Below are 144,179 nucleotides of genomic sequence, written 5' to 3'. Positions count from 1 at the left end.
TGCATTTAACTACATGAAATAAACTATACAGATTACAAAGGAAACCAAATTGAGATGCGGTTATTAAAATGGTTTAAGAACAAGTTAATAGGGGCAATTAAGTGGTCCAGTGGATAGAGCACCAGACCTGAAGTCAGGAGGACCTCAGTTTAAATCTGACCTCAGACACTTAACACTTCCTAGCTTTGTGACCCTGGGCAAATCACTTAACCCCAATTGCCTCAGGGGAAAAAAAGGAACAAGTTTATGGAGTCAGATTGAGCCTTTTGACTAGATGGCCTCTGAGCTAAATCAATTAACTTATTATCAATTATTATCAATGAATTAACTTGCATCAAGCATCTAACATCTATCTTCCTCTGCTCCTCTGTCCCTTTCTCTGTTTCTCTCTATTCCTGTCTCTCTGTCTGCCTCTCTCCTTTTCCTTCTTCTCCTCCTCTCCCATCCCGCCCATTTTCTCTCCCTCCTTTTCTCTCTTCCTCTCATTTGTCTCCCTCTCTTTTCTCACCTTTAGATGAAGGAAATGATTAACGAGACCCAGTAGCAGTCAGTATCCTCTTGCCCACCGTCTTCTAGTGCATCCCTTTGGCTTGAACACCATCACTGACTTATCTGGATTCAGAAATTCTTTAGAAGCCGCACCATGTTTCAAGCTGCCTCGATTTATTGCAGTACAGGTTACTTCCACCTTTTCCAAACTAGCCTTTCTAATTAACCGTGCCTAGCTGAACTTATCCAAATCCTAAAAGCCAGAAGACGGAAGGATAGAGAAAAAATGACAAAAGAGAACCAAGCATCTATTATCTCCAGCTGGGAGAAGAGTAGTCCACACCCTCTTCTCATCCCTAGAATTTCCCTTATGTCCTTCTCCCTAAGAGACAAAGTGGGTACAAAGACCACTGGACTCTGAGTCAAAAGAGTTCTGGTTTCAAAAATTGCTTCCAAATTTTAATAGCTTTGTGAATATCCTTTAATGTTTCAAGATCTTTCTTCATCTGTAAAAGAAGGATAATAATAACATGTGCAGAATTTATCTCATAGATTCACTGAGCGAAATAAATGAAATATATGTAAGGCATTTCACAAAATTTAAATACTCTAGCAAAGCTTATTACCAGAGTTCCTCATTGTTATTAATGTATAATTATGGTTATACATCTGGATGCCTATTCAGCTAGGAGACCTCTTCAGTTATTGTCAATGATTAATCTAGAAGAACTGATAAGAGTTCAAGAGATCTTGAAAGTATTTCTCACATTATTTTATATATATATGAGTATATATAGTAAGATGTCATCTTCCACATGCAATTCAGGTCTTGAAACAGGTGCTACATAAACCTTGCTATTTATTATTACACTTTACATTCACAATATTTATTATTCACAATAATTATTATCTTATGACTTTACATAAAACAGTCCTTTCTGAATCTGTTTTCTTCTGTGAAATGAAGGGGTTAGAAAAGATCATCTCTACAATCCATTCCAGCGTCAAATCCCTAATCACCAAGATCCCATTGGAACTGTACCATTGGACACCGATCCATAAATTAATATCTAATAATCTAATCTTTAAAGAAGATTTAAGCAAGGGAAAGCAATTTAAAAATTTTTACATCTAGTCTTCTTCTAAAATTATGTTTCCAAATCATATTTGTGCTTTTGAAATTTGAATCCGTGCAAAGCAAATGTGCCCCCAAATGTCCCACAAATCAGGGGTGGGGATTCCCAGGGAAACCTATCGTGCCCATATTGTGTGTTCCTTTGGGAAACTGCCTCTGTTGTTGTCAATCCTCTAAACATTTACATAAATGTTGAGCATTCATTCTTTGGAGTTCCGGGAAAGTCACATAATAGAATCTGAATCTGGAATCATCAAATCTGTGTTGTTAAAATAAGACAGAACGTTCTCTTTGTCATCTCTTAACTTAAATGAGTGGCAGCTTGGAACAGTGGGAAAAGGCGTGGATCTAGAGTTAGGGGACCTGGATTAAAAATTTTCCCCTTGTAGCTAATTGGCTGTGTGATAGTGAACAAATCACTTGAACTCTCTGTGATTCTAGCATTGATCTAACATTGATAAAGTGAAGAAGGCGTTGGAGTTAATGATGTCTAAGACCATTTCAAGTTCTACATTTATGCTGTTACAATGGGAGACTCTAGAACAGGTGGCAAAGAAGCTGGACAGCTCAGTTTCTTTTCCTTGAACACGTTTGCTACAGGTGTAAAAGCAGCCGGGTGTGGCTGTAAACAATGTGAAAAAACACCTGCCTTTCCTTGGTAATGACAAATTCCCATATGCTCTTCATTATGGGGGTAAAGGGTTTGAAAATTTTCCCAGGATAAGACACAGATCCTTTGTAAGATATCTTATATGGAAATGTAGGATGAACTAAAATCCTCCCTCCCATTTTACAATTACATTAACAATTAGCATCTGCTGACTTCCTATGCCTTCAGATATTACTTGTCAATGTGATGGTTCTGGACTTGAGAGGGATAGGAAGCATGAGTCAGATGAGTGAAATGAAACATGGCTGGAGTCTTTCTCAAAATAGTGAACCCAGGGAGGGAGGCAACCATCAGGAGAAAAGATTTCCAGCCCTGCCTTTGGAGGACACTGACTTCTGCATAGCTACTTTTACGGCTCTGATGAATTTTGTTATGAAAATTTCCAGCACTGACAGGAGAAAGCTGTGCCAGATTAGAAGTCAGAGCCCCATGTTCAAAGTTCGTCTTTTTGACCTTGAAATCACTGCATTTTTCTAAACCTGTTTCATAAACTATAAAATGAAGGGGGTTATACCAGGAGGTTAGCCAAGGTCCCTTTCAGTCCTAAATGACAGATCTGCCCATTTATATCCTTCTCATAAGGTTATCTTTCTAAATCCCTGGAATCTGCCAGCAGATGCTGATCATACCTACAGACCTCTCACAGAGCTACCAGGCTTGGAAGCCATTCTACAAAACCACTCACTGTGCCTGAAGCTTGTATACAAAGAAACATGGGCTCACCTGGCTTTGCACCATTAGGTCAATAGAAAATTCTAAAGCTCATTTTATTCTATTCTTTGAACTGTTTTGCATATGTACATGTCTATCCTTTAGGTCCTTCTCCAGGGACTGGAACCAGAATTCAATTTTGCTCAAGGGCTAGAGACTATTTGTGGAAGACCTGATAAAGGAGAATAGATTCTATCTTGGTATGGACTGTAATGATTATTGTTGTTGAGTCTTTCAAGTCATGTCTTCGTGCAGCTTTTGGGATTTTCTTGGCAAGGATACTGAAGTGAGTTGCCATTTCCTTCTCTAGGTCATTTTACAAAAAAAGAAACTGAGACAAATGGGGTTAAATGAATTGCCCAGAGTCACACAGCTAGTAACAGCCCAGATTTCAACTCAGATCTTCCTGATTCCAGACCCAGCACACTATTTACGTCCCTCGGTTATAATAATATGAACCTGGTTTGAAGAATTATATGTAACAAAATGGTAGGAATGACACCTGCATAGGTGAAACCGTATATTCCTACTGGACTTCCAGGCTGTTTATCCAAAGGTGGGCTTTGAGAAGCCTTCATTGAGTCACATTTCAGGTTTCCTTATGGCATCAGTTCTTAACTTACAGTCCACAGATCACCCAAGGGATCTGTGGATAGGCTTCAGCACTCAAATGAGCTTATATGGAGAAAAAAAAAGTCACATGTGTATTATCCATAACCTCTGTTTTTTTTTATTATAATTGTAGGTATTAAATTAAATTAAATGCAATTAAAATTATTCTGTCAAGGAGTCACTCAGTTTTACTAAACTGCATTTGGGTTTAATGATGCAAAAAGAGGAAGAATGTTTCCTTTAGTCTATCATCTTGGAAGGTATGGAGCAAGCCTTTTCCCTATTCCCAAGTATCAACCTGGGAGATCGGTGCTTTCTCCATTTTATAATGGAGAAGACTGAGATAGAGTTTAAATAATTTGTCCAGTGTCACCCAGCCTGGATCTTGACTTTGGACACAACACTCTATGCATTGCACCACTCAGCTGCCCTATAAATCTTGAAAGGGCCATTAAACTTGTCTCTGAATCTTTGAAGAACAGTAAAAAACTATGGAAAAGCAATTAGATGGAGTATGTGGGAAGTATAGAGACAGATAATAACAATAACAATAATAATGATGATAAATAGCTAATATTCATCTGGCATTTCCAGGTTTATGAAAGACTTTACAATGTTACCTCATTTAATCCTAAACAACAATCTCTGAGGCAGGTGATATTAACATCCTCATTTTATAAATTAGGAAACTGAGGCTGCAAAAGGTTAAGTGTTTTGCCTAGGAGCACAAGCTAGTATCTGTAGCAGGGTTTGAACAATCTATGGATATCAACACCTGGCTGGCTCAATCTGGATTAATGTGTAAATGATCAATGGGATAGAATGTTTCTGGATGGAGTCAGCACCCCATAGCCAAAAACCATTAAGCAAAGGCCAGATGACCACTTCTTGGGTGTATTGTAGAGGGAATTCTTGGTCCAGGATGGTTTGGACCATATAGTGTTGAGATTGCTTCAAAATCAGATATTCTGTTTCAGGAATTAATATGACATTTATTAAGGCAATGTTCTCTCCTCTCTTTTCTCTAGATCTATATTTATCTATGTAATTCAAAGTCATTAAGCTTTTTCTTTATAAAAGAACTGTGGACTTGGAGTTATATACTAAGTGTGCAAGCCTAGATATCACTTCATCTCTTTAGAAATCATTTTTCTCCTCTGTAGAATTAATGGGTTGGATTTTTGCAGTATAATGCAGTATAAACTTCTTCAATGACTACAAGGTCCTTGAAGAAAGGAACTGTTTATTTTTTCATAGTCTCAGTAGTCTCAGGAACCAACAGTGTCCTTTGCACATGGGAAATACATAAAGATTACTTGAGTTAAGTGGATTGGAAATTCTCTAAAGTTCCATCAAGCTCGGGCATTGTATGATTTTATAGATGGAGCAGTAAGTTTTATCTCCAGAAAATCCACTTATATGGAAAAATAAAAATTCGGTGGGTGATGGAGTAGGTCAGACTAAGTGACTTCTAGAGTAATTTTCAAATGCAGCTTAGCATAGCTCTTTACACATAATATAACTCAGACACGCCTATTTACTGGTTATATAAATGTATAAAAACAGTGATGTGAATAATTAGGCACTGAATAACAAATACTCATTAGAAACAGCTGATGAAACAATGGATAGAGAGGTTAGCCTTAGGTCAGGAAGGCCTGAGTTTCAAATCTGAATTTAATACTTACTATTCCCTTATTAACTGGTTGACTAATTGAAATCAAGAACCCCACATGACATATTTACTAGCAGTGTGATCATAGATAAGTCACTTAGCCTGAACTTCCTCATTTATAAATTAAGGGGCTTGAATTCTCTAGCCTCTAAGGTCCCTTTTGGTTCTCAATCTATTAATCCAAGATTGACTAGTGAGACCATACTATATTAAAATTAATAGGAAGACAAATATTCTAGACATCATTGAAGCAAATATCATTTTGCAGTAGGATAGGACTTAGGAGACACCTGCCCCTGAAGATTATCCAAGTACTCATTAGTTGTGTGATTCTAAGCAAGTCACTTTATTTCAACCTAATTTTTCCCCATCTGTAAAATGGGTATTATAAAACTTTCAATGCTTACCTCCAAAGTTTGCTGTAAAGATTGAATGAGGTCATGCATTTAAAGAGCTTACAAACCCTAAAGGACTCAATAAATGTCCATTTATTATCATTTCTGATGGACACAAAATATGTTTCTGGAAATTTCCTTGAAAACCACATTTAGGAAAGTCATGTCCCATGTTCTTTCTAATCCTGATTGCCATTATAGGTTGGGTTTGCCTCCATTTGTCATCTGTTATCAATTGACAACTGAACACTTGATTTCTCTACCAGCCCTTCCTCTCCACCCATACCAATGTCTCTGAAGCAGTTAATGAATTATTTTTCAATAAGATATTCCAGTGTCCAAAAGAGGGAAAGGGCATACTATAAAAAGAGAGCTTTTTTAAATATTAAAGTAACGAATCAGTAAATAAGCATTTATTAGATAAATACCCCACAATTTTATTTATTTATAAGTCTGGATTTTCCTTTTTTGGATTTTCTTAAAGAGAGAAGATCACTAAGAAAGAAGGGTAAAGGCTTTAACTATAAAAGTATAACCATTTCCATATTCTACATGTGTTCTGTTTTTTTTAAGGGGGGGTCCTAAATACTGAGACCAGATATTGGATATCTATCCAATCCGAATGATAAAGAGCCTGCTACTCCATCCCTACCAGAGCTACTCCCAAAACAGAATGTGGTATGACTTTCCTGGCTGAGCTGCCACTGACATTTTATTAGGGAATGTGAATCAGGATGTTCTCTTATCTCTGAATTTGAAGTTTTAAAAAATTTCATTATTAATCCAACTACTGAGTGAAAGAAGAAATAAACATGAGCAAAGGAAGGAGCTGAGTCAGATTCAGACATCGCTTATTTAACAAAGGGGACAGAACGGGAAAAGCAGCTGCGAGTTACACAGGCTTGGCTGTTCCCTGGGTATTTTCACATCATTTAAGCATGCTGGAGGAAAAAAAAATGCATTCAGAAATTGAGAAATCTCATGTAAGAGATTTGTGTAGTTAAAAAAAAAAAAAAAACTAGGCAATTGTTTGGGGAAGGATGATCAAGCTAACTCATTAGAAAGCCACAAAGAAAAGATCATAGCAAGTGATAGCATCCAAAACCCATCTCACCAAAATCCTGTTTCACCTAGAAATGTATTGTATGGCAAAGACCTTAGTCACTCTGTGTCTGATTTGCTCCTTTCAGACTGTGGGGATTATAATCTTGTCTGGTCTGCTTTTAACCATGCTTCTGGGGGACAATACGTAATTTTTATATAGTACCACAACTCGCTGAAGGACTTACATCTCTGTGCTCCTTAGTCTTTTTATTCATAAAATATGAGTGACCATATTGGCTGTTTTAAATCATTTTTCAACCAAAGCATCAACAGAAAGATTTTCTTCAAAGTACTTCTAGACAAAATAATGAATTTCATTATTAGAAAATGAAATAACAGATTTCTCCTTTCCAAATATAAATTTACTTCTCCAATCACCCAACTCCATTCAATCCAACTAGTATTTATTAATTGTCTCCCATCATCAAAGCATAATTGTAAACGCTGGAGTGCAAAGAGGAAATATCCTACCCTCTAGGAACATCTGATCTAATAGAAAGATTAAGCTATAAAGGAGACTGACATGAAGTAGGGTGCCATGGAAATAAAGGAAATAGATATTCAGACCAAGTGCCAGAAGAGAATGGAAAGATGGAAAGATCATTTTCACCTAGGTACATTAGGTAAGAAAGCCTTCTGGAGATTACTTGCTAAGAGGGTACTAATATATTTTGATCGACATCTCATTATCCTCTTGCTATTTGGAAGATGGCAAGCTCCACTCCCCCTAGCCCCCACCCCTCATCTCCCTTACCTTCAGGCAGAACAATAGGTATTGAAAAATAGGGAAGCAATGAGCCATGTAACTCCACTAGGGAGGTGAGTTTTTTTTTTTTTTCCCTTGCTAAAAGGGAAGAAGCTTGGGAAGTTGTTATCTGTTGTATTAACTGAAGTTTGGTATATTCCAGGGTCCTATCAATCATACACTAAAAGTCCCTCAAATCCTGCTGGATCCAGAAGGCAGGTCATTTGCACCCACTCAAATCCCTTGCTAGGTCAGTGTTGGTGACATGCTGGAGATAGAGCTAAAAGGGAGAAAAGTTTCAGTGTGCAGAGTGTGTTTTGGAAGGGAATTCTGAGAAGACAGGATGGGATGGAGAAGCTGCTAAAAGCAGGATTTAACTGGAATGCAAAACATGTGAGGGAGAAAATGAAATCTCCCAGGAAAGGTAGATGGCAGTCAGATTAAAGTGTACTCTAAATATGAGGCTGAAGATTTTGCATTTTGTTCCATAGACAATAATGTCCACCAGAAAAATCAATAGGGGAAAAGAATGGTCATATCTATGAATTAGTTTTTGCTCATTGTAGTAGAATGGCTAATAAGGGTAGCATAAAAATTGTCCAAGACTTTTCCTTATGGTTCCTTTAGAAAACCAACATTAAATATAGATACCTTGTAAAAAAACCGAACACCTAAGGCTTCTTGGAAAACAGCTAACTTCCTCTTAGACCAGCAGTTTCCACTACTCTTAGTTACACTCAACTATATGCAATAATAAGGGGAAAAAAAGTTCTCCAGCACAGACCATTTTCCTTAAATCTCAATTCCTTCCCCAAGGAGAACTTTAAATTTCAGAAATCTAAAAGGACAACAGTCCTACCGAGTTGCCTACAATAATGAAATATAAATATGAAAACACTGACCAAAACTCACTTCCCTCCACTGTGGCATTCTTTCTGCACAAGCTTGTTTGTAGAATTCTTCCTTAGCCCTTTCCTCCTCTTAGCTTGGGTATAAAATTTCAGGTAGCTCATTTTCCTGCTTGAGATAAAATTCATATTTGAATTCTGCAACTTTTGAGTTTTAGTTCAACTGAAATATTTCTTCAATAACATCGTATATAAAATAACTAGAAATTCTTTGCACAAAAAGATAAATGTCTCGATGTAAAACTTCTTGTCTCCAAATGCAAATTAAATACAGACTCTGAAATATGAAGCAGTTTTCCTAATTTGAGACTCAGAACTTGTATGAAACAAACAATATAGAAAGATGCTGTTTTTTAATGGACAATACTCATTCACAATTCTTTTGATAGAGAAACAGACTCTTTTTTCTTTTTTCAAAGTTAAGTTACTATAGATACCAAATCCCCCTCCCTTTATTTTTTCTTAAATTAGGTTGCTATGGAGAAATTTGACTTTGCTAAAGTTTTGATATTTTCAATTGAGAACTGAAAATATTTTAATATAGTCTTTTGGAAATTAGCAGTGGCCCTTTCCCTCTTACCCAAAATATCTGTAGCTAAAAATAATGATGCTAGCTAGCATCAACCTGTACCCGTGTGAACATCATCCTTTTACTTCCACACTTTTTCCCCCCCATCTTTCATTGTTTGTCAAAGCATCTGTGATTTCATCTCCTCTGGCTTCTAATAGTCAATACTTTGTTCCATGGGTACTAACTAATGCAAGATGGAAGCTCCTGAAACAGGAGCACAGCACAAGGAAATCCATACCAGCGGTAATTGCCATCCAAATATAGCCAAACTGTCACAAACAATGAGACCTTTGGGTTTGTTCCGCCAAGCATCACAAGTCCCTCTAAAGTCACCGGTTTCCAAATTTCAATCTGACATGGAGTATAGGAGACTGGTGACAGATGGGCAAAATTGAGCATGCAGTTTGGACAGTCTTCTGGATGAATGTCTTGTTATCTCTAACTTGCTGCCAAGTCCCACATGTCGCTTTATTTCAGACACTACTGGGTAACTCTGGAGCCTCAGCCAACAATACGGACTTGAAAGAACCAGATTTCCTCACTGTTGGTATTCCTAACATCTCACTCACGCTGGGCTTCTTTGCAATCATAAAATAGTCACCAGGATGGGAACAGATATAAGACAGCAGTTTGACATGTCTGACCCCTTTCTCAATTTCATTTTAGATTTGGAATTATGATACACTCGACCTCAGTATTCAATGCTAGTAGATATGTTCACCCATATTCAATTGAGGTATTTGGAAAAGAAGGGACCAAATCCTATCCTGTCTTCTTCAGCAAAACCCCTAAGATCACCATCTCCAACATGTAAATTTAAGCTCTCATCAGCTCTCTCCTAGCCTATTGCAAGAGCCTCCTAATTGGTCTCCTCACATCAAACACTGGTTTCTCTGACCCTTCTGTCACACATTTGTGACCCATCAATATTCCTAAAGTAGCTCTAACCATATTAACCCTCAGTTCAAGAAGCTTCAATGGCTACCTATTGCTCTCGTGAAGATACAAATGCCTTGTCACGAGATTTAAAAGCTTTTTCACACTGATTCAAACCTATCTTTTCTGCCTAATTACAGATTATTAGCCTTCAGGTGTTTTATTTTCCAGCCAAGCTGGAATACCATAAAGAACATTCCATTTCCAATTTCCTCCTCATAAACTATTCCTGTCTGGAATTCCTTCCACAACTCTGGCTCCTGTCAATTCAAATGGCATCTCCTATAAAAGGCCTTTTCTTTTTCTTCAGATGTTGCTATTTTCCTTTTTTCTTATAATTGCTTTATGGCTTATATTCGTATACATATTCTTTCTCACCAGTGGAATCTAAGCTTTTGACAGGCAGTCAGAAAAGGGAGTCTTTATATATCCAACATCCAGTCCAATATTCTAATACAATAAACATTTATTAAGGGGCTAGGATATAGCAGGCATTGTTCTAAACAATGAGAATAGTTCATGAAAAGAAAGATAGTCCCTACCTTCAACCAGCTTACAATCTAAAAGGGGGAGATTATATATAAAAAGGAGGGGAGAAGGACAGGATACCATGGGGGTATTTAGCATGGGGGCCTTTTGTTTAGTGGAGTGAGAATCAGCCAGGGCAGGAGACACAAGGTGGATTGATCTCAGAGTGATTTAGAGTCTCTCTATAAAGGAAGGCATTGGAGGGAGTTTGAAACTCTACCTTCCAGCCTTCCAATCAGAGGCAAAATAAGGCTGAGGGAGTTGGAATCAATCAAAGTTTGAGTTAGCAGCATGGTGATGAGATTAGAAGTGATGAGTTTATCCTGGGAGGGGAAATCACATCTCGAAGTTGAAACCAGATAGGACAGCAGATGTAAGATGGAGTGATCGGTTTGGTGCCTTAATGTTTAATACATGCTTTTTGACTTAAATGGAACTGGATGGTACTGGTTAAGCAGAGGCAAAAATTGGTGCCCACTTATTCAACTTTTCTTTAAAGTTATCTTCATTTAGCCATGTACAGAATTTAACACACTGATTTTCACATGCAGCACAAATACCAAGTGCTTAGTAAAATGTATGAGAAATGAATGAAAAATTATACTGCTAAACTTAATTGAACAATTGATCAATTTAAAATGTGACATAGATGATAAAGATTATTTAGGGCTTCAAAATACATTGTAAAACAAACTTGCATGCCTTTTAAATAACACTTATCTATAAACAAACTACCTATCACCATCTCCTTTGTTTCACAGCTAGGAAACAAAGATACAAAAGTAAGAACAGACTTACAACTGTAGAATAAACTTTTAGAGATACAACATAGACATGATTGAGTTCTATGCCTTAATTGTACAAAGAGCAACTTTGTACAATCATGGTGAAGGTACCTACTTAAGGTCATACAAATAGTAGATTTCAGATACATATTCAGCTCATGTTATGGAGTGAGCCTGTACTCTTCAGGAATATAAACTCTTTTTTTTTCTTTCTTTTTTTCTTACTGTCCTCTCTTCTTTCCCTTCCTCACTCCCTTTTTTCTTCCTTCCTTTCTTCCTTCTTTCCTTATTTTCATGTTTCCTTTCCTCCATTTTTAATTCTTTCCTTTTTCCATCCATTCTTTTTCTTCCTTCCTTTCCTCTTCCTTATTTTTTCCTCCTCCCTTCCTTCCTACCTTCCTTCCTTCCTTCCTTCCTTCCTTCCTTCCTTCCTTCCTTCCTTCCTTCCTTCCTCTCTCCCTCTCACCTTCCTTTATGTGACTGATTTTCAGCTTCCTGATTAGGCTATAGACTCCTTCAGGGGAAAAAAAAAAACCTTTCTTAGAATTCTTTAGTCTTTCCCACAGTGCCTACCACATTTTACAGCCAAATAAATACACATTTACTGACTGACTGATCAAATCATATCCTTCTGGAACAACTTTACTCTTTTAAACACCGATGTAAGCTGTTAATGTCAGTTCCATACTGGCAGTAGCAATTTACAGAAGTTCACAATATTAATAGTAATACTTGGAAACTCTGTAGGTACCAGGGACTGTATCAACTGTCCAACAATTTCATTATATCTCCAGGCCCTGCCTAAGCCCAAAATGAATTTAGCATGATGTCTTGAGCTTGCTTTAATCTCAACTCACACCTTCAAAATTACCTAAGAGGGCCCTGAAACCAGCCTGTGGTTCTGTGGCAACCAGCCAGCCCGTGACTATGGGGTGTGACATTGATGTACTCTCTGCCAAGAGGCTGTGGCATCCCCAGGATAATGCCCGATTGACATGGCCATGGTGTTTGTGGGACAGTCTAATTATGCCCAGGGCTTTCTCTCCGAATGCTGGGCCTTGTCAGTTTCCCTGTGGGCAAAGTCGGCTGTCCTGAGTTTTTCAAACCCACTCTGCATGTGGCTCTGTAACACATGAAGAAGTTCCTGAAATGTCAATCCTAAGGGAAAAGTGCTCACGGCACCGAAGCACACATCATATCCCGTGCATTTGTTGGCTTTTTCAGACAAAAGCCAAAGGCTAAAGAGTCCAGAATTAAATTATTCTTTCTCCCTGAGAGGTGAGACTGCCAAAGTGAAACCGATACACGTTAGCTGAGTTAGGGGATGAATTTGCACTATAGTCACCCCCTGAAAAACCGTTTCATGGATAAAAAGCCTTTATTTCTAAAGGCTGGAAATCTGGTCCCTTTCATAGCATATGGAAATTCATTTAAATTGGGGAGGGGGAGGCAGAATGTGACATTTCTTTTAACTCACCATTTTACAGCTGGAAGAAATCTCTTCCACTCTGAGATGACATAGTGAGATAATCCAAGGAACCAAACTTATGGTCTGTAAATTCACCACTTACTCTTCTTCTGCTACCAAATTCCAAGATTTATTAAACATCTCCTCTCACACAGCTCAGGGTTTTATGAGGAAGTCAAACTTGACCTCTGAATGGCTAGAAGCATCTGGGTTATTTCAACCCTGTTTTCTTACTGGCAATTTCTTCCTTTCCCTGTCATGCTTTTAGGAGCACTCAGACGATTCCACACACAATTAATTCCTGCATGTTTCTTTTGTTCAAACAAGAGCAGGCAAACAAAGAGTTCTATTTTGGAGTGAGATGTCTAAAATGCATGTGCCATTCTGATCAGTCTGCTTCAGCATGTACCTCATTAAAAAAGATCTGATTAAAAAAAATGCTGGTCCATGCAGCACTGCTGAACTCAAGGACGAGTAATTTTAATTCCCATCTTTCTACCTCGACCCCTCTCTAAAATTCTCTTTCATTGCCCACTGAAGCTTCTCTAAGTGCACAACTCCATTCTAGTTCACATTCAGATCAAACAGACAAGGAGGAAAACATGAATTTGGCCTCCTGTCATTAGCATGTAATGATGTGCCCATTGAGCCTTTCATCTTGAGATCTCAAAGTGGAACTTCTTAATGGAGTTTCAACATTCACATTTGATCTACTGGTATTCAGAAGAGCTACATGGAAGCCCGTTGGAAGATGCTAAACATGCCCAAGAAAAGAATATTCAGAGTTGTAGGTTCTGGCCGCTGATGAGATGCCAGGAAGGAGATAGGAAATAGAGGCCAAAGAATCCCTCAGGTTGGGATTCTGGCCAATTGAGAGAATGGTAATAAGACAATGGAAAGGAAATGTTTTCTTGTGGGAGGGTTTTCTGGGCTTTGGGGAGAAGAGAGGAAGATGAAGAGTTTGATTTGGGACCATATAAAGTTGGAGATGCCTATAGGACAAGAGTTGGAATTTTAAACCTGGAATTTGGGAGAGAGGTCAAAATTGGAGAGAAGTCTTTGGCAGTTGTTCCTCTGGAGGAATTATTGACATCAAATTATTGACATCAGTGAATATGGTTGATGAAGAGAGAATATAAATAAAGAGAAATGCTGAAGATAGAAGCCAAGGGTGGATCCTATGCTGGGGAAGGATAGGCTGCTGAGGAGAAATACCCAGAGAAGAAATCAGAAAGGTACAATTGTAATATAAAGGAAACAGATGTCTTGGAAGCGAGGCTAAGCTTTTTTTTTTAAATCTTGAATGATTTACCATGTTTCAAATTAGTAAAATTAAAGACAGCACAATATAATGGAAAGAGCACTAGCACTGGAGTGAGAGTCCCTAAGTTCAAATCCAATCTCTTATGCTTATTACCTGTGTCACATTGGACAAGTTGCCTATCGCCTGTGAACCTCAATGTCATCTGTAAGATAAAGGGTTCACATTAGGTGACCTGGTGGTCTTCTCGCTCTACTTCTATGAACCTATTATTTTTTAAAGCATAGAGTTTTAATCTTTTCTATGTCATGGATGCTTTGCACTCTGGTGAAGCCTATAGACCCAACTAAGAATGAGATTTTTAATTACATAACATTATATATAATATATATATATATATGTGTGTGTGTGTGTGTGTGTGTGTGTGTGTGTGTGTGTGTGTATAATTACAAAGGAAAACAGACATTTTAAAGGTAATCTCTATAAGAGACAAAGGATTATTTCCAAGGTGCCTTCCAAATCTTTAGACTCTCCTATTCTAAATCATTTTCTGTGACCTTCAAATATGAGAATGTTCTAAGTTCTCGGTCAGTCATTTAATCCCAATTTTGTAGAAAAGAATTTTATTCATAATGACTTACAAATACGGTTGGCATAAAACGGATCGGTCCAAAATTGCTTTGTGATCCTAGGTCATTTATTTCCTCCTTGCCTCAGTTTCTCTGAGTTCAAAATTGTTAAGCTAATATTAATTTATATATAATATATATTATATAATATATAAAATAAAAATAAAGAATGTTAAAACAACAGACTGCGGTCCTTAGATCTGTTCTCTATTCCATCACTCACTGGATGAAGACTTGGGGCAAGTCTAAACTCTCTGGGTATCCCTTGCATTTGTTACAGATGACAATGGTAATAAACTTAATTCTCTCTAAGGGCATAGGACTAGGGCAAATGATCTGGAAAGAAACCAGCATTTTGAGTCAATTCCCACATTCAAAGGTAGTCATGGGTAAGTGAATTTGTCCCTCCCTCAGTTTCTTCATCTATAAAATCTGGAGGTTAGACTAATCCTCTCCCAAAACCTTTTCAGCTCAAACTATGTGATGCTCTGATCTTTTCATATGGCAGCATTTTACTCTTGGGTTTTAACATTTGGCTTTTACCTGATAAATGACTAGGGATGGGTCAAACTACTTTATCTTTCTGAGCTTGATATGATGATCATGATACTCTACCTTTCTCACAAAGATCTTATGAAGAGACTGCTTTGTAAAACATTAAGTACTCTAACAATTTGAGTTATTATTATTATCTGAGCTAAGTTCTACAGTTCTATATCCTAAGAGAATCATTATCCTGAGCACAAAATATAGACATATCGATATATATGTATATATAGACATGTACACATATATACACATACATACACACATATTTATATAAAACAAACATATATATTTGATATATGCATGCACATACAGATGTAGACAGCTTGATGAGGAAATGGATAGAGTAACAGACTTGGAGTCAGGAAAGCCCTGAGTTGAAATCAGATCCCAGACTCTTATTAACTATGTTTGCCTTAATTTCCTCATCTATAAAATGAGCTGGAAAAGTGGCAAACCACTCTAGTATCTTTTCCAAGAAAACCTAAAATAAGGTCAAGATAAGATACAAATGACTGAAATAACCAAAGAAAAACAATTGTTACTACTATGACTATGTATCTACATAAATATATATGAGTATTTATATATCTATATGTATATCTAAACATATAGATATAATACATGCAATGTGTGACAACTGATTTCCTTTTCAAACATATGCATTTTATAAACTTAAAATATCACTATTAAAAGGGATCCCAACATTTAATCAGATTGCTCGAGTAGTTTATGCCATACATATTTATTGAATAATATATACATATATGTGTGTACACATATAAAAGAAAGTTAAGAAACCTTGTCCTAAATTCATACTGTAAGAATCCTTAATATCATTATGCCCCTTTTATCTAAGAATTTTAAAACATTTCATAATAAAGGAAATTTAGAAACAGTATATATAGACACATATATTTTGTAGATAAAAGATAAAACACTGTCTTTTCAGCATATAAGTCTATTACTCAGGTTACCAATCTGTAAAATGGGATACCACTACATTTTATTCCCTTTCATGGATTTCTGTGAGAATTGGAATCACTATTTTGGAAAAGGCTCACTTTGAGGTACTCTAGAGTTTATCTGGAAGGGGAAAATAATTGCAACTAAAAAAGGAAGAAAAAATTAAGAGGTGTTAACAGACTAACCCAGTCTCAAAACTGATAAGTATTAGAAGTGAGAATTAAACTCACTTCTTTCTGACTTAGAAAGAGTTAATTGGCTGTACCATCCTTTTGTTGTAATTGTCCTTCAGTCCTTTCAGTCATAAATAATTCTTCATGACCCCATTTGGGTAAAGATACTGGAGTGCTTTCCATTTCCTTCTCTAGCTTATTTTATAGATGAGGAAACTGAGGCAGATAGGATTAGGGTCATACAACTAATAAGTGTCTGATTACAGACTTGAACTAATGAAGTTAAGTCTTTCGGACTTCAGGCTTAGCACTTTATACCAGTGGCACCACCTAGCTGCTCCATGTACCATGTTGTTTTCAAACATAATTCATTATATGGATTATTCCTGTCTTTGAACCTACTGAAAGGATTACTAGCAAAAAAGGAACTTCAGAAATTAGATTAAATAGATGGCCCCCACAACTACTTTTTTTTTTTTAATGAGGAAATGGAAACCCATAAAGTTGACATTTTCCAAAGGACCACACAACTATAAGTCCTGTTAATTTAATAAACAGTTCACTTTCTTAATGAATCAATAAAAACAATTTCTAAATGAGCTAATGGCTTCACCTTTCTGGAGCAGGTATATTTTTATATATATCTTATATACATATAATGTGTATAACATACATGTATATGAGTGTATATGCAACCATGTATATGTATGCATGCATTATACATATATATGTATATATATATATTCATATATATTAATTTATTTGGAGGAGGTTATATTTTTTTTGGGGGGGGGGGGCTTTTTTTCAGATGATAAACTATAGCATGAAAATAAAGACTGATTACAAAGCAAGCCATTACAGGAACAGGGAATACCAGATTTTGTTAAAAGTAAACTACTGGTTTCAAGGTATTTTAAACTTCTAGATAATTCATTACTCCTTTTTCCACTATACAATGAGATGTCAGTCTTTTTAAAAAAAAATAAACTTTTCTTTTACTTGAAATGCAGAAATCTGAAAATAGATCAGATTGTGAAAGGGTGCCTGGTGCATGTTTACCAAAGCTTCTGTGACAAAAAGAGAAGCCAGATTTTCTCGCTTTCCTTGCTAACTGGAGAAGCATAAAGGCAAAGTCCCTCGCCCTCAGAGCCCATCCAAACAGGTATCCATTCTATGACTGGTGAGATTCTATGAGATCTCTTATACATGCTAAATGTGAGGAGGTTAATGGAAAATCTAGATGGAATAAGAAAACCAGTTACATGAGGCAAGGAAAATGAATTGTAAGTTCTAAGCTTTGAAAACAATATTTTGAAAAACTCATCATGAAGATGAGCACTAGACTGTATCCATCATTATGGGAGTGGGAGGAATGTTTTAAAAAAAAGATAAGAGAGGACAAAGATCAAAAATATAAGAACAAATTTAAGGATTTTTGCATGTGAAAGAAAGAGATCTAAGAGCTACATGTTTTGGCAAAAAGTAGGGGAGGCATGTAGTCTCTTATTAGTTTTTTAATAGATTGTAAATTGAAATAAGAAAAGAATCTTGGAGGGCACTGAGCCCAACCCTCAGTTTTATTGATGATGAAACTAAGATACGGATCATCTAAATACTTGCCCAATTTCACACAACTAAGAAACATCTGAATCAGGAATTGAACCCGGTTTTCTTAACCTTAATTGCCATTCCCTATCTACTATGCAAAGCAATATCAAAATGAAACAGGGAAAATACATTTCTATCAAATCACCAAGTGTTGAACATAGAGCCCCTAAATTGTAGTTAAGCAAATTATTTATATCCTGGACACCTGGAGGTTTATAAACCCAGAAGAGTATTTGTATAAGAGTGAAGAAGAAAAACAAATACCAGAAGACACTTATTTCAAATGGAATTAAATCTTTTTTTTTTTTTTTGGCTGGTTTAGCCAAGCAGAGGAATTTAAAAATAAAATTAAAAAGAAAAGTTTCTCCCCAAGAGAGCCATCCTGAGTTCCCCAGCTCCAGAAAACATGCTTAGAGACACTAAGAGAGGCAGTGTATTTAAATATACATTTAAAGACACAGCACCAAACTATCCACGAGGAAGTTTATGGATTCCTCAAGTGCCCCTAGATTACCCAGATGCATGTTAGATTTGGCAGGAATTAGATTTGATATTATCTTCTTATTATGCAAAACCACAGAAAACATTTAATTAAAACTTAATTAAAAACTCCATGAAGCTTCAACCCCATGGAGTCCATTTTTCAACAACAACCAGCACTGAAAGCCTCCAGGATACTCTATTTGGAAGAATGGTGAGGAGCTCACTATTCTCTCTACCACAGAGTCCTACTTTACAGATGCAGGATCAGTAGAATCATTTGGGACCCTGACAATGGCCAACTTCCCCATAAGTACCAAGATAAATGGTCTTTGGTAGTAAAGATTTTAATAACAAACACCACCACTGACTCCTGCCTACATTTGTAGTCAATATCATGAAGTACAAGTCAACTGTACATAAGGCTAAAGAGGAAGTATATGGCAAACTCCCAGGGCCAATTCCAATTCCTTTTTTTTGACTGAAATCATAATGAGTTGAATATTGAGGCAAAGGAAGAAATCCTTTCTTAGAGTAGGTAATTTGATGAAATGGCTTGCTCATAGAACTAAATTCAGAAAATTCAAAGGTCTTCTAATCCATCTCTAAATTTATGTGAGGGTGAACTTAGGCCCAGAGAAGTTAAGAAAATTTCTCAAGCTCAAAAAGCATTAACTTCTTTTTATCCACAGCCTTTCAAAGTCACTACCTTTAAAAAGTGGGTATTTGAGTCATGTGTAAGAGAATAAAAACAATAGCTTATATTGACATTGTTACTTTAGGTTTTCAAAGCACTTTACATACATTATCTTATCTGTTCCTTAAAACAATCCTATGAGTTAGGGGCTTACAATTACTCCCAGATGACATATGAGGAAATTAAAGCTCATAGAGTTGACTAAGTGATTTGCTCAGGGTCAGGCAATGAGAAGGATCCCCTGAGCTATCCAATGACATACTGTTTTCAAGAGGATATTCCAGGGTGATTTCTTGGTTATTAGGCATTCTTCTCTTCACAGATTTACCCTTAGATCCATGAGATCACACAAGAAAAAATTAGTAAAGCATTAGCTAAAGTGTCAGGAGAACAGTAATCAAGATCACTTCCAAATAAACAAAAATACCAAATTGGTCAAATGCCATTACTAAATAAACATGAATTCTCACTTGAATTAGATCTAATTGAAGTAAGTGCCCAGCAAGTCAATGGGCAAATGATGATATTTAATGGAATGTGGCATTTTTTTCCATTGGTAGGACATCTCACAAGTCAGTAATGAGACCATTGTTTTATCACTAAAACACGTCTATAGTCAAAATCCCCAAGGTTATCTATTTCAATATATGCCTCAATGTAACCTTCTGTATCATTCCCAGGCAAATAGACATCCAATCTGTTTTTAAAGTTTTCCCATAATTGAAAAATTGGTTGTCATTTGAGGTATTCTATATCACTGCTGGACAGTTCTACTTGTTAGGAATTTTTTTTTTTTATGACTCTGCCTCCTTTCAATTTCATCTTCCTCCTCTGTCATGCTCTGTAGAACTAAGAGCATAAATTGAACCATATTTTCATAGAACCACACTACAGTTACTTAAAGACAGGGTATCATGTCCCTCCAAGTCTCTCTGTCTCCAATCTAGATATGCAAAGTTCTTTTAATATATTCTGTTCTGACCATATTGCTTAAACTCTAGTTGGTCTATGTCCTTCTTGAAAACATGGTACCCCAATGTGAAAAATGATCCTTCAGCTATGGTCTGCATAGAGCAGCATATAGCACAATTGTCATCTCTCGAATCTCCATAATTTTATTAATTCTGTTCATGCATGCAATTAAGAGTAAAAGAAGTTTTCTGGTTTCCAAGGCAAATTGATGAAACATTGGTTTGAACCTACTAATTGGAATGTATACATCCAACTCACCACTTATTTTGCCTCATCATGTCATCCATCCCAATTAAGAACCACTCCCCTTCCTAACTTGGGAACCCTTTCAGAACATCCCTTAGAACATCTTCATTGTGGCCAATCATCAGCCCTTATAACAGGAATCTGACTTTTACAAAAACCATTCAGAGCCAATATGGCAGCTGACAAAGCCAAACAATTTGATCTTGACTTTAAAAAAATCAATTAATCAGACCACTGGTCTTGTTAAGACTCTTAATCTGGCTCTTAGGAGAATTTGGGAACTGAAGGAAAATGCCAAAGTGCAAATTCTGAAAATCTTTTGAGCTAAGTCACCAGCACTGGAAAAAGGTCACTATCTCCTTAGGGGAATCCTTTGGGGATAAGAACGAACACCCCTTTTTAAATGACAAATGTATAGGCTGGTGGGATGTAAGGATGAAAGACAGCTAAAAGATCAGTGAATCCCACCATTGCATTTTGTAGATGAGGAAACTTAAATCCAAAGAGGGGAGATGACTTCTCAAATCTACCCTTAACAAAACTGGGATTCCAGTCTGTCCTTTGATAACCAATGCCAGTTTCCTTTGCATTCTATTACCTTTCTATATGGTTATGTCCTGATATATCTACAAATTGCTTGTTTAAGTTGGAAAAGTCTCTTTACTCTTTCCTGATATATTTTACGTGGCATGAACATTATGAACACACCCACACAGACATAATGCCAACACACTTTATTTCTGTTTCTGTTTTCTTATTTCTGTTAAATCAGTTTTCATTATAATTTGAAATAAAAGCCTTCCTGGAAAAGAAATGCTTCATATTAGTTTACCATTATGTTGTAGCTAGGGCACACAGACAATTTTGAGATCTAGTTTAGATTTGCAATTATATTCAGGTTTAATCCCCACAGACAGGCTGGCAACGGGGAGCTCTGGTCTTTACTACTCCTCAGCTATAATTTCTGATCTGATAGGTATATCTCTATTCTTGCATTTGCCCCTGATGAGAAATAGAATGACAGCACTGGAACAAAGCATCTCCTCAGCTCCTGGGGTTGGAAGTGTCCTCCACACTCACATTGATTAGCATTTTATCCTTTTGTTGGGATGCAAAATACATACTCTCCTAATGTGCAATGTATGTTTCAGAAAGCAGGGGAAAAAAAAAAACTACCAAGCCATAGAGTGACCCAATCCTGGCAGGGAGAAAGCATTAGAAGCTTACATTTAATCAGATCAAACACAATGACAAAATTCACTATAAAAGCAGCTTGTCAAATGCATACTAATTGGCACCAACAATATAAAGCACCTTGAGGTTTATCACACAGCCTAGAATGAGGCTTTGCCTCATACTCCCAAATTTGCACCTTAATGCTGCCTCCTAAAAAATTTCTAGCTTCCTTCAGGTCTTACTCATACATCATTTTCTTCCACAGTTGTGCAAGTACCCACCATGGCCTCCTTATAGAAGACAAACCCCTCAAGAACAAGGACTGTTTTATTCTTATGTTCCTAGCACATCACTTGAAACAGAAAAGAAATGAAATAAAAATGCTAATAAAATGCTTCCTCAGTGGTTTTTTGATAAAGGATGAAAGCACCTTGAGGGCAGGGACTGTTTGATTTTTGTCATCTCTGTGCCCAATATGCTACCTGACATATAGTAGGTGCTGAATAAATGGTTATTGTTACTACAAGCAAGACTGAATGAATGTGTCCAGAATGATTATTGTCTTTTGGTCTTTCTCTGTATCCTCAGGATTAGCACAATGACTGGCACATGGTAAGCAAATAATGAATGATTCTTGATGAGTTGAGAAGACTTGTGTCATTAAGAACTTATGTACTATTTGATAAAAAAAAAAAGATACTCTGATGACATTTTGATTAAATGATGTAAAAAATTAGCTGTTCTTTTGTATAGGTCTGAACTTTGTAAACCGGCTAAGACTTGGGTTAAGGGTAGAAAGAGCACGGCTTGTTCCAGGTTACATGTGAACAAAATTACTCCAAAAGTTTGTGATTTGAATTCTGCACCTACTCCTTCCTCCATCGAAGTTTGCACTAATGGCTCACCTTGGGGTTGAGGTGATAATAGATCTATCCAGAGGTCTCAATGACAGCAGAATCCTTGTTGAAAGTCTCCTACCACACTGAAAAGATTTTAGGCATGGATCAATCCAGAAGGCAATTTGTCATTTAAGAACCAACACAAAAGGAAATTCTCAGCAGAAGGGGTTTCTTTTTCAGTCACAGCATCTCAGAAAGACTCATTGTAATAAGAAATATGCGAAATGTACATCAGGGAAGGGCAGATCTTGTTCCCAAGAAATCAAAGATTTTTAAAAGATCAATTCTGCACTCAGTGGGTAGCTCACACTTTTGCCAGATTGCTTTTCTTGGTCAAGTGGTATACTACATCTGGAGTGGTTCAACATCATTATCTGAAGAATTTCTGGTTCATGGACCAATGCAAAGCAACCTGAAACAGATGGACATTTATGCATGAGGATGCTGCATAATACGTCTGCTCTAACTGAGGTCAGTGACTAAATGAATGTAAGTAGAAAACAAAATTGGGCTTGTACTCAAGAAGTAGCAGGGTCCCGATTTTAGCTGCGATTCATTGGCTGTGTGAATCTCATCGGGTAAGTCATGTGTCCTCACTAAAATGTAGTTCCTTCATCTTTAAAATGGGGCTAATAATCCTAACATTACCATCATATAGGGTTGTAGTAGAGAAAGTGCTTTGCAACAATAAAGTAGCTATATGTCATAAATCATTGTTATTATTATTGTTACCATCATTTAACTTATAAAGGCAAAAACTATATTCATCTACCATATCTCTTAAATGGCAGCAAATTTACAGGGTTTTGGGGAGGAAAAGATGAGATGATATTTGTACCGTGCTTCCCAAACCTAAAATGACTCTATAAATTAAAGTTGTCGGTATCATTACTATTTATCAGTGGAATCATCTAAATAAAATAATAGAAATTTAGAACTAAAAGGGATTATCTAGGAGTCTTTAGATTTTCCCCTGGAATGTAGTGGAAAATGTACAATGATATGATGAACTATAGAGGGAGGACTGAGCTGAAGCTGAGTGTGTTTACAAATGATGTTGTCCATTTTCTATTCAATTTGATGGACTTGAGATCACAGTTTTTGCTCCTATCTGAAGTCCCTCTTTAACCGTTTTAGAGTCTCTGGGCTACTTTAAAGTAGCAAGTAGTACTTTCAAGTAGCAATTATGTGCCAAGAGTCTGGCATTCATAGTCCTGTCAAAGGGCAGAGAGATAGACTGGATTTCTCAAAACTCTTTAATTCCAACTGAGTATTTATTGAGCCCCGACTATATATTTATTACTGTCCTAAGAACCTGGTAAAGTTTAGGGGGACTGCAGGAGAATAGGAATGATAAAGAGAATTCTGCTTGGAATGCTTAGCTATGTGGGAAGTGCTTTGCAGTCCTTAATGTACTACCAGAGTGTCAGTGTTATTAAATATTATTGACATTGCTGTTGTTGTTAATAATATAGTATCTAAGCCCCATCTTCATGAATGATAACAACTTAACAAAAACAATAATATTAAATATTATTATTGGTATTGCAAATAATATCAATATATGATATGGGTTTCATCTTTAATAATATAATAGCAATAATAAAAACGAAAGTATTGTTATTTCTTTGCCAATGATAATGATAAATATGCCTGACAATTATATAATCTATAAATTATAAATATGCTTATATATGTATATATGTACACATGTGTGCATTCCCTTCATTAACCAAAATAGCTGGTGTTTATGTAATGCTCTAAGGTTACCCAAGTGCTTTACATGCAGTATAGTATTTAAGTCTCAAGAGAGTTCTGTGAGTGTGAGTTGGAAAGAAAAGTATTATTGGACCCACTTTTTGAAGAAGGGAACTAAGAATCAGGAAGACTAAATGATTTAAGTCCAAATCAGGACCTGAGTATATATTGGAGGTGGGTGGGATGATTGGATTAATGGTTTAAAAAGAATTAAAGAGGAACTTAAAGGCCAAAAATCATAGGTTTTAAGCTTGGAAAGAACTTTCAGAATTACCAGCAAGGTGATTTTATATACTAGAAAGAGAGCTAGGCTTAAGAGTCAAAGGACTTGAATTCTAATCCTGATTCTGTTAATTCCTTCCCATATGACCTTGCAAAAGTCACTTAAATTTTCAGGATGGAATTTCAAGATGGGTCTCCTTACTCTAAAGGCAGCCTTCTTTGTTTTTATTATTGTTCAGTCAAGTCCAATGCTTACTTCACAACCCCATTTGAGATTTTCTTGGACTTAATACTGGAATGATTTGCATTTGCTTCTCTCGCTCATTTTTTCAGATGAGGAAACTGAGTCAAACAGAGTTAAGTGACTTGTCCAGGTAATAAGTGTCTCAGGGAATTCACATTTGAACCCAAGTTTTCCTGTCTCCAGTGTTGTTACTGTATACACTGTACCACTAAGCTGCATTCCTTTTATTTTAATATATTACACAAGGTAAAGGTTTCCTTAGTATCTAGTAAACAGTAATGATAGCTAGTGCAAAAAAAAAAAAAAACAAAAACCAAAAACAAAAATCGAAATGCAGGTTCCCCAAGGATGGAACCTCCACAAGATAATATAGTTAATGCAAGAAGCAGAGAACAAAGCCGGGATGGAGGTAGATTCTCTTTTAATATAAACTGACATTTCTTATAACCTCTGGTTGCATTTACCTGCATTTGCGATATAGATAATTTCTCCAGAAATGGAGAACACCAAATTTGGGTGGGATATCAGTAAATTGGGGTCGGAAATGAGGGACAGTTTGGAGCTCCTGTGGGCCTTCAAATCAACACTGCAGTGGGCTGATTATATTTTCCTGTCTGTACTGGGTTCCTAAGTTGGGTATTAATAGGATTCCTGGCAATTATGTGCAGAGGCTGCAAACCTAGGACCCGCCGCCTAACTGATGAATATTGTCTTTTCAAACTCTGTCAGTTTTCCTAAGCTCTGAAACAGTACAAGATTACTGTGAAGGAAAAACAGATTCAGGTCAGCAACCCCGAATATAAAAGCCCCTCTTGCAATATATTTGTAATAGTGAGAAAAGCAATCGCCCATGAATTCTTGGTGAACCAAAAGCAATTAGATTTACAGAAAAAGGAAACTGTTAGAAATAAGTCCTCCATAAAAAAAATGCACAGACACTATCCCCATTACCCAGGCACATCAGAACCAATAGTGTTTTCATCGAAACATTTCCAACTTGTTAAAAATCAAAGGAGTTGTTTCTATTCAAGGTGACTATGAAATAAAGTTGGTAGTTTCAACCTGGCGGATGCTGGAAGCTTGGGCCTGGAGGAACACATTTAAGAGGTGAATTCCAAGTTGGCCTGACATGGTAGGGTTTAAATCTTTCCACAAAATGAAATGTAATACTGTGCCTTTAATGCAAGCTGGGAAAGAGAGTGTGAGTAACAGTTTAATCAGCCCCCAACAGCTAAATGGACAGATTCAAGTAGACAAGCCAAGTAAGGTTGGCTGGCACAGGAGAGGCGAGAAGAAGGAAAGAAGGGGGAAAAAAACAAGTATAATACCAAGTATTATATATAGGCACCCTTCCTCCTCCCATTTATTTAAGGAGTTTATAATCCTTTAGATGACTTCTCTAATGAATCTGTATAACAATTATGTGAGAGACAGGTACTTGTGAGTGGTGGTGGGGGGTGTGGGGGTGTGGGAAGATGGCTGATATTCTTCCCAGAGTATTAATGAGAATACAGACAATGCGGTTATGCTAGCTGGCTCAAGGTCACCCAAGCCACTGACAGAACCAAGAACAGAATACCTATTTCCTGATATCTACTGGTCTTTCTTCAAATATCAAGGGGGACTGAAATGTCTCAAAGACCCCTTGTCTTCAACTTACTTGGATTTGGGTTTGGAAATAAATAAGAAAAACTATATGTGGTAACAAAAGGCATTAGAAATCAATGAAGTTCTTCCTTGTACTTAAACTTTTTGTTAAAGACCCTATAAAATGGCAACCGCCCCTTCCCACCATCAACGATTTTTGAATTCTAGTTAGTTGACATATTGCAGAACAAGTTCTGTCATTATTTTATAGCGACTTTGACCTAATAAAGCAAGAACTATCAATGACATGGAATCAGAATGGTGGCTCTGTTTAGTTAATGATATACACTTTCTTTTTCTTTCTTTCTTTTATTTTTTTTTTTAAGGAAACACTTATTTACTGAACCGTATACAGAAATTAAGAAAATGTCTACCACTTACCTGTGAAAGGATCCCTTGATGAATGACCCCCCACTGACAACCGTGCCATCTACCCCATTATAAAACAACACTATGGCCATTAAAAACTATTCATTAAACATTCATTTGTTTCTTACTGTATCCTGCTGTTTCATTTCTTATGTGGCTAAAAGGACTACATTCTGGTTTAAGAAGGACTGCTGTGAGGAGAAACAGCAACCTCAGAATTTATGTGAGGGGACTTTATCTCATTTGTGGTTTTTTTGTTTGTTTGTTTGTTTTGTTTTTTTGTATATACTATTAATGAGGCATCATGGACACATTACAGGAGAGGGAGTGGCTATAGTCATTTCATTACTAACAATAGAACGCCAGTAACTACTTGGTACTGGTTGATTTGGCATATGCATTTCCAATCCATTCATGCCTAAATTACATTACCCTCACAGAAAACTAAGCTGATATTGGGGGAATGTTGGGGCTGGGGGGAAAAAACAAAAGATAGCATATTGATGCATTAGTATATTGTTTAGCAAGAAATATTACTATGAGAAAAGAAAATCAGCATGGCTTAAGTTTAGTATCTCTTTCTCTTATTCCCTCCACCCTCCCTATCACCCTCTTACTCTCCCATCTTCTCTCTCTCCTTTCTCTCTTCTCTTTTTCCCTCTCTTCTCTTTATCTGTGTCTCTACCTCTCTGCCCCCCCCTCCATTTTCTCCTCCTTTATTCCTTCTCTCTATTCTTTCATCCTTCCCCCTCCCTTTCTCTCTCTCTCCTTCCCTTTTTCCTTCCTCCGTCTGGACTTGAGCATGAAAGGAAGCTATGTTCAGACTCCCCATCTTTTGCTTCCTAGCTTTGTGACCTGAGGAAATAATTTAACCACTCTAAGCCTAAATGTCTCCAAAGTAAAAGAAGAGGATTGTTCTTAATGACCTCTACAATTAAATCTTGCTCTAATTCTATGGGGAAATAGAAATTATCCAATAGAGAGTGCAGTGGGTAGAACCAAAAGAATAGTATATGCAATGAGTTCAATATAAATGAAGACATCAATAAGTGGAAAACAAACAATAAGTAAATGAAAAGACAGTGATGTAAAAGAGAGGGTGAACTATGGCCCTCCTGTCAGGGAAGAGAGGTGGGGGACTGCCTGGGCAGAATATAGTATATATCATGAAGTTTTGTAGCTCTGGTGTTTTTACCTTAAAAGTTTTTTTTTTTTTTTTCCTCATACAAAGCAAAAGGTGGATCTAGAGAAGGATTTCTTTTTATTTTATTTTATTTTATTTTTGGCCAAAAAAGTATGATATAAAACCAAAAAGAAAAAAATCAATAATATATATATTTTTTTAAATTTAGTTGGATACAAACATTACCATCTTTGCTGAGCACTGAGCCAATATATTAAGATATTGTCTATTAGGAGCAGGTAATCATAACCATTAAAATGGCATTTATACAGCATTTTAAGGTTTATTAAGAACTTTCTATAACATTATCTTGATTGAGCTTCACAAAACACTGTCAATTAGAGGGACACTCTTATGACTGCGTTGTACTTTATGAGGAAACTTAAGTTGGGAGAGGTTGAATGTTTAATGTCAAGTCCCAGGGCTAGCAAATGACCAAGGGAAGATTAGATTCCAGGCTTTCCTGAACCCAAACTCCAGCACACTACCATCATCAGGATACAAAATTGTTACCTCTACATCCTTTTCTCTATAAATCTTAAGACCATTCACCATGCATGCTACTTAGCTCTGTCAACCACTGCAGTCACGGGAATTTAACTCAGTATTTGGTTAATACTATTTAGTTTGTTGGAACAAACAAGATTATTTTTGATTTCCCTCTCCCTCCCTATAACACCCCCTCCCCCAACTCCCAAATGAGCTGAATAAGGATTTGGGTAATTAGCTAAATAAGAATGATAATTGCCACTTCCTCCTCCCACCAAGAAAAAACTAACATTTTATTAAGTTAGAAAAAAAGAATAAGATCCCATGTGTCCGACATATTTGAATGGAAGCCAAAGAGACAAAACTAAATCTCTGTCTGCAACCTCCCTTGGGAAATCTTTGTTCCTTTTAATACCTGTTCAGTCAGCTGTCTGACTGAATGACAAGGTTTTTATCTCTCGTGTGAGTGGCTTTGAAGGCTACTTGAATTATCCATTCCTCAGCAACTGCTGCCGAAACCACAACGTTGCAAACTTATAATTAAATCCAGCTGCCACTACTATAGGTTCAATCATATCAAAGTGAACAGCAATGCTTAGTGGTCGTGGGTGGGTGTTTTCACCCCCCCATTTCTAGACAACACAATTAACTTTCCTGGCCTTCCTAGATTAAATAAAAACCCAGAGCTAAAGAATACTGCCAATTCAACTACTGTAAATACCATTCATGCAAAGGAATCTGGTTGCATCATTAAGGGAATGAACCCATCCCAGGATAATGTTGAGTTATTCCAAGCTGTTCTATCTATCTCCCTAAATTCACATTAAACTACATGTGATAAGCACAGGTAAGGTTGCATGTGCATTGTGATAGATGAGCCCACATAAACCCATAATTTGTAGATGTCTGATGTAAAATTATCTGAGGGACAGGGGCTAGACCTTTGATTTCATTATTCTTCCAGGTAAGAAAAAGTTCTCTGTCAACTCACCTTTTCTACAAGTTGTGGTCTTAGTTGTAGACGGCAGAGGGTCAGGTAAGTCAGAAGCAGGGTTTGACCCCCTTTCTTCCTGGCTTTGAAACTGGCCACTACACTATGGTGGCTCTCTGGAAATCATTTAAAAATATGAGTAAGACATTTCACACTATACCATGGATTGTCAAATATAAACTTCTCCAGGGAAAAGATTATCTCTTATTTTCTGTATATCCTGGAGCCTAGTATGTAACTGCTTAATATACATTTCTTGAATAGGATTACAGATCTACAAACTGGAAAACTCATTGTTAAACCTGATTTATAATGTCATTATTGTAGGAAACTCCAGGAGAGAAAGTTTATTTTCCCAAAGTAGACTCTCACTTTCTCTGCAAATTGGAATCTTAGATGGTTATCTGGATAAAGCAACTTACCCAGCCACGATCACACAATCAGTATATATAAAAAGGCAAGTTTTGAAACCAGCTTTTCCTGACTCTGAGGCCACCCCTGTGTCCACTATGGCACACTTCCCACCAGAAGTTTAACAATCATGCAATCCAAAATCCTAATTTTATATATGACAGAACTAAAGTTCACTTGGCCAAGGTAACACAGAAAGAGGTAAAATAGATATTCAAACTTAGGTCTTCTCATTTCAATCCCAATATTCTTTCCAAGAAAAAGAAGGAAGAAGAGGAGGAAGAAAAAGATGGAGGAGCAGCAGCAGCATTTACATAATGCTTTAAGTTGTAAACTGTAAGTTGTAAGATAAGCACTTGTACTTATCTGATATTTCTGAAGATCTGAAGACCAAGTAGGTGAAACAGGTACTATTATTATCCTCATTTGACAAAAAAGGAACTCAAGGCAAGCAGAGGTTAAGTGACTGCCTAGAATTACATAGCTAAATAAGTGTCTGAGGCTGGATTTGAATTCAAGCCTTCCTGATTCCAAATTCAGTGAACTGTCACACCATCCCCTATCCCTAAACCAAACAATAAAAACCAACAACTAAAACTTGACCAAAATGCAATTATACAAAAGACATACTAATAGGGTGTGGGGGGGGGGGGAGATTCTGGATTTGAGATTCACAAAGACTTGGGTTCGAACATCATCCTTCAATATCTATGTGATCCAGAGCACTTCATAAAGCTTTATTATTCTTTTGTTCCCACATGTGTAAGAGGGACTACAAAAAGAGACTGATAACATCAGGAGCTCCCTCCCCAGAGTAGATTTCAGTTTACCCCCACCTATCCCCTTTGATTATTAAGTAAATCCCAGTATGTTGCCTGCTTAATCAACTTGCCCAGGGTAACATGAGAAGTAAATGCCTAAAGGAGACAAATTCAGTTACTTTCTCACTCAGAGGCCAATAGCCTATCCTTAATACCAGGCTACCTCTTCTACTTGTAAAAGTAGGATACATGATGCTGTGAGTCAGAAGTGAGAAAATGTGCAGAGTATTCCAAAAATCTTAGTGCAACTATAAGCTTAATAGCTTACTTATTGATATTATCAACAATTTAAATTTATTTAGATTTAATAGCTTTAAATTACTCTAAGACTTTTGGGAATATATGTGTTTTTACATATGTGTGGATATATATTATATCCACACATATAGTATTAAAAACCTTAAAGAATTGTGTGTATGTATGATAATAGATATACATTTATAATTATATTTCTAGGAGTGGCAGTACATCATATTGATTGATGAGTGATCTTTGGAGTCAGAAACTTTTAGGTTTCAGATTTCCCTCTAAAACATCCCATTGCTGGCCTTTTGTTCCTGAGCAAATCTTTAGTCTCTCGTTGTTCTAGGAAACTCTAAAGATTATAAATTATAAGGCAGATGATGATCACCATTGATAGTGGGAGTTCTAACCCAAGAACCTAAGCTACCTTTCATTTCTCTTGCTATTTTCAACTCTTTAAAACAGTACTTGGCATATAAATGTTTACTTACCAAGTTTCAGCTATGTTATTAAGTATGATAACCATGAAATAGGAAAATGTCCCCATTAAAGGCAATGGAAAAATTGGCTGTCAAAATATTTCTAGCCAATAGACATTTCTTATTTTACAGAACATTCATGGAATATTTTGTGAGTCAACTGTGTCTTTTAATGCAAGTTGTTTTAATTAATATTGGCCCTTATAAGTAAAAAAAAAAAAAATGGAAATAATGGAAAATAACTTATGGGGGGGAAAAGAATATGGTCAAATTTTACAGTAATAAGAATGCCAATTTGATTGTTTCAGGTGCAAAATTTAACCTCTTGAAAACCAAATACATATGTTCTACAGTCTTATTAGAGGTATTTTTCATTTTGTCAAACAAATATGTTCCCAAGAACTTCCTTATAAAGTGAATGCCTGTTAAAGTAAATTTTCCATTGATATCTATCATAAATTCCAACATGAATATTCTCATGAATAACTTTAACCCCTGAGTAGATAAAATGAAATCACATTTTAGGAAGTAGCATGTCTTTTACATCCCTCATTCAGAATGAAAACAGTAACTTTCAGATAAAATATAAATAATAACAGGTGATTTATATGAAGCATTTGCTGGTTTGTAGAGCATTTTAAGTACCTGATTTTACCTGACCTTCCCCTTGATCCCAGGAAGAAGGCATTACAAGTTTAATTATCCCTGTTTTACAGATAAGGAAATTGTGGCTTGGGAGATTAAGTGACTTGCCCATGGTCATACAGCTATAAGTATCAGAGATAAAATTCCAATCCTAATAGGGCTGAAACCAAGTTCAAAATCTTCTCTGTTATAGCTTCATGTGTAATATATGAATTGCCAATTACTCTGTAATTGCCAATTACAGAGTACTTTAGGATTATTATTTAAGGTCTGTGAGAGTAGGGGAATTTCAATTTATCTTTATCAGTATACTGATTTACGCAAAGTATTGGATATATTTTTTTTCATTTCCCTCAAAACCCATCCATTTTTCAGATTTCCCTGTAACTATTTGTGAATATCATCATCTTTCCATTCATCCAGGTTTATGTCATCAGTATCATCCTCATTCACCCAATAGATACCATCACCAGGTATGTCCTGCTAAATCCCAATTAAACTTCAAACTTGCTATTTTTGAAAAGCTTTTCATTTTCAAAATATACACATAGTTTTCAATATTCACTGTTGTAAAACCTTGTGTTCCAAATGTTTTCTCCCTCCTTCCCCCCACTCCTTTCCCCAGATGGCAAGTAGTTCAATATATACTGAATATGTGCAATTCTTCTATACATATTTTCACAATTATCTTGTTGAACAAGAAAAGTCCAACCAAAAAGGGGAAAAAAATCAGAAAGAAAATAAAATGCAAGCAAACAACAACAAAAGAAAATGAAAATACTATGTTGTGATCCACACTCAGTCCCCATAGTCCTCTCTCTGGATATAGAAGGCTTTCTCCATCACAAATTCATTGGAACTAGCTTCGATCATTTTGCTGTTGAAAAGAGTCACGTCCAGTAGAATTGTTCATTGTATAATCTGGTTGTTGCCATTCACAATGATCTCCTGGTTCTACTCACATCTCTTAGCACCAATTCATGTAAGTCTCTTCAGGCCTCTCTAAAATCATCCTGTTGATTGTTTCTTACAGAACAATAAGTTTCCACAACCTTCATATACTATAACTTATTCATATATTTACTGACTTTGTCTTGGCAGGTAGACTTCCAAACATTTTATATAATCTATATTTAATCTATTTTATATTTTATGTATATTATCTATTTATATATTTTAAATAGAATTTCCCTTTGCATTTCTTGCTGCTGGACTTTGTTAGTAATATATAGAAATGCTGAAGATTTATGTGCATTTATTTTGTATCCTGAAGCTTTGCTAAAGTTGTGAATTGTTTCTAGAACTTTTTTTAGTTGATTCTCTAGGATTTTCTAAGCATACCATGATATCATCTGCAAAGAGTTTTAATTTGGTTTCCTCATTACCTACTCTAATTCCTTTAATTTTTTCTTCTCATCACTAAATTTAACATTTCTAATCAACTATTATCACTGAGACTTCAATTCCTCACCTATAAAATAGCAATAACAATGCCCATGGCATTTTCCTCTAAGAGTTTTGGTTCATCTTTTATGATTTATGCATTGCATCCAGTATTGCAGATTGGAGCTCATCCATGCTTGCTCATCCTGCAGGATTCCTGCATAAACTTGCCATAAGACATTCCCCCTTACATTGAGAGTCTTCCTTACTTTCCTTTGGCAGGGCAAATGTCAATGGGGCAAACACAATTTTTGTTTGCTCTCCTCATTTTGACGAGCCCCTGTTTTTCTATATGTATATTTGAGTTTAACTGGTAGCCACTCAAAATAAGCCTCAAAATTCTATAAAAGAAGGCAGTAGGGTAGAATGAAAAGAGCACTAATTTAGAATTAGAAATCCCAGATTTGAATCCCAGTTATTGCAATTACTATCTGTCAGACCAAAGGCAAAGCATTTCAACTTCTCTGTGCCTCAACTTCCTCATCTGTAAAATGGTGATATCCGCTCTGAATATCAGTATCACATAGGTAGTGTGACTGTCCTTTTCTCACATCCTATTGACATAGTAGCAATTGTCATCCGTACTATTTTAAGTATAGAGGTAAGATTTTCATCAGACTCCCATAATCATCATACTTGAAATATTGTGTCCAGTATAATTCTTTCATCCCTTACCCATCTTCTTCTCCTCTTTATTGACATTTCCCTTCAGTCACTCATTCATCATATTATCCTTAGACAAGGGGAGATGACATAATACTAGAGTAAATGTTATAAAATCTTAATTGTTGATAATATTTGATGACTAGATCATTCTGGAGGAAAGTTTCTTACTTTGTTTCTGTTTGCCCCCCCACCAAAAAAGCCAAGACTATAACTTATGGACATCAAACCATTTTATTTGAACTTCATCCTTCCTTCACCAAGATAGAAGCATTTTTTAAAAATGCTTCCCTGGCTCACTAATCTGAGGATATGGAATACAATCTATCCTTATTCTTAAATACTCCTTCTGATCATAATAAGTACCACATATTTCCCAGTTGTGGACACAGGGATGACCTGACAGATTGGCACCTCAGACCAAAGAACCCAGAATTGCTTAAAACTCTTTCCAATCTGATTCCTTCCCACTTTTCCAGTCCTTTTTACACTTTATTACCCTCCATACACTCCTCAATTCAGCCAGGCTGGCAGACGGACCCAGTTGCAGAGACCTCGGGAACTCAAATGAATCCCCAGTGTCAGGTATTTTTCAGTCCTCTCTCACTCTTTCCTAAAGGTGGAGTGATGGGTGTACAGCAGAATGGCCTCCAGGGCAGTGTAACCCAGCTGCCTTACTGCAAAATTAATTGGTGAATCAAAGGCTGAAGCCATTGTCTCCTCAGGGGTTTTCTCACCCTCCTGAAAACCTTCCCTGTTCTTCTCAGGGTCCTCTGACTTGTCAGCAGTACTCTGAATATCATCAAGGATTTCTGCATCCCCAGCACAATGAAACATGTCCTTCTGAGTTTCTCTCCACTCTCCTACCTCACTTGTTACATAGACATTCTTGTTCCATGTATGACGAAAGTTAGGAAGCCCATTGTGTTGGGCCATCGGTACCCATAATTCACAAAGACACTAGAGAGTTCAAATTTACTAAAAATCTTAATAGGAGGAAAGGCAGGGGAGGGGTCCTGGATTGCACATGGAAATTATACAGTACTTTCAATTATCTGAAACTGCTATCTGATGCAAAACTCATCATTTTAACAACAAAATTCTTCTGATGGTAAGCTAAGGCTACAAATCACATCTTGGGAGAATCATAATTGTAGGTGATCTAAAGAATAATGGAGATTCTCAATTGTACCCACTCCACTCTCTGTCCTTCCATGAATTCAGTCCCCTCTTCACATATCTGATTCCGTAATCGGTCAGTTCAACCAAATGTTAACATATATCTCTGAATTCTTCAGCATCTTATCCCATCAGAACATGCCTTTGCTAAATCCTACTCCTAGTTTATTCATGTCATCTCCCTTCTCTACTGTTACTTATATGACACTGAATTACTCCTGGACAAAGTTATTCAATCATGCCATCTTAAAGTTAATATTATCCAGGATGGTCTAGTAAACATTTATGAAGGGCATTCTGTGTGCAACGCATTATAGTAGGTACTCAGAATACAAAGTAGAGGTAAGTATTCTCAAGAGCTCCTGTTTTATGGGTCCTGTACCACACCATGCCCAGAACTTGTGTGAGAAGGGCAAAACACAGCAGTACCATCACTTCCATATTCCTGAAAGTTTTTTTTTTTAATTTGTGTGTGTGAGAGATAGATATAGATAAATGTAAATGTAGATATATTGCCTAGAGCTATAATTAAATTGAGGTAAGGCACTTTTAGTGAGGAAATTGTCTAGTGAAGCAGATTGCCAACTCTTTTTCAAATCATAGTTAAAACTAAGTACAAATTTATTAGCAACTCTTCTGTAACTTTGAGTATTACAGATTAGAGCATTTAGAGCTTAAGTGATAAAACCAGCATGTGTAAGAGATCACAAATGAACCCAAATCATTCTAAGTTCATTCTCTATTAAGTGAGGCTATCCCTCTCTTAATGCAAGGTTAGATCATATTAGCTTTTGGGGACTACTGTAACATAATATTGATTTTTTGAACCGAAGCCTAAGACTTTACATCTATGTCTATAAAATTTCATTTTCGACTTAGTGCAATACTCTAGACAATTCATGGTTTTTTGGGATCCTGACTTTGTTATCCAGAGTCCTAGTTGCCATTCTGTACTTTTTTTCCTATGCACAATTTGTAAACATACCAATATTATCTCTAAGTAATTCATTGATAAAATGTTTGAATAATACTGCCCCCAAAGCCCACATCCCATATCCCAAAGCCCACACTCTACTGATGATATCTTTTCAAACAAACTTTTAACAAGTCCCCTTCAAGTCCAGTTATTCAACCAGTTATGAATTAAGCTAATTGTCCAAATGGCTCACAATCTTCATATTTTCCACAAGAATAGCATGAAGTATTTTATCAACACTTGGATAAAACTGATTAATTGACAGCTACAATTTTACATTTGTAATTTAATCCATGTAAAGAATTCTCAATGTGGAAACTCTGGTAGAGTAGTCTATTAAATAATGTATGACTTTTAATACAATTTATATATGAACATGTTATAATAGATTATAATGCAAAATTATACTAGAATATACATTATCTGTTATAAGGAAATAATACATGTTAGAATTTTGCCAGGAATCAAATCAAGCTCACTGGTCTATAGTCTGAATAATTACTGGCCTAATCCCCTCCCTTTCTGAGAAACAGAATATTTCTCCTGGTTTGGTTCTGGAGCATTTCCCCCATTCTCTATAAGCTTTCAAGTATCACTGACAGTCGCTTGGCAACCACATCATTATTTCTTTCAGTACCTAAGGATGAAAAGTTCATCTGGGCCAAGTCATTTAAATCACCAAAGGTAAGGGAGTTGTCTTCTTCCTCTCTCCTTTACCTCAGGAATGAACTCCCTACTAGGTATTTTTTTCTGTCCTTTACAGTCTGAAGGTCATTCTTTTTTGGCAGAAAAAGAACAGAAGCAAAATTAGAATGGAGCAGTTCTGCCTTTTCTCTGTTCTCAGTTTTCATCATTCCATCCACCTCCAAATAATGTTCCTCTTGCTTCTTTGAACCTTCTCTTTTCCCGAATGTGGATTTTAAAAATATAGTAGTCCTTGCTATTCTTCACTAGCTGAAGCTTATTCCAAGCTTTGCCACTCTTGACACTATTCTGAAAGGACAACGGCATTCTTTTGTATTCATCCTCTATTACTTGTCCTTGTTCTGAATTGTGGAGATTTTTTTATTGGACACATGATTTCACTGGTATCAGAAAGTCCCTTCAGCAAAAAAGCTAGGGAGGCACTTATTCGGCAACACATATGCCTATATGTTTGCTTTTTAAATCCAGGTTGGTTGGCAGGCTCTCATTGAATACACACTAGTCATTTTTGAGAACTCCTTTTTTTTTTCTCTTCACCAGAACTGCTTCCCTTTGTGTCTTCTGAATTTCATTCTTGTGCCCTTCCTTTTTATATTGAACTGCCTTAATCCCACAGAATAATAGGTATATCTGAAATAAATCTTAGAAAAAGGCTGGGAATACCATTCCCTCCAAATCATCTTGTGTTTATTTGATATAAACTTATAAAATTACATGATTTCTGCCCTAACTTAACTAATATCTTTGAGGACAAAAATTGTTCACAATTTTCTTTGTGTCCTCCAGCACCTTGTACACCTAAGCATGTAAAAGCTGATAAATAAAAGCTTCATGATTGACTGAATGATCTGTTGGAATGTCATATTATTCTTATTTTATTACATTTATTATCCTAGGCAAATAATTTAGCCTTTTCTAAATCTTAACATTTAATTTTATCATCTTACAGATAAGGAAACTGAGGCCCAGAGACATGAAGTGACTTGTCCATGATGACAAGATGTAGTTCACAAGATTCTACCTATGGTCCCTTTGAAAGTCAATAATTTTTAAAGGTGGTATAATAGATAGTGAGTAGAACCTGGACTGAAGAAGATGGGAATTAAAATCCCAGCTTAGTTCCATCTTAAACGTATGACTCTGGAACAATTACATATCCTTCCTATTCTTCAGTTTCCTCATTTATAAAATAGAGGTGATAACAACACAAAGTCATTGTGAAAATTAAAGGAAATCATTTTGTATAAAGCATTTTACCAGCCTTAAGTGACATATTAATGCTAGCTCTCATTATTATCAAAATACCTCAATAAAAGGACAAGAAAAGATATATCAATTAGAGAAAAAGAAGGTGAATCTATACTTTAACTTTTATTAAAGAGGGAATAAATAAATGTTTTTCTTTTTGAAAGATTTATAAATGAATTTGTTTATATTTCAAGTTGTTTTTTAGGACAGATTTATAATAGTAGCAGCAGCAATAACAACTGGCATTTATATAGCACTTGAAAGTTTTAAAGTATTTTTATAAACTTTTTTTTTATTTGATCTCACACCAATCATGTAAAAAGTAGATTTTCTGATAGGTGAGGAAAGCAAGGCTGGAAGAAGATAATGATTTAGTGCCCAAAGTGGTAATGGTGGTGACGGTAGTGATAGTGATGTAGTGGCAGTAGAAGTAGTTGGAGTGGTAGTATAGTAGCAGTAGTATTCTAGTAGTATAGTAATTATAGTAGCAATAGTATTCATAGTAGCAGGAGGAGGAGGAAAATGAGGAGGAAGAGGAGGAGGAGGAGAAGGAGGAATAGGAGTAGTAGTGGTGGTGGTGATGGTGATGGTAAAGGGTGGTGGTGGTGATAACTGGTGGTGATAGTGGTGGTAGTGGTAGCTGCATAAGCAATAACTGGTTATATAGCACTCTCAAATTTTACAACATTTTAAATAAATTATTTATCTGATTATCACAACTCCAAGAGATAGATTCTCTTCTTATTTCAATTTCAGAGATGAAGAAACTAAGGTCAAGATAAGATAAGGGATTCATTCAAGGATACATAGTAAGTATGTAAACAGGACTTGGACACAATTCTTCCTGACTTCTAATCTTACACTAATCGTGGCAATATACTATGTATGCTTTCTGAGGAGTAGCCTGGTCTAGTACAGAGAAGCTTATTGCCAATACCTTGGTCATATGAAGATGGATTCTTCAGCTTGCCAATCTATGGAATAAATAAAAATACAATTTTGTTCAGCTATCCTCTACTTCATTGATAATGGTAATAAAGAAGTCAGAAGAGGCTAAGGATCACACAGTTTTTAAATTGCCTATAAATTGACTTAACTACAAGTACTTCAGATGTGAGTCTTGTCCAATGTCCAAGTAGCCATTTGAGTAGAGGGACTGAATCATGTTTATGTTGATATTCCTACTAAATGGGAAGCTGATAAAAAGAGGGAATTATAACCAAATGCTATAGTACTTCCCATTTTCTTTCTATAGAGCCACATGATCAGGGTTGGTTCCATTATGTATCCAAAGGCAACAAGAAACATCACTTCATGAAGCAATTTTTCATCACAAATTATAGTGCTCCAACATAGCATGTTCAATCTTTTTGTTATGGTTTGCTTGAATTTTATTTTCTCTTTCTTTTTTTAACTTTTTGATCTGGTTTTCCTTGTTCAGCAAGATAATTGTATAAATATGTAAGCCTATATTATTTTTACCATGTTTGATATATTGGATTACTGTCCATCTGGGGAAGGGTGGGGGGAAAGAGGGGAGAAAAGAAACACAAAGTTTTTCAAGAGTCAGTGATGAAAAAATTATCTTTATATGTGTTCTCAAAATAAAAAAAACTTTAAAAAATAAAAAAGATATTCCTGACAAAAAAATTATAGTGCTCATGATTGGCCTTTTGCCACATGAACACCTTGAAAAAATGTCACTTTTTGTACTGAGAGGTATTGCATGTGATGAAAAGGTATGGCACATTTATTTGAAAAAAATATAATGAGATTATACAATCAGTCAATCAACATGCATATAGTAAGTACCTATTGTGTGCCAGCACCTATACTATGCACTGGGGATAGAAATAGAAAGACTGAAAAAAATGCCTGCTGTCAAAGAGCTTACTTTAAAACGATCCAAATTAAATTCAGATTTATTTTGATATTCAGTTGCATCAAGGGAAAGTTGGGTATAGGTGAAGACAACAAAATATGTGTTGGAAAATGTAGTTAATGAAAAAGGAATTAGACCCAATGACATATAGACTGCATAAGGATACCACAAGACAATGCACTATGCATATTTTCTTCAAGAGAAGGTGCAAACATATAACATCCTAAAATGAAATTGATTATATTTTAACAAATAAATAGTAAATGGACTTTGTAATGAATGTGGAAGTCATTTCAGGAATCAGCTATCCATGTATGGTTAGACTACCAATTTGATAGAGCAAAGGTTAAAATTAATAAAAAAGCTAGAAGAAAGAATAAAAATGAGAAAAATGGCATAGAATTACAACAACTCCAACCTCACATATTTAAATAAATTTTTTTTTTAAGTACAGGAAATTGATGGAGGAAGGAACATCAACTCTAATTATGATCAGTTTACTCAGAAATTTAGCCATTGCAAATTAATAGCTATACTGAGACTAAAATATTCTAAAAAACTGTCGTGGGCAGCAAACGCTTGACTTTCTTACTAAGTGATATGGAAAAGCTAAGGCTACCCTGGGTTCTGATAAAAAAAAAAAAACCTGGAAAATTTTTAGAGAAGGATGTAGCTTCATAAAATAGCAAGAAGAAATAAAAAGATTAAAGAAACCTCAGAGAGAACCTCACTTAAGCGAAGTCATCCCAAATAAATTCAAGGAGGAAATTCTGAAAAAGATGACAGAAGGAAATTGAAAAAAAGATAGGGAGAGACTTAACAAACAATTCTTTTCACCATAAAAAAGGCTGGAAATCCTACATATGTACTCTGGTGTACTTGTAGATAATAATGGCGATGACAATGAAGATGATGATGATGAAAATGCTGGCATTTTCATACATAACATTTTAAGATTTGCAAAGCAATGTTACCAAATTTGATCTCCAAAAAACTCTGTGATATGAGTGCCACTATTGTTTCAATTTATTTTATATATGATATTATAGAGTAGTCTGAGACAGGTTAAGTGACTTTCCCAGGGTCATACAACTAGTATCTGACCTATATTATCTGAGACATAATTTTCACTCAAGGCCTTCTGACTCCAATTTGAGTACTCTATACACGACACCACTTAGCTGCTTCTATAGAAATCAATGTTTGAAAATTCAGGTAGACCAGATGAAGTTTAAATAGTAGAGTTATACATTAGAAACAATATAATTTATAGAACGTTGAGGGATAGGATTCTTAAGGTCTGTGAAGAAGTAAAAGATGCAAAAAAGAGTGAAAAATATCTTGGACATTAGGATCACCTAAAATGATGATTGCAAGAACATCAGTAATAACTAGTCCATTTTGTGACTTTTCCATCTATGTGAAATTGTTTTGAGGATAATCTACACATGAATCAAGGGCAATATTCTGCAGTAAACCACATTTTTGCTATCACATTATTGATTGAAAAATGTAAACCTTATGAAATCCTCCTGGATTTACTATTTGTTGCTTATACAAAGCATCTGATCAGTAGAGCAAAACAATTCTGTAAAATCTTTCTTCCACAAATAGTCAAGATTATACAAGCTTCCTTGAAAGATACAACAGAGATAATTTTGTTCAATGCCTCCTGTTATCATAAATATCAAGCAAGGTATAAAACAGAGAGATATATTCTTGCCGATGGTATTGAGTGCTGTCACGAGGAAATCTAGGGACAGCTAAATTGTTAAGTGGAAGACCCTAATCCAAATGCAGCCTCAGACAGGATAAGTCACTGAACCTGTATGTCTGCATCAGTTTTCTCATCTGAAAGATGGGGATAATAACATGCACTTGTCAGGATTGTTGTGAAAATCAAATGAAATAATCATTATAAAATACTTTGCACAGTACTCGATCTATAGTAAATACTTTATGATTATTATTATTATTATTATTCAAAGGCTACAGTTGAAGAGAGATTGCTTAGAGGTGTTGAGGGCTTTTAGATATTTTTCTCTGTAAATCACCCATGAAGATAATGTCAAAAACCAAACATTACAGAGGTCCCTTAAATGGCATCCATAATAACTCAAAGGAGTTCAGTTGAACTATCTACTAAGTAAAAACAATTTCTAAAGATTGTCCATCAGTGTATATATACCTTAAACAGATGCTACTGTTGGACAATGAATTGAGCCCAACAGTGGCAGAGCAGGAGACATAGGAGAATTGCTTTTGGGAAATCTGAATTTTATTTTAATGACCCCTCCAAGCTTCTCTGTATAACACAGGACTCTCTTTTTAATACACATATTCTATTATTGCTCTGTAAGAAATGAGAAACAGGATGATTTCAGAAAGGCCTGGAGAGACTTACACAAACTGATGCTGAGTGAAACGAGCAGGGCCAAGAGATCATTATATACTTCAACAACAATACTATATGATGACCACTTCTGATGGACCTGGCCATCCTCAGCAATGAGATCAACCAAATCAGTTCCAATGGAGCAGTAATGAACTGAACCAGCTATGCCCAGTGAAAGAACTCTGGGAGATGACTAAAAACCATTACATTGAATTCCCAATCCCTATATTTATGCCCACCTGCATTTTTGATTTCCTTCACAGGCTAATTGTACAATATTTCAGAGTCTGATTCTTTTTGTACAACAAAATAACGGTTTGGTCATGTATACTTATTGCGTATCTAATTTATATTTTAATATATTTCAGATCTACTGGTCATCCTGCCATCTGGGGGAAGGGGTTGGGTGAAGGAGGGGGAAAATTGGAACAAGAGGTTTGGCAATTGTCAATGCTATAAAGTTACCCATACATTTAACCTGTAAATAAAAGGCTATTAAATAAAAAAAATATATTCTTTCAATGATGTTGAATAAATTATAGAAAACCATAATTATAGATCACCCAAAAATAAATGGAAGGCCATATTAAGTGTGAACAGGTAGTAAAACATAGCATAAATGTATATACAAAAGCAAACCAGAATAAAGGACGTCAAAGAAAATATTGAAATTGACATAACAAGAGAAAGTATTACTCAATAGCCAAATTAAAAATAATAGTTCTCAATAGTTAGCATTTATACATTGGTTTAAGATTTGCAAAGCATTTTTTAATATCTCATTTTATCTTTTCAACAACCCTGGGAACTAAGTGTTAGTATTATCCAGCAGAGGCCAATGTGATTTTCACATGATCACACAGCTAATAAGTGTCTGAGGTCACATTTGAATTTCAGTCTTTTAGATACTAGGTCCAATAGTCTATCGCTGAGCCACCTAGTTGTCGGCATTGACAATTTATGCATTATTCAGAGTTGTAATATGTTTTTTTTTTTACAGTAAAGTTATCATTATATAAACTGTACTTCTCTGCTCCCTTCCTTCTGCATCATTTCATACAAATATTCCCAGATTGTTCTGAAATCATATCTATGTCTATGTACATACATACATATATCTGTATTTATATACATATACTACATATATATATATATATATATATATATATATATATATGTTATCCATCATATTCTTATCTCAGACCTTAGTCAGCTATCATCCTTCATATGCCTCTTATAGGTGAAATATGAGAATATCAGGAAAACCCATGAAAGATTCACTCCCCCCAGGACACTGGAGGAGACTCGCTGCAGGATATGATACATAACTTAAGAGGATTCGTAGTAGATAAAGACCAACCTTGATGTCAGGAAGAAATCTTCCCATATCATGGCTTTGGATGATACAAGTGGTTTCCCCATTCATGGCACCAAGCAGGGTGGTCAAAGATCCATATTTGGGAGCTGGCTGAGCAGTCAGAGTTGCTGTCTGAGACCATGGTAGATTGTGTATATTACTTCCTGGATACAGGCAAAATAAATGGACTACTCTTTCAATCACCCATAAGAAGCAATATGAGGGATGATGGCTGAACAAGTTATAGCACATGAATGCAATGGGATACTATTGTATATAAGAAATAATGAAGAAGATGGTTTCAGAGAAAACTGGGAAGATTTGTATAAATAGATGAAGAAGGTAGGGAACACAGGAGTAAATATATACAATAATAACATTAAAGGTAAACACCTTTGAAAGACTTTAGAACTCTAAACAATGCAATGAAAACACATAATTCCATAAGATTTATGATGAAAAAAAATGCTACCTAAACTCCTGACAGAGAGGTGATGGACAGTGTGCAGGTTGAAAAATATTTATTTTGGACATAACCAGGGGGGGAATTTGTTTTGTATACATGGAGTTGTTTTTATTTCTCTTAGTGAATGAGGAGATGAGGTGAGGAGAGGAAGAATTTCACTGTTCAAAAAAAAAAAATAAAGAGACAGTAGGATATAATAGATAGTGGGATAGCTTTGGGTTCAGATGGTCTTGAGTTCTAATTCTCAATATGACTCATATTGGTTGGGTGACCCCGGGTAGGGCATTAAGTAAGCCTATAAACCTCAGAGCAGTTCTTGATCTGCATCACTGATAAACATTTCTATACTTCCTTATGAGAAGTTTGCCACTCCAATGAAATCATAGGTCCAGAATGGGAAAAAAAAGAGAAAATCACCCCATACTGAGCCTGAACTCATGACCCTTCACTTCATTAGTACTATGCCTGAATGCCTCTAACTGTCCTAGACAAATTTACATAATGACATGACTGCTGAATATATACTTGAAAAGCCTTCAAAGAAAACAGTTTACTATCTATAAACATCAGTTTTCACACCTCAAAGCCATTTCCTAGACCCTTTATTCCAAATAAAAATTGCCTGAAAAATGTATACAGGCCATTTAAGTGGCTCTTGTTGAGGCTTGCAATGGGATATTTATGCCTATTTATAAACTTTTGCCACGAGAAAGCTCAGCATTGCTGTAGTCTTGCATTCAGTCTCTCTCTTCCATTTTGATTAGGGGAAAAATGCAAACTACTCATTTCTCTGCTCCACTTTTGCAAGGTTAGCTAGCACTCCGAGCTGCCAAGCAATTGAATGCTAGTAGCTAGAAAGTAATTTACTTCTATGAGGCTCACTCTTCATAGTCAGGACAAACTGAGTAGATTTTTTTTTGGGGGGGAACCAAAGACATTAAGGAAGAATTTCTTTTCAAGTGGTTATTCGTGAATTCATTTGCTTTTGACACACACAATGAAATCCCAATTCCCCTGCAGGGTGCAGTAGGTGGCTAGTTGGCTGTTTGGTTCACGTCAGTCTACCCACCGAGGCTCGGACCTAATAGTGGTCCAAGTTACAGGGACTCAGGAAATGTTTCTTCAAGATAGGCTGACTATTATGAGCCTAACAGAGCTGGCTGATGATTTTTCAATCACCATTTTGCTTTTTTTCCCCCTCTTTATAGAGAGTGAAAAATGACAGCAAGTTCTCCCTTTCTAACAGATACCATAAAGGATTTGAATCTGGGGAGAGTGCACATTTTCCAGCAATAAAACTCCTTGTGATAAATGGCCCTAAATGTGATTTATATTATATATGAACCTGAAACATCTCTTAAAAATCCGTATAAGATTTTCCTGTCATCTGGGGGTCGTTCAAGAATCCAGAGGCAAGAGAAAAGTTGCATTTTCACTACCCCGTTAAAGTGAGGTCTCTCCAGTAAGATTGATGACAGAAGCCCTGTATTATTCGAAACATCTGTTTACTATCGCACCAAGCCCGACCACAAATTCATATCATGTGAGTCGATGAAATATTCTTGGGTTACAAAGAAGCAGAGGTCACTTTCAATTAGGTCACGGAAAATCGAAGAGTGTACAGACCCCCGATGTCCTTTCTTGCCCCTTATTCTATTGAACTGTTCCATATAAAAATAAAAGATATTAATAAAAATACTCTTCCCCATGCAAGTAAATCATGTCCAAACAAGGTAACTGGCCTTGAGGGAATCCTGTATTATTCTACAAGAAGTATTCTTTGTTAATTCCTCCTCTCTCACTACCAAGTATAATATTTTGTACATAATGAACATTTCCTTGACGGTTGTTGAATTGATGAATGAACAAATTAATTCCATAAGAATAATAATTGATATTTAAGTGGCTCTTTATAGATAAGGATTAAATCTTTGATTATATCCTTCTAGGGAAAATTCAAGTAAGGGAATTCCCTCTACCAATGTAGATCATAATCTTCTCTGGAATTCTATGAGAGAGAGTGACCTCGACTCGTAAAGAATTGATTCAACTGTCCATGACTTGTCCAACTGCAAATTTGTGTGGGTCCAGATCTTCCAGATTGACTTCCTATCTTCTCAGTTATGCTGCTTCTCTAAAAGGTTATAGTTATCCAAAACATCCTATCTTAATTGAAGAGATTCAGATGACTGACAGGGAATAATAATTATAATTTAGTGAAGGAAATCAATCTGTTCATAGGTATGAGGTTCTTTAACTACTTCTCTGCATTGCAGCCATCTTTCCAAATGAATGTCACTGTTAGTAGTAATTACCTAGTATGAAGGTTTTTAGAGTGTATTTTTAATGAAAAAGCAAAACCAACTGGATCATGGGATATAATAGTTATTCACCTAGGAAAATCCTAGCTAATTGCCCTTGACTTGGCTGTGGTAGTTTCCCAAATTGTAAACACAATGACTAGAGGGAGACCACCATAACTAATAGGGTGTCCTTGCAAGTCCTAATCTTTAAAGTGATACCAAACACCATATGTATAATGGTGATTGGTAAGATTAAATGAAATACAGATATTTTTACCTCTTAAGTCTTTAGCTCCTATTAAGAGACTCTTGTTAGTGAGTCTGCAGGCATGAGTGAAATATTTGGGGAAGCTTAATGGTACAGTGGATAGACTACTGGGCCTGATGCAAGGAAAATCTGTGTTCAAATTTGGTCTCATATACTTACTAGATTTGTGGCCCTGGCCAAGTCACTAAAACTCTATTTACCTCAGTTTCCACATCTATATTCCTCATCTATATCATGTTATTGAATGATAATAACAATTAGATTCACATAAATTATATGTATGTACATACATATGAATGTAAAAGACTCACAAAGGAATTTATTCCTCTTTCTTTTATCAATCAAATTGACCAATGATTTATCTTCTCCCCACCCCCCCCAAAAAAAAAACACAACTCTTAAATTTATTAGTTCAATAATTTTCTTACTTTCAATTTTATTAAACTCCTTTGATTTTCAGGATTTTCAATTAAATGTTAAGAATTTTCAATTTTTCCCTCTGGATCTTTTTTCCAGTTGTATGCTCAACTATTTGTGTATTTTACTTTCATAAACACACACACACACACACACACACACACACACACACACACCCCTTTCCCCTAAGTACTTCTTTAGATGGATCCCATAAATTTTGATGTCATCTCATTGTTGCCAGTCTGTAATGAAATTATTGATTATTTCTATGATTTGTTTTTTCACTTATTCATTCTTCAGTATAATATTTTTTTAGCTTCCAAGTAATTTTTAATGTTTCCATACTCGTGCAAAGGGATATCTTTGAGACAAGTAGTTATGATGATCATTTCAATTTTACAAATAAAGAAACAAAGGCTCTGAGAGTGTAAATGACATAGTCATCATTACACAGAAAATAAATATCTGAGCCAAGATCCCAAATCCAGATCTTCTTACCTACAATGCAGTACTCTATTACACCACACAAATTACACATACTGGAATGGTGATATTTACATTTGAGATTTCCTTTTCTGTGTAGTTTTAGAGCTTAATTGTCTTTGATTTAGAGAAGAAGAACTAGGCAGCTGCTCCAATCACTACGTATCTCAAAGGTATTGGTTGATTAGCAATTCTATCTACAACAGGGGGCAAAGAAAGTAGGCTGGATGAAGATTGGAAGAGAGAAAGAAGCATTTTAATGGGGGTAAGGAAGTGAATGTTCCTTGGTTCTTCCTCAATCTTCCAAATACAATGGTTTAAAAAAAAAATGTTCCCTTGAATAGAGCCTTTTGCCCACTTTAGTAAGGCAAACGTTTCACATTGACAAAATTCTACTGGCTGTTGCTATTTCAGAATAGGAAAAAATAGAGGTGAGGGTGGAGAAATTATGAAGGGAAGAGATTTTTTTCTTGATTTTCTTAAAATGTGTGTAGGAGGGGAAATAGACTGGCAAGGAAAAGAAGGCAAATAAATGTGGCACTTAATGTCACACTTCGAAAAATGAAAAAATAAAAATGTACCCACTCTAATAAAACTGTCTTATGAACTTAATTTCATTTTGTACAATTTTTTGCTTTGCAGAAATGTCCACAGAACTGAGTAAATTGTACAGATCCACTCTCTTGAATAAAAGCAAAAATTCACAGCATTGCCTTAAATAATGAGAAACCAATCAGAATTCTCTGGTTCTTTTTCCATCCTACTCCACTCAGACAATATTCTTTAACAGGGCAATGCTTCAGCTAGTCAGCATGTCAACAAAGGAGGTCACATATTCACATTCTTTCATCGGGATCAGAATTTTGGTAAGAAATCTTACACTTGGATGTCACCCCAGAGATCATTTAAAGTAAATCAACCCCATATCTGAAGACCCACTCACAGAATCCCTGCCAGATAGTCATTTGCCCTGCATTTGATATTGGGAAATCACTGATTCCCAAGAGCAAGATATTCCAATTTCCAAATGCTTGAATTGTGTGAAAGTGTTGACTTGAAATCTACCTTGATGTCACATCCACTCCCCAAGCCCTATTAATACAAACAGAATGAGTTTAATGCTTCTTCAACACTAGCCAACTGGATTTAAAACAAACTGCAATTTATCCACTACTTTTTCTTTTCTCTGATGGGAAATATTCCTTATTTTCAATAAATTTTTCATGGCATAACTTCAAGTGTTCCTGTTATTATGAACAATTTCCCCTGGACATGCCCAAGATCCCAAGCCCTTTGTAAAAATTGGCTGTTCAAACTACAGACAAGGTATGATGACTGAAGAATACCACATCCTTGTTTCAGACCACATTTTAATTAATGAAATGAAATTAAAGTCCAGGATTTTAGTAGCTTTGAGCACTACCAAGTGAACACTAATATTCTTCAAATGATTTTTTGGCTATGAAATTATCATGATCACTAAAGAATCTAAAGTGGACCCGAAGGGTTTTAAATATATAAACTATACCTGCATATGTTGAAAACATTGATTATGATGTATCATTTACAAAGGTAACAAGACATAGAGTAACTGATTTAGAACTGAGAGGGACCTTAGAGAACAATGAGTCTCATGTTCCCATTTGATAGATGAGGAAACTAAGGCACAAAAAGGTAAAATGAATCATAGAGTCACAAAATTTTAAGTGCATGAAATCAGATTTGAATACAGATCTTCCAAATTCTATTTTTAGTGCCCTAACTATTCTACCATACAAATAAAAGGGGGAAGGGTAACTAATGGTCATAGATTGAGAATAAAGGATGCTAGATGAAGAGCCAGCATATTTTTCTGCTATTAATGAACTATTTTGAAAAAGATATCTGAAGGACTTCTTCTGGAAGACAAAATAGGGCATCTATGGAAAGTGTTTGGAAGGGCATATGCACAAATAGCATGGGATGATAAAGCAAAAAGATTGTGATCTATATAACAAGAGCAATAATTCAAGTAAATCCTAATATCATCTTTCTAGTAAGCACCTCCTACATACCGAGTTCTGCTAGGCAGTGAAAGTATAGAAAGACAAAGGTGAAATATTCCCTTTCGTTTAAGATTTAAAGAAGTAAATTATGTGTGTACATAAATCTATGTACCAAAGCAACTACACACACACACACACACACACACAAATATATATGTATACCTAGATATACGTATACATACATATAGATATATGGATGTGTGTGTTTGTGTGTGATTTGGGGGGAAGAAGGAAAGCACCAATAGGTAGGAATATAATGAAGGACCCCCTGTGTTTGTAGCCTTTCAGTTGAATTCTGAAAGATACTCATAATACCAGGAAAAAGAGATGAAAAGTCAGTCACAGAAGATGACTTCTGCTAAAACAAACTAGTGTATATAAAGAAGAAGCAAGTACAGAGTAATTCAATTACCATTTAATAAGCACCTATCACTTCCTGAGCACTATCAAAAAAAGTCAAAAAATAAAACAAAATAAAAAGAACCACAGACAGCTTTTGCTTTCAAGGTATTCATGGTCTGATAGACAACTAGCTGAATGTTGCTCCTTTAAGCTACATGTCACAGGACTGTCTCCTATGTTTCTAATTATCCACCAAAGATTCCTGGTCTTTTTCTTCCGTTAACTTCTACTGGTTCCGTATCTCCCAGCAACTTGTACAGTTGATTTTGTTAATCCAAATATAAGATTTTATAACTTGCCTTCTCTCCAGATAACCTTCTCTACTGCATGGCTTCTAAAATTATTGGAGAAAGTTCATCAAAATATGTAATTTCATCTGGGTCCTCCATTGCTACTTAAGGAAATATTTGTTTTACCTTTACTGACAACTTGTCATTCCCTACAGTGACTACACCAAAACATATCCTCTCTCTTCTTGCCCCGCAAACTACATACACTAATGCCCTGCACTTATAAGGTCAATGAGGTAACCTCTTGCTTCTCTCCCCCACCAAGGATATTGAAATAATCATCATAGAGATAGAATGAATAAGACTTGATAACTTACTGGACATGAATGGTGAGAATAATGGCTAAGGATTAGTGGTAGTGGTGGCACTGACAATGGTGACAATGAAGATGGTGTGATGGAAGGGACAATGCTGCTGCTGTGATTATTGTAGTGGTGTTATGGTAGATGATGTTAATGATGATAGCTAGTATTTATGGGATGATTTAAGTTTTACAAAGCATTATACAAATATTTCATTTAATCCTCACTACAATACTGAGAAGTCAGTCCTCTTATTATTCTTAATTTATAGAGAAGAAACTGAGTCAGAGAGAGCTTAAGTGACTTGCTCAAGATCATACAAGTAAGAATCTAAGGATAGACTTAGAACTACAGTATAACTGATTTCAGGTCCAAGGCTCTAGCAACTGCACCACTTAGCTGGATCTAAATACAAATCTGAACTCTGTCAGTATCCCTTTTCCAGTCATAGAAGATGCAATCACTTTACTCAAATGCTAACCTTCTCTTTCAATCCTTGATCTACTTCCCATGTGGTATAATGGAAAGAATATTAGCTCTAAAGTTAGAAGTCTTGTGATTAAATCCTTACTCCCCATGTGACACTGACCAAGTCACTCAATGTTCCGAGTTCAACATTGCCTCATCTGTAAAAAGGAGAGGACTGGTATAGATGGCTTCTGGCTCTCTTAAGCTCTACAGCTATGATCCCATAGCACCAGAAGTATGCTGTAAGTGTTTAACAAGAGGCTCAAAGGGTAAAAAAAAATATGCACATGCCACACTTTTATCTGCATTATTCACATTTCCTCATCATTTTCTTAAATCTAGATAATCAATAAAGCAATAAATCAAACCCTAATTTATAGCATATGTTGATTTCCAGGGTGTAAATGCTCACACTGAAAATCTAAAAATCTACTCTCTCAACCTGGTATAAGATGGCTTCAACACATTACTGATAGACCTACCTGTCATCTCTCTCTGATGAATTTTCCATCTTTCTCTCTAGTTACTCTTTCCCATAGATCAATATTTTCTCAAAGAAGTCTCTCAATACAAAAATTGTTTACTTTCAAGTAATTGGACTTATTTTATTGTTATTAATGAATGCACAATAATCTATTTCCCCCATATTTAAAATCCATATGAATGGTCTTAATTTGTTATACAATTGGTATTCATAGCTTAATGAATTGCTATACTCACAAAAATTATTTGAACCCAGCCCTTCATAACTGTGAAACTGAACTACTTCTGCTTGGTATTTAAAAATCTTAAGTAAGGAAGGACCTATGCTATGTTGATCAAAAACCCAGTCAGACCTGAAGATTTATGCAAGGACTTTTCTAACAATTATACTTCTCAAGCAAACCATTTGAGTTATCTGAAAGCTGACCTCATTTTGATGAATCAATTATTGTTTCCATGTTTACTTGTTTATAGAAATTTGGGGGATGTTTGATACCACTTTTTCTGTTTTGGGGGAACTGTGCCTTTTCTCTCCCTTCCCCAACTTAGAAAATTCCTAGTTTTCCTTCAATTAGAAATCAGATTATCTAATTTTGTATCCTGGGTAATTGTTTTTAATTAATTGGTCTTAGTTGACTAATTATTTTTAGTGCATAAAAATCTCTCTTCCCCTGTATTCAGGGTATAGTATCAAAGCTGAGCAAGGAAACTGGTCCTGATTTTTTTATGCAATTGGCATGCACTGCTTAATAAATCAATATACTAAAAAACCTCAAACCCTTATTTTCTCAATCATTTCATCTTTTACTTATCACACCTCTCCACTGAAACTGTTCTCTCAGAGGTTCCTCCTTGATCTCCTAATAGCCAACTCAAATGTCTTTTTTCCAGTGCTCATTCTCTCATTTCTCAGCAACTTTTGAGAACAGCCTATTACTTCTCCTGCATAATAACTTTCCCCTTGATTTCAGATATACTATTTGAGAATTTTTATTCTTCGTTTGCTTTTCTAACTATTTTTTGCATTTGTTTTTGGTCAGGCCCTCATCTTTTCTTCATGGATTTTCCTAAATGAGTCTCCCCCCAATAGCTTGTTCTCATCAATCTTTTCTTCTCTCTCCATATTCTTTTCTTTTTGTCTTAGGAAATCTGTGAGCAGTCATCCTGTAATTAGACATTGGAATGATCCAAATAAACAAGGGATAAAAAAGGGTAGATTGCAAGGATATGGTTGCCAGAACCAGGACACAAATATATGTACATAGTCCTGTTCACAGTATTTTCTGAGCTCTAATATCTCTTGGCTTCTCTTTGCTTTGTGGGGAAACATTCAAAATAGTGACTAATGCAGCTCCAACAAGGTAACGGGTTCATTGGAACTGGGTAGCAATACCTCTCACTAGGTACTTTTTTATGCTTATGATTAATCCGAAGACTGTGACACTTGTGCAATACAGAGAAATATTTATACTCTATACTCTAGTTGGCTACAGCCTATTGGTCAGCATCACTGTGAGCATCCCTTGGCCTTGAGATTTGATTCACTCCAAATGCCTTCAATTTCCTCCTAGAAATTACTTTTGCATCACAGCTCTTACTTTCTCTGTTGCAGCATGTATAGGTATGGATATACTCTACTATAAATTGGTGATGAAATTCCACAATTTTAGGCATCCCCCCAAACTTGCAACTCCAGGCCAGGCCTCTTTTCTGATGTCCAATTGCCTTCAGGTTATCTCGACAGTGAACCATAGATATCCCAAATCAAATTTTGCCCTTTTTCAATTTTGCTATTTCTGTCTGTGACACTTCCATTCACCTTGCCTCCCATGGGTGTAACCTTGTGTTATCTTTCACTGTTCTCTCCTACTCACCCATCACATATAACAATATTGTTTTGCCTATTGATTATGCCTCTGCAGTTTATCTTATGTCTATTCTCCATCCTCTTTACTTCTACTGCCACCATCTTATCGTTAAGTTCTCATTAAGAAACATGTGGGTAACTGCAATGACTTCCAGTCAAATTAGACTCTGTTGATCCCCAAAATGCACAGTTCCCTCCTCATCCCTGTGTCTTTGCTCACATGGATTCCTGAGAGCAGAATACTTTCTCTAAATTTTAACTGTTGAATCCTGACCCTTTCATTACAATATAATTAATAGTCTCCATTTTCCAGGAAGTTTCTGTTTGTTTCTCTGATTGATAATTACCTGACAACTTAAAAGACATTATATATGTTTTTTAAAAAGCACAATGGCACACCTCACAATATACTATAAATTACAGTTCTCATTCCTAATATCATATTTCCTTACTAGATTTTAAGGTATGTTAGAATATAAACTGTCTTATTTAGAATTTATATCTCCATAGCACATAACATAATGTTCTGCACACAGAAAGTGCTTAATAAATGTCTGATGAATTAATCATATTTAATTTACTGGAGTCTGTCCATCATTTCAGCCTGTCAAGATATTTTTGGATTTCAATTCTCCCATCCAATATATTACCTATCCTTCTAATCCTAGTTTCAATTGGAAATTTAATAAATGTCATCTACACCTTCATCTAAGTTATTGATTAAAATATTGAAAAGACCAGCGCCAAGGACAGAAGCCTGCATGAATTCACCAAGGGGCTTCTTTCCATTTATATCTATCTATTACTAATCACATATTCTTTGAATCTGATTTTTCAAATAGATTTAAACCAGTCTAACTGTACCATTCTTTAGTTCACATTTTAAAATTTGTCCAACTATATCCATGGTGCCTAGGCAGCATTATGTTTATGCATTAACATTTGAGTTTAATTGTAGTAACTTTTCTATATTCATTAACATGTTGACATCAGAGTTTATATGTATCCAAGTATAGAATAATGCAAGAGTTCTTAACTTGAGGATCTGTGGATTTGTTTATTTTGAATATTTTTATTGTTATATTTCAATAAAGCAGGTTTTCTTTATAAAGTTAATACATTTTATTTTATGCTTAAAAACATTATTTGGAAAAAAAAAAGGATCTTTTGGCTTTACTAGACAGACACAGGGATCCATGATGGAAAACAAAAAGAATGAGAATGACTGGTCACTGGACTAAAGAGTCAGAAGTAGCTGGCTCAGGTGCCACCTCAAACTTTCCTAGTTAAGTGATCTTAAGTCAGTCTGTTTTATCATGCTTCAGTTCCTATGCTGAAAATCGAGAGGGCTAAAGTCAATGATTATGTTACTATTTATTTGTCCCTTTTCCCAATCTCAATGGAAAACATCTGTTTCATTGATTATCAATCTCATCATCCATCTCCTGTACACTTAATGTGGTTTTTCCATGAGAATACACCCTACTACCTCCTCTCCTCTTAGAAAGTTACTTCAGAGCAGGGATCACATATTCTGTCTTCCTGGATATTCCAGGCTCATCACAGCACAAATGCTTGAAATAATTAACAAGTAATCACAATTCTACATCTAAGTCAGACTTCTCAGAAAATGTACCATTTCTTCCTCTGCCAGCCCAGAGAGAGAACTCTGAACTGAATCTCCATCCCAAAATTTCCTTTTCAGGGATTCCGGACACGCTCTCCAGCCAGCGGTAATGTATTCTCGCCTAATTTACAGTTTTATTTTGACCCTTCTCCAAGGTCAGATGTAATATAAGCATCTCAACATTGCAGCAATTGCAGGATACAAAAGAAGATTATTTGTGATAAATGAAAGCTAAGCAGGGGTCACGAGAAGCCAAAACAGAACAAAAACATATCATCTCTTCTGTTAAAATAGCAACAAAAACAAAAAATTGCCTTTGCTTGAGTTATGTAAGTAAATCTCCAGTTGTTAAAGATCCTTCAACAAAAACTGAGTTTTAAAATCAGGTTTAAAATCCATCACACTAACTCCAATAAAGACTTATCCCACATGCTCACAGGGGTCTTATGCCTTGAGTTTCAAGGACTGTGTTGTCTGATGATTCCATCACTGTCCAGACCCCTCCAAATTAATCCTCATTTTAGATATTTGTTTGTGATTTGGTACCTAATTCGAGCTCATAACGTTCAGCTGATTGGGGTGATGTCTGTATGGTTGGAGATTTGTTCAGCACTAAAGAATAGAGACCCACCTGCACCACAGAGAATAATTATCTAGAGTTGGAATACAATTGACATTTTCACTATGCTACTCCATCTTATCTCATAGACCCAATGCCAGGGGAGAGAAAAAGAAAAAAAAAATGATGGGTAGATAGATAAACAGACCGACAGAGACAGAGAGACAGGCAGATGGACAGACAGAATGGTGGATAGACAGATCGATATATGATGGATAGATGAATAGATAGACAGATATGAAATCTCTCCTAGTAGGATTAGATGTCCTTTAAGCAGACACTAAACCTATCTTCTCTGTCGTTACCTAACATGCACTGAATGCATAGCTGACCGGTGCTTCCAGTCTACCTTTCTAGGCTCGTGGCACTTCAGCCTGCAGTCAAGCTCCATTCCAATCCAACTGGCCTCCCTACGATTTCCTGCATGCAACCTTCCATTTCTGTTCTCAGGCCTTTGTCCTAGGTGTTCTTTCTGTCTGAAATGTGCTTTTCTTCACTTCTGCCTCTTAGAAGCCGATCTCTACAAAGTTCAGCTCAAATGTTACTTTCTATGTTCCTGATTTTCCAGGCTGCTAATATACTAAAGATGATGTGTACCATTTGTATACTGATACAATCTCCTACCACTTAACAGGATTGAAATATTTAGCTTGAATTGTACAATAATTCAGAGTCTGATTCTTTTTGTACAGCAAAATAATGTTTTGGTCATGTATACTTATTATGTATCTAAGTTATATTTTAATATATTTAACATCTACTGGTCATCCTGCCATTTAGGGGAGGGGGTGGGGGGGTAAGAGGTGAAAAATTGGAACAAGAGGTTTGGCAATTGTTAATGCTGTAAAGTTACCCATGTATATATCCTGTAAATAAAAGGCTATTAAATTAAAAAAAAAAATTAAAAAAAAAAAAAAAAAGAAATATTTAGCTTGGATGTATTTGTATTTACCTTGAATATACTTTGTACTTCCTTATGCCAACCTATGTCACTTCCTTGCGTAGTACATGGATGTCTTCGTTACAGAATTCTACTTTTGTTGTCTCGTTTCTCTTGTACTTGGAACATCACAGGTGCCTCACAAATGCATGCTGCTTTTTGGATTGACTGTTGAATTGAACTAAGTGCTAGAGAAAGGTAATGACATGGGAAATGTGCATCCAGAAAGGACTGTCCCAATACCTGATTTCTATAGCTAGTCTATTAAGTACTTGGCAGCAGCTCTTTGCTTAATTAATTAGGCAGGTTTGGTATCAGAGATGTATGGTGACCCATCCACCTTAGCATACACATTCATTTTTCATGAAGGACAATGAAATAGGTCAATACTTGAATGAGTAGCAATCTCCTGCTCTACAACTGGAAGATCTCTGATGCAATGTAAGCTCCTTGATGGCAGAGATTCCCAAGTTTCTAGCATATAACATGTCTTTAATAAGTATATGATGAACTGGTTACAAGGGCTAATTTACCGCCTCTCATTTCTCACATTATTGGACTGTATGAAAGAGAAATTCAAACACCAGAGGGACTTCCTTTGGCTTAAGACATGGCTACTTCAAAAGGTTCTCCCTAAAATGAAAATATGCTAAATGGAAAAAATTGCATATTGAACCAAAGGCACCTACTAGCCTTTATAATGAATCCATTTATTAAAACTGCCAGTCAGATACCTAGTGAAATCGAGGGGAGTTACATGTCTGATGGTGGAAAAAAAGAGGGCTTACGGAGAGTCTTAGCACAGGACCTGGCCTTCCAAACAGACACCATGGCAACCAGGGAAAAGCTGGGTGCCACAGAACAACTGGGCAGAGGGGGGTAAAGGAGGAACAGCAAGACAGCAAAAGGGGGAGGGGATAATTTTGTCTAGCCAGGGATAAAGGAACTGGAAAGAAAGCAGGGATAAAGCATGTTGAAGTGCATAGAACAACAGCTCAACAATTAACAACCCATAAGAGGGAATAGAAATAGATTTAACTGATTACTAGAGTTTCTGTTATCTATTCCTATATATTATCTTTCTAGATAATTATTAGGTATAGATATGTGTATATATGTATGTGTACATTTTTATTAAATTTTAGATCTGGGAAAATAAGGGGAAGGAATAAAAAATACGTGAAAATTGCCTGAAAATTTACTTTTCTCACACAGTGTTCATTGTTACATATAAAATCATAGAATATATGAGTTTAGATAAGATGTCATTTAATTTATGGCATAATCAATGTCAACATTGAACATGGATGTGAACACCTGCATACACAAATGTCCATATACATCTTTATTTATCAGAGTTTAAATATTATAAGACCATACTAATAGAATGCCGTTCTAAATATATTAAACTCAGATAAAAATGGGCTATTTTATCCATCCCTTGTACTCCCTTTCTAGTCTCCCCATGCCCTGTATAGCTTAAGGCAGTGAGAATTATTAAAAATATCAAATTTTCAGGTTAAAAAATCCAGAAGAGGGAAGAAAGGAAGAAGTTTTTCCTATATTTGAATTCCAGAAAGAGTCTTCTGAAAATATTTGTAAGGAGAAAAGAAAATAAAGAGAAGTGATATATTGATATTGTGATATACTGATAAATTTTAGTAGTTTTAAGCCAAGAACTCACTTTTTATTTATACTAAGTTCTAAAATCATTGTCATATATGCAAAAAGTTAAATAGTATAGATAAGGAATTGACCATGTAACTGTACCTTTATAGACAAGATTTTAGGGAATATTTCAATATTTAATTTGTCATTCAAACAAAATGAAGGATCTAAGAAATCACATATTTACACATACAAACATTTTTGTTTACATAATGCTGAGAACTCAACATATGTGTGTTCATACACATAAAGCATTCAAGAACATTTTTTATGAAAGTACTCAGATCTATGATTTGCTACATTTGACCAACCTGAGATAGCAACAAGAGGACAGAATTTGGTGACACAGACTTGGGTTTGTCTCTTTCTGCCTTCAGGACCTTGGACAAGTCACATCACTGTTCAAATTTAACTCACTTACTAAGATGGTTTGCTTCTAAAGTCAACTCTACCTGAACTCTAAATTTAAAACTAAAAGTTTCACGTATATGACAGGCAAGAATGTGGGACCCTGGACAATCCATTTAATCTCTCATTTTCTAGGCAACTAAGATTGTAAATTGTGGTATTAGAGGATGGAATGCAAGCTACATTAATGGATCATTAAGATTAATTAATATGCATTCATATCAATGATATTACAAATTCAGTCCTTTTCCCCATATCTGTCTTCTTGTTGTTGTTTAGTCATGTCTGACTTTTCATGGCAAAGACACTGTCATTTCCTACTCTACCTCATTTTATAGATGAGGAAATTGAGGCAATCAAGGTTAAGTGACTTATCTAGCATCACACAGCTAGTAAGTGTGTGAAGCTGAATTTGAATTCACATCTTCCTGATTCCAAAGCTAGTGTTCTATACATTGCACCATCTAGATGTCCAACATCCCTTTATATGTCATTTGTACCGTGTATATGTAATATGCATTAAATATCAGCATTTCATTCTTTATTGTCTCAAGTTTACAGGTATATCAAATTATTGTAAAATTTTTACAATAATATATAAGAAATATAAATCCACATATGTGTGTGTATATATATATATATATATATACATATATATATATATATATATATAAACACATATATATGATTTCTGGGCTTTACCCCTTTTAAAATAATAGCAGAGACTTAATCAGTCTAGGGAGTATCTGGAGAGAAACTGCATCACGATACATCTATGTGATATTGAATTAAATACCAATATAACCAGCAAAAATAGCCAATGAGTTATTTCCCTAGGATAACTTTGAATTTCCATGTTTGGGTATGACATATAAATATATACACATCAATATATGTGTACATATCTTTCTCTTCATATATATATACATATGTATGTGTATGTATATATATATATATATGAAGAGAAAGATATGTACACATATATTGATGTGTACATATGATGTATGTACATCATGTGTAAATAATTATACATTCATATCTCTTGTTCCATTTGGCTAAGAAAAAGAAAAGAGATGGCTTAATATTTTCAGAAAAAAAAAAAGGAATCTTGCTCTATGGTTATCCCAAGCTACAGACATTCTTTGGAAGTCACAATTTCACACAGAGAGCTAAGAGAAAATGGCAAAACCCAGCAAAGTAACCAATACCAAAGGCCCTCTTCTCTCTATAATTAGCCAGTTGCCACCAAGCCCCCATGCTTGGAATTTTAAAAGCCAGAGTGAAATCCCACCAGGCACCCCGAGGTGCCAGATTCCTCTGGCTAACAAGGCCTCCTGCAGAATGCCTCCCCCAAACAGCCCAGGAATAGTAATGAAGCTCACAGAGCAGAGCGTTAACTGCTTTGCCCAGGCTGATTTCTTGTTTAATCTCTTCTCCAAGTCCTTTTTCATCAGAGTCTTTAAGAGAAAATGGGCTTTAAACTTACAGTCAAACAACAACCAAAAAGGACATTCTGCAGTCTCCCTTTGTAATTGATAGAAGTCTGTTATTCTAAGACAGATAGCAGCAGACAATGAAAAAGACAACTCCATCCATTATTGAATGCTTTAATGACTACATGCAAGCTTTGGCTATTTCAATCATACATCCTCACTCCAGCCCTCCCACCCCTACCTTGCAGACTTTCAAAGAACTTGGAATAAAAAATAAAAGTAATAGCATTTGGTCAGTTACTTCAGGAAGATGGTTCCTTATAGACACCACCTTTTTTAAACTGCCATGTGAGGATGTGACCGCCAGTTCATTGAGTCACTGAGGCATATATTTAAAGGCAAAGGTGGACTTAGATAACCTTTTAATACAGCTCCTTCATTTTACCTATGAGAAAACTGAAACTCAGATAGATCACATGACTTATGCAAAGCTGCTCAGTTGGTAAAATGATGTAGGTAAGGTTCAAACCCATGTTGTCCAACTTTAAAGACATTTCCAGCTTGTGCCACCAACTCCATTCTAAAATTTCTCTTACCTTTATTCTATAAGGGGAAATTGAGCAGGGGAATTATCGGATCTATTAGATGAGCAAACCTCTCCTTCACACATTAAGGACATGTTTATTGATATTTTATTATGAAGATAAAAGGCAATCCCTGATTGAACACATCTATATTCCTTATAGAGAAGGGATTCTTGATCTATTTTTGTGTCCCAGACCAGGTTGGGAGAAAAGAAATGGACTCTATCTCAGTATAAAGTATTAGATATATAGGATGGCCAAGGAAGCCATCATATAAATATAGCTGTCAACATATTGAAGGAACAAGTTCATCGACATCAGATTAAGAAACCTAACCTCTAGAGTATAGGCACCTGTCAAGAAGATTAAGGTAACTCCTGATTAGGTCTCAGAGACTGAGGCTGAACAAAAATGATTGGGATTAGAGCCACCTCTGAGATTTTCAATTTTCTTAATCTGTTTCTCCTTATTCCCCACTATTTTTTTTATCTTATGACTCATCAAAGTTGACAGTAATAACTTCCAAAGGCTCTACCCAAAAAGGGCAAACAACAAAAGATTTTACCAATGGGAAAAAGCTTCGATCATGGACTTAACAGTAGACTGTATGTCTGTCATCAGAGGATTCACCTAGTGACATTTTGAAAGACTTATTACCTTACTAGGTTGGTCAAAAACTGTAGAATATGAGGACTGTGGAATGAAGATATGATACTAACTCCAAGGGACTACAATCTACATAAGTGGAAGGAGAAACAATGATGAAATCATAAATCCTAGAAATATGAACATCTTTTTATTGATACCATGAAAAGTCTTATATTTCCAAATTCAGTCTATTGGTTTTTCTGATTTTTTTTTTTTTTTGTTCTTGGTTTAGTCACTCCAGTCACATCTGACATATTGTGATTCCATTTGGATTTTCTTGGCAAAGATACTAGAGTGGGTTGACAATCCCTTCTCCAGTTCATTTTACAAATGAGGAAACTGAGGCAAATACATTAAGTGGTTTGCTCAGAGTCACAGTTAGTGTATATATATATATATATATATATATATATATATATATATATATATACACATACACATACACCTGGGATCCTCTTTGAATTCAGGAAGATTACCTTTCCTGACTCCAGGCCCAGTGGATACACTGTTTAACCTTGCTATCTCTTTCTTCTGCTTATTAGTTTCAAATATGGAGGCAATTATTCAGAAGTTCTTTTTGAGCTCTCTTGGGGTGGATATAGGTTGCTTTATACATTTAAGGGTCTCTAATGGAAAAAGAGGGTTTTTTGCTCACATGACAATAAGTATTTATGTAATAAATCTCCCACTTTGATTAAAAACAGCCCAAATGCCACTTTATTGGGTACCTACAAAACCCCAGATAGTTTATTGCTTTAATCTTTCTTTACAAATAATTGTCTGATATATTTATCAGTTCTTGCCAATATCATTCTATCTTTTGCTAAATTATAGAAAACAATTCAATATTCTAACTGAAGCCTTGCTGAGCTTCAAGAATGTGGCAGTGTGCAGCTTGTATCTCATCAGAAAGGTGATAGATCACAGGTGTCGAATGAAGTATACAGTTTCCAACGTGGCCAAAATGTTGAATTGGTTTATTTATTTTATTTTTTCAAGAAATAATTCCATCCTCACTGTCAAATTCAGGGTAGGGGAGATATTAAGATCTAACCTGAACATGGAAGCAGTAAACACTTTAAAAATATTAAAAACAAAATAAAGTCTTATATGGGACCTCACTCTACAATGTAAAGAAATTATAAACAAAGACCCAAATAGTAGAATTTCCAGCTCCTATTCCAAACATACAGCTTTCTCTTGACTTTTTTCTTCTCTGGATAATTTTACTTTTTTTTTTCTTTCCCCTAGAATCGTTCATTACACTTTGTGGATTAATAAGTAAGTTGAATTAAATCCTTGTCAGTTTTTTTTCCCCATCCAAATCCAATCTTTCTCCATTAATTTTATAATTCAATTAAAAGAGCTATCAGGGCTGCCTGACATGATTTGTTTTTCATACCCCCGCCCCACTACTTTCTCTCTGTTTTCATTGTTTCAGCAGGCCAGCTATTATACCTAGGGAGGTCGGAATGCAGAAAAAAAAAATTGCTGTTAAGTTATACATTGGGATTAAAAAGAAGCCAGCCTGACCTGCCATCTTTAGAAAATCTTTATCCAGGCAGCAGGATGTTGGAGGTTATTAACTTCTGGTCTCAGACCATCTTCTAAATACATTGACTTTATTTATTTGGCCTTATGTAAACATATTATACCTTTTTCAAGTCAAATCATAAGTATTTAATAAGTCCCTCTTAGTTGCTAACCATTTCCTTTTCATATATTTTTTTCAATTCAGCTATACCAGCCTTTCTTGTTATTTTTCTCTCCTAACCCATCCATGTCCTACCTCAGTTGTCCTTTCATAGTCTGTGGTCATCACTGCTTTATTCCCCTTGTCTCTTCTGCCTTTTAGAATCCCTTCATTTCCTTTCATTAAGTATTTTCATGATCTCTTCTGCCTAGAATATTGGTGCATTATCTCTACAAAAATGATCTTGTATGCTATTTTGCATTTATGTCTCACATATATACTCAAAAAAGATATATGTGCTGTAACCTCTAGTATATAAGCTCCTTGAGCATAGTCTGATTTAATTTTGTCTCTGTGGCTCAAGCACCAAGTACAATGTGTGACTCCTATATAGCCACACAGTATATACATCATTATATAAACAATATATGCACATAGTATAGAACCTGGGAGCACCCATCAACTCAAAAGTTGGATCCCCCAGGGATGACTACCCCCCCCAACTTCAAAGGGTTCTTTGAATTTGTTCCTCGACAACCATAGGTGTTTAATAAATGTCTGCTGAAGAGAATTCTACTTCTCAGGAAAAGGAGATCCCAATCACCTGAGCAGTTTTATCAGCAGCTCCCAATCATAGCTTTTGGAATTTGTAAAATATTTTACATACAGTGTTTCAAGAGACCCTCTCTACCATTTCCCTGGAAGGCAGGGACTATTATTATCCCCATTTTACAAATCAAAAAACAGAGGATTTTGGAGGTTAAATTAGTTTCTCAAAGATTCAAATCCAGGTCTTCCTTGCAGTCTCCACGTTCTTCATTCTATTTATTAAACCATACAGCCTCTAAATCACAATGGCAAGCCTCTAACCACCAGCCTTCTCTGTGACTTCACCAGAATTCTTCCGCTTCCTAAAAAGGAGAATGTGGCCACTAGCAAATACCCTCTCCTCGATTCAGCTCAGCAACTTTTTTGTCAATATCTTCTCCTACCCCATTGTTCTTAACAGTTCATTAAAATAAAACAAACACCATCACCTTATACCAGAAAAGTTGAGAACTAATACTCAGAAGGATTTCCTGATTCATAGTTATTTTATGAGATAATAATAAAGTAACCCCATTTAACCATGGGGATATTAGCTATAATATTCTCTGGCAATGGTATGTACTCTTACTACCCCCATTTTACAGGTAAAGAAACTGAAGTTAATGACTTGCCAGGGTTGTATACCTGGTAAAAGTCTAAGGTTGGATTCTAACTCGGCTCTTCCTGATACCAGGATCCAGTAGTCTATATTGAGCCACCTAGCTCCTGTCTGACCTAATCTATTCCATGGCATAATCTTCATTTTAAAAATGTGGCTGGAGAAGTAACACAGGACCACTAGCAATGGCATCATAATGGTCCAAGATACGATGAGACAGATCCCCATGTGTCTCCACCACAAATTTTATGGAAACCCCAGGTAGGAGCTAAATAAAGAGTGAAATAGGATGAAAGCAGGGGGATTATAAGATAAATACTCTGGTTTCTTCCCTCCAAGAACTGATATTCTCAAAAGTGGAGACAATACATCCTGCCATCTGGGGGAGGGGGTGGGGCGTAAGAGGTGAAAAATTGGAACAAGAGGTTTGGCAATTGTTAATGCTGTAAAGTTACCCATACATATAACCTGTAAATAAAAGTTTATTAAATTAAAAAAAAAATAAAATTGACATGGTATGGAATTTTTAGTAAAGCATCAATAAAATTCACATACTAAAAAAAAAGTGGGGACAATATAGAGAGGTTGGCTCGGCTATAGGGCAGGTGGCAAAAGCACCTTGACTTAGGAGTCAACAATGCAATAAGTGTAACAGCAAAGTATGTACTTATTAATTAATTAATGCATCTACCTTAAAGCCATTTCCATTGATCAAACTAAAGTCATTCAGCTATTTGACGTGCCAAGGATCTGGTGTGGGAACTTTTTTGTCTGAAAATCTGGATCTGAAATCAAACTCCTATATAGTCCTCACAAGGGGGACAGCTAAATCAGATGGTCTTTTTCTGTGTCATTCTCCCAGACATCCTCACAATTTATGACACTCCTCTTGGATTCCTTCTTCTCCAATGGATTCTCTGACATTGCTCTTTGCAGATTTTCTGTTTGAGAATTCCCCCTAAATCTCCTTTACTAGACCATCATCCATCTTAACACAAAAAAGCCTACTTCTTAAGGATCCAGTCCAGGATTTCCCTTCTCTCTCTACATTCTATCCTTTTGTGATCCCCATACCGACTCCAATCATTACTGTATTGCACCCTAATTTTTCACCAGACTCTGGCCATACAGTTTAAGTTCACATCTGGGTATCCCCACTAGATGACCTTTAGCAACAGAAACCCAACATATGCAAGTTTGAATTGCTTGTTTTTCTCGTCTTACGTTCCTCTTCAACCTCATTCCCCTATTTTGGTGGAAGAAGTTGCATCTTTCAGTTACTCAAGTTCCTAACCTAGCGCTTAATGTTGTTTCTTTTTTCTCATTCCCCTCTCCCCATATAATTAGTTTCAGAGCCTATTCACTCTATTTCTGAATCTAATATATCCACTGCCTTCTTTTTACTCACACAATCACCACTCTAGTTCATGTACTACTCATATCACCCAAATAATTCTATTGCCTCCTAATTGGTCATTTCAATTCTACTTGCTTCCCCTCCAAAACATTTTCCACATAACAGCCTAAATAAAGACAGTAATCTAACAACATCACTCTGATCTTGCATTTTCTGTAGCTCTGTACTTCCTCTTGGATAAAATATAAGTTCTTTAGTCTGGCATTTAAGGCTCTCAATAGTCTGAATCTACTAAAACTACTCATAATCTACCAACCTTTTCAGATTTATTTCACATTAATTCTCTCCAGTTATTCTATTCTGATTTAAGAGATCTGCTGCCCATTTCCTGAACTCAGGAGTCCATCCCTGGCAGTCACAGAACCATAGAATCTTTGGTTCTGTTGATCAAGTTGGGATCATCCCATCCAAACCACTCTTTCTATATATGAGGGTACAGTGGTAAGGAAGAATCAAGCAATGTCCCTATAGTTGTAAAAATAAGAAGGGGAGGCAGGATCGGGGCACACCATTCACCACTGCTATGGGCATAGAATGAATTTCATCATCTCCACTTTTCAAAAACTCTGAAGGATAGAAAGGAAAGATGAAAGCTCAGGAGGGATCCCTTTCTATGCAACCTTTCTTGTTCACCTTCAGGCAATTAAACAGTCCAGTGGCATCAGTTAGACCTGAGTTCAAATGGAACCTCAGAAATTTACAAGCTGTGGCTTATATTTTGGCAAGTATTTAATTTCTCTCTGACTCAGTTTCCTCATATGTAAAATGGGAATAATAGTAGCTTCTATTTCTCAGGATCACTGTAAGAATCAAATAAGATAATATTTATAAAGTGATTAGTACAGTTCTGGAACATAGAAGGTGCTTAATAAATGCAACATAGTCCCCCGCAGACTTATATACCTTAATGAGGCAAGATGTAGAATAAATGCAAAGAACATTAGTTGTAGAATCAGAAGACCTGGATTCAAAATCTATCTCTCCTATTTACTGCATGTGTGACCTTGGACATCTAACTTAACCTTCATAGACCTCAGTAACTTCATTTGTAAAAAAGAAGGAGTTGGACCTCCAAGGTTCATTCCAAATCTAAATTAATGACCCTGTGTGTTATTTACTTATCTGTATACAGTTCCATTCCCCCTTCCCTCACCCTACTATGATTCACGATCCTTAAGGACATGGATTATTTTCTTTTGTCTGCATCCTAAGGTCCTAGCACAGGGATCTGTCCATAATAGATGCTTAATTATGGGTTGTTGAATTGAACTGAAGATGGGCCTGTATCATGTTTTCATTATTTCCCTCTTAAAAGCTGGCATTAATCAGTTAATGCTGTTGTCAATTATTCTGCCTGTGTCCCCAGGTGACCAAAAAAATAGATAATGACTCCTCTGGCCATCTAGCCTTATTTGCATATGTTCTAATCTTCAAAGCATGACTTTTGAGGCTTTTAATCAATAGTTATTTGAGAAGGCTTGTCATTACTTCCTAATTGTCCAAATTCATTCTCTTCATTTTTTTCCCCTCTTATTAAAGACAGGTTTTTCAAATGAGTCAAGTAGATCAGTAATTTTGGACTTATTACAAACTTCCAGCTCTTTTCCCAATTACCAGAAAGACTATTTTCTTTCCCATTGTGGTATTTTCCTCCACCTTCTGAAGGTCTCCCAGCCCCATTTTCTAATGTTAGTTCACCAAGCTTTTTTAGATCCAGCCCAAAATATGCTGAGTATATGTTAACATTAGCCTGGGCACAAAACTATAGAAAATACAATTATAATAAGATATAAATGTTATGTATAATATTAATGAAATTATAAAGAACATAAAATATTTAAATAAAAATAACAATATAATACCCAGCAAGTTTATATAGTGTTCTAATATTTGTAAAATATTGTACAGTAAAGGTGCTGTAAAATATCTCAATTTTCAAAATGAGAAAGGAGGTGACTTGTATAGAGTCACATAGCTAATGATTACCTGGATTTAAACTTGGGTCTTCACTCCAAGTGCATCATTATGTCTGCTGCACTACCTAGTTACCGCTTTATTCATTACTCATGCCCTTTCTTGCCAGTGGATCCAACTGGCTCTGTGGGAGAAGGAAAGTCTGGTGATTTGTACAGCCCTTCTTCACTTAAATATACTTCATTTGCCTGGTCCTCTTTGAGAATGAAGGTCAAGAAACAACCACCATCCTCTGAAAATTATCTTCCAATATGGCTAGTTTTTAAGAATGAATGGTAATTAAAATCCATGATATTTATAGTCAAGGGCATGGATTCTTTTTTTCTTCTTTTTGAAATCTTGGTCCCAACTAGTGATTCCATTCCACTAGGAACTTACCAACCTGACAGTACAGATCTGAAAGTGCAATATATATGCTTATGGTTGTTACTGTTACTACACTGTATATTCTTAAAACATTGCTTGCAAAAGCTGAGAGATTAAGTGATTTGCTGATAGTTACACAGATAGTTACACAGAGTCAGGACTTGAACCTGTTTCTACCTGAACCCCCAGACATCCCTCTATCTAGCATGCTACACTTTCGCTCAATAGGTATGCTTTTCAAGGGAGATTTTGATCCTTCTCGATACAGTGAATTGAAAACAAAATCAATTTTAGTTATAATTTATCCTTACAAAAATTAGCCACATTGTGCTCCATTCCCCAGCTCTATTTTTTTTTTCCAAAGTCATAAACAACTTAAATATCCCTTTAATACTCTGATTATAGGTATCCTTCCCAAAAGCAATGAAGGCAATGAATATATTTATCATATTAAAATTCAAATCATGACCAAAGGATCCTATCGAAGTTGGAACAAAAATTTCTTAATCCCAGAGGATTTAACAGTTAACCTACAATTAACTCATTTTTACAATTAACCTACTATATATCCAATATACTTTTCCAAAGCCAAATTTGTGCTAGGAGTTCTAAAGATCCAGTTTTCCTTTAGTTCTTGTTGTTTAATGCTTTCACTGTTACTGTATCTTATTGCATTTTCTCTAATGCAATGAAGAAAAGGAAACCTGACGTAGTAAGTAAAGTGTTAGGCTTAGCTTCAGAAAAGTCTGTATTTATATACTATGCTTCTGACACTTCTTATCTCTGTGATCCCAGTCACCTTGTTGTGAGTCAGAAAATTTCTTAGGATTTATATATTAAATCACAGAATGTGCTTTGTCCGTATGTGTGTGTGTATGTGTGTGTGTGTGTGTGTGTGTGGAGATGGGCTGGAGTTGGGGGGAAGGGGTGGTTAAGTAGGTGGGAATGGGAGTAATTTAATTCTAAGAAAATCTGATATCATAAAAACAGGAAACATACACATATGTATATATTCATATTTCACTTATGTAATTGTTTGTCTTTATATAGGAGAGCTAGGTCATACAGCGGATAAAGTGTCAGACCTGGAGTCAAGAAGAATCATCTCCCTGGATTCAAATCTGGCCTTAGATACTATGTACCTGTGTCACCCTGGGCAAGTAACTTAGCTCTTTTGGCCTCAGTTTCCTCATCTATAATATAAGTTGGAGAAAAAAATGGCAAATCAGTATAGTAAAAATATACTTTGACCCCCAAAAAACCCAAACAGGGTTACAAAAAATTTGATATGACTAAAACAACTGAACAACAAAGTCCAAATAAAAATGATTCTTGGACAAGTCAGTATTATGCTATTACTCTTGTATATTTAATGTTCTTTAGACACTTATTGCACAGGAAGCTAAACAAACAAATAAATAAAAGTAATAAAAATATTATCACTAGATTTGCTCATACTTCCAGAGTATTTTCAACATTTAGGAAACACCTATCACATGTTATTTTGCACTCTCTCCCCCCTCACCCAATAAGCTATCGGCCATGATTACTGCACCAAACTTAATGTAAGGGAAAAAGCAACTCTGAGGTGACACATGAAAATGTAAGGCTTAACCTTCTGCCAAGAGCCAAGGAAATCAATGAACTTGAGTGATGAACTCTCATCAGCCTTCAGATTGAACTTCCTCATTTCTGCCATTTATAGAAAAGGAAGAACAGTGCAGGGAGATACACGGGGCATTGGGGAGGTCCATGGGCCAGCAGGGAAGGGAATATCAAATCAAGAAAGAAGGGAAGTGGGATAGAGAGGAGCACACAACGAATGGAAGATGAGCGGGGCACAAGGGCAAATTTCAAGAAATATATGGCTTTGCTTTCACACAATCAGTCTCTCCTTTTCTAACCTAGTTTTTCTCCTTCAAAAAATGATGCATTAAAGCACTGAAGTTCTCTGGAGATGTAGCATTAGATGATCAAGTCACAACAAATCCTTTCCAAGCACACCCATCTCAGGCAAGACCAAGGAAGAGAACTCATTCTGTCTTATAAAATGAGTCCTGGAACTTTCTTGTGTGAGCGATGTTTTAAATGCATGTGCCCAGAAACTGCCAACCAGTCAAGTTCTGCCCTTGAAAAGAAAGAGAACCAGTTTCTCGGAGGTGTGAAAAATGAAAGTTTCATCAGGGGAGTCCTGGAAGGAGAGTGAGTATGAGGAATCGCCAGAGAATTCTGTTGCTTTTTTTATTTTACTCTTCTTAGATCAGACAGACAGCTCCCTCAGTCAAGGAGAGACCAGCAATCTCAATCAGACATTAGACTGGAGGTCAGAAGGAGAGCTCCTGATTACTAAAATGGGATTTCCTTTACAAAACAAATTATGGGATATTTACTGGGGCCCTCTGAACTGTGATAGTGAATAATTAAAGCCACACTGTAAAGTACATTCTGCACTACTGGTTCCATTATTCATGCTGGGTTTTTGTTCGACTGGCTAATATCAAGTGTTCCACACTTCCCAGAGAGATGACCCTTGTCATCTGCCTGAATCAACAAAATCTGTCACTTTCCGTAAAGCCAACATGGGCCGCGTCTTGAGCGTAAACAATGCTGCCATTGTCCACTCACCATATTGGCACCGAGGTCCCTGAAACCCCACCGAACACTGGCACACCTGGGCTTCTCCATCTGGACACTGGCCTCCATTGAAGCAAGGGCCTGCTGAGCAGAGGGCTAAGGGGTCAGGGAAGAGACAAGGAAAAAGAAAACAGACAATCCTCAGTGTTCCCCTCTGCATTTCAGCCTATGTTCTGAGTCCCATATAAACAGCCCATCCCCCATGTCTTGTCCTCCTTCTCTATCTCCACCTCTTGAAATTCTTAACTCCATTCAACACTTCATCAAGGAACATCTTCTCCATCATCCCTATAGCTCTCCTTTCTTTATTCTCTGACTATTAACCATGCCCTTCTCACTTATTTACATTTTGTATATACATACACAAATAATATATATGTGTATCTATGTGTATATATACATACATTTCTATGTATATATAATCTATATGTATATGACATATATACATACATATCAATATACATGTATATCTATATACACATATGTATAAAATTATATATTAATGTACATATACACATACACAGACATATATACACACATATATACACATACATAAAATGTCTGTCTCCAACTTAAAGAAATGTGAACTCCTTGAGGGACTGTTTTGCCATTAGCCTTTTGAAAGTCCACATCCTAGCAAAGTGATTAGTATATAGTGCCTGCATAAGAAATGCTTTTTGAAATGAACTGAAATAAAGTACCTTGTGGATGAGAACATCACCAATAAAATTGAAAAATAAATCATTTGCCCAAATATTTGTTGGGAGCCCTCCCATTTAGGCAGGGGTTTTAAGCCATAAAACATGGTTTCTGCTGTCAAGGAGCTTACTCTAAGTAATATTTCCATTGCCACCCCTAGCTCCATGTCTCTAAGCTTTGCAAAACATTTCATACATGCATTTGGTGATTTCCTTTGGTCAGAATGGTAATTCTGGGGTGACAATACGCCTGGTGGCTCCTCCCCATGCTCTCGCCTTCCAAAGTTACACCACAATGATACAACATGGAAGCAGGCCACAATAGTTCCCTTTACGGACAGCTCTGCGCTGCTCCTATTAGCATGGACAGCCGAGAGCAACTTCACTAAGACATTTCAAGAGCGGAAAACCCAGTGGGCAGTGCAGCAGGACACCAGTGAAGTCTCCAAGGTAAAGGATGGCAGGCGAGATGAATAGCTGCGTTTCCAGGCTGCATTGATTGTGACACAGTGAAGCTTTTTTAGCAGCTCTGCTGTGAACCTCAACACAGAACGCTGGTATAGGAGGAGCTCAGCACAGGCCATTTTTCTCTGTGTGAGTGAAAGAAATAACCGGGCTAGCTCTGCTATTTGAGGGTTGCTGAAAATATTCAAAAGGTTCCAAAATCCCAGCACAAGAGGGTTCCTATTTTTTTTCCCAAAGTACCACATAAGCCCCTTAAGAAGTAAATGACCCTCCTGCTTCCTCAATTAACAAAGCCACGAAGAAGCTGAGAAACCTATTTAGATTTCCTATAGTGATTTCCCCATTGAACTGGATTCCAGATGACAAACCTGACGATAGGGGAAAGCAGCAAAGGAAAAAAGGGGGGGGGGAGATGGAAGTAGAGGTGTGCCCTGTCTGGCTTCAAATAAACTGCCTTTTAAATACCGAGATGGAGCATAATGCTTTCACAGCGCCCAACCCAGCATTAGATGCTCTTAACAAAAATGATCTCGGCTGTTTCTTTGTCCATCCTGCATGTGTTTTCTCTCCAGAGAGCTGCTCTCTGTCTGTGGGAATTCTAAAGGTACCTAAAACTTGGCAGGCATATGACTGAAGCCCTGAAGAGCCAAATCGGGGCTTTCTGCTTGTTCCTGGTGGTGTGGGATTAGATGGAAGCAATGCTATAGAATGGGTACAGATTGCCCCCCTCTGTCCTGCCCCAATCTCTCACTTATCTTCAATTTCTCCCTATCAGCTCCTTCTCCACTGCCTATAAACATGCTCGTATCTCCCCATTCCCCCAAACCTCCACTCAATCCTTTTATTTCCAACAACCATTATGTTTTATCTATTCTGTTCTTTGTCACTAAACTCCAAAAGGCTACCTACAATAGGTGTCTCCACTTTGTATCCTCTTACTCCCTGACCTCTTGTAGCCCAGTTTTGATCTTGCCCCCAAACTGCTCTTTCCAAAGTTAGTAATCATTTCTTAGTTAGAAAATCTAATGATTTAGTTAGAAAACGCAATCTCATTCTGTAGTCCCTAAAAGTTGATTCTGTGTCTCTGTCTGTCTCTCTTTTTCTGTCTCCATCTCTCTGTCTGTCTCTGTGTCTATCTGTCTGTCTGTCTCTATCTGTCTCTCTCTCAATTTTTGGAATTGTTTCTCACTCTTGAACTATTTCACTTGGTGATCTCATCAGCTCTTGTGGACTTAATTATTATCTCTATGCTGATGATTCTCAAATCCACCTATCCTGCCCTAACCTCTCTGCTGTCCTCCAATCCAGGTATTTCCTGCTACCCTTCAGACACATCTAGTAGATATATTAAATGTAATATGTCTAAACTGAACTCTCATTTCCCCCAAACTTACTTCTTCTGTATGACTGTCAAGGAAAGCACCATCATCCCAGTCTCTCAGAATCAACACCAGGTGTCATCCCTAACTGCTCACTACTTCTCATCCCCATATCTGATCTGTCGCCATGACTTGTTGGTACCTTTATCACTTAATGCTTGAAATATTGAAGTAGCCTCCTGGTACCACAGGTTTGTCTGTCTCGGTCTCTCTGCTCTCCAATCCCTCCTCCCTTCACCTTCTAGTGATTTTTCCTAAACCTTAGCTCCGACCACTTTACCTCCTGCTCATCAAATTCCAGTGGTTCCTATCACTTACAGACTCAAGAAAATCATGTTTTGACATTCAAAGACTTTCACTATGTAACCTCTCGCACACACCTTTCCAGTTTCCTTATACTTTTCCTTATTCTTCACCCTTACCCTCAAACCCAATATCTTTTTTTGATCCAAGCCCATTGGCTTCCTTGTCATTTCTCAATGAAGACACTCCATTTCTCAGCTCTGGGCTTTTTTCTAGCTGCTCCCATACTTGGAAGGCTCTTTCTCCTCAACTATAGAAGATGGCTTCAAGTCCCAACTAAAATTACATTTTCTTCAGAAAGCCTTTTGCCATCATATTAGTCCCAAGGGCTTCTTCTCTTTACTTCCTGCATAACCTGTGTAGAGTTTGTTTGTACATATTTATTTGCTTCTCGTCTCCCCCACTAGATAATGAACTTTGGAAGAACTTTGTCTTCAATCTCCTTTTTGTGTGTTTTCAGTATTTAGCACAGTTCCTGACCCATAGTAGGCACCTAATAGTTTATTGATTGACTTACCTTGCAGACATCCAGGTTCATCTTGACGCTGGCTCCAGCCAGGACAACACCTATAGATTGTCTGATGCCGTAGGCTGTATACCTGTCTGTAGACAGTGTAGTAGCCAGTCCTAGAAAACAGAGAAATAGGGATTAGGGAAACATGATCTTCTTTCCCCAGCTTTAAACATAGTGGCCATATTAAATTCACAAGGCTGGAGCCTGATCTTCTTGCTCTGTTCTAGCTCCAGCAGGTTTTCATCAGATATATATGAAAAAAGTTATCCTGACAAAAGAGTATGGATTTACTTCTCTATTTGATGCCCTGAAAATTAATTCACCCAGATCATAAAGTGGGCTCCTTGATTCTACTCTGTCCCAATCATTAGCAATGGGTAATGACCTTCCTTTTGAACTTCACTGAACAATTTGCTTGGCAATTCTCTAGTATGCCTGGAGATTGGAGGAACATCTGTTTGTGTCTTCTCTCCCACTAGATCATTGGTTTCACAAATGTCTTACTTAAAGCTTCTATCTCCCTTGGAGCACCAAACTAAAAGGTGGTCAGCAAACATTTATTAAACACTGTTTCAGATATTGTTTTTTGGCAAACAAAACTACCTGCTCTCAAAGAGCATACATTCCCCTGGGGGAGCCAATATATAAATAACAGGATATATGCAGAGTAGGTGGAAAGCCACATGAGAGGGAAAGGAAAGATAAGGAAAGGATAAGTCAGTTAATAAGGATTTGTTTAAGTGCCTGATTCTTCAGAACAGCTAAGGGACTAATCTAGAGTCATAGTTCCTAAATGGCAGAACCTAGATTTGAATTCAGATCCTCTGAATACATGTCCTGAGTTCTTTATACTACATCATGCTGCATATTCCCCCTAATTTATGCTATCATTAGTAACTTTAAGTCTTTGATTTGATGTTTTCCACTACTTCCATCTTACAACCTATTAACTCTATCAACCCACATTTAAAGACCAGTTATGTCCTAATTCCTCCATCACTATGCACAGCTTTAACACAGAATGTTTTTCTCCTTTATTCCTCCATCTCTCTCCCATCTGTTCCTCTTTCCATCTGCCTTTCTCTCCTTCTCTGCTCCTCTCTCCCTCTCCCTTTTTCTCCTCCTTTCTCCTTCTCCCCTTTCTCATTCAATCCCTTTCTTCTCTTTCTCTCTCTCTCTCTCTTGATTGTACTATTGCTCTCTTGTTATCTCTTCTCCTCTCTCCCTTTCCCTATCTCCCTCTTTCCTCCTCTTTCCCTCTCCCCCTTTCTCACTCATTCTCTCTCTTTTCTCCCCATTTCCCTCTCTCTCGCTCTCACTCTCTTCCCTTCTCACTCTTTCCCTCTCTCCCCCTCTTTCCCTCCCTCTCCCTCTTTCTTCCCCTCTCCTTCTCCCACTCCCTCTTCTCCTTTCTCCCTCTCTGACTTTGTCTCATCTTTTCTCCCCATTTCTCTCTCCCTCTCCCTCCCTCCCTCCTCTTTTCCTCTTCTCTCTCCCTCTCTTTCTCCCTCTTTCTTTCCCACTATTTGCCTCTCTTTTTCCTTCTCTCCTTTTCCCCTTCTCTCTTTGTCTAGCTCTTTCCCTCTTCCCCTTTCTCCTTCTCCCCCTCTCCCCCTTTCTCCTTCTCCCCCTCTCCCCCAATCTTTCCCTTTCTCTCTCTTCCTCCCCCCAACAATTTTTCTCTGAACAAGTGTTAATTTCATATACTAATTTTTGAGTTGCTCCAAGTCAAGAAATATTACACTCTCTAAATAATTTAGTCTGTGGGTCACCCACAGGGAAATAGAGAGGTGTGTGACGGGCATGAAGAGGCTCTGACATATTGCCAAGGACATCTGTGCAATTAATTGGCATTAAGGATACCATCAAAGAGACTGGGGGATGGGCCAATCACATAGCAAGAGCAAAGGATAATAAGCGCCAGACAGTTCATGCTCTCCCTTGGTGTAGAAGTGATGTCTAATGTGCTAGAGGAAGGCCTCCGACCTCGGGCTGACCCCCAGAGGTGCACTTCTAGGGATTTCAGATAGTAATGGCACAAGATGGGAGGGCACAAATGGGTCTGTGATCTGGGCCACTGAAGAAAATACTTCCGCTGATGAGGTCCCTAGCTATCTCAATATGCACCGGAGTAGCTAACCCCATACAGGGGAAGAAGCAGCCTCATGTAGATGATAGAGAGCTGTCCTCCAAAGTCCAAAAGACCCAAGTTTGAATAGTCCTCCCTCGATACATGCCAGCATGTATGACCCTGGGCAAAACTCTCCATGCTTCGCCAACACTCGAAGTCTATTAAGCCACAGAACAATCACCAATCTATCTTTCGAGAGCTAGTATCCCAGAGCAATAAATAATGTCTGTTCTAGAAAATAGAAAAAGTCACGCACTTCTTTGTAGTTCAATTAAGACCTCCTGATCTCAGTTAGATCATGAGTTCCTAGAAGTCAGGAACCATATTATGTTTTCTTTTTGTTTCACTCATTTCTTAGAATGGCACAGGGCACACAAGAAGTTTGTAGATCATTACAGAATGATTGAAGGAATGAGAACACAAATCTCTAGCTGACATATTGGAGTATACTTCCCTATCTCTGAAAAATCATTGTGGTTATGAACCTCTGTGATCTCAACCTCCTATCACTAGTAAACAGCCAACATGCTTAAAGGACTCCCAGACTTGCATATGAAATCCTTCCTAGAAGCAATCAAGAGAGAGGAGAGATCAGAGGCTCACCACACGAGTCCAGGGGCTTACCAACCTGCAAAGTAAGGGGCAATGGAAAGAACATCAAGTTCAGAATCAGGTGATTGGAGTTCAAGTCTCTTTTCTATCACAAGTGGCACAGATGGAGAGCTAGACTCAATCTTAAAAGTCATACCATCTAACGACCTCATTTTATAGATGAGGAAACAAGCCCAAAGAGGGCTCACCAAAGAGGGTGAGCCAAGATCTCAGAGATGATAAACAACAAAGTTGGATTTCCAATCCAAAACATTTTTCCTAATACAGTGTCTATGTGACTTTCTATTTAAATTAGATAAAATCTTTCTGGGTTTTACTTTCCTCCTGTTAAAAAACGAGGGCACTGAATTATTTTATTTTTAAGGTCCCTTCAAGCTATAAACCTAGGATCCAAAGATCATATTGACTCAAAAGCTAAGGAATGATCAAAGGTTGCATCCCTGAAAGCAACAATTAATTCAAACAATCTCCATGATAAAGAATAGCAGTGTCAAAGTATTTTCTGTTCGAATATTTGATTGCATCTTTCTTTATACGTTATCATTCTTGAATTTCCTACATAAAGATGGTAGAATGAATAGACATTTATTAAATGTTTACTATGTACCAGGCACTGTGCTAAATATGAAAACAGAAATGAAAAAGTGAGATACCCATCCTTGCCCTCAAGTAGTTTATGTTCTACAAAAGAAAGATAACACATATAGAGAAAAGTCATTCATGAAAGGATATTTTGGTTTGGCAAATGACAGAGATGCTGAGTGAAACCAAAGTTAAGTTGACTGACAAACCCTTTCTAAAAGGAATTACTGCCCTAATTTAACTAATGGGACTAGAGTGAGATGTGGAAAGCAACAGAATTAGGCCAGCTGGTGACCATGCTTTTCAAAAAGTCCCCAATTCATGTATGTGTGTGTGTGTGTGTGTGTGTGTGTGTGTGTGTGTATATATACATATATATATATATATATATATATATATATATATAAAATCACATACACATATATGATAGTATATCTAATTATGCCATACATATAATTTCTCTGATAAGTTCCAAGTTATATTTAGACAAACACTTGTTCCTCCTCAAGGAACTGAGGATTCTCCTCAATTGAAGTATCCCAAATTTACACATATCTGATTTGTTTATATAAAATTCTATGAAATGTTGGATCTCACAAATAAAAGAAGCCCTTGGATGCTTGGTAAGAGCTATTGTGAACCTTTTTTTCCAAACATCTTTCTGAAGTCTTTACTCCTTAAGAGGGTGGGATATCATTTTTCAAAGACAGAGAGTTTCTTGTATTTCTTCTTATGTGCCACAACCAAGTGAGAGCTAGAGGTTCTGTTAAAGTTCATGTCATTGCAGGCTTCATAGTGGTGCAAAAATATCAAGGGTGGGTTAGAAATTAATTGAAAGCTGTTGATTCCCTGAGGTTTCAAGTGGGTATCAACTTAGTACACTGACATGGCATTCCTTGTTTGTACTACCACCACCCCCTCCCAGTCTTCAAGCCTTAGTTAAAGGTTTTTCTACAAGTTATAAATGGTAGTTTTAAATCCCAAATTACCTAAGTTATTTGGGTTATTGGTGAGACAAATAACCTAAGTGTCACAGAAGCCTAAAGCAGTTAGCATATCCATGACCTATCCAAACTATCCAGCCATTATCATAACAGACAAATCCCAAGACTGAAGGTGACAAGATCTTCTGTATAATTATTCACAGAAGTATTTTACTAAGAAACACTTGAAATAATATACTCAAAAACTAGTGCCTATTCAGTAAAAAAAAAAAAAAAAAGATACCATAAAGGTGGGGAAATGATCCATTACCTTCTTACATACTCCATGCACCATCTTGGTCCAGTACAACCTTGCTTCCATAGCTTTACAGTCCGAGTGAAGGGCTGGACACAGGGCTGAGGAAGGCCAATCATACCCAGAATATCTTCCTCACACACATTGGGCCTTGGAGTAAAAAAAAAAGGAAATCAACACTAAGCTTATAAAACATACAACACAATTTCTCAAATACAAGAACATGTCGAGAGCAACCAATTCCATTGTTTCCTGTGTTGTAGAGAAAGACATAGGATTCTTTTTTTTCCCCCTGGATACTGCTAGATCATATTGATGACTCATACTAAGCTTGAAGTGTACTAAATCACCCATTTTTTTTCAGACGGAGTGTTAATTAACCTTCATTTCTCCTTTTTGAACCTACACAACTATCTTTTAAAAAAAAAAATTAGAGGGGGCAGCTAGGTGGCACAGTGGATAGAGCACTAGTTCTGAAGTCAAGAAGACCTGAGTTCAAATCTGGTCTCAGACACTTAGCACTCCCTAGCTTGTGTGATTCTGAGCAAGTCACTTAACCCCAATCACCTTAGCTTAAAAAAAAAAAGAAGAAGAAGAAAAAGAAGAACTACGACCTTATCATTTATCCCTTTCAAGTTTCACTTCCAGAAGGTTTTGCCAAGTGATCTAATCTGGCAAGACTTTTTGGAACCTGATATTGTCTCAAATATATTCACCACCTCTCCCAATTTGTGACATCTATAGATTTGATTAGTTTGCCATGCCTTTATGAAAGTTAATGATAAAAAATATTCAACAGTCCAAGGTCAAGTGCAAATGCCTAGGACACTGCACAGAAGACACATTTCCAAGCTGATATTGAATAATTAATGATTATACTTTGAGTCTGGTCACTTGACCAATGCTAAGTGATTCCAACTTGCATGAACACATAGACATCTTGCTCAAAAGAAGAGAAGAAGAATTATTGCCAAATGTTTTGCTCAGATCAAAATAAGTTCTAACTACAACATTCCCCTGATCTAACAATCTAGCAATTTCATCCCCCCAAAAAAAAGAAAAGAAAAGAAAAGGAAAGAAAAGAAAGAAGGTTATTTCAGAACAACCTGTTTCCTAGCGATGTTTTACTGATGCTGTCATTACTGCCTTTTTTTCTGGATGTTCACTAACCTCTTTAATAATACATCAATACCATAATGCAGAGTTTTATAAGGAATCAAAGGCAAATGCACTGGCCTATTGCTCACGGTCCTTTCCATGCTACATCATTATTAAGATAGTCTTTTGAATGTGGCTGCAGTAACTTTTTATATCACCTGTTTTCTTTTGTGACTGACAGCCTCACCATGTAATTTATCTTCTGACACACTTTCAATTATGGATCTCTTATTTTAACTGAACTCTTTTTAACATAATTCACATTCTTTATCTGTACATCATTGCAAAATTCAATTAAAAACAATCTCCTTAGCACCTATGTTTGAGGCATGATGCTAAGCACTGAGGATACAAAGGAAAAACCAAAATAATCCCTCTTCTCCAAGGGCTTAGAATTACTAAAAAAAGGAAGTACAACCAACCACTAGGAATTGGGAAAGGCCACCTGAGTTAAATTTTGACAAAAGATAAGGATTTTGAAAGGGAAAACTTAGGAGGAGATGCACTCTAGAAGCAGGAAATGACCTGTGTGGATTGACAGAAAAAAGAGATGGCACAGAACATGACAAATGCCTATTAATTCAGTTTGAACCAGAATTTCTGAAAATTTTACTTAAAGGCTTAAAATACAAGGCTAAAAAGGAAATTCCAATAGAAATAACTAAGAAACTCATCAAATACAGTATTGCCTATTAATACTTATGGAATTACAATTTTAAGTACTCTTTATAGAAATAAGACTTAAGAAAAGTAATGTTTTCAGCTCTGGTCCCTTAGTCATCATCCTGGGAAGCAAACCCTAAATTTCTAAATAAAACCTGGCAACTGTTCCTGCAAGTACTAAAGCCACAACTACTGAAGTCAAAACGTTCTTGCCACCAAAATCTTTGGAACTACTTAAAATGGTTGAACATCAAAACCTGATGTGATGTGATAAGTGGAAATGATATGTAAAAAGGGGGTGTTTCTTAATGACCATAAAAACTTTCCACGTGAAAAAATATTTGAAAACCTTCCTTATGTGTTGTTCTCCATCAGTAGAAGGTGAGCTCCTTGAGAATTGGGGTTACCTCATTTTTCTATTTGTATCCCTGGCATTTAGCACAGTGATTTGCACATAGCAAGTACTTAATGAAGACTTCATTCCTTTGTTCATCCATAGTGAAGAGCTTTAAATATAGATAATTTTATATTTGATTCTAGAGAAAATACAGAACCACTGGAGTTTAATGAGTAAGGAGGTGACGTTATTAGACTTTTGCATTAAGAAAATCACTCTGGCAGCTAGCTGAGCACAAAATGGATTGAGGTAAGCAAAGACCTGAAATATTGAGAACAATTATAGTTTTATTGTCCACGCAAAAGGTAACAAGGAGCTGAACTAGTATAATAGCTTGATCAATGGGCAGAAGGGAGTGCATATGAAGGATATTGTGAACAAAGTACAATGGGCAACAGACAGGATATGTGTGGGCTGAGTGAGAGTGAATATATGAGACTTAAACTCAGTTTCCAATAAATAAAAGGTCATACAACATGAACAAATAGCTTTTAGAATTCAGAATGTTTGATGAATCAATAACATATGAAAAAATGCTCCAAATCAGTAATAGTAAAAGAAGTACAAATGCAAATTTAACTCTGAAGTTTTACTTCCAACTTATCAAATTGGCAAGATCATAAAGGGAAGTGAAATGACCTGGTGATTAGAATATTAGACCTGGAATCAGGAAGACCTAAGTCCAAATCCTCTCTCATACACTTAACTAGTGGGGTTACCCTGGGCAAGTCATTTGGCTTCTGTTTGCCTCAGTTTTAACATATGTAAAAGGAATATAACTATATCATCTAACTTCCAGATTCCCAAGTTTGGGCAGTGTGTGTGTGTGTATGTGTGTGTGTGTGCAAGTATGTGTCTGAGAGAGAGACAGAGACAGAGACAGAGAGACAGAAATTCTATATATGTTTAGTCAATGTTAAAGACAATTTTTAAGAAGACAATCATGTTAATACCCTGATCTGAAAAACAATTTGGGATAATATGCATATAAGTTAATGCTAAATTGTTCGTACTCTTTGACCTAGTGACCCCATTACTGGGCAAACACCCCTAAGGAAATCAGAGACAGAAGGAAATGTTCCATATATGACAAAACATTCCTATCAGTTCTTTTTTCGGGAAGGGGAAAAAACTGGAAACACAGTGGGTGCCAATTAATTAGGGAATGGCTGGATAATTTGTGGTAGATGAGTTTCATGGAATATCATTATCATGAGAAGCATATGCCATATGAATCAGAGAGAGATGACAATTTGGATAAAGAACACGGCAAAAAAAGCAAAACCAAAAGAAAAAATATATCTACACATGTAGATACACAATATGCTGCATTATATATACAGGTATACATACATATGTGTTTATACCTAAACAAAAAAATTAAAAAGGAAGTTTTCATGAATCAATAGGTCAAAGATTTAAATCTCGAAGGGCCTCAGAGATTATAGAATCTAAGTTATTCCTTTGACAGGTGAAGAAAATGAAGCACAACAATATTAAGGGATTCAACTAGGGTCTTACAGCTAAACTGAGTCAGTATTTGAAGCCAGATCTCAACTCCAAGGCCAAATATTTATTTGTATATGTAAGTACAGATGTTTGTATGTATGTGAAAGTGCATACACATATACGTGTGTGTGTGTGTGTGTGTGTGTGTGTGTGTATATATATGTATGGATGTATACACATGCCATGCTACCTGAGTAATATGGCAGAGTTTGAATTGCAGAAATGATTCTCAAAGATTTTTAAGGCATATATTAATGTAACATATTTTTTTATATAGCTAAACTATAGAAGTCCTTTGAAGAAATACGTTTTATTGATGTTTTTAATTAAATTTTACGTCATTATAATGTTACACACTATTTTGCCTCCTTCCTCTCTTTCCAGAGAGTTATCTCATGTAACAAATAGTATCATTTTAAGAAAAAGAAAAAAATAAGTATACTGATCAATACATAAAATATATGAACATATATACAATGTATAACATTTGTAAAGCTCCCACTGCTCTGAATGGGTACAATGAGGATTATTTCTCATCTCTTTTTTTTGTTTTGAACCAAGCTTGTTCTTTGTAATTTTGAAATAATATTTTTTTCTGAAGATCCTTTTTGTTTATATTACTATACGATTGTATATATTATTTTATTGCCTCTGCTTAGTTTACTATGTAAAGTCCATGCAAATCTTTCCAGATTTCTCTGCATTCTATCACATTTGTCATTTCCTATTGCTTGGTAATATTCTATTACATTCATGTATAATTTCTTTAGCCATATCTCAAATTTTCAAATATTTTTTATCACTGGAAGAAGTACTAGAAATACCATGGTGTATACAGATACTTTTTTTTATCACTGATGTCCTTCATATATCAGTCTAATAATAGAATCTCTGGGTCAAAGAGAATGAATATTTTAGACACTTTATTTGCATAATTTCACATTGCTTTCTGAAATGGTTGTACTGATTTGTATCCCCAAAAAATGCACTCGTGTACCTCTCTTTCAACAATCTTCCATACATTGACTCTTCCCTTCTTTTGTCCTCTTTACTAACTTGCAAAGTAAGAGGTTTTAAAATTCACATTTCTTTTATTATTTGTGATCTGCGGCATTCTTTCTTATAATGAGATTGTGAAGGTCATTAATATGATGTATTTGTATTTTATCCTAGAGGCAATGGGAAGCCAGTAAAAGTTTTTAAGTCTAGAAATGATGTGTTTTAGGAAAGCTATTTTAGTAGCTTGGTGCAAAATAAATTGGAGAGGATCTAGAAGAGAAGTCAGCATGGATATGCCTTTCTATGAAGATATCAAGGCATAAGGAGAGAAAGCAGAGAAGAATGACATAATAATTTTCCTTGTAGTCTCTGTATTCCATTCTTAGAAAAATAATCCATTTCTGGAGAAACTCTAAAAAGCATTCTAGCAATCTAAAAAGAACTAGCAATTGATGAATAGCACTAACGATGGCTGTTGTTCAGTCACTTTTGACTCTTCTTGACTCCTTGGATCACAGCACATCAGTACTGTTTATGGGTTTTTCTTATTAAAGGTATGGAAGTGGTTTGCCATTTCTTTCTCTAGTGACTACTAGAGTGGTTTGCCATTTCCGTTTCCATTATCTATTAGAGTGGTTTGCCATTTCCGTTTCCAGTGACTACTAGAGTGGTTTGCCATTTCCGTTTCCACTATCTATTAGAGTGGTTTGCCATTTCCTTCTCCAGTGACCTTCTCCACTGGTGACAACAGATAGCACCAATACAAACACGGTAGGCATCAAAGGAATCACATTATTGTGATACTTCTAGATGGCTAGTTTCCAATCCTGATTTGGGGGAGTATACTTTTCTGGGTATTAGAGTAGAACATTCCTCTGATGCCATCTCAGGAAACCTTAATTGTACTTTTAGAATTCTAAGTACTCTCTTATGGAGCCAGATTTCACATACAATTTTTGTTGAGGCAGTTTTTGACTTCAGGGTAATTCCTACCCTACGAATACTCTCTGATGTCATATTACCTTTAATTCATAAGTCCGAGACACTAGATAGCAACAAAAATATTTTCTAATCTGTTTTATGAGTGTTTCAGGCCCATAAAAAAAACACTCAGTGAGATAGCATACTACTTTTCCTCTATTTAACTTTGAACCAACTGTCTTAGAAAAGAGAGTCAACTTTCTTCAGGTCAAAGTCAGCACAGATATTCTGCCCCTTTTAGGGGCTCTCCAAATTCTTCTTATTCATGTTATATGTGAAATGAGCCTCTAAAAAAATTTCCAATAAAGTAGGAGGATTGCCTGGTCCCACTTCTTTGCCCACAATGGAGTCTCTGATCCAGAAAGAAGATTATAGGATCATAAACCTAGAGAGACCTCAGAGATCATCTTATTTAACATCATCATTTTAAAGAGAAGGAAACTGACTGAAGCTCAGGAGGGTAATCAACTTTCCCATAATTATGTAAGGACTAAGTGGCAGAAGCTGAATGTGAACCCAGGTTCTCTTACTCTCAAGGCAGAGTTCTTAACTATATATATATATATATATATATACATATATATATATATATATATATATATATACACACACAGTATATACACCATGCTGCCTCTACTCAGTTCTGTACCATCACAAGGCAGTATGCCATATAGAGTCAGAATGAGTGGATTCTACTATTCAAAGAGATCATGGGATTTGGAACTGCAAAGGTCACACATAGATTTTTAAGCTGAAAGGGACCTTAGATATCCTGGAGAAATAAGAGAGATCTTTAACCTTACTCCTTCCCTCGATTTTAAAAATTAGGAATCTAAAGACTAAAAAAATGAGGCAGCTTATATTCTAAGTAACAGAGCAAGAATTCAAACTCAGCACTAGATAATAAATTAGAGGGAGAAGACCCGAGTTCAAATTACAGCTTTGGCAATGGCTACCTCTTTGATTTTTCTCTCCTCTGTGAAAATGAGACAGTCAGACTGGATGCCTCTGGAGTGTTTTTCATCTCTTTTTCATCTCCTAAATTCACTTTCCTCCCTGGGTCTCTTTTTAAAATTAAGTTATTTTTAATTTATGAAATAGAAAACAAAATACTCAATTTCTTCATCTGTATAATGACTACGTCAAAGGTGTCCAACTCAAAGACACTGGCCACACGTGACCCACTCAACTCCCATGGGGGTCCAAACCTGATTGAAATATAGTTGGAAAATGTTTAACAAAATAAACACAAATACAATAAAATGTCGATAATGTTAATTTGTGGTTTTCTAAGTCAATGGGGCAGTCCACAGAAGTTTGATACCACAAGGACCACACTGATTTCTGAGATCATTGTCTTCTAGATATCTGACTCTATAATAATTCTCAGTAATCTCCCCCTTCCTTTGTCCTCAAGTGTTTTATCTTTCTAACAAACAGGTAGAACTAGATGCCCTTTGAGGTCCCTTTCTAGGATGCCCAATTCAATATTCTTTCAGCATCACCTCCCAGGTGCCTCATAAACAATGTCATTCCTGGGATGAAGAACCCAGTGAGATCATTGGCAATTTGAAGCCTAGCGTAACAAATTTGAAGGTGGCCAATATGTCATTTCTTAAATAGAATCTAATATGACATATCCTAATGGACACACTAATTAAAATTAATAAAAAACTACCATATTGCCTCTGTGGCTGCTGGGCCCTCTTTCCCCAGGTGTGGATAATATTATGTTATAAGTACTTGTGAAAGTAACAGAGGACAGGTCCTAACTTTGCTGTTCCATAAACTGTCGATATGATATTCAGAAGTCGAACGCCTTCGGAGTGGTGCTAATTAACCTGAAGGACAAATGGAAGCGAGACAGAAAGCGAACTGAGAGGGAAGTCGAAAAGGCGATTCAACTGTTCCCCCGAGTTCATTACCGTCGGCCGCTGGCTTCCCTGCTTTTATGGACTCGGTCCTACCATAGTTGCAAATTAATTTTTTTCTGCTCCCTAAATGAATTACACGTAACCGTTTCCAAAAATGACTACAGACATGGAAGTCATTTTCGCTTAATAACTATCTATTAATCTCATATTTCTTGGTGTCACTTCAGAACGAAATGCAAAGGAAAATTATGCTAAACATTGCAAATTTATGGCAAACCCTAGCCCTTGATTTATATTATTATAGATGGTTTATCACCAGAAGCAATCTAAACAAAGCTCCATCAGATAGATGTTACAATTTGTATTTATTTCTCCCAGCACTAAATGGTTTTTCAATTTCAGGACTTATCATTAATTTCTTATAAATGCAAATCTTTATTTCTCGTTATAATCTATGATGATTTCTCTATGTCTTCAGAAGATTAGCTTTTACATAAAATATTCAAATAACAATTACAAATGATACTTTGTTTTCCCTGGGAAATCTATCCCTTATTATGCATCAACTATTTAAAAGCAATGAGAGGTTTCTATTGATCAGGGATGTAATGGGCTAATAATATACCACCCACTTTCTTCCTGAGCTCAAATCGCCTCTCCTAATCTGGCTTCAAATCACAAGAGAAAATGAGCCCGTCCATTTCATTTGTGAACTGATGTAAATGACTTAACTGCCTCCTGCTGTGGAAGAACACCCCAGGTGGTTCAACCATCTGGCTCTGTCTCTATCAGGAGCAAGCAGCACCTGCCTCATGGGGCTCTGATTCCCCCTGGATGCAAACACCTGGGACCCACCCCCTCCCCTGTCCCACACACATGTTGCTCACATACAGCAAGTAGTGGGGGAGAGGACATGAACCAGCCGCAAGTCAAAGCATGATGGCTCTGGGTAACTGTTTGTGTGTATCCAAATGCATCCACTTAGATATAATACATATATATATATATGATATTTGTACTATGTGAAACAGTTCTAGGTATATACCCACATCTATAAACATATATGTACATTTATACACATATTTACAAGTAGTTATGGTTTTAGATGGATTTTTATGTATGTGGGAATAAATAACATGTGTACGTATACAAATAACATATATACATGTACAATAAAATGGACGGGCTCATATTCTCAGGTGATTTGAGAACAGATTAGGAGAGGGGATTTGAGTTCAGGAATTTCTCTATGTATGCATGCATATATCTGATTAGATGACCCTTAGCATCTTTGTGCATTACCATGTGTTATATACATTATATATAACATGCTTATAAAAATTAGATTATATATCTATGTACATAGAGAGACTATATAGGGATGAGAGAGAGAAAGAGAGACAGGGAGAAAGAGACACACACAGAGAGAACATAGAGAAAGACAGAGAAAGAGACAGACAGAGAGATACACACACAGAGAGAGAGGACTCATTGCCAGGAGAACATGTGTTCTAATTCCTTTTTTCAACAGTAATGGTTGATTGCAATAAGCAAGAGTTCCTTAGTATTTGAATGAAACCCAACTGGGTTAATAGCAAACTGTCCCTTTGACTTGTAGGAACTTCCAGTGGGGAGAAGAAAGTAGGGACACTGCTAACTGATAGCAGCACCATCAACATGGCATCAAGCAACTATTACCCAATCCAAGTGTAATGCTGTCAGTGCTTTTTCTTCTCCAACTAAACACACACACACATACATACATACACACACACACACACACACACACACACAGTGACCTCCTCATTCCAAGGAAAAAGAGTCCACAGACATAGCTTTGAAGCAAAAAAGGACTTTCAACGCCCTATTTTATTGCTGAACAAATTGGCCCCCAGAAGGGTAAAATGACCTTTTCTAGAATCACACAGCCAGTGAGAGTCTGAGGTGGGATTCTAGCTTGGGTCTCCCCGACTCCAAGCTTGGCGTTCTTCCCTCTGTGCCATGACTTTCAAGCACTGAGGCCCCCATCCTAAGCCATCGACCGTGGCTCACAAGATTCCGTCATGACAGCTGTGAAATGCTGGGCTTTAGTTCACATCTGTCTCCATGCTAAGCTACATGCCCACAAATGCAGCCTACCATCAAGACCCCATTAGCAGCACACTCTGTCCCATCAGGGAGAATCTCAGTAAAAGCCTCAGTCATTCTCAGGAGAGCCTCTAAGCCTCCTTAAATAAACAATAAAATTGGCAACTCTGCATGTCATATTCCTGTGTTACCAGATTACAAATGAGAAAAAATGTTGAATTACGGGTAAAGCAAAATGTCAAAAGCACCATTCCATGTGAAAACAGTGGGAGAAAAAATGACAACACTGTGTTAACTCAGGTTTCCAAACCCAAGTGATGGCATGAGAGGCTCTGAGTAACGTGTCTGTCTCCTGTGGACTCAACACGAACATCAAGGAAAGCTAATGAGATACCTAAGTAAAAATAGTGCAGTCATTCAACAAGTATTCATTAAATACATACTGTCAGAGACCATAGCCCATTTGCCCTGGTAAGGTAAGCTAAATCTCACTCCCACACTGAAAAACAATAAAGTGGTCGAAACATGGAAGGTAACATGTCCCTTTTCTTTTTTCCTCCCCTAGCTCCCTGAAGGATCTTCTAGCAAAATGGAAACTCACAAAAAGCCCCCAAACAAAATGGAAGATGAGCTTTCCTTCTCATTCAGCACCAAACTCACAAACTTCCTTGTTGGGAAGACAACATGTCCCCTTCTTTTTCCTCCCCTAGCTCCCCTGTGTTTTCCTTAAAGTGTTTTGCTACTGACCATTCCCTCCCCCCAATATGCCCTCTCTTTTATCACCCTCCCCTCCTCATTTCCCATTCCCCCCTATTTTCCTGCAAGGTATGATAGATTTCTATGCCCCTATTGAGTATGCAAGTTATTTCCTATTTGAGCCAATTCTGATGAAAATAAAGATCACTCATTCTCTCTCTCCTTCCGGTTCCTCCCACTGTAAAAGCTTCTTATTGCCTCTTTTTTTATGGCAGATAATTTGCACCAATCCACTTCTCTCTGCCCCTTTCTCTCAATACATTCCTCTATCATCCCTTAATTTCATCATTTAAAATATATATATATATATATATATATATATATATATATATTATTCCTTCATATTCAACTTACACCCATACCCTCTGTCCATATACACTCCTAACTGCCATAATAATGAGAACATTTTAATGAGTTACAAGTATCATCCTCCCATGTAGGAATATAAACAGATAAACCTTAGTTAGTCCCTTATGATATCCCTTTTCTGATTACCTCCTTATGCTTCTTCTGAGTCCTGTATTCAAAAGTCAAATTTTCCATTCAGCTTTGGTCTTTTCATCATAAATGTTTGAAAATCCTGTTTCACTGAATGACCACCTTTTCTTCTGAAGGATTATACTGTTTCGCTGAATAGGTGATTCTTGTTTGCAATCCTAGCTCCATTGCTCTCCAGAATATCGTATTCCAAGTGCTCCGTTCCTTTAATATAGAAGCTGGTAAATCTTGTGTTATCCTGACTATGGCTCTACTATACTTGAATCGTTTCTTTCTGTATACTTGCAAAATCTTTTCCTTGACTTGGGAATCCTGGAATTTGGCTCTACTTTTCCTGAGAGTTTTCATTTTGGGATCTTTCAGGAGTTGATCCATGTATATTTTTAATGTCTATTTTACCCTCTGCTTCTGGAAATCAGGACAGTTTTCCTTGATAATTTCTTCAAAGATAATGTCCAGGCTCTTTTTTTTATCATGACTTTCAGGTAGACAAATAATTTTAAAATTATCTCTCCAGGATTTATTTTCCAGGTCAACTATTTTTCCAATAAGATATTTCACTTTTTTCTTTTTTTTTCCTTTTTTTTGGGTATTGCTTTACTGTATTCTTGATTTCTCCTAAAATCATCAACTTCTATTTGCTCATTTCTATTTTCTAAGGAATTATTTTCCTCAGTGAGCTTTTGTACCTTATTTCCCAATTGGCCAATTTTGCTTTTTAAGGTATTCTTCTTCTCATTAATGTTTTGCATTTCCTTTTGCACCTTTCATGTTTCCCCCTAATTCTCCTCTATCTCCCTTGATTTTCAAAGTCCTTTTTAAACTCTTCCATGGCCTGAGTCCAATTCTTACTTTTCTTGGAGGCTTTGGATGTAGGAGCTTTGACTTTGTTATCATCTTCTGAGCATGTGTTTTGATCTTTCTTGTCACAATAATAACTTTCAATGTCAAAAAACGCTTTTTTAAATTTTCTGCCCATATTCCTAGGTTATTACTAAGCTTTTAACTCTTTAGTGGGGCTCTATTTCCAGGGTGGAGGGTGCATTGTCCCTAGATTCAGGTGTTTTGTGCAGCTGTTTTCAGAAATTTTTCTAGGACTTTAACAACAAAGCATTCTTTTCTGCCCTGGAGATGTTAGAAGTATCCCCAACTCACTGTAGCTGTAAGATGTAGTGAGCTGGCCCAGGCTGGGACTCCACTAACTGGGGCTATGTGGGATTGCACACCAGACTCCCACCCTGTTGCCACAGACCTTCTCTACAGACCTTTTGAGTCTGCCTTAGTTTCTCTGGGCTGTGAGGTCCAGAAGCCTCCAGTACTGCTATTAATTCAGAGCTTCCACCTAGCTGATACTAAGGTCCAAGTCAGAGCTGGCAGTTTCCACAGACCTTTTCTACTGATCTTCCAGGTGCTCTTTGGTGTCTCTGAGCTGACAAGTCTAGAAACCACCAGTACTGCTGCTAATTTATAAGTGGGGTCAAGTCAGACCTAGGATTGGCTCCAGGGTTTCCCTGGTTCAGCCTGCACTGGGACTGCACACTGGTGCAACAGAAACTTTTCTGCTGAGCTTCTAAATTGTCTTCAGCTGGAAAATGTACTACTCTGGCTTTTGGTGTGTTCTGATGCTCTAAAATTTTAGTCATTATTTCAAGGAATTTGGAGCAGTTTGGGAGAGAGGTTAGGAAAGTTTCTGCCTTAACTCCGCCATCTTGGCTTTGCCTCTCCCTCTCCATATCTTTGTACAAGTTGTACTCCCGAACTAGAATGTACCACTTTCCTACTCTACATCATAGAATCCTTAGCTCCCTTCAAATGTACACATGATTTAGAAATAAAGATGATATCATAAACAAATTAGAGGAACAAGGAAGAAATTGCCCATCAGATGGATGAGGAGAAAAACTTATATGATGATAAAGATTATGAAGGCAATCAATTCCAAAAGACTAGGGAACTCTGATCAGCACACAATGATCCACCACAGTTGTAAAGAACTCAGGATGAAACAAGCTGGCTCCTTCCAGATGGAGGGCTGATGGACTTAGAGATCAAAGCATATTTTTTTGCATGGTTAAGAAGGAAGTTTGCTTTATTTGATTATGCACATTTGTAATTGGCTTTATTTTTCTTCCTTTTGAATAAGTGTGGGGTGGGGAGGAGAAAACAGTAGGAACCAAACTCAGCTGAAGTGTTATGTCCCACTTTAGGACTTGTCACCTCTTTTTTTCCTGAAATATCTATCTATTAAAGTGCTATTTAATCACTGTTGAACTGTTTTAAACTTCTCAAAGATAAAGACTATTTCATTTGTGTGTGTGTTTGTGTATCCTTATTGTCCAGCACCATGTCTTATACACAGTAGGCACTGGCTAGATTTAATGCAATGGGTAGATGCTGACTTATTCTATTTATTTGCCTCCTACTATCCGATTTCTAATAGCATGCTCGTGACTTAGGGCTCTGACTTCCATGCTCTCCTATAAAAGCACTACTTATTCTAATATAGCACTCATGTTGGAGAACTATAGAGTCAAGTTAAACTTAATTTCTCATTATCTGTGTAAAGGAGGATAGTGACTATTGTGATAGAGAGGATATTGGACCTGATATTAGAAAAACCTGAGTTTAAATCCTGATATATCCACTTTTTAGCTATGCAAACTTGGAAAATCACAGGATCAGTTCCTCTTCTATTAAATGGGAGTGGGGAGGGGGGTTTGGACCAAATATTCTTAGGTCCTTTCATAATTCAAAATTTATGGTCCTATGAAATACTCCTTTTATTTAACTACTTTTCAATCTAATTGAGGAATTTAGGTAAGTATGAAAAGGCTGTGTAATTTTCTCATCATTAGGGATTTCATGTAGGGAGATTCCCTCCATTAATACAAATTGCAACCCCTCTGGGACTTTGTAAGTAAGTCATAGGATATATATAGATATAGAATGAGAGAGGAGTTTAAGTGACATGCTTGTAGAAATTCAGAGTAAGGGGAACATCACTAAAAGTTGGAGTGAGGCTAAGAAGACTTTATGGTAATACTGGGTCTTAGAGGAAGATTAGGAGTTAGGTAGGTTTTATACCTTTTTCCCCTTACTAAAACCACTCAAATGAAATGATGGGGTAGGGTTGCTTGGTCACATCCATAACCATCTTGCACACCCAATTTATGAAAGGCTAGGGAATGGATCTCAGTCCAAATTCTTATCTCCTCCTTGCCAATTATTCACATTTTATGTGCTCAATAACTAATCTGTGTGCCTGTTAGCATGAAATTTTTGAATATGGCTCCATTGAGACAAGTCTTATTTTCATTTGCAGTAATTCTAATTATTTTAAAGTGGAGGTGAGTTTCCTGGGGGAATTCAGTTTATTTTTTTTCTCCTGTGCCTATAAGAAGTTCAAAATATATTAGCAATAATTAACAGACACTGTAAGATTGGAAATCTGACAAAAGATAAGTGCCTGGAAGCCACCTTCCATTCTTACTCCCTTCCTCAAAGCAGTTTCAGTATCTTCCCAAATGGGCCATTCTTCACTTGACTTATCTCTCGCTAGACTCAAATACTTTTTATGCCTTGGCACTTGATTTATAACTTCTGTTATACTATTTTTATGTGATGCCCTCATCTCCTATCTCCCTGTCTTTGTATCTCATGCCTAGTATGCTACTTCTCTCCTTACCTTGAACTCTTAGTTTCCCTGGCTTTCCTTAAGAGACAGCACAAAATTCATCTCTTCAAGAAGCCTTTCTCAATTCTCACTCTCAGCTGCTAGTACCTTCATTTCACAGATTGCTTCCATCTATTCTGTGCATATTTTATATGTTCCTGGTTATGTACACATTACCTCCCTTCCTCATTAAAAAGTAAGCTCCTTAAAAGATGGCACAGTTTTGCCTTTCTTTGTATCTAACGTGCCTAACATAGTGCTTGACTCAAAATAAGCTCCTAATAAATGCATATTGACTGATTTAGGCTCCAAACTTCAGTTCTCAAAGTATCAAGCAATAATGTACCCTACAGACTAAATTGAATAATTTAACAGTATTTATGAGTATCTACTGCATGCATATCATCTGCTAGTTGTGGAAGGAGATGCAATAATTTAATAAAGCAATCATAGTTTTATGGAGTTTATAGCATGGTAGGGGTTTGACATCAAAAAGATAATTCTAAGTGGACAGACTTATTGAACACATATTGTGTGAAATCTGGGTGGATAGGAGAGCAGATACTAAGTTCACTGCCAACAGGGAGTGGATCAGTTCAGCCTTAATTCAAATTAATTTGGATTTTGAAGAGTGATTAAGACTTATAAAGGTAAAGAAGGGAAGGGAGGGCAAACATTCAGCCCAAGACGTAACTTGAGGAAGGGTAGGAATGGAGGTGGGAAAAAATCACAATGTGTCGAAGGGACAAAATGACAATCTGAGAACTGGAGGAGAACTCCATGATCATCTAGATCAGGGCTTCATGAACCCAGGTCTCAATTTTTTTTTGGTTTAATATTTTGATAATTGAATGTCATTAGAATTGGTTTCCTTTTAAATATTTTTACAGTCAAAGGTTCTGATAAAGGCCTCATTTCCAAAATATATAGAGAATTAACTCTAATTTATAAAAAATCAAGCCATTCCCCAATTGAAAAATGGTCAAAGGATATGAACAGACAATTCTCAGATGAAGAAATCGAAACTATTTCTAGTCATATGGAAAGATGCTCCAAGTCATTATTAATCAGAGAAATGCAAATTAAGACAACTCTAAGATACCACTACACACCTGTCAGATTGGCTAAGATGACAGGAAAAAATAATGATGATTGTTGAAGGGGATGTGGGAAAACTGGGACATTGATTCATTGTTGGTGGAGTTGTGAACGAATCCAACCATTTTGGAGAGTAGTTTGGAACTATGCTCAAAAAGTTATCAAACTGTGCATACCCTTTGATCCAGCAGTGTTACTAGTGGGCTTATATCCCAAAGAGATTATAAAGAAGGGAAAGGGACCTGTATGTGCACGAATGTTTGTGGCAGCCCTTTTTGTAGTGGCTAGAAACTGGAAACTGAATGGATGTCCATCAGTTGGAGAATGGCTGAATAAATTGTGGTATATGAAAATTATGTAATATTACTGTTCTGTAAGAAATGACCAACAGGATGATTTCAGAAAGGCCTGGAGAGACTTACACGAACTGATGCTGAGTGAAATGAGCAGGACCAGGAGATCATTATATACTTCAACAACAATACTAGATGATGACCAGTTCTGATGGATCAGGCCATCCTCAGCAACGAGATCAACCAAATCATTTCTAATGGAGCAGTAATGAACTGAACTAGCTATACCCAGAAAAGAACTCTGGGAGATGACTAAAACCATTACATTGAATTCCTCAATCCCTATATTTATGCACACCTGCATTTTTGATTTCCTTCACAAGCTAATTGTACAATAATTCAGAGTCTGATTCTTTTTGTACAGCAAAATAATGTTTTGGTCATGTATACTTATTGTGTATCTAAGTTATATTTTAATATATTTAACATCTACTGGTCATCCTGCCATTTAGGGGGGGGGGGGGGTAAGAGGTGAAAAATTGGAACAAGAGGTTTGGCAATTGTTAATGCTGTAAAGTTACCCATGTATATATCCTGTAAATAAAAGGCTATTAAATTAAAAAAAAAAAAAAAGAATTGGTTTCCTTTTAATATGGCAGAAACTAGGCATTGGTTTATACCTAACACACTATATCAAGATAAGGTCAAATTGGTTTATGATTTAGACATAAAGAGTGATACTATAAGCAAATTAAAAGAACAAAGAATAGTTTATCTCTCAGATCTGTAAAGAAGAAAGGAATGTGCGGCCAAAGAAGAAAAACAGTACAGAATGCAAAATGGATAATTTTGATTATATTATGTTAAAAAGGTTTTGTGCAAACAAAACCAATGCAGACAAGATTTGAAGAAAAGCAAAAAAAAAAAAAATGGGAAAAAAAACTTTATATACAAGAGTTCTGTTGAAGACTTCATTTCTAAAATCTGTAGAGAATTGAGTCAAATTTATAAGAATTAAAGCCATTCTCCAATGGAAAAATGGTTAAAGGATATGAATAGCCAATTTTCAGATGAAGAAATTAAAATCATTTCTAGTTATATGAAAAAATTGCTCTAAATCACTATGTATCGGAAAAATGCAAAATAAGACAATTCTGAGGTATCACTACATACTTCTCAGATTGGCTATGATGACAGGAAAAGATAATGATGAATGTTGGAGGGGATGTGGGAAAACTGGGACACTAATGCATTGTTGGTGGAGCTGTGAACTGATCCAGCCTTCTGGAAAGCAACCTGGAACTATGCCCAAAGGGCTATTAAACTGTGCATACCATTTGATCACATAATATCTCTACTGGGCTTGTATCCCAAAGAGATCATAAAAAAGAGAAAAGATCCACCATGTACAAAAATGTTTATAGCAGCCCTTTTTGTAGTGGCAAGGAAGTAGAAACTGAGTGGATGCCTATCAGTTGGAGAATGGCTGAATAAGTTATGGTATATGAATGTTATGAAATATTATTTTCTTATGAGAAAAATTAGCAGGATGATTTCAAAAAGGCCTGGAGAGATTTATATGAACTTGTACTAAATGAAGTGAGTAGAACCAAGAGAAAGTTGTACACAGCAACTGCAAGATTATATGATTATTATATATATATATATATATATATATATATATATATAAAATTCTGGTGGACATGACTCTTTTCAGCACCTGAATCAGGTGATTCAGGTCAGTCCCAATGGACTTGTGTTGGAGAGAGCCATCTGTACCCAGAGAGACAACTGTGGGGACCGAGTGTGAATCACAACATAGCATTTTTATTGTTGCTGTTTACTTCCTTTTTGTTTTCTTTCTCTTTTTTCCTTTTGATTTGATTTTTCTTGTGCAGCATGATTGTGGAAATATGTATAGAAGAATTGTACATGTTTAACAAATATTAGATTACTTGCTACTTAAGGGAAGCAGTGGGAGGAAGGGAAGGAGAAAAAATGGAACACAAGATTTTGAAAGGGTGAATATTGAAAAATATCTATGCATATGTTTTGAGAGCTTTAAAAATATTTAAAAAATAAAAAGAATTGGTTTTCTTAATGTTTCTAAGCATATTATATCATGCATTTAAAAATTTAATTCTGAGAAGTGGACCAGAGTTTTCACCAAGCTGCCAAAAGACTATAGGACACAAGTTTAAGATCCCTTTCTCAAGGAAAATTCATATTCCATGAAGAATACTCTCACAACCTACATAGAAACAGGTCCTTCTGTCTTTGCTTTAAGACTCCTAATGAATAGAATCCAACCATCTACCTCCTAAAACAGTGCTTCCCATGTATGGGTAACTTTTGATTGCTAGGAATCAAAAGGTTTTTTCCTGTCAGCAAGTCTGAATCTGCTTTTCTGCAGCTTCCATGATTGCTCATGAATCTGCCCTCTGAAATCCTTCAATCAGCTGAGAGCCCTTCAGATACTTGAAACCAGCTTTCAGTGTAGTAGCAAGGTGAATTCCACAGTGATAAAGATGGAAGCTGCCAAAATGATTTTCATCTTCAGTGTTCTGATTATGACACTGTCCTACTCAATGAACTCTAGTGGTTCCCTAACATTTCAAGGATCAAATATAAACCACTGTTTGGCATTAAAAGTTCTTTACCACTTGACCCTTCCTATCCCTCCAGGCAGTCAGGTTGGTGGAACCAGGGGAAGAAAACTCAGCTTAATATTGAACATGCTGAGTTTGGGGTGCCAGTGAAATATCAAGAAGAAGGTGTCCCATAGACACTTTGAGATCTAAAGTAGGAGTAGGTCTAGAAGCAGGTTTAGTGTCTATTTGAGCTATCTGAATGATAGTCGTAGGCTACAGTATGGATGAAAATTGAATGGTCAAAAGAGAAAGTAAAATGAATTAAGAACAAAGGTTCAAAAATAGAATTTTGGAAAATGAGGACCTCAGAAAGTCAGGAAGAGACTTTCACCCAGGAAGAGGGTGAAGAGTCAACATAAGGGGAGTGACTTCTTAGAGAGATAAGCAAAATAAGAAAATGTGTAGTCCCTGAAGCCATAAGTGATCCCCTAAAGATGAAAATGTTTTGAGAATGAGACCAGAGATATACTGTGTCTAGTATCAGAATATACTGTGTTACCTGAATACAATTGCAGGCCATCAGGTGATGAATTGTTTTAGCCACAGCATCCGACACAGAGATGTTATAATCTATATTAATGTAGGACTCAATGATATACAGGTGTCTGTGACAGGATTTGAACTCAAATTTTCTTGACTCCACATCCAGAATTCTGCTATGGACAGGTGACCTAATAACTCTATGAGTATTCATTTCACCATATTTGAAATGGTAAATAACTTATCACCTACCACCTCAAAGGATTGTGGAGATGAAATGACATCATAATAGAAGGTGACCCTATACTATGATTAAATTTCCAAGTCACCAGCAGCCCAATTAGCAATCCTAAGTGGGGTAAAGAGAAGAAAATACCCAAACTTTAAGTCACAGGGAACTTGAATACTTTTGAATTCCCCTGCTCCACTCCTATCTCTGACCACTTGGGTTAAGGAATCCCAAATCTAATTCCTCCACTGAACACTCGTAGATTCCTTGAGTAATAAGAGGTGGTCTTGGGACTCGGAATCTCCATATGGACCCTCCATAGTTTCTAGAAGAATCCTTTTACTCCCAGAACTCAGTGGGACAATGTGGTTCACCATCAGTAAATGACACTGCCTCATGAGGCACTGGACAGAATACAATATAATGACAAGAGGTCAAAATTTCCCTGACAGTTCTGCTTCTGTGATTCAGAAACCCCAGTGTCCCTATGGCCAAACAATGGAATAACTAGAGTTTCATGTATTGGACTGCATTTACAGTGGTTCCATTCAATCAGGACTGAAGGAGTATCTCCCCATGCCTCACAAAGCCTATCTCTGAATGCTCCCCAAGTATCCAGGTGAATTCTACCTCCCTTCTTCTACAAGTTAGCTAAGCACTGCATATGTTATCGGTTCAGCATTTAAGACAACTTCTCAATAAACACATGGTAAATCAGACCTGAAATGCTGATCAAAAGTGTTTGATGCTTTCCCCATGCCAGTACATTTATCTGCTGTCCTTTGCACAATAAGAAAAGAAAGCCAAGAGACTGTCAGAGTTAATTAGAGTCATGCAGAAAGCTTCCCAGCCTGGTGCAATGTTTTTACTGCATTAAAGAAAAATGTACAATCATTTCACATATTCAGTTCTTAATTGTTCATAATATGATAATTAAAGTTGAGTTTCATATAAACATCAATTTGTCATTCATTGGGACTGACATCTTAGTAAAGGGATGAATCTGCTCGACCACTGACCCCCCAAAAGAGACTCTTTAAGAGTTTTATTTTTCTCCGGTCCAGCTCACTAATGGAGGTTAATTGTTGAAAAACAAAGTGTGATCTTATGATTTTATGAAAAAACTTCCTGGTCTATCTTTCAAGGCAAAATCCTGACCTTATTCCAATAAGGAATGGACCATTATCTGGCTGCCTCACCATCTCTAGGCAAACAGAAGGCTTCTTTTCCCTCCTTACACTTTGAAGTTGCCCTTTCAGCAGAGACCCTTTAACTACTATATTTGCGATTCAGATGATCAGATAATTAGATGTAAGATTAGATGCGCCAGAAGAGATGGCTGCCTCAATTAATCTTACAGTCGGCAGTGCTGTCTGCAAATCACCACTTGGTGCGTAACAGAAAATATCAAATTAAGTTTTCAGGAGCAGGGAAATTTCAAGACAGTATTCATTTTAATTCCATTTGATGCAAGAGTATAATTCACGCCCAGATACAGAATTAGTGTCATGCTTTTTTTTTTTCTCCCAAAATACCTTTAGTTCTTATTTTTTAATTTATAAAATAGAACCATGAAAGAGCTGGAAAAAGTGTTAAAGGGAAAAAGAAACCTTTACAAGGTTTCCATGGAATTCATACCATGTTCTTTTCTCTAAGTAAACCTGCTTAAAGTCTATTGTCATTCTGAATCAAGACTAAAAGACTGAATGTAGGGAGTAGCCTTCCAGCTGATGTTTGCCTAGATTGGCCAATATTCAACCAAAGCCAATTGTTTCTTATTGATGTGTCATTCATTGATGTCTCATTTTCTTTTTGAGAAACACTGTGGCAAAATAAAGTATTGGATTGAAGTCAGAAAGATATAAATTTAACTTTTTCCTTATAATGCTTTTCTTTCATTTCATGAGCATGTTAACAGTCAGTCAACAATCATTTATTAAATAGCTAATTTACATTCTATAAACTGTTCTATAAACAACCCAAAAAGCAAACAGCAGTCCCTGCTCTCAAGAAACTAATGGTCTAAAGGAGAAAAGAACATGCAAACAATTCTGTATAGTGTGTGTGTGTGTGTGTGTGTGTGTGTGTTTTACTGAATTAGAGCCCCAAACCATTTAGTCAGGGAGACTTGACTTCAAATCCAGACTCACACAATTACTAGCTATGTGACCCTAGGCAAGTCACTTATCCTGTTTGCCTCACTTTCCTCATCTGCAAAATGAGATGTAGAAGGAACTGGCAAAGCACTCCATTATCTTTTCCAAGAAAACCCCAAATGGGGTCATCAAAAGCCAAACATGAATGAAATAACTGAACAACACATATAAACAGTACAACTATTTACATATCTGTTTGTGCATGCATGTATGAGTAGAAATATATGTATATTTGTACTATATACATAGACACAAAGAATAAATTGAAAATAATAATCAGAGGGAAAGTACTAGTGTTCAGGAACATTGGAAAATTCCACAGAAGGTGGAATTTTATCTGGGACCTAAAGGAAGTCATGGAAAGCATAATTGTATACCAGGTAGTACATTAAATTCTTGGGATACATAGATAAAAAGAAAATAGTCCCCACCTTCAAAGAGGTTTCTCCACCCTGTTTGACTCTAGGTAAATAAGGTAACCCCTGGATTCTCAGTTTGTTCATCTGTAAAATGGATATAATAAGGGCACCTATCTGGGAAAGTTGTTGTCATAGTTATATTGGATAGAGTATTGAAATAGTTTTGTTAAACATAGGCAGTGATGATGATGATGATGATGATGATAAATTCTCATTTTGTAATCTCATATATGACAGTTTTCCTGAAGCACAAACAGCTTGCTAGACTGGAAATAGAAATGAGGCTTTTCCCTTCGGGAAAGTGCACTGGCCACTTTTACCTTTTGCTTTGCTAGTTTTACTTTCTTATGTCTTCTGCAAGATTAAACAGAAACTATTCCAACTTTCAATATATTAAGCGAATATAAGTATCCATTCCACATATTCACAGACAGAAATCTGACATATCCAAACTTTTAAAAAATGTAAACAGAAAACTACACATGTATAGACAAAGAAAGAACATCCAGAATTTAAAAATTAAAGAAAAACTAAAAACTACAAAATAGATGTGACCAAAGCATCTCAGACTTCATCCAAAAAGTACCTGTAAAGGGGAAAATACCGTCAAAAATTTGAGAAAATTAAAGGACAAGTAACAGGCTTTATTTTTATATGAGTTTTTAATTTTGTATATGGCTATAAAATATGATAAATCTAGATTATCCAGAAACAAAGAAATCTTTTAAAATGTAGCTCTAGTCCATAGCTCACTGATATGGAATCTGAGGGTTACATCATATGCTGAGACATGAACAGATCAAACAAACCTGAATACATTGAAAAACTAAATTATATTTAGAAGGTGATTTTTTTTAAATTAAGACGAAACTAATTTTAAAATGTATCTCATTCATTCATTCAACAAATATTTTTGAAATGCATGAACATTTTCAAAGAAAACTCCTGAAGATAATGTTTTAAAAATTCTATTACAAGAGGGAAATGGTCTTGGTCAGTAACTATTTAATAATCCTCTAATCTCAAAATGTGAGAGACCCCAAATCTGGAAATTTTGGGAAGGTAACCAAGGAGAACCAAATGATAAATTAGCCTCTATGCATGAACCTCAAAACAAAACACAGTGTAATACAAGAAATACAACGAACAGGACAATGTGTGCACATGCAATGGAAGGAACATCTTTTAATGGGTCGTTGGACTCTGAGACTTGGAATGTTCATTTTTGTTTATATATTCACATAGCAGGCTCATAATAAATCTCTGAGTTTAAGTGAATAGAAAATCATATCCTTTTAATAATGCAGTATTTTCTCACAGTCATCCTTTCTTCTTACCTGCCTTTGTTTTCTACGGTATATCTAATCAGTTATCAAGTTTTGTTAATAATACTTCCTCAATGTATCTACATCTATCCATATCACCTCACTACCACAATCCTAGCCCTACTTTAGAAATCAAGTTCAGGATGTCTGAGAGATGTAAGACCAAAAGAAGACAGAGGAAAAAGCACTATGATATGGTGATCTGAAGACAGATCATGAGTTCAAATAACCCCTTTTCTCACTAAGGATCTCTGTAACATTGAACAAGTCACCTTCGTTGAACTTAAATGTTCTCTCTACAAAATGACTAACTGACCCCTAGAATACCTTGTATCACTGAATATATAAGATAATCACTGAATTTGAGAGTTGGAAAGGATTTCAATGACCATCTAGTTCAACGTATCCACAAAAGGAATTCCCATTGAGACTTACCCTATAAATTGCTGTCGAAATTCTGCCTGAAAACTTTTAAGAAGGGGAAACTCATGACTTCTAATGGCAGGCCATTCTACTTTGGGAAAGTTCCAATTGTTTGAAATTGGGTTTTGTCATTGTTGTTGCTGTTACTGTTTTCTGATCTATGAGCAAGTAATTAGAATGAAAGAAACATACATTAGTCTCTATGTTCCATTGATATCCAAGAAATATCATAGTCACAACGAAGGCACCCAGCATTGAATGGACCTTCTGTGAAGGATTTCAAGGCAGAAATCACCAAGATCCCTGCAAGGTAATAATATGTGGAGAAGCTAGTCTGAATTACTGAAGTAAGTATCTTCATTGGTGAAAGTACAGATCCAGTAAGATATTCAAAAGCCATCAGCTCCTAGGCCAGTGTCTTGAACATAATAGACTATTAGTAAATACTTATTTAATTGACTTAAATTTTTAAAAATCTTTTTTCTGAGCTTCCCAAATTCTATTCAGAACAACACCATGCTCTTAACTATCCCAGGTTCAAATCTTGAGAATCAGCTCAGTTTCTTCCCTCCCCTTCAGCACCTATGTTCAAACAGGTTATTACTGGTTCTTACTGATTCTACTGGACCAGCCAATTAATACATGGATGGAGTGCCCAGCTTGGAGTCAGGGAAGACTCATCTTCCCAAGCTCAAGTCTGGCTCCAGACTCTTACTTCAATTCCTCAATTCCTCACCTATAAAATGAGCTAGAGAAAGAAATGACAAACCACTCCAGTATCTTTGCCAAGAAAACCCCCGTTGATATCATGAAGTGTCAGATATAATTGAAACAACAAATTTGCTATATTTCCATTAATCTCTGTTGAATGTACTGACCACAATGCAAATTTCCCTCTGATACAAACTATTGTATTATCCTTCTGGATGCTCTTCCTGCTTTTAGTCTTGCCCTTTGCCAATACTGCCTCCAGATACTGACCAATATGATCTTCTAAACACATTAATCTAAAAATATCCTTTCCTCATTTGCAAACCTTCCATGACTCCCCATTCACTCTCGGGTAAATTGCAAATTCCCTAACCTGACACTTAAAAGTCAGTTATAAAGAATAGTAATATTGATTCTATTAATGTTTCTCTAGGTTTTTAATTGCAAAAATAGGGACCGAGTACATTTAGACTCAGAGAAGTTGTATAAAAAGCTTAACTTTTTAAAGTTATACAACATCAATCATATACATATACCTATGTATAAGTTGTATTAAAAAAAGTTTGGACTCTAAACTGCTACATAAATTCTGGGTATTATTTATCCCAGAGATAATGACTTTTTTGTTCACCCTCATTCTTATTTCTTTTTAACAAATTACATTTCTTTCTTCTCTCTTTCAAGCAAGACTCTATAGCCTCCTCATTGTCATGTTTCCCATATTTTCATTCTCTTAGCCATCCCCCAACTAGTTTAATAGTGTTTCACCCTAGTGCTTTTGTAGAGTAGACAATTCTCTGCCTGCTACTTTCCCACAGACTTCTCTGGAGCATTTACTCCCTAAGTAAACTCCTCCATGATTTAACAGGCCTGCCACTTTATCAGCTCTATAGCAGATCAAAAGGCTAAATTCATACTATGGCTGTGCTGATACTTATGGAGCTGAAAGCTTTAGCTTCTCTGTAGAATTTTATTCCTCAGATGAGCTCGACTAGTGTTCAAGGTGTATATCACAGAATTTTAAGGGTGGGAAAGAGCAATGGCATCATCTTCAGCTGCATGGACTGCAGGCTTAAAATTTACCCAGTACAATTTATATCCAATACTCTCTATAACAGGATAATTTCAGAAAGGCCTGGAGAGACTTACATGAACTGATGCTGAGTGAAATGAGCAGGACCAGGAGATCATTATATACTTCAACAACAATACTATATGATGACCAGTTCTGATGGATCAGGCCATCCTCAGCAACGAGATCAACCAAATCATTTCTAATGGAGCAGTAATGAACTGAACTAGCTATGCCCATGATCAAGATGTGATCACACAATCTCTATGTGAAGATTTCTGACAAGGCATGCTGAAGACTTCCAATGGATTCTCATCCTCATATGGCATGACTTCAAGATTACTTGTTACTGGTTACTTTCTTCTAAGCATTCTCCAACTTATCATGTGATTTGCTCTATCAGTGGAGATGGTCACTCCACAGATGTGGGCATCCAGCCTCTGCTTATGTGTGGCAAGGAGCTCACTATCTCAGAATTCAATTCCATTCACCAATCATTTAAGATAAGATATTTAATTAGTGATTTTCATAAGACAATATCTAGCCTAGCACCTCACCCAGAGATGTTGCTCTAAAATGTTTGCCAAGTTGGACTGATAGTTAACTCCCATTTGGGGCTCATTATTAGACATCTTCATATTAATATCACCTCTGATTTGGGATCAAGTTTCACCCATTGATTCTAGATTGGCTCTCTAAAGTCAGATAGAAATTGTATTTTTCTTTCCTGGGGCAGTATGACTGGCATTTGAAGGTACCCATCATGTAATGCTTAATGTTTTCTACTTCACCTTCGTGACTTCCATTTCTACTGACCATTCTTCATATAATATGGTTTCAAGGCCCTTCATCTTCTTATCATCCTCTTCTGGGCACACTCTACTTTTTTGAAATCTCTCTTGAAGCAAGCTGTCTGAAGTACAAGGGGGTTCCAAATTATCCTATGCTAAATATAGTGGGAGACTGTGGCCAGTATAGACTCAGCATGAAACACACAGGAAAGAGCATGTGTGACTTTCCCCTCAGCAGATTACTGCCAAAAACTCAGAAGTCATTAGCAAAACCACATTATAGAGAAGGGAATAGGGTCCTGAGAAGTCATGGGACTTGCCCAGGGTCACATAGATATAAATGTCTTGGGTAGGATTTCAATACAGGACTTCCTCATTTCAGTTTCATTACAACTCAATATCTCTACTGGGGTTCTTGTGTCATGGACACATGCTCAAAAATGCATAAAATAAAATACATAGAATTACAAAGGATACCAATTATATTGAAATAACAGCATCATTTTTTTAAAAGAGTTAATTTAATTAACTAATAATTTAAAAAGAATAAATTTTATTTAATTAATTAGCCTATACCCCACCAACTTTCTGTTCTGGTTTATCCATCTCATTGAATAATTCTTGCTTTGTTTTCTCCCACTTTTTTTTTTTTTTTTCTGCATAGCAACACTTAGGCACATACCTGCAAAACATCTGGTGGAGGTAGACCCCACAATGGCCACTGTAACTAAACACAGTCCTCCAGACCAGTTCTTAATGTAGAATACAATGGAACTATTATCTGTCACAGTCATAATACTTATATAAAAATTGCTATACTTTATATTTTTATATATGTAACCTAAGATTCCATAGGAGTTGAGGTTTTTGGTAATCTTATCACATTTATATTAAAATTATAGTCAACACCCTTAGTTCATTGTCACATGTACTCTCATTATGTATTTTTGTGGTGTTGACTTTTAATGAAATATATAATTTTGCATTAATCCTTATTAATTTTCATCTTGTTAGTCTTAGCCCATTGTTCTAGCCTTTTGAGATATTTTTGAATCCTGATTCTGTCATTCAACATTTAACTATTCCTCCCAGCATTCTGTCATCAGAAAGTTTGATAGACATGCTCCTATGTCTTCATTTAAATCATTGATTTTAAAAATATATATTGAACAGCACTGAAGACAAAGCATAGAGAAAAATACTTAGATTGGAATCAGAAGACCTAATTTTTAAACTTGGCAAAGTTCATTTTTGTGTGATCACAAACAACTCATTTCATCTCTCTAGATCTCTGTAAAATTAAAAGACTGGACTAGATGCTCTTTAATCCCATTCAGTTGTAACATTCTGATTCTAGGCCAGTAGAGATCTTCTTCCAATAGGAGAATGATCTGCTCCCTGGATATGGAATTCAACCAGCTAAAACTCCTCTTCAATATCCTATCATACAGCCATGTCTCTACTTTTTCCACTAGGATCTTAGGAGAAAGTTTTCTTATCCATTTTGTTGAAGTCAAGGGATCTCATTCCTATAGAATTTCCATGACTGACTTGTTCAGTCAGCCCATCACAAAAGAAAAAGCGGATAATATGGCCTGACTTGTTCTTAATGACATTTCACAGGCTTTGCATGACCACCATTTCTCTAAGTATTCACAACTTGTTTTCATTATCTTATTCAATTGCAAGGTCAGGAATCAATGGACAGAATCAACCAACCCTCTTTTTAAAAATTTTTGATTGGGATATTTTCCTTTCTCCAGTCTTTCTGCCCCCTTCCAATTTTCTATAATTTTTCACTGTCTATGACATTATAATGGTATATAAAATTCTCCCTCTACTGAAGATTATTATTTTTTCTGAACTTGGAGAGTCCCCTTCAGCTGCTAGGATCCCCCTCATTATCTAATCACCTACTGTAAGACATAAATTCCCTTTTAAACGTATTAGTTCTACTTTACTGTTAGAAGAGCCATAACCTTTAGAGAGAAACCCTATTCTCTGGTCCCATCATAGACAAAACAAAAATAAATGATTTTTTTTTGGTAATGGCGTCATGCAGACTTTTTCAAGTGATAGACATACTGGGAATTGAGTTCTTAAAATTCTGAAAGGCATAGATTATCATTTGTTAATAATCTGGAAAATAGAAAAGCTACCTGAAAGAGAGAGTAGCCCATGGATAAGGAATTTTACATACACTATCAGATGTAATCAGTGTGCGTAATAATTTTGCTTTAATTGATTTTCTTTGTTAAAAAGTGAAGGCTCACTAGGATAGAAGCCACTTATCAAATACAGAAATAAGTAGGATATAAAAACAAAAGACAAAAAAAATTTAATTTTTAAATAATGTTTGAAGAAGACTGGTTTAGATCTAGGAAGGGCCTCAAAAGCCATCTATTTCCCAATGTTACAAATGATGAAACTGATGAGACAGTATAGCTAAAATCACACAGAGCAAGGATTCAAATCCAGTATCTGTTACATAAAGAGGGAAAAAAGAAGGGTTTTTGGAAGGAAGGAAGGAAGAGAGGAAGGGAACAAAGGAAGGATGGGAGAAAAGAAAGGAAGGGAGGGAGGGAAAAGTATATAAAATGAAAATTGTACATATATACTCCCTACCCTTTTCTAAAAGGAAGAAAAATAGAAATCCAATATTGACCAACGTAATATGTAGCTTGGTTAGCTTAAGCATTTGGCACTAATTACACATGAAAACATTAAAAAAAATTAATGCTATTCTGTAATTCTTAGGGAGAAATTTACTACTTTTCTTTATCCATTTTTATTACAGATCAATAGTTACTTTAATGTACCCCAATAATACTCTCATCCCCTACTATGCACACACACGCACACAAACACATACACACACAGAAAAGATGAAATATCTCTAGAGAATTATTTCCAACCTCTATCTTCACATCACTACTCTATCCAATCAATACAAAGTGATAAATTGCAGACCAGTGTATTAAGCCAAAATCCAACACAGCTATAGTTCAAGGTAGCATGTATATTATTTAACTGAGACCTTTGTGACAACTCCCTCCATTGTGGTTTCTGATAAATGTAGTAAATCACCAAATACCCACTGATCGATCATCTAAGTGCTCCGAATTGTCTGGAAACTTGATTGAGGAGCAAAGAAAAATAAGAACTATAATCAATGAAATTGGTAATTCCGGAGGGAAATCAGACTTTGATGTTTTAAGTATGTGGGTATTTAACACCGTTTCCAATCTATCATTTGTTGTCCCTGCAGGTAAATTTGTATTAACTTCAAGCCAAGTTTTCATTTTATAATGTTTTTTAAAGTAACTGCCATTTTTCATATTCATAGTGCCACTATTTTGCCTCACAGAGATTTATCTTCAAAGATTAAATGTGCTATTGAAATATTCGTCAAATGTGAATCTTGCAAGTATAGATCCTTTGGTATATGATGATAGGATTGGGTTTTCCTGGACTGAACTCGAAAGCTTTTACGAGATCATTCCTAAGAAATGAGAAGGCAAAAACAAAATAGAAAACATTACATCTCTATTTCTACTCCACTTCTTTTGGGGAAAGGGAGAATTATGAAAGTGTGATTTCTTCAACATTAGGAACTCCTAGTATTGGAACCCATTTGATAGATCCCGATAGGTAATACATCTACAACTAATAGAATTTAAGAGAATTTATAGAATTTAAGAATTGTCCTGGGCACTGAAAGGTTCAAAGTTCATTTGTACAAAGTCTAATGCCAAAAGCCAGACTCAAATATAAGCTATCCTGATTTTCTACTAGAATACCTTGCCTTTCATCAATAAAGAAATACATTAATTCATAATAATGATCCAATCAACCACCTAACAAGCATTTACAATGAACACTTACGTGCTATGTACAAACAATTAAAAAAAAAAAAAAAAAAAACACTGAAAGAAGTCTACTCTCAAGTATTGGGGCTAAATTATTCTCCAGCTTCCATAAAAAAATGGTGTTCTTAAATTTTCATAAAAATGTCTCTCTTGATCCTGAATAGAACACAAGAGAACAAGACATTTTATCAGCAGTTTGGGAGCGAAGAATGACTTTGGAATCAGGCATATTACTGCAATACTTGGGTGGTCCATCTGTTATCACTTGTTCCTACTGCATGACTGTCCCACCTTCTTTAATCTCCTTTACAAAGATTAAATAAGACATAGTCTCCACCCTCCTGCAGCTCAGAATCTGTAAAATCAGTTGTATCCATAACTGAGCAGAGAATTAATTCAGAGTGAAATCTTTGGAACAAACGACATCTCAAAATAAATAGAGTAAGTCAGTGACACTCATCAGTTAGTCAGTTAACAAGCATTTATTAAGCACCGCCCATGTTCCAGGTGATCTGTTAAGCAGAACTACAAAGGAAAGCAAATGGAAGTCTCTGATCACAAGAAGCTCACAGCTTAATGGGGAGAAAAAAATGACATCAGTTATGTACAAACAAGAGACATATAGGATAAATTGCAAATAATCATCAGAGAAGAAGCATTAGCATTAAACTACAGTGGAAAAATCTTGGATTTGGAGTCAAAGAACCTGGGTATAAATCTCTTCTCTGAGATGATATATGCGTGACCATGACTAAGTCAAGGACCTCAGTTTCCCCAATCTACAAAAGAAAACCTTTGGTCTTACATGATCTTTAAAGTCCATTTCAGCTTTAAAGCCAGAATCCTACATCTTGGGTCTGAATTCCATTTTTGCCACTTACTAGCTAGATGAGATGGATGAAGACAAAGGACCCAGTTGATTCTCTATAAAATGAAGGGCTTGGCTTCAGTGACCTGTGAGAGCTCTTGCAGCTCTGAATTCAATGATCCCACTTTCAGCTGAAAGAAAAGATTTGCAGCAGGGTTTTAAATTATCAGCGCTTTAAGTTTGATGTTTATTCCTGCCTTGGCAATCTTGCTGCTTCCAAATATACTTTCACATCATTTCCATGTTCCCTACTGCTAAATGTAAGGATCTATTATATTACACAATAAACAGCATCTCAAAAAGCCATAGACAAATCACATTTCTATAGCTCACATTTGATTTTGAGTATATTAGAAGAGTTGGCAATTAAACAAGAAAAGAACAGTGATTACTTTGGGGGTTTTTAAGAGATGAATTCTTTATGATACAAATAATTAGGCTCTGATTTGAGCATGGAATTTTTTAAGGAGATGCACTCCAACATCCATATTCCAAAATTCTGATTCCAAATTGGTCTTTACCCTTAAGGAAAAGAGTAGTGATGGGCAGTGCCAACTCTTGGATGGTACATTGAAGTTTGCTTCAGACTTAAAAATAATCTATAGACTTGTTTCTCTATAAATTCCATGAATACATGAGTCATACCAAGATGCAAACCCTTCTCATATTCATTTTTTAACTCTGGAAAACAAAATGAAACTATAAAATGTTATTCAAATGAAAAATGTCTAGCATGCCTTTTTAGCATCTTATGAGTAAACCCTTAAATAAAGCATTTGGGTATAGAAGGAAAAAAATTCACAGCATGAAAAATGTTCAATACGGAGTCATTTACTCAGCAAATATAGTAAAAAAAAAATTTAACTGGGAAATAAAAGCATAACAGAGAATACTGAATATTCTTAATGAAAGCAAGGATAGTGCTAACAGTATGTCAATTTTATCCAGAGTTTAGTTTTGGCACGTAACATGTGACATAAAAAGCAAAATGCTTTTAAGACATGGGGGATTCGGATATGAAGGAACATTAGTCATGTGATAGTGAAAAGCAAGAGATGGACAATCTGAGAACTATCTTGTGTTAATTTAAAAAAAAATTCAGGGGTTTGTGCTGGCAAATGTTTAACCATCTTATCTCCAAGGGGAGAAATAACTGTTTGCAGGAAACACACATGAGTTTAATTCTCATTATTAACATTTTTCCATCACTTTATTAAGTCTAGACAGTCAACAAAACAATGAAGCAAATTTTGATTTGTAATGCTTGCTAATTTCTGAGATGTAAATGACTGAACATTTAATAATCAGGTCTCATTAGCCAGGATGAAATTTCTCTAGAACAATCCTGGAGGGAAAAGAAAAAGAAAAAAAAAGGTCTCTAAGGTAAGAGAATCTTCTATATGTGGTTTCCCCAGAGGCATGGAGAATAATAACAGTGGGAGAAAGGTGGAAGAGATCAGAGCTTCAATTTAACCCCAAGGAAGTCCACTTAAAACACACAAGTCATTTAATATCAATTAAATGTCCTTTCAGTATTCCCCATGGAACTCTCTTAGATCTAGGTTACTCAGAATCTTCATCTAGAAAAATAAAAAGGTTCCACTACTTGAGCTCTAAGGCTCCTTCCTTCTTTCATTCTGTGATAATATGATTTTATGGCCTGAATTGGTAGAAGAACATTCCTTATGCTAGAATTCATTATACCAATGAAATCACAGGATGAGGGACTCTGCCCCTAATAATGAATGAGGAGAGAGGGAAGAAAGGCAGTCCTAGGTTGCAGAGATGGAAATACTTTGGGAATCAGAAAGGTGCCAGTCAAGATCTTCTCCTTTTACACACTGGTGATTCAGGGAGAGTCATTCTCTCTGTCACTTCTCCAAGATTATAAAGAGTAGGGCAAGTTCTGGTCCACAATGGTTGATAGAATTCCCTAGACCAGGTTTGAGAGAGAGAGACAGAGAGATACATACCCAGAGAGGGATGGAGAAAGAGAGAGAGACACAGAGAGAAGGAAGGAAGGAAGGAAGAGAAGGGAGGGAGGAAAGAAGGAAGAGAAAGAGGGAGAAAAAAAGGAAAGAAGGAGGGAAGAAGGCAGGAAGAAAGGGAGGGAGGAAGGAAGGAAGGGAGGGAGAGAAAGAGGGAGGGAGAGAGAGGGAAGGAGGGAGAGAGAGAAGGAGGGAGGGGAGAGGGAGAAAGTGAGGGAGGAAAGGAAGGAGGGAGGGAGAGAGAGGGAAGGAGAGATAGGAAGGAGGGAGGGAAGTAGGAAAGGGGGAAGGAAGGAAGGAAGGAAGGAAGGAGGGAAGGAAGGAAGGAAGGAAGGAAGGAGAGGGAGGAGAGTAGAAAAAGAAATACTGACTTAACTGTTTACAATAGTAATTGTTTAGATAGCTCTTTGAGGACCATGAAGAATGTGCTTTATATAATTTCATTTAATCTTACAACAGTCTTGCAAAGGATGGAACTGGTATTATTATTATACTCATTTTATGGATGAGGAATCTCTGGCTAAGATAATAATAATTTTTGTGTGTTTGTGTATGTGGTAATGTGTTTATAATTATCATTTCATTTGATCTTCATGACCACCCTGGGAGGTAGGTGCTTTAACTATCCACATTTTACAGATAAGAAAACTGAGGAAAATAGGGTTAAGGGCCTTGGCCAGGGTCACACACAGCTGGGAAGAGCTGGAGGCCAAAATTGACTCCAGGTACATTATTTTATCCACTGTGACATCTAGCTGCCCTGGTGTGATTAAGTAACTGGCTCTCCCAGGGTTCTGCAGTCAATAAATGTCTAGGTTTTGATTCCAAGTCTTCCTAACTCCAACTCTTCCTTTCTTCTAACCCTCTAGAAGTCACAGCTCCAAAAAGTGTTCTGTGTCTCTCAGGAAGAAAGAACAAATCCAGAATTAACTGAGTGGCAAGTGGGATTATGGGTTGGGGGGGTGACCTTTCTGAAGAAGGGAATCACACAATCCATATCCCCACAAATGAACATTTTAGATTACTCAGGAATTAGAGAAAGAGAGGATTCCAACCTCATCCCCTAGCACAAAATGTGTGTGTGTATGTGTGTGTCTACATATGCACACACACATACACCAATTTTATGGATATATATTTATATACACATATATTTATGTACATATATAAAAATGCATATTTTGTGGAGGACTGCCAGACTGAATAGCCTAGAATATACTAATTTACAATATTTGCTATTCCAGTTCATGTAACAACCAAAATTCAGCCCCTAGAGAGACACGTCAAATATTCTTTAACTAAAAACAGCATGCAGTGACCGCTTAAAAGAGTTATAGCTTACATTTAGAAGGCCACTTTACCATTCTCAAAGCCCTTATTATTTTGCATCCTTTGAAGCATTCTTGAGTGCTAGGCATAGGACAGAGTCATTCTCCTGCACCTGAGAGGGACTCAGAGAGACCTAGTTGCCTGGTCACGTCCCATGGAAGAGAAGAAAATTGAGGGCCTGGACTTCTGACCCTCTTAGCCTGATACTATTTGCCCCTCCTACTATAAAGGAAGGAAACATCAAATCACAACTTCTTATTATACTTGAGTCACTCAAACTTTTCATGGCCCCGTGGACCAACTGCTCACGGGGTTTTGTTGGCAAATTCACCGGAGTTGTTTGCCATTTTCTTTTTCAGTTTTAGGAAGACAGGGGTGACTTGCCTAAGGACTTGCCGAAGTGTCTCAGGTCACATTCTGGTCTTTCCAACTCCAGGCCTGGAGTTAGTTCTATCTACTGCCCCACCTAGCTGCCCCAAATTGTTGTTATTTTTTTTAATTAACTTTTTAAGTTTTAATTTAGCTATTTAATTTTATTTTTTAATTTTGACTTTAAAAACTGTTGAAAATAAATTATCAAAATTTTGCAGATTCCCAGAAAACAGACAAAAGAAATCAGTCTCTCATTTTAACAGATGAGAAAATTGAAGCCTAAAGAAAGGCAAATGACTTCTCCAAAAGCACACAGGCAAGAAGTGGTAGAGCCTGCAGAAAAACTCAGATCAGAGAAAGGCAACCAGCAAATCCCCTCTGTTTATAGCAGCCCAGAGAATTTAACAGATCTGCCCACAGTCACAGAGGAAGAAGGGGCAGAGCCTTGATTTGAAGTCAGAGCCCCTAATTCTAAACCCAGTGCCTCCTAAATAAAACCGTGTAGATGCTAATGAGATTTGAGTTCAAAAGAAAAAAAAAAAAAAATCAGAGCATGAAGTAGGTCTGTTCCCTTGCCTCCCTTGTGAGTTGGTTGGCGCGTGAGCTACCAGGAAGCCGCTTTCCTGCAGAGTCCTGTGATTGCCTATTGATTCCATCAGCTCCCTGGGCCCCATTCTCTTTTCTACATGAGAGTAGGTCAGCAGTGAATTTGCACCCTGCAATGGTTCTGCTCTTTTGGGTAGCATCCCTTGCTAACAAACAAGGTGTGCCACATTTCCACATCATCTTTCATTGATTCTCAAATCCAAAAGCAGCTGCAAATGGAGCTCAATTTCCTCAAGGTACCCTCTATTCCTGCTCAAATAATTACCTTGAGAATGTATTTTTCTTTTTTTTTTTTAAATGCATGTCAGACATGTTTTCCCCCCTCTGGGATAACTCCCATAAAAAATAGAATTGTCTCCTGATCACCAGGGTAATATCATCACAAACAGAGTATGAATGGATTTTTTTTCCTCCCAAGGTCTATAATGGTTCTGAACTAGCAATAAAAAAGAAATAGACTCAGTAAGCTACAAAATCAGCGTGCGAGGCTGCTGGCTTGTCATCCACACTTGGATCAGTCACTCAAATACTTCTACTTTCCACTTTATAAAACTGGGATTACCCTTCCTTACTGGGCTGAGCTGAGCACCTCTCAAATTCAAAGGACTGGGAAACATAATAAAACCTCTCTTCAGTTTCTGCTCTCATGGAACCAAACTTCCTTCCTGTCTAACTACTCCTCCACCATCTTTAACTCCTGAAGGCTTCCTTCCAGGCTTCCTCACTGACCCCCTACTTTCCTTCTAAGTGAAGCCTTCCTGTCTTCATCCCCCTAGTTATCCATCCCCAACCTTATTTAATACATGAAGCAACTGAGATACCAAGAGAATATGCAATTGGCCCAAGATCACATGGATAGTATCTGAGGCAGAATTTGAATTCTGGTCCTGTGAGTCTGAGGTCTTTCACTCTACTATCATCCCTACCTGTTTTATAGAGGAGGAAGGTGGGATAATTGTACACTATTTTCTTGATGATACCATATGGATTCATATCATTGGATACAATGTTATTGGTACTAAAATGATTAAACTCCAGGGACAAGGGAAAGCTTAATATGCTACAAGATTCACCATCAATGACCTTTAGACAATGAGTGTTATTTCAGAGATTTATTAACCAAATTTAACCCCCCAAAAAAGATGAGAAAATTCTCCTCCCTTACATTGTTTGCAAAAGTGGGAGACTGAGTGTGTAGCATGACATAGTATCAGACTAGATCGATGCTTTCATTAGTTTTATTCCAGTTCTTCCCCTCGTTCTGCTTTTTCATTCATTGTTTATAAGGGAGAAACATAAAGAGAAAAGAAAAAGATAAAATGTTTTTTAAATTTTTTAAATAGCTTTTTATTTTTGAAATACACACAAAGATAGTTTTCAACATTTACCCTTGAAAACCCTCGTTCCAAATTTTTCTTCTCCCTTTCTTCCCACCACCCTCCCCCAGACACAATAATCCAATATAAGTTAAACATGCACAATTTTTCTAAACACATAAAATAATCTTTAAAAGAAAAAATATCGAGCTTTCTAAAATAGATCGTCTTTAAATTTATTAGGACTGAATAAGTAGGATTTTTTCTTTTCTTTTCTTTTTTTCTTTTTTGCTTTGTTTTATATGTATTTTTTCCTTTCCTCCATTATTATAAGGATGTTTAGGTTCACTTGATCTGACTGACAGCTTTCTTGCCTGCAGCAAGCTCCCCTCCTAATTAGATATACTGAGAAAACACCTAACTGAGCTTTTTAGAATTATGTGAGAACTACAAGTAAGCAGGCACTGAATGAGGAAGACATGGAAGTTTTAGTTGATGGATTTTATAACTCTTTTCTGATGAAATGCCAAGGGGGGGGAAAGAGAGAAATCATCAGAGAGTCTGGAAATAAACTTCCATGTTACCTTGAGCATGCATATATTATAGATGAAGGATAGTGCCATAGAAAAAGGCTATCACTGAGGAGCCTAGAGGTCAAATCCAGGCTCTATCCCTTACCAGCTGTGTGTCTTTGGGCTAATCACTTGGTCTGCTTATCTGTTAGAAAGAGCACAGTAGATTTGAAGTTTCATATACAATCATATTTTTGTTGTACTATGTTAAAAAAAAATACTTGTTTTATCCCACACATTAAAAATAAAATGAAAAAGATAGGGCAGTTAGATGGTACAGTGGATAGAGCAGTGGGCCCACGGTGAAGATCTGAATTCAAATCTGGCCTTAGACACTTATTAGTTGTGTGACAAGGCAAATCACTTAACCCTGTATACATCAGTTTCTTCATCTGTAAAATGGCCTGGAAAAGGAAATGGCAAACCACTTCCAATTCCTCTGCCAAGCAAACTCCAAATTGTGTCACAAAGAGTTGGACGTGATTGAACAACAAACAACAAAAAATGAGAACAGTAATAATTGCAAAATTTATTGGTCCTTTAGAGATGTAGTGGAGAAAGTGCTTTCAGAATTTTCAGGCATTATATTACTATATTTCTGGGGTTATCACATCTAGATCTAATGCATTGGTTCAAAAACAATATAGAATCAACAAATTGTACTAATAGTTAAGAGACCATCAGCCTTTATTTGAGGGGATAAATGAAGCATGAAGGGCACTTGTGATGACATGGCCTTATCACTGACTCATGATTATGCTAACCTTCAATCATACCAGGTATCCTCTCCTTCCAATAAGTCACTTTAATTTATGCTTTCCTTGCATAATAGATATTGTGATGTAAAGCTAGAGGGCAACTCAGGAGTCATCTAGTCTAAGATCTTTATTTTGGAGATGGGGGGAAAAATGGCATAGTGAAGTACCTGAAGGATAAATCAAACAGAAGAAGCAGATTTGGGATTCAAGACCAGCCCCTTAGAATCCAAATCCATTGTCCTGTTCTATTCTGCAATGCTACATTTACTATGTCTCTTCAAAAAGATTTTGTTTTCCCAAGATTTCTGAAGTGATCCAATGTTTATCCCATTTTAATGGTCTTTGTGTGTGTTTGTTTGTTTCTTATCTAGAGACTGACTGTTTAGGTTGATTACCATCACTGAATCTTAGAATTCAAGCATCCAAGATTAACAAGCATCCTCCTCCCCCAGCATCCATCTCTACTCACATACTTCCAAGGATGGGAAACACAGCCCTTTCTGAGGAGCTTTATTCTGCTTTTGAACAGGTAAAGCTGTAAAGTGTTTTTCCTTATGGTCATTCCAAATCTGTTTCTCTGTGACCTCCATCCATTGTTCCAAACTCTGTCATCTGGAACCAGACCGAACAATCTAATTCGCCTTTGCCAGGATAACCTTCAAGCTAGCTGATTCTCTCCACCCAATATTTTCTTCTTTAGATTAAACGTTCCTGGTTTCTTTAACCTATCCTTGGATTTTTTTAAAATCAACTTCACCATGGATATTGCCTTATTCGTTTTAATTTGTCGGCATCCTTCTTCAAATGTGATACCCAGAGTTAAATATTGTCTTTCAGATATAGTTTTGCTAGAGGACAGTACAGTGGGATTCCTTCATTCTGGACACATTTCTCCATTTTTGAGCTAGATTCTTCTCTCTGCTTACATTTGGGGTGTCCCAGGAATTATAATGCAGTTTTAAACTCTTAAAGCTTATTAATATCCCTCCCCAAGGCTTTGTTATTGCTATGTTGACCTCAATAATTTCAGCACACTTTTAAGCTCTCTATCCTGAGACATATCCTGATCACTTTTTTCTTGATTTCAAATGAAACTGTATAGCCTTCTAAAAATTTCAACTTCAGTAAGACTTCTGGGACAACCTCCATACTTATTAACCTCTTACTCCATTGATTTCAATTCTAGTCTTTCCTAACTGATCATTTAAAGTTTAACTTGATTCAACAGGAATTAATTATTAACATGCCAGAGACTCAAAAAGAAGGAAGGAAATAGCTCCTTCCCCCGTGGAGTTTATATTCTACCGAATGAACAATGCTCACATCGAGAATTAGATACAAAGTGCATATAAAATAAACCCAGAGAATTTCACAAAACCTAAGTCCTGAGAATTGTGAGGATCAAAGAATACTTCCGTGTAGGGCATGGCTCTTCCATCATAAATGCCAAAGCAAGTTAGGGAGGTCCAAAGAGTAGGGAGAACCTAAGGAGCTTGAATATTCCATAGATGGGAACAGCCTGGAGGTGACATTGATACAAATGAAGTTTAGATGGCACAAAGGCCAGTTCAGTTATATGAGATAAATTTAATGACCCGAAACTCTATTTATCATTTGCTCAAAAGTCTTCTGTAACAATCTTTCCACAGAGAATTTTCTAAAATTCTCAGGTCCAACCTCTACTTTTGCTTTCTTTTCATGGCTTCCTCCAGAGAGGTTAGGAAGTTTCACTCGAAAGCAGGCAGAAGTGGCCAGGATATGTCACAAGATGAAGAGCTTAAAAGTGTGATGAAATTACTGAGGTCGTCATAGCAATAAGCAAAGCCCTGGGGAGGGTATTAATAATTGAGCATGTGGTCATGGAGATTCCCCTTACAAAAGAGAATATCATAGGCATGTTTAATATGAAATGTAACTACTGTGGCAGAGAGAGCTATGCCTTTCGGCTGAGTTTCCTTTGAAGCTATTACCTTGCAAGGTTAAACACGGGCACAGGCCTGTCACAACCAAGGCAATCTTAATCAAAAGTAGTGGAGAAATCTACTAGGCACTAGGGTTGTGAGCATAACATCAGGTGGCTAACAGCAGAAGGTGGTGAGGAGGAGGAGAAGAAAGAAAAAGGAAGAGAAGAAAAAAAGGAAGAGAGGAGGAGGAAGAAGAAAAAGAAGGAGGAAGAGGAAGAAAAAGGAGGAGGAAAAGGAAAAGGAGGAGGAAAAGGAAAAGGGAGGAGAAGGGAAAAAGGAGGAAGAGGAAAAAGGAGGAGAAAAGGAGAAGGAGGTGGAAGGAAGAAAAGAAGGAAGAAGAGGAAGTAAAAAAAAGGATAAAAAAGAGGAGAAGAAGGAAGAGGAGAAAGAAAGAAGAAAAGGAAGGAGGAAGAAAAGGAGTAAGAGGAAGAGGAAGAAGGAAAAAAAGACAAGGATAATGAGCCAGATAAAGAGTGAGCAGCTTCAAACCAAACCAGGATCACTCTGGGAAGGGTAATCCAGGCTATAGCAGAGGCAATCACCACATTTATGAATTTTAAAAGCCAGAAAGGACTGGAAAGAGCTTTCTAGTGTCATCAGTAGTCCCCTGCAAGAAGATAATCTTTTTTTTTTTTTAAGCTAGGCATAAGGTCAGCTAGCCCAGAAAATCCAAGATGGTAAAAGATGAAAAATTTTCTGCTCTTTGTCCCAAGATAGTATGTTGATTGCACCACCCAGCACAGAAAGTAAAATTGGCTTGAACAAAATAAGTTCTATTAAACTCAATTTTGCAATGTCACTACCACTAAATCAAGATAGCCAGCCTGCCGTCCAGGAAGCATTGGGACCTAGGAGAGCAGCAACAGCAGCAGCAGCAGCAGCAGGCTTTAACCTTCACCAATGTGGCACCTAGTTAAGCTTATCTATTCTATTTTCTTTCCTGGAAAATGGGGGTAATTTCTCTTGGGGAATTAACAGATAATAAAATCAAATTTCTGAGTAATATTTATGATATGTATGATGGACTGGAGAAGTGTTGAGTTCCTGAGAAAATGAACCCATTGATTTTTCTTTTTGGCTATACTTGTGATTATTTCCATACAGGAAACTATTTAAATATTCACCCCATCTATTCAGAACCCCAGCACTCCTGAGACAGTATTAAAGATCTAGAGCTTAAAGGGGTCCTGTACTATTTAGTCTAATTTCTTTAATTTACAACAGAGGAAACTGAGGCTCAGAAAGTTGGCATCTCTTGTCCTAGTTTCCCAAGGTAAAGAGGGGCAGAGATGGGATTTAAAAACCATCTCCTTCCATGGTAAGGTCAGGGATCTTTCCGCAATATGAGAGAGGGAGTTGCCAGGAGCACTGAGAGGTTCAAGGACTTGATGACAATCAAAGAGCCAATAAATGTCAGAGGTAGTAATAGAACCTGAGTCTCTCTGATGCTGAGCCCCGCCCTCTACCTAATGTGCCATGCTGAGTCTCATTTCATTCTTAACAAAGATTGAACACACACATGGGCATCCTCCCTTGAATTAAAGCAAATACATGAATATATGGACTTATTCAAAAGAAATTAGTGAGTGAAATGTTTTTTTTAAAAGCAGAATCGTCCTAATCTAATCAAATCTTTGTGAGAAGTTATTACGTCCTTACAATATTGTGCTCCATGTATGCATGAAAGACTTGGTTCTATTTACAAAGTTTCAATTTACACACAAATTGTAAAGAGAATATCTATTAAGAAAAGCAAGACAACCCTGGAAAGAAAATGAATCAACGCAGGAGAGCTAGCAAAAGGCAATTGGTATGATTATACAAGGACTGAAATGCAGTGGAATAGTAGTGATTTTGTAATAATAGAAGAAATCAGGCAAAACAGTGAGGATATCTTTCTATTGTTGATTTTCAAATGCCACAAAAGTCTACAATTGATTTCTGATCCCCGAAAGCTCCCTTTGGTGGGACGGAAATATTTTCTTGCTTATGTTGATCATTAATTTGCTCCCAATAACTAAATTCTGCTGATATTAGGTCAGTGGCATCATTTTTACATACAAAATATCACATACAATATTTATAATCACTCTTTTTGAGACATCAAAGAATTAGAAACTAAGAATAGCCATTAATTGAGGAATAGCTGAACAAGTTACAGCATGATTATGAAAGCAAATCTATTATGCATTTTTAAAAAACCTATGAAGGGGAGGATTTCAGAAAAATTTTGGAAGATTTGAGTAAACTGATGCAAAATGAAGCGAGTAAAACTAAGGAACAATTTATACAGTAATCACAATATTATAAAGGCAACCAGCTTTGAAAAACATGGGAACTTTGAGCAATAGATAAAACCAGCCATGGTTCCAGAAGATTCATGATGAAAAAATGCTATTCGCTGAGCTGATAGACTCAGAACACAGGCTGGAGCAGGTCTTCTTTCTTGGATTTGGCTAATGTTAGAAATTGGTTTGTACGTACTTATAAGGCCTTATTTTTTTGACTTCTAAATAGGTAGGAAAGGTGGATTTGGGAGAAATTTGGATCTGAAAAACAAATAAAAAAGTATAAACTTCAGTATATAATTTCCGAATTTCTATTGTGTAAAAAGCAGCTAAGTGGGACCATGTGAAAAAATCAGAACATAAAGCCTTTGTTAAATTAAAATTAGAGAACCCTAATGACAGTGCTTCTGAAAACAAAATTCCTCGGTAATACAATCTGTAAACAACTGTTCATAGAGAAAGAAAAAGAGATGACATCTTATGACCCCAAAATGGCTGTATAGGGAGCTCTCCAAATTTACACCAAATAAACTGAAAAAGGATAAAGAGTGAAATTCCAGGAAGCCTCAGGTTGAGTTAAAATGTGGCTCACTCCCATACCCATAATCAGACCAAGAAGAGGGATATGAAAGGGGAAGATATTCTTTGAGCGAATGGTATCAACTTACTGGATGATACAGAGAAAGTAAAACAACAAACTTGCCATATTGATATCTTTTTTTTCCCCTGTCACTATCATTTTCACATTAGGAAGGTAGGAATCAATATGTTTAAAAATGAGTTAGAATCAAAGATAGGTCCAGAGAAGTAACTTAGACTAGTTGTCTTGAGTACCACATGTAGAACCAGGAAATCAAGGTCTTAGCTCTGTGACTTGGGGCAAGTCACTACTTCTAAGCCTTCTTTTTTCCATCTGTAAGATGAGGAGAGCAATATTTGTAATATTTATCTCACAAAGTTATTATAGGACACAAAATGGCATACTGTATGTAAATCTTAAATAAGGCTTTATTATAAAATACGGTGATAATGATAACAATAAAAATGATAAAGTAAATCCAGTGTCCCTTAGTGCAATTTACTTGCACTAAAACTTTTGAGATGCCCTAATGGCATAAATAAATAACAATATAGAGTGTTAGATCTTACAGATGTGATCAGTGAAGTGCTATTGACAATCTTTGAAGAATCATATTAAGATGATAAGTTGAAAGGCTACTGGGGCACTGGAGATGGTCAAATATTGGAAGATTTTTAAAGAGATTCATAACTAGAAGGAACATTAGGAATCATTCAATTGGGGATCCTTAACCTGAGACTGGGGGATAGATTTCAGGGCACAAAGTGTCTGTGTATTTAGATGAAGAAAACATTACATCTTTAGTCTCAATAACTTCCAACTGAAATCTAGCATTTCTTTCAATTATTCATCAACTTTATTCTGCAAGAGAGTTCAAAAGCTTCAAAAGTCTTCCAAAGGGGGTCATGACATAAAAAGATTAAGCACTTCTACTGTGGTCTAAATTGATTATTTTCCAATGGAAGTCACTGCTACCTAGAAATTTTACGCAACATATTGGGGATTTAGACAATTTCTGCTACATGACCCGAGACCCATTTTCTCTAACTGTCAATCTATTATCCCTTTCTCTGGATGGAAGGCAGAGAGGAGGGGAAGTCTACAAGTATGACCCAAATACCAAGGCAAATCTTAGAATTACGAAGAGAAGGAAGAATGTTCAAACACTTAGAAAAGAAACACATAATTGCTGTAAAATAGTATCGGTTTATTAAAAACAATAAGCCATAGTACCACCCTCATTTCACTTAGTAGCTAGATGGCACAATTGATATCTCTCTGGGCCTGAAGATAAGAAAGTCTTTGTTCAGATCTGATCTTAAAACTTTACTTAACTGTGTGACTCTGGACAAATCTACCTCAGCTTCCTTAATTGTATAATGGACAAAGTAAGAGCATTTGCCTCCCAGCATTATTGTGAGGATCAGATTAGATAATATTGGGAACCTAAAAACTCTCTATTAAATGCTGTTGCTATGATTGTTATTATTATTTCATCTGTTTTTGATCATTTACTAAACTGATACTATGATTTATGCTACATACCTATATACATGGGCAGGGGTGGGAGATGGGGAGCCAAATAAGTGTTTACAGTTCACATATGGCATAACACTCCCAAATGTGGCTTGGCTGTAACTGGGGAAATATTTAACAAAATATAAATAAGTATAATAAAATATATATAATGCTACATTTTAAAAGTAAGTCTCTATATGGTCTATAGGGATCCTTATGTATGGTTTAGAGAACCCTGTTTCTATTTGAGCTTGATACCATTGCTTTGGGATACATTGAAAAACTTGAATTCTGAGTTGTTATTCCTGAGTAAATTATAATGATCCAAGTCTGTGATGCTGGAGAATAGTGACTTTTTGGAAACAGATTATTCTCTTCCTGTTTTAGATTAATCAGAAATTCCTAATCTGCCTCTTGGAGCTGTGAACTTTAAATCAATAAGACTTGTCTTTTATCTCATATCCAATACCCAAGTCTAAGCTGTTTCTCCTTAACCTGCTATGCTTTAGAATCTCTGGGAACTTTCAGACTTGCTTTGATAACAACAAGAAGTTATACAACTGAAAAAGAAAAAAAAAATTGAGGTAAAAATTAAGAGTAGGGGAAATTTGTCGATGACAATCAAGAAACATGTACAGGTTTATACAACCATCACTAGTCATTAGAAAAGGCTATTAACTCCCCAGCCCCAGGCCCTTCATAGGTACCACAGAAAGTGGCTTTAGCTGAGAAACAATTTACCTGGTAATAGGGTTTTTTTTTCTATAGAGGATTTATGGATGGTGGGGAATGCTGACATTTGTATTTCTGGGGCCAGACTTCTTCCTGTCATTGAAACTCACATATGATTAGTTTCCAAAGGAAGACAAGAGTTTACATGTACTACCCAATGACAGTATACCATTATAAAGATTCCCATTTCTAAGCTACGTTCTTTGATTGTTTCTAGCATGGCTAAAATCCCAATAAAATGCCACCTACTTATAGGACTGTTGAGGCCGATTGGAGTTGTACCTTCACTTTCTGGTATTTTTTTTTTCTTTTTCATATGGGGAATTCTGATGTAAAGGCAATCTGTGTTCATTTTTGCCATCCCAGTGCTCAGAGAGTTCAAAAGTTCAAAAGATAAGCAGAGGTTCTCAGCATGAATAAACCGTGAAATGCATTGGAAAATAAATTTTTGATGTCAGGACACATTCCCAGTTTATTCATGCTGAGAATGACTTCTTCTTGGTTGCACTTTGTGTGCTGGGCTGGTTTGAATTTGTCTAAACTCACCAACAAAGAGAAAAGTGATACCCTCCCGTGATTTGAGGGTCACTGTATCCTTTGGCTTGTGAACCAAATCCTTCAAAATAGATTACAAATCGGTATCATAACTCTGAAAAGAAGGCTACTGATTCTTCTGAGGAATGTATACTGCCTGGGACTTTAGGAAGGGAGAATACTTAAAAATATAGTTTTACCCAGAAAGAATTTACTCTGATAGGTAATAAAGTTATAGAGTGAAAATCCTTAACAGCACCCATCTCAGACTCATGAAATGATAAAGCTGGTTGGGACTTTCAAGAACGTTTATCAAACAAACATTCACTAACAGCCTCCTATGCACCAACCCCATGTTGGGCGCTAGAGATACAAAAACAAATAGGAGTATTTTACAAATAAGGAAACTTGAGGCCCATTCAAGAGAATCCATTTACTCAGAGTTATGTCAGAATCAGGAAAAGAACTCAGATCTTCTATCACTCTTAATGATTCCTTAAATGGAACTCTACATATTTGAGTGCTGTTTCTTTCTTCAAAAGAGAGGTAAAAGTATAAAATCTATGAAACTGTGGAATAAAAGGGTCAATGAATTTACTTTCCTTAGGAAGGAAAATAGCCAACACATTTCAATGGTGGGGAGCTGTGGAGAAATACATGTGTTAATTTATGGTAAGTAGCTTTGCAAATTTGTACAATCTTTTTGGAGGGTAATCTGAGAATACATAGTAAAAGTTATCCAAAAAAAGTTTACTCTCTTTAAAATCAGGGAATAGGATATTGAACCTGGAGTTAGAAAGATTTGGATTCAGATTCTACCTCAGACAGTTCCTAACTGTATGATCTTCAAACATATAATTTAACTTGTTGGTTCCTCAGTTTCCCCACATGTAAAATGACAAGTTGAGCTACACAGACTTTAAAACATCCTTTCCAGCTCTGAATCTATAATCCAATAATCTCACTATATCTGGAATATACTCTTAAATAAGTATTTTTACAAATAACTGTTTCTTTGAAGATGTTCATAACAACATTTTTTTTTTGGTAATTGGGGAAGGGTGAGAAAGCCAGCTTAACTACCGGGGAATTTTTAAGTGGCATATTAATAGAATAGAGCATTATGATGTAATTAAGATAGCATCAGCAGTTAAAGAATTGCACAGGATCTCAGAGGCTACCCAGTCCAACTCCTCAGTGAGAGGTGATGCAACTTAGAACCAGGGAAGAAAAATAACAACAGGGACAAAGCAGCAACAAGAAATGGAAGTGGGATTCAAATCCAGACCCTCTGACTTCCACAGTCACCTGCTTCTCTCCACTCTACCAAACTGTCTTTCTCCAAAATAACAGGGAGAAAAGAAGCAGAAGCAAAAGGCGCAGTATTCATTTCAATCTTATATGAGAAAAAATAAATAGCAAAAATCCTGATGGAGGGTGAATATAAATTTTGAATTCTCATTGGGATTAATTTTACTTATTTAATTGTCCAAAATTAAAAAGTAAAGTTATTTGATTGTATCAATGTTTAATATTACTTAACAAATCAGTAATAAAAGATTTTAATGAAATATAGCTACTACCTTTGGCCTGGCATCAGAAGACCTGAATTCAAATCCCAGCCTCAGATATTTAGTTATGTGACCCTCAGCAAATTATTTAACCTCCAGCTGCCTCGGTCTCCTAAACTGCAAAATGAGGATGAGAAGAACACTTTTCTCCTAAAGTTACTGTGAGGATCAAATTAAATATAATTTACAAAATGCATGGCACATAGTAGGAATTTAAATATGGGTTCATCTCCCCTTCCCTATGGGATAAAAAAAAAAAGAATTAGAAGAATTCAAAAAGAAATATGGAATGACAAGAACTGATATAGAACATATAGAATAAAACCAATATAACAAGATAAACAATGACTAAAACTATGTAAATAAAGTTATACAAAGAAGAAACAAAATACACACTCAGAAGTCAGTGTTAGATCATAATGCCAAATTTGAAGGACATCATTTTCCTTTTTTTTTTTTTTTTTAATTTCAGAAGGGAAAAAAAGTTCTTTGGGAACATTATTTATAAGGAAATTTGTTTGGCTGTAGTTAATGAATTTCAATTTTGTCAAAGCAAAATATATCAATGAATGAAAATAAATAAATATCTTTTAACAAGAAAAGAACAGAAAAAATTCAAAGTTGATAAGTCCTGAAGATGGCTGCTAGGCCATGAGTTGATAATCCAAATCACTTGTGTGTAGAAAACTGACTATATATAGTAAAAAAACTTGAGGCTACTCTTTACCAAGCCTGCTTTCATCACCATCACTATCAATGTTTCTGAAGTCTTGTTGGAAATTTTGTATTAAAATAAACCCTTAATGGATCTTTAGAGAACTTTAGACAATATAATTCTTGCCTTCAAGGAATTTACTTACTTTTTCCACTTTGTTCTTAAGATTTATAGCTTCTCACGCATTTTTCATAGTTTATTTTTAAGGTTATTTGCTTTTTTTCCTTTCCAAAATGAGGGGATTTAGCAAAATATCAACAATTTTATGTAATAGCCTCATAAAATAAATACTGGCAGTCTCTAACTTATGGATGCGCTATGTTCAGAAAGTTCAACTCTAAGCCAGTCTCTCAGAGCTTAGAATGGATTTTCTCAAACGAACATTATTAATAATTGGGTTTATTTCTCCAGGTCATCCAACAAAAGCCAACTTAAGCAACACAGAGTTGTACTGTGTTATAGTCTCCTGACTTAGGAGAAGAGCCCCATCTGGTACAAGGGGAGGAAGGGAAGACAGGATCGGTTTTCCTGAATTATTTTAAGCTAAGATATAGACCCGAGGGAAAATTTTAAAATAATAAGTATGCAAAAAATGTATACTTGCCAACTTCCCATCTTCCTTCTAGCCCCCCCCCCTCCATTCTAGGTTCTAATGCTTTGAGCCACCCAAAAGCCTTATGCTCCAAAGGTCTCTAACTTCCTCCCCCTCCTCCACACATCAAGGCTCTCGTTTCCTGAACAGAGAGGATCTTTAACTGTTTTATTTGTCAGGAGGAAAATAATTTGACTGAACTTATTCACATTAACATTTGAATGACTGATCACTCCTTCCTCTCCCAGGAGGCATGTCCATGTTTTAAAAGTGGGATGCTTAGTTTCCCAAATGAATAACTAATTGTTCAATTCCACAGCTTATGACAAAATGCATCACTAAACCATGTAAGTAGAGTGACAGGGAAAGACATTTTTTTCTATTTTTGGCAGGAGAGACCCCCTCCCCCCCATTGGCAGACCAGCTCTACCTAGGTATCTGCTCTGCATCATTTATTATCAGCTCTTTCTCCTCTTCTCCTGAAGCCATGCAAAAAGGTCCACCCTCAATGCTTAGAAGAAATAACAGTTCTGCCCTTGGAAAAAAAGGAGCAGAAAGACAGTCGCAGGCGAAAGGACCAGAGAAAAAGCTTATAGTCTGCTTAAAAACAAGTCAAGTCATATTGAGGTCAGGCCACTTATATTTGCAAGGTTACACATTCCCAGGCTGGTCTTCTGGTCCCTAGAACTGCATTTCTGTACTATAATATCAAAGTCCATTGCTTAAAGGCCAACAATTACCAAAAGCGTCACCAGTCTTTCATTGAAATGACCTGAAACTTATCCTCTTTTAATTACCTGCCTTTAATAACCATCTATAGGAAACTTCCAAAGAAAAAAATCTGTTTCATGTGCCATCAATTGTTTTCAGACTTAAATTCTAGAGAAGAGTTCTTTGTCCCCCTTGCCCTGACTTGATTATTAAAAATAACTAATATCTGCAGAGGGATTTCAAGATTCCAAAGCACTGTTCATACATTAGCTCATAAAAATCCTGTAAGTAAATTTCTATTTGTCCTACATCTCTATTTTATACAGGTGCTTAAATAACTAGTTTAGGGTCACATATATACTAAGTGCTAAAGGAAGTAAGGTTTTGAACCAAGTTTTTTTCTAACTCCAAGGAAAGCTCATTACTTTTGACCTTTGTTGACTCTTAAAAACTCTTCCTTCCAGGAAAATGCTTCATTTAGGGAGAACTGTGACAGGGCCCAGAACACAGATTTGCCACCAGAATTAAATACCACCATGCATTGAAAACCTAGTCTTAATTTGCTTGGATGAGTTGAAGCACATTCAAAAATGTGCTCAGCACAAACCCAGTTAGCTACATGAAACTTTTACTATTATTAATGATCTATAAGTGTGCCAGTCAGTGAGATGATGCGTTCTCATTAGTGGTCTTCACCTCATTAACAGTCCTTCTCTCACTGATAATGGACCTCAGAGGTCAATAAAAAAAAATAACTCGGACAGGATTCATTTTAATTTAAAAGACAGACAGATGCTTGGAAGTCAAATGGTATATACTCAGTTGCTTTCTTTATCCTTCTTGCAAAAGAAAAGAGCAGGAACAGTAAGTAGCAGAGACTACAGGAGACAAAATCCCAACCCAGTCCTTGATGAATATCTACACTAGGTTCTGAGAAATGTTATGGGAAGGTGAGATGGATGCTTAACATTGTTTCTTATTCTAGCAGTCCCTCTAAGTGTCAGAAAAAAAAAAAAAAAACAGTAGCTCGATTAACCACCCTGTTGGGTCTCAGATTTTAGTCCCTCATCCCCTTACTCGCTTAATAATGAGCTACAGGTACAGAGTCCTCCTATCTTCAAATCCTACCGAGGCATTATTTCTGCCAAGTCTCTTCAAAAAAGCCATGTCATCCCTCCAGCCCTTTCAGAAACAGTGCTGACGCTGAAACTTCAGGAAACACAGGTTAAGTCCGGGATAAAGAGACGAGGGCAATGCTGCAGCCTCCTCTCAGTTCCCCAGCCTGCATCCTTTGTTAACAAACCCTCTGACAATTCTGACTCAGAGCCCGTATTTATCTTGGGGAGGAATGAATAAGTGAATCCTGACTCAGCTCCAATCGCAGCACCTGCCAAGGTAACGGGCCCATTCCCCAGCACCTTGCCGCTGCCTTTTACAAGCAGGTAGTTGAGAAGTGAAAGCTCATTCATGCCGAGGGTGTATAGAGGGAGACATGTTTTCTGAGATAAACGGAGAAAAAATCTAAAGCAACGGTCTCCACAAAATGAACAAGACAAGCCTTATCAATTGCAGAGGAGTTACACATACAGAAATTCTTTCCTGCCCATCTCAGGGGAATATGTATTTACAAACTATTCTAGGAGAAAGTTGTTTGGAGATGCCGCCGGCATCCTGCCCGTGTCTGGAGAGATTGATCATGGGTGACAATTGCAGTAACCAGGTAACAAATGGAATCTCTCATGAGAGGGATGAAATATGGAAATGTAAAGTCAACTAGGAGGGGGACAAATCCTTTCTTTAAAAAGCTCAGAGAATGAGTAAGTCATATTCATATTCATATTCTCTCACTCTTCTCTCTTCTTTCTTCTCTCTCTGTGTTTTCCTCTCTTTCTCTCTCTCTCTCTCTCTCTCTCTCTCTCTCTCTCTCTCTCTCTCTCTCCACACACACACACACACACACACACACACACCCTCAGTTCAGAAAAACAGCATTTCAGAAAACTACTACTAGCAGTTACTTAAATAATCACAGTTCGGACTGACAAAGTCCTAGAGAAGAAACAACATCGCTTACATCGTCAAGACTCCAGAAAAGCCAAGTAGCCAAATTTCCTACCTACCCTTTACTCTGAGAATTGTTGTCTTCAAGTTATGGGACACACACACACACACACACACACACACACACACACACACACCTTCTGTGCCGATACATAAGACCTAGTCATTTAGTGATACTTCCACTCCCCATTAGCTTCCAGCTCCACTTGACACATCCTGACCTGGAATTAATATGTTGCCAGATTCATCACTTCTTCTCAGGAAATGAGACCTCTTCCATTTCTAGGCTGCTGCATTTTACCGGGCAGCCTCCCCCCGGCTGAGCTGTGTCCCCTACATTGTCACGCAGTGCCTGAGAAGTGCGACGTTTCCCTGCCGTGCCCTGGGTGCTTCGCTCCTGCTGGGCTTGTCCGGGACAGCCTCGGACAAGCCCGGCCCGCCAGGCCCCCCTCCCCAACCCAGCGAACCTGTGGCATCCCGCCTGCCTCCGCTCTCCGGAGGCTCGGAGATCTCTCCCCTTTCCGAAGCCGCCTCTTCACAGATGAAAACTTGCTCTTGGAGATTAAAGAAAGGAACCCGCTCACTTCCGGGGCTGGGGGGAAAGTCAAGGGGTTCACCGCCCGGAGGGGGACAGACAAAGCCGGGTCTTCGGATCGCCTCTCCCTCCTCCCACCCCTCCCCCGCCGGCCATTAGGCTCTCCAAAGCGGACACTCCCAAGGAGCGAGTGCAGCCGGAGCAGCACCTGTCTGCTGTGGAAGCAGCCAGCCCACCTGGCCCCGAGTCTCCGAGGGGCGCTGGCTGCTTCCCGGCCCTCTTCCCAGGCTCTTCCCGGGGGCCTCCAGTCAAAGTTCCCTCCCGCAGCCCCGCAGCCCCAGTGGATCGCGGGAGCCCCAGCAGACCGCGGGAGCCCCAGCAGCGGGGCAACGCGCTCCGGACTTCTAAGGGATGGAGTAGCCCAAGCTGCTTGTGCGGGCACCCCGAGGACCACGGGCTCACTCCCTTCTCTGTGGGCTAGCTTGAACGCCTAGCACGCGTGGGAAGCGGGCCCCAGGAGTTCGAAAGGAGGACTGGGTGGGGTGGGGGCGCGCGCCGCCACGAGCCGCCCGGCACCCTGACTTACATGCCCTTCCGCAGCTGCAGGCAGGAGCGCGGCGGCCACAGTGCAGCCAGCCAGCAGGACACGCACCAAAGGCCGAGGCGCCACGGGGTCATCTTGGCTGCTGCCAGAGGGGGGCCCCCCGGGGGGGGGAGCGAGCCTGGAAGCCCGGCAAGTTGGGCCGCTCCGGCTGCCAGGAAGAACTTGGCTGGCCCGGAGAGGGGTGCCAGGTGCCAGGGGGCAGCACCCAGAGACGCTCGCGGGGGCGGCTGGCACTGGCCGGGCAAAAGAGCGAGTGGCCGGGGCGGGAGGGGCGGGGAGCGGAGGGGCGGCAGAGCGATGGCAGGAAGCCGAGAGGAGAGAGGCAGGCGTCAGAGGTGCCCGGGCCGCCTCCCAGTGCTCGCCCGCCCGCTCTCTGTCCCTGGGCTCCCGGCTGTGCTCTCTCCAATCTCCGCGCCTCTGCCGGGAGCGTCTGGAGTCGATAGATCACTGAGCAGCCGCTCCGACAGCCCCGCCTGCTCCCGGCTCCATGGAAACTCACACGCTCGGAGCAGCCCCTCCGGAGCGTTTAAAGAGACAGCCGGAGCCAACCAGGGGCTGGGCGCTGGCCTGGGTCAGCCCCCCTCCGCCCACTCCTTCTCTCCTTCCAGCCCTCCCTCCCCTCCGCGAGCTCCCATCGCCCGTTTTCTCCTCTCCCAGCCCTTTGGGGGGAGGGGGTGGCAAAGACTAGACGGCTAACTAGCCAGAAGGCAGAACGTGTCTGTGGGGGCTGTGCCCCCCCCTTTCTTTCTCGTCCTCACGACAGCCCCACTCTTCGCAGTGCTCCCTTTCTCTCCAGACCCCTGTTTCCATCCGCTGGAGTCTGGGATGAAAGAAATAACTTCCCCCTCACTGGCCTTTCTGCGTTATCTCTACCCCCGGGGTACCCAGAAAGTCCATCAGGGCAGCCTCGCAAGTTAAAGGCGAGGAGACGGATTGATGTGTATCTGAGGGATGAACGAAAGGTAGTTCAGCCTGAAGCACCCCCCACCCTCACCTCCGCGCTGAATTATCGCAGTCGTCTGACATAGTACGGGCTGACATCCCCCCCGCTTCCTCCCCATCAGCGCCTAATCCTGTTACTTGCTGAAAATGGGATGATCTCTTTTCATCTTATCTGGCCTCCACCTCAATGCTCCTAGTCACCAGGAGCAGAAGAAGCCATCGGCCTTATTCGCTCCAGCCGCTCTCCCTGCTGCCCTTGCAGAACCCTTCTGTCCCATGCCTCCCACCACCCCCCCCCATCCGTGTCCTACTCAGAGACAATGAAGTGGCAGGAGCTGTGCGCCCCCCGCACTTCCCCCAGCACAAACAGTATTCCAGATTGTATTTCGAGGGGAGGGAAGGGAGTCTGTTTGTAGCAGAGATACTAAAACCTGTGGCTTATGCTCTCCTGGCAGTCTGGGACTCCCATGCAAACCCAGCCCGCTTTTCCCGCCAGCAGCAGCTCAGCCCCCAGGCCATTGCATTGCCTGCTACCAGCTGCTGTCTGGAAGGCCAAAAACCTCTGGAGCCTATTTTTGTGAAAATAAAAATCTATGGAGCATCCTGCCCTCCAACAAGGACAGCCGGGTATTCGGTTCTATGATCGACATAGAGGAGTAATTGAACCCCGCAGGAAATGCATTATCAGTCTGCTTGGCCTGTGTTTAGTATGGTGATTCCTGAACGTTCCAAAAGTAGCTCTCCAACCTGGCCTTGAAAGGTCAATAATCTGACCTCCTCCCATTCCTCCAGCACTAAAAAGCACGGCTCTAAATAAATGAATTAATAAGTGAATAAAGGAGTGGATGGATAAATGAATGAATGAGTAGATATATAAATAAAGAAGTAAAGAAGTAGAGGGATGGATGGATGGATGGACGGACAGACAAATGCAACAGACTTCCTTAGGACTTACTTTTGACTTCCCTTTCTCTCTCCTATTTTCATGAACTCACCACTGCTTGGATAACAAGCCAAAAAACACTGTATTGACATGGTTCTTCAACTCCTTGATCCAGCATAATTCAACAAATATTTTGCCCTATTGGATAACTTCCAAGTGACAAATGGGCATTTGCAGACTGGAAAAGAGAACATTGGTACAATGGAAAGAGCACAGATTATGGGTGTGGGTTCAAATTCTATCACTTATGTTTATTGCTAAGTACTCTTCTGCAAGCTGTTCAACTTCCTGGAGTCTTGGAGTCTTCATCTGAAAATGAGAGAGGGTGGCTGCCTCTAGGAACCCTGCTGGTCCTAAATCTGTCATCCTATGAAGTCTGGCAATTGTATCTATCACAATACAAGACCTCAGTCTATGCCCTCATCTCCTCTTCCCCTAGTAAATCTCCCTACTTCAATCCATCTTCTTCATCACTATCAAGTTGATATTCCTAAGACACAAGTACTGCACTGCTCAAGAACCTTCCCATTATTTCTAAGATTAAATAAAGATTTAATTGACCATGTGCTACTCATTGAACATGTTAGAGTTTTAGGATTCATCTGTAAAATGGGCATTCTTATAGGAAGTATTTCATATTGTTGTTATGGAAGCAAAGAAATGATGCTATCTCATAGTTCCATATATAGGACTCCGAGTGTCCAAAAATTATTTAAATGTCAGAAAAGACTTTCTCAGGAAGAAGATAGAGCTCGGAACCTCAGAGGAAGCCTGCTGAGAAACTCTAGCTTAGCTTTAAGAAACTTGATCCCACTCTGCAGGGTGACTCATATACCATTTTCTAGTCTTATGCCTCAAGGTTATGATATCATAGATTTAATGCTGAAAGGGACCTTTTTTAGATGAGGAAACTAAGGCAGAAAGAAATGTAATAATTTATCCAAGGTCACAAAAGCATAGAGATAGGATGTGGATCCAGATCTTCTTGACTCCAAGTCCAATTTCCTCCCCACTATTCCGTACCTGACTCTGATTATTACAATAGTCAATAAACATTTAAAAGGCTTTAAGAACATCAAGGATCATCTTATTCTACCTGTGCACTATTGAGATGAAGTAAATGAGGTCCATAGAAGGTAAAGGATTTGCCAAGGCCATTCTTACTACACTGGAGAAGCCCACTAATATATCTGTATTGAATATTCATTCGAGTCATTGATATTAATCAACTCTCTAGCCCCTAAATCCCTTGCAAGCATGAACCCAGATCTAAGAGACAACACAGTGCCATATAGAGAACCGACCCCAGATGCAGTGTATATGGCCAACTCTTAATTGGCCATGATGATGGTGGGAATAACACAGAGAGCTAAGGCACAGGGGTAATTTTTTCAAATCTAATTTTAGCCATTAGTTTCAAATTCTGCTAACCCTTTTGCCACATCTGTTAACAAGTACAGCAAAGAAGACTGCTGGATTCCATCTCTCAGCTCTTCCTTCTCCTTCCTCTGCTGGAGGTGCTAATGAATGGCAAAGTGACCAAAAGGGAGGTACAAAAAAGAAAGAGAAAGGAGACAGGGATCCGTTATCATCCTCAAAAGTTCACAGTTGGCTCTCTGTAAGACGGAGTTTTCTCTGGTGCAAAGAGAACTAAAAAGAACAATTCTTGGAATTGATTGAACTTATAGTTTGTCTTTGGGATGATCCTTCAAGCTCCTGGTTATTTTAGTAAAGGCCCATCTTAATTATTTTAAAGAAAACTTCCAGTATGCATAAAGATAACTGTAGATTAACTGTGCCCTAAAATTTCCTAGGTTCTACTAAGCTGTTCTTTGCTTCTAGACTAGTTCTGTAATAGTAGGACTCTATATTCAGCTAATCTCATTACCTCCCGGAGTGTAAAAAGTTTCTAATCATTTTTCTCATTCTTTCTATCACAGAAAATCTTGCATAAGTAAAAAGTCTTGGATAAGCTGAATTCTCTGAGAACCTCAACCCAGACCCAGAATTATTTTAAAGCCTAGAAAATAATAGAAAAATACTCTGTCTAACTATTTAGTAAGAGACAAACCAATGTTTTCTATGCAAGATGAATTGCTCCATTTTGGAACTAGAACCATGTCCATGGAGGCACGTGTATTGAGAATAATGTTTCCAGAAATGAAAAAGATATTAGGATTATAGATTTGGAACTAGAAGGGGTCTTAGAAGTCATCAGTCCAACCCTTTAATTTTACAGAGGAGGAAACTGAGGCAAAGCCTCAAAAGAAATATCAAAGGCAAAACAGGATTTAACTAGGGGTGGCCCTCTTTTCATCATGTCCTGAGACCCAGGATCTTTTGTGGCATCTTGTAAGCAATAGTAATATCCATTAACATATGGGCAATTATCCCAAATTGAAATAATTACATAAGTTTAAATGGCTATCTTAAAACCCTCATCTGGATTTTAGCTGAGACATAGCTGGGGGATTTATATTTGACCATAAATTGGGAATCTTAATTATGAATATCCTTTTCCAGCTTGTGCATAAAATTTTAAAGCAAGGTTATTTTCTTGGGTTTGATTGGCTATGTCTAAGTAGAGGAGGGGAAAACTCTGTAAAACCTACAAGAAATTACATTTAAAACTTTTAAGAAAATGGTGGGGTTAAATGGTTGGATGAATATTTGGGGGGGATAGTGTAAACCCGGATGATTCTGTAAATGAACTAACACAAAGACAGCCCCTTCTGCTTTCCTTGCCCAAAGTGGATACAAACAGCAAAGCAGAAGAATGAATGAAATAGTCTAAGGTACAATTGTAAGAAATGAGAAGGAGGCGGAGTCTTCAGCTAACAGCATTCCTTGTTCTGACTTGAAACACATTGGAAAGGGGTGGAGGGAGATCAGAAAGGGGAGGGACACAAAAGCTTTAAGAATTGTGCCTTATTTTTATGAATTATGCCTCTATACAGTCAACATAGATAAATAAGCCTTTTGGTTGCTTGTTACTCTGTTAGGGCTTTTTTTCCCCCTCTCAACTGGATTTGCTACAGAATAAAAGTGTCCTTTCCAAAAGAAAGAAAAAAAAATTCTAACGGATTTAGGGAGGGGGACGTTTTCAGTCAAGATGCCCCACTGTCACCCTTCTCTCCCTCAAGACCTGCTTCAAAGTAGTAATAAATCTAACCAGCTTCTCTCTCATTAGGAGGAAGGGGGGTTGGGTAAGCCAATTTCATGCTTTATGTATGCTGGTTGTAAAAAGGAATGCTTACCTAAAAAGAAATAGATTCTTGCCAGATGTTCTCAGAATCTTCCTCAGCTGCTACTGCTTGAAGCTTTACTGGCACCCCATACTTTATCTTCTCGTCTATCTTCCTCTAATTGAGAAACTGTTGATCCATGCAATTCACCAGGCAGGCAGCTACAAAAGCTCTCTCTGCCAAAGCTTTGCAGCCTTGTTCTCCTTGTTCAGAAAAGGGGGGGGGGGCAACTTCTCTCGCCTGTGCAGGGGAAAGAGAAGTCGAAGAGTTCACTTCATTCAGCAGGTGTTGGGAGGTTGAAAAAGGACAGGGGTTCAGAGACAGCAGCTCTCCCAAGAACGGGCCACACACCTGAAAGTGTAATAAATTGCCATTATCAAATGCCCAGAGTCCTAATGAGCCATGGACGCTGAAATCTTGGGTGTCAGGCAAAATAGAATGAAATTTACCCAGGAATCAACTGGGCTCGTCACACCAAGATGTGAATAATCATTCTCTCTCTGCCTTCATCTGCCACTAAATTTGGTCCCTATTGAACCAACAGATCTCGTCTTAGTTTTAAAAGGGGGGAGGCAGAGGATGAAAGAGCTTCAGAATGAACTGTCTGAGACAGGATCTGACTAGTGATTTCTTAATCATTTCTCAGCCTTTGGCTTCACTTTGCCTGTGCCGACTTTGTCAATCAAAGATGTGCAGATAGAAGAGAATAGCCACGACTTAGAAAAGCACGGGATTATTCCAGGACGGAAGGAACATAAGCACATAGATCTCAAGCTGGAAAGGATGTCAAAGGCTACCCAGTCTAACCCCTTTAAGGAATCAGAGAGGAGAAGCAACTAACCTAAGGTCACACACATCCGGTTTCAGAAATCATCTGTTGTATCTTCAGCAGACAAAATGGCCCTTAAGATACTTAAAGCTTATTCTTGCTCTTTCTTCTCTAGGTGCCAATTTCTCTGACCATTCTTTGTCTGAATGACCAGGCCATTCAGAAATAGCTCTCCCCCGTGGCAAATAAATAAAGACCCCAATCCTTCTGCTAATGATGAATTTTCAAGTTCTATCCCCCATTCCTAAGAGCCTCAGAAGTAAACTGTCAGTCTGTTTATAGTCTTTGTCAATGCCTCTAGGTCACAATAAAGAAATATATCCATAAAAGACTATCCAGCTGTCTATATGATAATTAATTATAATAACAAATGCTAGCATATATACATACATATAGATAGATAGATACACACACGCATATAAAATCACATTAAGGTTTACAGAGCATTGCTTGTTTTACTTCACTTGATTTTCACAATAGGCCTGGCATATATGGGCTATTAATATTCACATTTTAAAATAAAGAAACTGAAATTGAATAATTTGTCCAGCATCACATAGCAAATAAGTCTTCCTGACTCCAAGTTCGGTGCACTATGTCCTCCCCTCTATATGGGAATCATTAGATAACAATATATAGCATAAGAGGGTTGAAGCATGATAAATTTCTCAGAATTTCAGACTTGGAGCTTTTTTTCTTCTTTTTTTTATTAAAGCTTTTCTTTATTTTTCAAAACATATGCATGGTCGATTCTTTAACCTTAGCCCTTGCGTTCCAATTTCCCCTCCTTTCCTCCACACCCTCCCTTAGATAGCAAGTAGCTGGAGTTTTTTCAATGGCAAGATGGTTATAAGTTGGTAAAAAAAAAACATGCCCTCACTTAGCATATCTGGAAGAGCTTCATTATCAAAGGAGACAAAGGAGATGATGCCCATACTATATTCTGCCCAGACCAAGCTACGTCCAGAGTATTGTACTTGGTTTTGGGCACACCATTTAAGGAAGGATATTGATCAATAAGAAAATAGCCAGATGGGAATGACTAATGTAGTGTAGCTCCTTGGATCTATGTCATATGAAGATCAAGTGAAGAAATTGTGAATTTCTAACCTAAACACAATAAAAAAGACATAATAATTCTGCTCAAATATTTGAAAGGTTGTCACCTAGAAAAGAGGTTAAATTTGTTCTGTTTGAGCTCATAGGAGAGAAATTGGAGAAAATGGTACTTGTTTCAAAAAAAGTGTTAAACAACCAAATACTTCTGAGGAATACCTTGAAACAAAGACTGGATGACCACTAATATAAGATGTTGTGAGGAGACTGTGATCAAGTATGGGTTAAACTAAATGGTCACAGAAGTCCCTTCCAACACTTGAGTTCCCCTAATTCTTGACTTTGCCAAGATGATGTGGAAGATTTCATAACACTAAATGGAAAAACAGAATCAAATATCCTTGCACACTGAGATCCTGCTCGCCAGCAAAAAAGAATCAACCATCCATAAAAGATGATCTTTGACCTATTAGTTTCAACTCAAAAAAGGACCATGGAAGTCATTTTATCATTCCAGAGCTATAAACTTAATGTGTCACAATTGCTACAGAGAAATTGCCATCAATATAAATGCATGGCATCAAAAGACAAAGACAAAGCCTTCTCTTTCATTGTGCAGACCACTTGAAATGAAATCTTCAAGCACTTCTGATTGTTGGATGTCAAACGGGACATAATGGATCCAGAGAAGTGTCAGAGATGGGCAAATGAAAGGCTCAGATGATTGAGGGAGTGTGGTTTGTGGATATTCAGAAAAATAGGGTGCATAATTTTTTATGATGACTAATCAAGTTAATGGAATCATGAACAGTCCCTCAGTTTATTTATCAAATTCTGGATGAATAGAATTAGAAGCATGCCTGCAATCTGAAAAGCCAGTGTTTGGGGATTATAGTACTGTACATATGTTCTACCCTGGTATCTCATCATGGGGGAAGATACCCCCTGGAATTTCTAAGCTTGTGCATAAAGGGAGACCAAACTCTGGCTAAACTAGCCAAGCATAAATGTTTTGATTGTTGACCTGGAAAAACATTATATACCTTCAAGTAACAGTCTAGCTAAGTTTCTAGAGGCTCATCAGTCAGTCAATCTATTGGCATTTATGAAGTGCCTACTATATGCCAGTCACTGTACTAAATACTGGAAGTCTGGATAACAGATGAATGATTTTCTTTTAAACACATCAACTTATGAAAAGCCTCAAATTGTGGAAGTGTTGAGGTTTACATTAATGGAGAGAGAAGAAATGCAGGGAAATCATGGATCCTTAAAATGTCAAAGTAATAGCAGCAGCAAGAGCTGATATCTCTATAGCACTTTTAAAGGTTTGTACATGTATATTTGTTTCTCTCAAATGATTGTGTGAAACAGGCCCAATTGTTTTCCCTCCTTTATAAATAAAGAAACTGAGGCACAGAAGGATTAAATGATGATACATAAAGACGGAGAATGATTTCTCTCTTCCCTCACTATTCTGTTTTTTTTTTCTTAATCACTTCATAGTTCTTCATCCCTCACTGTTCGTAAATTCATCATTTTCTGTGACTTCCCAGTAAAAGGGTGAGCATGTCTAAACAACTGTTACAAATAAGAATCTTGATGTGGCCATATGAATTGTTCTAGTACTTTCCCGAAGGCAACTAGGTAGATGAAATCAGAATTGGAACTGAGTTCAAATCCTTTCTTACCAAATATAAATAATCAATGGACATCAGACAAACCTTTTAATTATCATTAGCTGGGGTTTCTTTATCTGTAAAATTGGATGGGGAGGCAGGAGTTTTGAAAGAGACTGCATCCAAGATCTCTTTTAAGCCTAAATTTAGGTATCCTTTGTTCAACACTGTGCCTTCCCATTGCCCATTCTCCTCTTCATCACCACCATTTACAACCCACATTTTAAATAGTGATGACTTACAAGATTTCACATTTAATAAAACAAGATTTTCATGTAGGAACTATAATGAGAATGGTGGGGCAGCATTCTATTATTAGTAAAAATTGAGGATTTTTTTCAAGTTCTGGGTTAATTGCTAATAACTGTATGCAATGTTTTCCCTCAAGATGTTTTCCATTACAGTAATTAACTAAGCAGCTGGGATAGCAGACATTAACCATTTGTCTTCACAGTATCCCTCATCTGGGACTTTTCCCAGACCTCCAACAACACAGCTTTATTTGTTGCCTGGTTGCAAAAGTAAGAGAAGTATAGGAAATATAGAATGTTACAAGGCTGGCTGGGAAGTGTGTCTTTTTAACCCTTATTCTGATGGAAAGGATCTTTAGGTAATTGGACATGATAAGTCAGTTATTAAGAAGACAAGACATGCTGTTTAGAAACACATGTCTCAGTCCTGATAGTTTCATATGCACACAAAGGGATTTTTGGCTCTTGGCACATTCACATAATGAAATTCTTTTGGAATGATGGGTCCCTTGTGCTTGCTCAAAGTGGTAACCCTTCAGTTTCTTCTTTGTAGAGAGAAATTAAAGTGATGCTTTCAGTTCAACCGACATTTATTAGGACTCTACTATGAGCAGAGAATGAACCTTACTAGAATGAAGTCTTACCAGAGCATACTGTATTGACATCAAAGAACAAGTTGCTTGAATTTTTAGTCAACCTAATAATCAATCATCAAACATTTATTAAGTGCCTTCTATTATGTTGTGCTAGGACTCCAAAAATGCAAAGATAAAGTTAAAACAGTTCTAGCCTTCAAGGAACTCAATATAGTGATAAAAAATTGAGAGGGATCTGCAAATAGGAGGAAAGGATAGGAAAGAGACCACCGACCCTTTTCCAAAAGAGTTTGTGTTTATTGCTTGAGGGGGGAGATGATGAGGACAATACAGCCTCGCCCAGAAGAGCATCTGCATTCCCTGGGAAAGACTCTCTTCCCACACATTATGCACCTTTTGGATGCAAAAACTACATTCCCTGGGAAAGGCTCTTTTCCCACACCCTATCTAAAGTATTTTCCTTTTGGATGCAAAACCCAAATTATTTTGTTTCTGTATATAAGTAAGCCCTGAGAAAATGTCTCTTTGCAATTCTTTGACATTGCCCACTAAGAACACCTTGGTGTCTCTCTCTTTAATAAAGTGCCTTTTCTTATCACAGTCTTTTGTGTAGCATTTCTCTAACTTGGTGTTTTGGAGAACTAGGAGATCTACCCATATTCCTGCCACGATTCATACCTCATCAGCATCTCCCAGGAACTTCTTAACAGTATAAATTTTAGATAAATTGTTAAATCTGCTTTATTAAAGGGAATGACCACATAAAATCAGATGAAATTTTAACTCTGAACCAAAAAAAAAAAAAAAAAAAAGAGAGAGAGAGAGAAATTCTTATAGTAGGTGTTGATGGACATACAAAGACAAATAAGACATCATATTTGCTCTGATTTAGCTTAATGAATACACACATATATACATACATACTTAGGGGCAATAGATGGCATAGAGGATAGAACACCAGGAAGAACTGAATTCAAATCTTACCTCAGACACATTAGATGCATGATCACAGGCAAATGACTCAACCCTGTTTGCCTCCAAAATGAACTAAAGAAAGAATTGACAAACCACTCCAGTATCCTTGTCAAGAAAACCCCACATAAGGTCATGGACATGACTAAAATGATTAAAGAATAAAATATTTCCAAAATAATGATGATGATAATAATAATTGTGATAAGCACATAGAAAGACTAAAGGGGGACTTTGAGAATTGGAGAGAAAAATCTTTTCTAAGGGTATTTTTAAAGTAAATTAAGAAGAATGAGAATGCAAGGAGAGTGAGCAAGGGCATTTCAGGCACAAGATATGGCTTAAGCAAAGGCAAGGAGTTAGAAATATTCAGGTAGAACTGTAGTTACCTTTATCCTGTAAGTTAAGTGAAGGGATAAAACATGATTTAAGTCTGCAGAGGTGAATTAGAACCAGATTGTAAAGAATCTGGAAGTTATTAAAGGTTATTCAAGTAAAGTAAAAGAAACAGGGCGATGCATCAGAAAGGCAATGATGCTTGCTTTGTATTTTTTGGAGAAGGGGAGAGATTAGGAGATATCAGTTAGGAATTCAATGTAATGTTTTCTGCCAGAGGAAATGAAGGATTAGAGCAATGATAGTGAGAACAAAAAGATCCATAATATTCCACACCTCAGCTGAGAGTTAAAATATGCAAGAAAAAAGAGGTAAGTGTTGAAGTTCTTAGGAATAAAAAAAAAAATGAATTCTTTCCCCTATTAAATAAAATCAGAACTTTAATATTTTTCTGTTCTTTTCTGTCTCTTTCAATTTTTGCCCCAGGACAAGAGTCTTCCCATCCACAGGGTTACTTGTAGCCTTCAATTCTGAAGTGATTTGCATCCTAGAAATTTCAAATTACAGACAATAAGTAACTCATCAGGGGGAAGAATCCTGTAAAAATTGAGGCTACTTATATGAAATTGAACAGGTACGTTCCATTGCAGAAGAATAGGTAGAATTTGCAACGAAGAAAACCATTGTCCTTCTTTACTTTATGTTATCGAACAGGAACATAACATTCTGGGAGCTCTTTTCTACCACCATCCAATAGGTACATGAAAAGAAATCTATTCATCAAAGAAAGCAGTTCTTGCATTCTTCATTTTTATTTTCCCTAATGATACTCAATTTTGACCTCAGAGCCACATCACTTGTTGGCCCTAACTCTAAATTATGTTGCCCACAATCAAATGCAACACTATCACCTCTAGAAAGTCCAGGTCAATCAATCATCTGTCCTAAGATGACAATCACTATCTCTCTAACTCTTATCCAAATTCTTCCTCTATGACTACCACTACCTTATTAATATGGTCTTTTACTTTTAGAATATTAGCCCCTAAAGGGAAGGGGTTGCCTTGTTTATTTGCTTGTACTTATAGTCCTAACATTTAGCATAGTATTAGAATATACATAGTTTTTAATGCTTTTTTTATTCACTAATTTGCAATAATTTTGTACTCAAAGATGAATCAAAATGAAAAAAAAATAAACTTTAAAGTAAAAGAACATTTTGTTGCAAATTGCATCTTCAGAAAATGTTAGATGTACCAAAATATCAACTAAGGCACTCAAAGGGAGTTTTCAGGAGCAGGTAATGTTTGAGGTCAGACTAAGGTGGGTCAGGGTAGTCAGGTTAAAATCCAGTTAGTTTTATGAAGCTAGACAAATTACTCAATTTCCTTATCTGTTAAGTGGGGATAATAATAACACATATATCACAAAGTAGTTGTGAAGGCTAAATGTGGTCCTTAGTTAAAAGAATTAAAGCATTCTTGAAAACTATATAAATATGAGCTGAGAATTAAGTGAGTTCATTCTAGACCAATTTTAAATTCAACCCAATTAGATAAACACATATTAAATATTTATTAGGTACATGACATTGAAGATACAAAGATAAAAATTTAGTTCTTTTCTTTTTTTTTTCTTTTTTTTCTTTTTAGTTCTTTTCTTAAACAAGCATGACCTAGGCAAAAAGGATGAAGCTTGCTCCTCAATGGATGTAACACAAGTTAGAATGAAGTAAGTACACAGAAGTTGAAGAAGGCAGTTAACTTTCTTCTTTGATGATTAGAAGGGACACAAATGAAGGAAAGCTGTTGACGTTAGGGATAACTGACATCAAGTGGGAAAGATCCAAGTAGACATAAAATCCACACAAAAACAGCTCAGGGATAAATTTAATCTGATTGGTTAAAATGACAGGAAAAGATAATGATAAATGTTGGAGGGGATTTGGGAAAACTTGGACACTAAAGCTTTATTGGTGGAATTGTGAACTAATCCAACCATTCTGGAGAGCAATTTGGAACTATGCCCAAAGGACTATAAAACTCTATATGTACTCTTTGATCCACCAATGCCACTACTAGGTCTGGATCCCATCATAAGAAAGGGGAAAGGACTCATGTAAAAATGTCTGTGGCAGCTCTATTTGTGATGACAAAGGATTGAAAAATGAGTAGATTCCCATCAATTGGGGAATGGCTGGATGTGTTTAGGTATAAAAAAGTAAAAAAAAGAAAAAAAAAGGTGAAAACAGTATGCTTCGATGTTCATTTAATATCCATATTTTGTTTTCCTTTGGATGTGGAGGGTATTTTCCAGTCAAAGTTTATGTAATT

General features: G+C 36.9%; 1 protein-coding gene across 1 annotated transcript; it reads right to left on the bottom strand.

Moving 5' to 3' along the window:
• Nucleotides 1-69,423: 69,423 nt before the first annotated feature.
• Nucleotides 69,424-131,440, bottom strand: LOC116422199 (EGF-like and EMI domain-containing protein 1). Its single transcript, XM_031957625.1, has 4 exons — nucleotides 130,980-131,440; nucleotides 78,686-78,820; nucleotides 74,110-74,219; nucleotides 69,424-70,843 (listed from the first exon to the last, which is right to left on the bottom strand). The coding sequence occupies exons 1-4, from the start codon at nucleotides 131,069-131,071 to the stop codon at nucleotides 70,647-70,649; spliced, it is 534 nt and encodes a 177-aa protein (XP_031813485.1). The 5' UTR covers nucleotides 131,072-131,440; the 3' UTR covers nucleotides 69,424-70,646.
• Between the last annotated feature and the right edge of the window lie 12,739 nt (nucleotides 131,441-144,179).

This window comes from Sarcophilus harrisii, chromosome 3 (assembly GCF_902635505.1).
Source record: "Sarcophilus harrisii chromosome 3, mSarHar1.11, whole genome shotgun sequence".
Lineage (NCBI taxonomy): Eukaryota > Metazoa > Chordata > Mammalia > Dasyuromorphia > Dasyuridae > Sarcophilus > Sarcophilus harrisii.
The sequence above is the reverse complement of the archived record's forward strand: the minus strand, read 5'-3'. Positions and strand labels throughout refer to the sequence as shown.

Coding starts and splice junctions, on each gene's coding strand:
- LOC116422199 (XM_031957625.1), bottom strand. CDS start 131,071: ATGACCCCGTGGCGCCTCGGCCTTTGGTGCGTGTCCTGCTGGCTGGCT. Junction 74,220..78,685: donor TGCATGGAGTATGTAAGAAG/GTAATGGATCAT, acceptor TCTGTTTTCTAG/GACTGGCTACTACACTGTCT. Junction 70,844..74,109: donor TGAACCTGGATGTCTGCAAG/GTAAGTCAATCA, acceptor CTGACCCCTTAG/CCCTCTGCTCAGCAGGCCCT.